This window comes from Taudactylus pleione, unplaced genomic scaffold (assembly GCF_031769625.1).
Source record: "Taudactylus pleione unplaced genomic scaffold, aTauple2 ptg001334l, whole genome shotgun sequence".
NCBI classification, from domain to species: domain Eukaryota; kingdom Metazoa; phylum Chordata; class Amphibia; order Anura; family Myobatrachidae; genus Taudactylus; species Taudactylus pleione.
This window is the reverse complement of record NW_028285734.1, coordinates 3254591-3386444: the sequence shown is the minus strand read 5'-3', so window position 1 is coordinate 3386444 and position 131854 is coordinate 3254591. Positions and strand designations below refer to the sequence as shown.

Genomic DNA, 131854 nt, shown 5'->3' with positions numbered 1-131854 from the left:
GGATGCTAAAGCGATCCCAGAAAGATTTCCTGTGGACCTTGTAATCAGGAATCCTCTTTTTTATTATTATTCTTTGTTTTTTATTTCTTCATTTTGAAGTATTTGTGGAAGGAGATAATATAATGAATGGTCTTTCTTCCCCGGAGCGTTACCGCCCATACACGGTGCAATAAATGACTTCAATTATTTTTCCACTTTATAAACAAAAACACATTTACATCGTCCTTCATCAGACAGAGGGCGGGATACATCAAGCAGCGCATTTTGCATTCGACGCATCTCGCCACTTGTAATAACGCCGATATGCATGAAGATTTGCTAGTAAAATCGCAAAGGACAGATCCCCAGATAAGAGCTGTCCTTTGAGACAGAGGGACTACTGAGAGGGATCTGATTGGATCCTCCCACTTCATGATGTGAAAAGCAACCCATAGGCTCCTATTGGGCATCACCATCTATAGATAACGTTGCCCATCGGCTCCAAGCTGCAGAGAGTTTTGCTTTCTAAAGCGCTAATTTGGCAAAGCATCAGTCTAACTGCCCGAATCATGGCCCTGCCCTCCGTTCTAGCCAGGGCCGGACTGGGGCTAAATATAGGCCCTGGCATTTACAGAACACACAGGCCCAGCTCTGCATCAGCACCTGGCCCCTGGCATAGACTCCTCCCCTTATTATTTCTGACTCCTCCTACTTAGTCTATGCTCTTACAGATATAATTAATATTAGAACAACATACAAGTGTGCATCACTCTCTGTATTACGCTCATCCTGTAGGGGATTCATACATGTGTCATAGTCAGACATTTGGTATTTGGTTGGTTTCTGTTCAACTGGGCGGGCACATGCAATTACCCGCCCAGTTGTGACATCAGTCAGGACACATGGGGCAGACGATTTGTAAGTGTGTATGCATTTACCAGTGGTCAGATACAGTGGCGTCACAAAGGTGCAGGATCCCCCTCAGTGACAGGAGCCGGGTGCTGCATTATAGCATTAAGTGCATCACTCGGCTCCTGTCAGTGAGGGAGCCGGCACTGCCCATGCCCGCACCTCCTGCACCCCCCGCCGGTACCACCCCATTGATACCTAATGTATCATAATTTTTGTTAACCACGGCCACGGGCCGGGTTCGTGCCGCGAGGCCACGCCCCTCCCGAAGGCCCGACATGCGAGGCCACGCCCCGACACCCTCCTCCTGAAGACCACGCCCCCATATCGGCAGGTGCCGCGCGCATGGCGTCCCTCCCCGCACCGGGTGTCACCGTGGGGAGGGACGCCACTGGTCAGACAGGACGGCGGATCAATGGGACGGCCGAGCCGTCGTCCTAGTGTGTACCCAGCTTATAAAGTAGTCTTAGAAAAAAACTCAGGGGCTTACCAAACTACAAAGGTGCTATTGTCTGTGCCTGTCTTGTCTGGCTCCCTTTTATTCTGTCTGCATATCTTGTGCCTACACCTTCACACATACCCCCATTATCTCTCCTCTATCTCACTTATGACTGCCCTTAGTAAATATAAAAAGTCACAGCAAAAGCCCCATAGCGCTACTGAAAAGAATAAACCATTTACAGTACCAAACATATTTTCTACTTCCATTAAATATGCAATTAACTACACTACAAATATCATATATGCTGACATACAGCTAATAGTGAAATGAAATGATCAATCAAACCAAAACAAATAAAGGATTGTTTGATTTGACCCTTTCAGTCCCAGAAGCTTTAAATTGTGATATCTTCAGTAAAATGTTACGAATTAGAAATAAACTGTCAAATAACCATATTATGGGGCATTAATTATCAAGTTTTGACCAGCTAATTATAATATATTATGGCCGCAATAAGAAATGACCATTGGGAGAGGGATCCTACAGATAACTATTGACAAATGTGATTTATATTCTACAATGTCTATCGCCATCTGGAGATGGTATTAGGTACTGCGGCCAAGCCTCGGGCTGTGAAGCGTACTGAGCTAGGTATGTTTATTGATTAAGAAGCCTCCTATAGAAACCACTTTGGTTTCTATGAAGATTGACGTGACCATCAATACCAGGCAGAATAATGAGAGGCGACCGCACACCATGATCTTTACAAAGCAGTCGGCCAAGTTCGATATCTGCTGTGGTACTCCCACAAACATCCGGGTGGTATATAATAAATTAAATACCCTGATGACGAAGCCTTTCCGGCTTTGAAACGTCGGCTGAAATAAAGATGCACTTACGTTGATTTACCAAGTCCGGTGGATTGCCGCCTGCTTCTTTCTGGGGAAGACAAGCTTGGTATATGTCTGTATAGGGAAGGCACCCTGGCAGTGTATACGTTACCTAGAGTGCCCTTCTACATGACTAAGGGGTCTATTTATCAAGCAGTGAAAAGCGCGGAGAAGTGGACCAGTGGAGTAGTTGCCCATACCAACCAATCAACTCCTACCTATTATTTTATAGACTGTACTTCTTAAATGCTACTTCAAAGCTGATTGGTTGCTATGGGCAACTTCTCCACTGGTCCACTTCTCCGCGCTTTTCACTGCTTGATAAATAGACCCCTAAGCATGCTCCTTACATGATCCACCTTCTCAGACTGAGGTCTTCTGTTTGCCTCTATTACCATCCTGATATCATGGCACTGCCATCACTTACACAGGCACGTGAGTAGGTAGATTGCTGACTCCAACAAGACCAGCTCACTCGTATGCTGAAATAATCTGTGATGCTGTGAATATTCCAGTGATCTGATTGGCTACACTTTGTTATATCACTGCCCACTTCAAAACTGATAATATCCCAATTGGCAGGAGATTAAAACAACAGGGTGTGTGGACTCCCATCATATGGATGTCATCACCTTTGTCTATAAATCAAATACAGGTTGAGTCTCCCATATCCAAAATGCTTGGGACCAAGGGTATTTTGGATATCGGAATATTCCGTATTTTGGAATAATTGCATATAATAATGAAATGTCTTGGAAATGGGACCCAGATATACACACAGAATGTATTTATGTGTTATATACACCTTATACACACAGCCTGCAGGTCATTTTAGACAATATTTTTTATAATTTTGTGCATCAAAAAAAGTTTGTGTACATACATGAAATTCATTTATGTTTCATATACACCTTATGCACACAGCCTGAAGGTTATTTTATACAATCTTTTTAATAATTTGTGCCTTAGACAAAGTTTATGTACATTAAACCATCAAAAATCAAAGGTTTCATTATCTCAGTCATGCTGAAAATATTCCGTATTTCGGAATATTCCGTATTTCGGAATATTTGGATATGGGAGACTCAACCTGTATATGAAGAAAAAAAACAGATGCTGAGTCTCGCTGCCATTCCACTATGTTCTCCAGGGTTCTACAGTAATTTCTCTATAAGCGTCCTTACAGCATAAAGTGCCTCAGTAGTATCTCCATTAGTGATGTATCTATAATGGGTTCAGGGTATGGGGTACACAGAAACCCCTGGGTCCCTTAGCAGACCACATTGTATGCTGCATAGCAGTTCCCCACTACGTAATCTGCCGGCATCGCACGTGATAGCAAATAGACGGCTACCGTCAGGGGCGTATCTATAATGGGTGCAGGGTGTGCGGGGAACACGGGCCCCTGGGTCCAGGGGGGCCCCGCACCGCACACCCTGCACCCATAATATTACTTACCTCTCCGGAGTCCCACGGCGGCCATTTTCCCATCGTTTGCACATGCGCAGTACAGGGAAAATGGCCGATTCGGCCATTTTCCCGGTGAGCTGTGCTTACACTATAGACTCTGGGCACACTCTAGTGCCCAGAGTCTATAACTCCGGCGATGGCCGCGCACAGCTCAGTGCACTGCCGGCCGCTGGGCGGAGAGGAGGGGGCCCGTGTCGGAGACTGCACACGGGCCTCCTCCTCACTAGAAACGCACCTGGCTACTGTCCCAGAAGCTTTTCTCTCCTTGCTGCATGCGCCATCCTCCCGATAGTATTGATGGAAAGATGGCGTCACAGGCAGAAGTGTGTGTGTGTAGGGGGGGCACTAAACATGGGGAAACCCAACAGAGAAACAGGACAGAAAACATGAAATCTTCAGTGAGAATTGAAAACAGAAGTAAAATGGGGACAAACTACAAACTGAGCGTCAATGTGTACGTATAGGGACTATGAGATTGCTAACGCTGGAGGCATAGAGAGAGGAAGGTAATTATGTGCCTAATAAAGAGGGGAGCGGCCGGGGCTGTACCCATGTCATGGTGACGGGATATTCTTATATAAATTAGACAACATACAATGGAAATTCTGCCTCACAGTGCGCAGTCCATGGACCCCAAGCACAGACCACATTTCCCCATGCTCAGCTTCCAACCAACTATACACCCAATGTAGAAACTCCCTGTATAACTATAAACCGGTAATAACATCAGAAGTCTTTGCTGCAGATATTTGCAGGTACCTGTGTGATCCTGTCATCACTTTCAAGGTGCTTCTGCTAATAGAATGCTCTTAATGCTAATTAATGAGAATACCAACATCAGGTTTCATATATGAATTTTCTATATTTAAAATGAGTGTACTCCAACCCTTCAGCATATAATGCATCACATGGGAGGTACTGTTATCCTATGGCAGGTAATGCATCTCACTGGAGATCCAGACACACTGGCACCTGGTGACTGGATAGGCTGCATTCTCAGTGATGTCACTTGTCACTAGTGAAGGGATTAGGCCGCATTCTCAGTGATGTCACTGGTTACTAGTGAGTGGATAGGCTGCATTCTCAGTGATGTCACTGGTTACTAGTGAAGGGATTAGGCTGCATTCTCAGTGATGTCACTGGTAACTAGTGTGTGGATAGGTTGCATTCTCAGTGATGTCACTGGTTACTAGTGAGTGGATAGGCTGCATTCTCAGTGATGTCACTGGTTACTAGTGAGTGGATAGGCTGCATTCTCAGTGATGTCACTGGTTACTAGTAAGTGGATAGGCTGCATCCTCAGTGATGTCACTGGCTCCTAGTGAGTGGATAGGCTGCATTCTCAGTGATGTCACTGGCTCCTAGTGAGTGGATAGGCTGCATTCTCAGTGATGTCACTGGCTCCTAGTGAGTGGATAGGCTGCATTGTTTCTTGGTTTAGCACACACAAAGGCTGCCTGTGCGTCATGGATCTGATAATTTGCCTATCACACTGAGCAAACGGATGTGTTGCTATGAAGCATGACTCATGTCCATGTGTTATAAGGTGGCAGAGTTTTGCATTGTATTATGTGAACTGGGGATGGCCATGCACCAGTGATAGTCATCAGCCATGTGAATAAGACAGAGGCCCTCATTCAGAGGCGCTCGCAAAATGCGAGCGCTCGTTCTGAATGTGGGCGGCCGCTTGTATTTTGTAGTGCGGCCTCCTGGTCGGTAGCTAAGCTGTGGGCTACCACCCACAGCTTTAGCGACCAACCAGGTTGATGGTCACGATGGGCAAGACCATCGCGACCATCGGGGCTTGCGACGAGACCCTAAGGTTGGGTCTCGGCAACCGCAAGCCGCAGGGAGCTTCCTGCTCTGATCGAGCAGAAAGCTCCCCACTGACATCACTGCTGATGTCAGTGCGGCCGCCCACAAAACGGCAGGCGTTCCGAAAGGAACGCCTCCGTTTGTCAAACCACCCCCCCGCCATGCCTACAAAACGGGTCAAGCTGTCGATCAACATCGACAGTCGCCCCTCTTGTAGTGAGCTCCAGAGCGAGAGAATTTCTCTCTCGCTCCGGGGCTTGTGCACGCAGGGCCTAAACATCGACCCGCTTGCGAGCGCTCAGCGCTTGCGAGCAGGTCTGAATGAGGTCCAATGTGTGTTGCAGTGATTGCCACAGGGTATTTCTATGGTAAGATTTAACACCAAACATTGTAAAATACAACAATAACATTTAGTAGTATCAGTAACTCAGATGTAAATATTTACCATTGAAACATTCCAAAGTCCATTACATTGCAGCAATACAGACCAGGTGGTGGAGATAGCAAGATGGCTGATATATGGGAAGTGAGATCATTCTCAGGATAATCTGTTCCTATGGGGCCTATTTATCTATTACTATTTGCGGGGTTTTTTCGGACGGTACCTGCAAATATTAAGTATCCCCTGTATATATCTATATGGGACTGCAGAAGGTATTGGAGATATCTGCTACTATATCCAATTTTCGATTCCGAAGCAGCCCCTATAGGTTTGTATGGGGCCTGCCTAATTGCAGGATTTACCAAGCTCCGTAATGCTTCGCCTGGCCCCAGTAGCTAACTCCATCTCGCATTGGTGTTAGCCATTGTTGTCTATGGGCTACAGATTGCAAAAAGAACCGTGAGAGGTCTGTAGCATCCCTCCTCGCTACTCTTCACAAGTCCCGGGCTCTGCGCTTGTCGCGCTTCGACATGGGAGTCTTTTTCTAAAGTGTTTTTTGCAAAAGATTCCCACGTTGAAATGCTTTAAGCGTCGTGGCCTGAGTATGGATTATTTTTCCTTTTCCATGGGCCTCACATCGGGCCTGATTCAGCAAACAACGCAAGTGAGAGAACGCCGCGGTGCGAGCCGATGTTTGCGATCTGCGCATGACGCTAGGTTGCTGAGCACGGTAAGGGCTCTCTCATAGGGGCCTATTCATTAAACGTAAAAATTCTCTGGAGATAATTAGGTTTAGGACTCTCATGGAGTTCTAGCTAATTATAGGTGGAATTCATCATTCCACCTCTCCATAAGTATCTATTCCGGTACCTGTCATTTTTGCGATGACAGCTTTTCGGGATATAGATACTTTTCCTGCCTACACTACCTTATCGTGTCTGGAAACAGTGCTGCGCATGCGCTGTTACATCTGTAAAACCAGCGCATGCGCAGCACTGCCTACAGATGCGTTAAGTTTCGTACCCCCCCCCGACCCCCTCCGCTCACCTTCCCCCCCCCCCGACTTACCTGTCCGCGCAGCAGCCTCCGGCTCCGTCCTGCTGGTCTGTCATGTGGTTTCCCAGCAGAGCACATGACAGATTAGAAAAAAATAATAATAATTTTTTCTTTTTCTAAACTTTCTTGTGCTCTGCTGGGAAACCACATGACAGACCAGCAGGACGGAGCCTGAGGACGGAGCAGAGCGCCGGAGGGACTCGTCAGGGGACCTGCACACGCGGATACAGGTAAGTGGATTCTGCTATTCGCCACCTCACAGTGGCGAATAGTAACTGCATCAAATTCCGAAAATTGATAATTTTCGGAATTTGATGAATACCATAATTTCCACATCCCCATACTAATGTACTAATGTACCCATACTAATGTACTAATGTATGGGGAGTGTGGAAATTAACGCAGGGGGACTTAGCAAGGAGATATCTGTGATATCTCCTGTGCTAAGTGGCTACATGAATACCAAAATAACGTTATTTAAGGAAAATGTCCTTAAAAACGTTATTTTAGTGTTGATGAATAGGCCCCATAGTATGTAGGGAGCCCGCAGAGACCTTTGATATTGATTGACAGGAAGTGACGTTTGTGAGTGGTGACAGTTGGGTGGTCAGCCAAACGCAGACGTGCCTGTGCGTTCGCAGGCTGTTAAAGGGGCGTTCATAAATGAATCTCAGCGGCGCCGCATGCAGCCAGGCGCCTGTCTGCGTGCAGGAATCTCTCAAGTCCTGCGGCAGAGTCAGGTCTACCCTTAGCTTACACGCAGCTTCGATGGCACTCGAAGTTCCCGATGTTTATGCTGTTAATCACGGTATAGGTGGGCGGCTGTATGTTTTGCTGGGTGTCTCTGTGCGTATGCACTGATTAGTATATTCTCACAGCGGCTGGGTGTGTGCGTCTGCTAGCGTGCGTTCCTTGCTGAATCAGGCCCTTTATCCAATAGATTAAAAACATAAAAAGCCCTTGCAAGAACAAGCATGACCACCAGAGGGCAGTGTACCCCCATAAAACGATATCTGTTGTGCAACATAGTTTGTAGGCTATACCAGAGCACAATTTATATACACTGTACCATATATGCTTCTTTTATATGTAGGTTATGCATACGTCAAAAGTGTTGTATCCTACAAAACAGTAAGGTAGAAGAACATTCACATGAATCCTGCATTTACCTTTGTGTTGTTCCTTTTCAATTATGTTATATCTGATAAAGGGCTTCTCAGTGCTACATGAATAGACCCCATAGTCTCCACTGGTGGTTGATGTTTTAAGCAGAGCGGAGACGTGGGCTAGTGGAGAATTTCCCCATTACCGCCAATCAGCTTCTACCTATCATTTTATAGAATGTACTTGATAAATGCTACCTTAAAGCTGATTGGTTGCTATGGGCAACTTCGCCACTCTTTCCTCTACATGATACATGAACCCCATTGTTGCTATAACAGCGAAACCTGAGATAATTGGTGCCCTGAACTGGACGTTTCTCCATTACACGTGTGTAGTGATTATAGGGGGTGAGAAGTGGGTAAAATCCCCAATTCTATAAAAATTCCAATTAAAGGGTCTTCTGAGGCTCCGTAATAAATGTTACAAACAGCAGCCCTGGGGCAGGGAGCTGACACGTATTGTCACATCCAGTAATGGAGCTAATTCTTGTCCTCTCACAGAGTGTTCCATTCTGTCACAATGTGTCCCCGGGAAGGGGGGGGTCCGGGAGGGGGGGGTCCAGCAGCGTCGTTCCTAAATCAGCACTAACAGGATTTTGATCCAGACAAAGTTCCTAATACGGTATCTGAATCATTCGCTGATCGCCCGCTGCCTCTTGTGAAATGTGATGCTGACGTGCGTAGACAGCTGGGCACAGACAGGCTATATTGTCCCACGTCTCTGATAACAGGGAGGCAGCTGTGAATGGGTTAATGGGCGTCATCCTGCTGTGTACACATAACAGACATTATTTCCCTCTTACTCGTGTGACCAGCCAGCCGTGTCCGAGGCCACATCGCTAAATCACAATAAAATGTCTCACTCATAATGCCCCAAACTCGCCACTTCCACCGGGAAATCTTCCGAAAAGCGGGATTGTGGCCAAGCGCACCCTGGAATATATTGTACTACGGCTATGACCTGTGTGACCCTTGTTCACACAACGAGGGATCATTCCTACTACACGATACTAAATAATGTTCATTCTGCTTAACACACATCATGGAGGATCAACTTAGAGAAGCTGGGGGCAACAGACGCCCTTACAATAAGTTCACAAATATGAGGGGGAGGTGATGAAAGAGACAGGAGCAGAATATGGAGGTCAACGGCCCGTAGTAGGGAGATAAGTTACCAATGTATCTTATAAAGAAAATATTATAACTTCTGGTTTTAAATTAGAGGTAATAGTTATGGTTTCTTTACAGGCCAATTACCTCCATTATCTGCTTTCTCTACATTACAGGAAACCCCCCAACATGGCCCCTCCCACCAGGTACACAATGCTCTACTCCTGGGCTTCCCACGTACACACCCTCCAACATGGCCCCTCCCTACAGGTACACAATGCTCTACTCCTGGGCTTCCCGAGTACACACCCTCCAACATGGCCCCTCCCACCAGGTACACAATGCTCTACTCCTGGGCTTCCCGCGTACACACCCTCCAACATGGCCCCTCCCACCAGGTACACAATGCTCTACTCCTGGGCTTCCCGCGTACACACCCTCCAACATGGCCCCTCCCACCAAGTACACAGTGCTCTACTCCTGGGCTTCCCGCGTACACACCCTCCAACATGGCCCCTCCCACCAGGTACACAATGCTCTACTCCTGGGCTTCCCGCGTACACACCCTCCAACATGGCCCCTCTCACCAAGTACACAGTGCTCTACTCCTGGGCTTCCCGCGTACACACCCTCCAACATGGCCCCTCCCTACAGGTACACAATGCTCTACTCCTGGGCTTCCTGAGTACACACCCTCCAACATGGCCCCTCCCACCAGGTACACAATGCTCTACTCCTGGGCTTCCCGCGTACACACCCTCCAACATGGCCCCTCCCACCAGGTACACAATGCTCTACTCCTGGGCTTCCCATGTACACACACCCCAACATGACCCCTCCCACCAGGTACACAATGCTCTACTCCTGGGCTTCCTACTTACACACCCTCCAACATGACCCCTCCCACCAGGTACACAATGCTCTACTCCTGGGCTTCCCGCGTACACACCCTCCAACATTGCCCCTCCCACCATGTACACAGTGCTCTACTCCTGGGCTTCCCGTGTTCACACCCTCCAACATGGCCCCTCCCTACAGGTACACAATGCTCTGCTCCTGGGCTACCGGCGTACACACCCTCCAACATGGCCCCTCCCTACAGGTACACAGTGCTCTGCTCCTGGGCTACCGGCGTACACACCCTCCAACATGGCCCCTCCCTACAGGTACACAGTGCTCTGCTCCTGTGCTTCCAACTTACAACCCCCCCCCAACATGACCCCTCCCACCGGGTACAGAATGCTCTACCCCTGGGCTTCCCGCGTACACACCCTCCAACATGGCCCGTCCCTACAGGTACAGAATGCTCTGCTCCTGGGCTTCCCGCATACACACCCTCCAACATGACCCCTCCCACCAGGTACACAATGCTCTACTCCTGGGCTTCCCGGGTGCACACCCTCCAACATGGCCCCTCCCACCAGGTACACAATGCTCTACTCCTGGGCTTCCCGGGTGCACACCCTCCAACATGGCCCCTTCCACCAGGTACACAATGTTCTGCTCCTGGGCTTCCCACTTACACCCCTCCAACATGGTCATTCCCACCATGTACACAGTGCTCTGCTCCTGTGCTTCCAATTTACACGCCCCCCCAACATGGCCCCTCCCACCAGGTACACCATGCTCTGCTCCTGGGCTTCCCACGTACACACCCTCCAACATGGCCCCTCCCACCATGTACATAATGCTCTGCTCCTGGGCTTCCCACGTACACACCCTTCAACATGACTCCTCCCACCAGGTACACAATGCTCTGCTCCTGGGCTTCCTACTTACACCCCCTCCAACATGGCCCCTCCCACCAGGTACATAATGCTCTGCTCCTGGGCTTCCCACGTACACACCCTTCAACATGACTCCTCCCAACAGGTACATAATGCTCTGCTCCTGGACTTCAAGCTTACACCCCCTCCAACATGGCCCCTCCCACCAGGTACATAATGCTCCGCTCCTGGACTTCCCACTAATAAACCCCCCCAGTTCGACCCTCTCCACTAGGTACTGTACCCTTAGACTTCCCCTTTCATGTATGATTGCAGTTACCTGCATTCGTTCAACTATATAAAGAGATATATATATATATATATATATATATATACACAGGGCTATTTTTCTGGGGTTCAGGAACTGTGGGTAGAGCTTCTGGGGGTTGGTTTATAGAAAAACAATTATATATATATATATTCTATATACATCTATATGGTATTTAGAAAAGAGGGCACTCAAAAGGGCCTGTAAACTAAAACTTATCTCATGGAAATAAACATTTTGGCCCAGGACGGTTATTGAGAGGTTCAGGAACTGAGGACCTTATTCAGATCCGCTCGCTAGGATGCGTTCGGACACAGCCAGCCGATTGTTTGCATTATGCCCATGCATCGCAATGCGCGTGCGCGAACCAGTGCGAGCGATCGGGAAGCTGAATGAGTGACAGATGATGCAATGAGCCATTTGTGGGTGGTGACAGGGGCTGGCCGATAGATACGGGGGAGTGGAGGTGCGAACGCAGGCGTGCCTGAGCGTCTTAATGCCGTTTCAGAGGCGTACACGTCACTTGGTAGCATTCACTCGCAGTGCTTGTGACACTCGATGTTACCGAAGGTTGCATACACTTCCTGAATATGACATGCGCAAGTGGGCGTCTTAAGACAGACTTGTGGGCGTCTGCATAGACAATGCGATTGCATGCTAAGACATAGTGTGCGTGCTTATGCCTTGCCGTGCGATCGCCTGCCTTGCAGAATTTGCATACGCATCTAGCGTGCGAACGCATCTAGCGAGCCAGTCTGAATCAGGTCCTGAGTTGCTTACAAATAGCCCTGTATTATAAAGGCACAGTCGTGTCCTTATATTAAGGCTGCATCTAAAAAAACAGATTTCTCCATAGAGAATTCCGGAGGGGGGGGGCATGGTGTTTAAGTGATTACACCTCAAAAGCTATAGAAGGTATCGGGCTCAAATTTGGCATGGGCGTGTAGAACTGTCGCTCGGTGCTGAATGCCAAATTTCAGGTCAAAAACATAAAAAATGAGGATTTGGGAGTAATCTAAACCTCCAGCTGTCACTTTTTTCTGACACTCTCAATTAGGATAACTTTTCTGCTGTTCTCTATGGGGGATTTTTGGGAAGGCATAACTCGGGGTAGGGGGGCAAATTTAGACTTGGGGTTTGTTTTATTAGGTAGTTATCGTGCCAGGGTACGTGCTTTTGGGGTTCAGGTAAATTAGAAATATATATATATATATATATATATATATATATATATATGAGATGTGTGGTTCGGTTTTGTTAAAAAACCGAACACACCTGAACTTTGGGGTTTTGAGTTGTATCGAGTCCCAGCTCGGATCACTTTAGGGGTTGTGACAGTAAAACCAATTCTCGGCTCTAGTCTGCTGTAAATTCAGATTTAATCCTGGGTTTTGGATTGCATGGAAACAGGTCCAAGTGCCATGAATTTATCTGTCTATATCAATTATGAAAGAAATCCAAAACCAAAACAGAAAATAAGCAAAAAATAAGTATGTGTGTGTGTGTGTATATATATATTATATATATATATTATACACACACAGTACACAAATAGATACACACACAATGTATTTCAATCTGTTGATGGTCTGGGCCCTGTTGCCATAGTAGTACGGTCTCTGGTCACTTTGTCTCTATACTGAAGGTGACATTGGTCATTCTTCAGGTTCTCATCTTTCAGCGCTGGGATTAGCAGCAGCCGCACTGTCGTCTGTTCATTGTCAGCGCTCTAAAAATAGTGATTTCCAGCGAAGGGGGAGATTACAAAATGACCCTTTCCCTGTAGGGCGCAGTGGTGCCACCGTCTGGCAGAGAAGAAAATGACGTCTGAATATTACTACTGCACTGGTAAATCTCCCCACAGCAATGATTGCCAACTGGTCCTGACTACTGGGAATTTAATGCTGACCTGTAACAACTATTTTGTGTGCTAAATGTAATTATAGGTGTAAGATATGACTGTGTGTACTGTATTACATTGTATTGATTGAGGGTAAATTGTATATTAGTTATTCCCAGTCATAATGGGGGTGTGATGTGCTGAATAGAGACCATACATAACATGGTATAAAGAAATATGGATTATAATAGTGGTAATCCCAAGATTGGAGTATGTGCTATAAAGTGTAAGCATGCGAGCAGGGCCCTCCAACCTTTGAGTCTTGTTTTATTACTGTATTATTCCCAATTGTAAAGCACAACAGAATATTCAGGCGCTATATAACTGTTAATAATAACTGTTTACAGAGGCCGCCAGCTGGGAACAGAGGGCCTGATTCAGAGCCGCTCGTAAGCGGCCGCTCGTTCACTCCGAGCGATGTTCGCACATCTGCGCATGCGTATGGGTTGTAATGCGCATGCGCCAACCAGTCAGTGCGGTCAGAAATCGTGTTCGCAAAATTGCGAGTGCCTGCTAATTTGAGTGACAGAATGAGGCGTTTGTGGGTGGTAACAGGGGAAGGTGCTTGAAAACGGGGAGTGGAGATCCGAATGCAGGCGTGCCAAACGGTCAAAACGGGCGTTTTAAGGGTGTGCATAATTAACAAAGCAGCGTCATCGACCACGTCACTTGGTTGTTTCTTAGCCTGAACTGTTCACATGATTGCGGTAGGAAAATCCAACCACAAGCACTGCGAGCAGTTCATACGCCTTTCGATGTACTCGATTAATCAAATAGCGGAGATGACGTATGATGCGAGCGGCCAGGGGGCGTCTTTACAAAATAGCGAGCGCATGTTTCGTTCACTCGCTCAGACATAGAGGCGTCAACAGACCGCAAAGAGCGAGCACTCAATTTAAATAGCCGGCCCCTTTTTCCGAACGAGCGAGCGCAAATAGCGTCCGGCTCTGAATCAGGCCCAGAATTCCTCTGGATGTTCTCCCTCTAATAGACGTCTTCTGTGCATAGGAAAAAAATCTCCCCCTTAAATATTATCAGTTCTGATAGTTTTATAAATGTTTATCTCTATATAATGTATACGACTGATATTTATAGAGACAATTATTTATTTTAGGTTAGCAGGACACTGTGGGGTCTACTTATCAAAGAATATTTGTGGAATATCCCCCGAAAACACCCGCAAATATGAAGGATCCCTGGAATTTATCTACGGGACACCGCGACAGATATTAGAGTTTTCTACTCTGATTCCCCATATTCAACAGTAAAAGCAGCTGACATAGGTTCCTATGAGGTCTGCCAATTGCATCATTTGTTATTTCACCTATAAGCAATAAGAAAATATAATTTTCAGGTCTAAAACCTGATAATATATGGGCCTTTAAATATCTGTCACTCCCTCTATGTGTGTGTGTGTTTAAATTGATCCTTAACAAATGTATTAACCAGAATCTCATCGCGGCACACGGCCGGACCCCTCTTTATCACACAGGGGCACCAACCTCCGTATATCCTGGGTGACCAGTTCTGTGCGTCCTGCAGGGAATAAGACTCAGACACTCAGTGAAGATACAAAGTATTTAAAATATAACAACAATGGAAAAATACAATCTATGTACAACAGAGAAGGAGACCGCGCAGGCTGTGACTTTACAGGGAACACATTCGCTTGTAGTGTATATACTGTATAGTGTATAGTACTCGTCCTTATTACACCTGACTCATCCAGGCACCCGATATAGTCACTCTTATTTACCCTCTTACAGCCGATGCATTCACATATGCAAACACATAATAATATATATATATATATATATATATACATATATATATTATATATATATTTTATTATCTACTTTATCACTTACTCAGGGGCTGATGCCAGTCAGGGTGAAATGGGCATAAATTACACCCGAACACAGGAAGGCATTGCAACGGCTACACTGGGAATGCGCTGGGGATGTGGCCATGTTTTCCACCTCTTCCTCACATGCAGGAAGCCAGTTTGAATCATTTAAACAGCTAAAATCCCACCTAATACAGCAGAAACAGCCGCCCATGCTGCATAGGCAAAAACAAAGCATAAAAGGTATAAACACGGTCGCAAAAGCAAATCCTGTGGCCGGGCAACGAAGGAAGCGGCAAATCGTTGTCACCTGATTGTCTACTTAGCAGCCAATCACAAACAGCTGGCTAGATACGGCGACCATCATCAGCTGGTACTTGCACGCACCTTTGACCGTATACGGCTTTTGCAGGCGTACTTCTGTCACGGTGTTGGCAAGAGCGTGAACACATCCTTACTGTACGTGGCCTCCATCAGACCACCCCCATCGCGCCTTTCCAGAGCAGCCACTAAAGGCAGGTGGGAATGGGGAGAAGTTAGACGTCTGTGTGGACGCATATGCGCAGAGCGGTCTTACTGGCGTGGGGCTCGCCCTGCATCAGCCCCTCCATATATGTTCACTTTGATCCACCCTCTTACACCGGATTCATTCCCACTCAGAAACACGCTTACGTAACGTTATCTGTGTATAAGGCGCTCGGTGGCGCCATGCAGATGTGACGCAGAATGACATAACAGGATTTATTGTTAGATCCTAGAAAAGGTTTTCTGGAATGTCCACAACAGAAAGTGTCCATGTGACGCACACACACACCAGCCATCGCTGCCGCACACACACACGCACACACAACACTCGTGTCCAGCTCACAGCTGTGCGGAAGGACTATGGATCACACCAGGGTCACCGCCGCGCCTGATGCGTCCATACTAATCGTGAATACAGGGTTTGGAAAAAAAACTGACAGAGTCTGGGGCACAACGCAGAGACTACGCGGCGGTGGCGGTGCGGTTCCGGCTCCTCCTGGCCGCTTCGCCACATCATCTATATTTTGATCTCAGTTCGGAAAGTCTGGTGGTCCGTGTGCTTGGCCGGGGTCCTCTCGGCCTTGACGGTCAGTATGCCGTCCTCCCCCAGGTCTGAAGTCACCGTGGTGGGGTCCACATCTTCGGGGAGCTGGCACTTGTGGGTGAAGGTGTTCATGATGGTCCCGTCTGCGGCCAGCTTAGGGGCAAGGGAGAAGAGGCAGAGTAGTTAAACATTGGCATAAAGAGTCACAAATGTCAGGGGGCTAGAGGGGTCTTCTCACCCTCCCGGGTCAAATTAAATTGCTAATAAGAGGAGAGATTATTACTGAGCTGCAAATTTGTAACGACAAAACAACAGCAACATTTCCATACACACACATATATCACACACACAGGGAGATTATCACATGTATCACACATATATATCACACACATGCAACAGCTACCAAATACATATCACACACACACAGGGAGATTATCACATGTATCACACATATATATCACACACATGCAACAGCTACCACATACATATCACACACACACAGGGAGATTATCACATGTATCACACACATGCAACAGCTACCACATACATATCACACACACAGGGAGATTATCACATGTATAACACATATATATCACACACAGGGAGATTATCGATGTATCACACATATACATCACACACATGCAGCAGCTATCACATATATATGACACACACAGGGAGATTATCACATGTATCACACATGCAGCAACTATCACATATATATCACACACATGCAGTAACTATCACACACAGGGAGATTATCACATGTATCACACACATATATCACACACATGCAGCAACTATCACATACATATCACACACATAGGGAGATTATCACATGCATCACACATACAGTCAGGTGCATAAATATTGGGACATTGACAGAATTTTCATAGTTTGGCCTCTAGTCACCACCACAATGGCTTTGAAATGAAACAAACAAGATGTGCTTTACCTGCAGACTTTCAGATTTAATTTGAGGGTAATTACATCATTTCAAAGCCATTGTGGTGGTGAATAGAGGCCAAAATATGAAAATTCTGTCAATGTCCCAATATTTATGCACCTGACTGTATATATCACACACATGCAGCAACTATCATAAACATATCACACACATAGGGAGATTATCACATGTATCACACATGCAGCAACTATCATATACATATCACACACACAGGGAGATTATTACATGCATCACACATATATATCACACACATGCAGCAACTATCACAAACATATCACACACATAGGGAGATTATCACATGTATCACACATGCAGCAACTATCATAAACATATCACACACATAGGGAGATTATCACATGTATCACACATGCAGCAACTATCATATATATATCACACACATGCAGCAACTATCATATACATATCACACACACAGGGAGATTATTACATGCATCACACATATATATCACACACATGCAGCAACTATCACAAACATATCACACACATAGGGAGATCACATGTATCACACATGCAGCAACTATCACATACATACCACACACAGGGAGATTATCAAATGCATCACACGTATATATCACACACATGCAGCAACTATCACAAACATATCACACACATAGGGAGATCACATGTATCACACATGCAGCAACTATTACATATATATCACAGACATGCAGCAACTATCACATACATACCACACACAGGGAGATTATCACATGCATCACACGTATATATCACACACATGCAGCAACTATCACAAACATATCACACACATAGGGTGATTATCACATGTATCACACATGCAGCAACTATTACACATATATATCACACACATGCAGCAACTATCACATACATATCACACACATAGGGAGATCACATGTATCACACATGCAGCAACTATCACATAAATATCACACACATGCAGTAACTATCACATACATATCACACACACAGGGAGATAATCACATGCACCACACATATATATCACACACATGCAGCAGCTATCACATACATATCACACACACACACAGGGAGATAATCACATGCACCACACATATATATCACACACATGCAGCAGCTATCACATCACATACATATCACACACAGGGAGATTATCACATGTATCACACATGCAGCAACTATCACATACATATCACACACATAGGGAGATTATCACATGTATCACACATGCAGCAACTACTACATATATATCACACACATGCAGCAGCTATCACATACATATCACACACATAGGGTGATTATTACATGTATCACACATGCAGCAACTATCACACATATATATCACACACATGCAGCAACTATCACATACATATCACACACACAGGGAGATTATCACATGTATCACACATGCAGCAACTATCACATATATATCACACACATGCAGCAGCTATCACATACATATCACACACACAGGGAGATTATCACATGTATCACACATATATATCACACACATGCAGCAGCTATCACATATATATGACACGCACAGAGAGATTATCACATGTATCACACATATATATCACACACATGCAGCAACTATCACATATATATCACACACAGGGAGATTATCACATGTATCACACATGCAGCAACTATCACATACATATCACACACAGGGAGATTATCACATGTATCACACACATATATCACACACATGCAGCAACTATCACACATATATCACACGCATGCAGCAACTATCACATACATATCACACACAGGGAGATTATCACATGTATCACACATGCAGCAACTATTACATATATATCACACACATGCAGCAACTATCACATACATATCACACACATAGGGAGATTATCACATGTATCACACATATATATCACACACATGCAGCAGCTATCACATATATATGACACGCACAGAGAGATTATCACATGTATCACACATATATATCACACACATGCAGCAACTATCACATATATATCACACACAGGGAGATTATCACATGTATCACACATGCAGCAACTATCACATATATATCACACACGGAGATTATCACATGTATCACACATGCAGCAACTATCACATACATATCACACACAGGGAGATTATCACATGTATCACACACATATATCACACACATGCAGCAACTATCACATATATATCACACACATGCAGCAACTATCACATACATATCACACACATAGGGAGATTATCACATGCATCACACATACAGTCAGGTGCATAAATATTGGGACATTGACAGAATTTTCATAGTTTGGCCTCTAGTTACCACCACAATGGCTTTGAAATGAAAGAAACAAGATGTGCTTTACCTGCAGACTTTCAGATTTAATTTGAGGGTAATTACATCATTTCAAAGCCATTGTGGTGGTAACTAGAGGCCAAACTATGAAAATTCTGTCAATGTCCCAATATTTATGCACCTGACTGTATATATCACACACATGCAGCAACTATCATAAACATATCACACACATAGGGAGATTATCACATGTATCACACATGCAGCAACTATCATAAACATATCACACACATAGGGAGATTATCACATGTATCACACATGCAGCAACTATCATATATATATCACACACATGCAGCAACTATCATATACATATCACACACACAGGGAGATTATTACATGCATCACACATATATATCACACACATGCAGCAACTATCACAAACATATCACACACATAGGGAGATTATCACATGTATCACACATGCAGCAACTATCACACATATATATCACACACATGCAGCAACTATCACATACATATCACACACACACAGGGAGATAATCACATGCACCACACATATATATCACACACATGCAGCAACTATCACAAACATATCACACACATAGGGAGATCACATGTATCACACATGCAGCAACTATCACATATATATCACACACATGCAGCAACTATCACATACATATCACACACATAGGGAGATTATCACATGTATCACACATGCAGCAACTATCACATATATATCACACACATGCAGCAGCTATCACATACATATCACACACATAGGGAGATTATCACATGTATCACACATGCAGCAGCTATCACATACATATCACACACACAGGGAGATAATCACATGCACCACACACACATATATCACACACATGTAGCAACTATCACATACATATCACACACACAGGGAGATTATCACATGTATCACACACATATATATCACACACATGCAGCAGCTATCACATACATATCACACACATAGGGAGATTATCACATGTATCACACATGCAGCAACTATCACATACATATCACACACATGCAGCAACTATCACATACATACCACACATACATACCACACTATCACATATACTTTATATCACACACACACACAGAGGGAGATTATCACATGTATCACACACACAGCAACTATCACATATATCACACACACACACTCACCAACACTCACACACACACAGCAACTATCACATATATCACACACACTCACCAACACTCACCAACACTCACACACACACAGCAACTATCACATATCACACACACACACACACACACACACACACACACACACACACACACACACACACACACCAACACTCACACACACAGCAACTAACACATATATCACACACACAGCAACTAACACAGACACCTGATTCGGACGCGCGGCAGATGTCGGGAGCAGTGGAGAGATTTGTGTTACTGCAAATGCGCTTAAGTTGCACCGTGTCCCGATTGTGTCTGCACAAAGTCACAATTGCAATGTCAGGCGCACGCAGTGAGAAGTGTACTGAAGATGAAGTGGGCGTTCCTGAGAGTGGGCGTCTCAGTCCTGGTGGTGTATAGGGACGGACCAGGCGGTATCTCGGCGTGTACGGATAATGAGAGTGGGCGTCTCAGTCCAGGTGGCGTATAAGGACGGACCAGGCGGTATCTCAGTGTATATGGATAATGAGAGTGGGCGTCTCAGTCCTGGCGGCGTATAGGGACGGACCAGGCGGTATCAGCGTATATGGATAATGAGAGTGGGCGTCTCAGTCCTGGCGGCGTATAGGGACGGACCAGGCGGTATCAGCGTATATGGATAATGAGAGTGGGCGTCTCAGTCCTGGCACACTCATACACCCGGATGTATACAATATAACTACATCTATCACACACAGGAATATAGGGAAATGATCACTCCTATAGATAACCTCATTAATGCCTCCATACATCACACATCAATATGGCCGCCTCACTCACCTTCTCAGCGTGGACTTCGATCTGGTTGTTGGATGTGGTGACGATAATGTCCTCTGGGGAGAAATCTCTGACATCTACAGCGAACTGATAGGTGTTCCCCAAAGTCTTCACATTCTGAGCCGCCCCGGAGCCGGCTGCTGGGAGAACAGGTCAGTCAGTCACCATTACAGCCTCAGCCATGTCACATATCCAATACATGATGTATTATACACTGTCTGCCTCACTGGGGCCGCTCTGTAATGTACTGCATAAGCATGGGTACCCCCACAATCAGAACTGGGGGTATAGGGGTCTACTTACTAAGCAGTGTTAGGAGACAGAGTGAAAAGTGATAAGAAAGTGATAAGGTGCCAGCCAATCAGCTCCCAACTGTCATTTTTCAAACACAGCCTGTGAGATGGCAGTTGGGAGCTGATTGGCTGACACCTTATCACTTTCTTATCACTTTTCACTCTGGGCCTGATTCAGACCCGCTCGCGAGCGCTGAGCGCTCGCAAGCAGGTCGATGTTGGCCCAGTGCGCATGACGGAGCCGGCTCCATCGTGCGCATGCGCGAGACCCAGATAGCGACGGGTAAGCCGTTGCTCCGGGTCTCGTACCAAAGGGGGCGTGCTGTCGATGGTGAGTGACAGCACTCCCCCTTTGGTGAGCGGGCCGGGGGCGTGGCTGCCCAGACAGAGGCGTTCCCATGGGAATGCCTACCGTCTGGGGCCGGCCCCACTGGCATCACAAGTGATGTCAGTGGGAGTGCTTTTGGCTCTGATAGAGCCAAAAGCACTTCTGGGCTTCCGGCAACGAGACCCTACCACAAGGGTCGCGTCGCAAGCCCGATGGTCGCTCGCTATAGCTGTAGGCCGTTCTGCAAAACCAGAGGGCCGGCCCTGATTCAGAGCGAGAGCTCTGTCAGAGCGTCCGGCTCTGAATCAGGCCCTCTATTCCTGCACATAGCATGCAGTGGACCTACCAATACTCTGTTCCTGCACATAGCGGGTAGTGGTGCTACTACACACTATTTCTGCACAGACCGTGTATCTGCACCAAGTAGGTAGTGAAAGTGCACAGCCTTTGTATTGTATATTGGTGCTGGCATGCCAGGAACTCATCATTTACATTGCCTGCTATGGGGTCTATATACTAAGCAGTGTTAGGAGACGCCTCTGTCTGGGCAGCCACGCCCCCGGCCCGCTCACCAAAGGGGGCGTACTGTCACTCACCATCGACAGCACGCCCCCTTTGGTACGAGACCCGGAGCAACGGCTTACCCGTCGCTATCCGGGTCTCGCGCATGCGCACGATGGAGCCGGCTCCGTCATGCGCACTGGGCCAACATCGACCTGCTTGCGAGCGCTCAGCGCTCTCGAGCGGGTCTGAATCAGGCCCAGAGTGAAAAGTGATAAGAAAGTGATAAGGTGCCAGCCAATCAGCTCCCAACTGTCATCTCACAGGCTGTGTTTGCAAAATGACAGTTAGGAGCTGATTGGCTGGTACCTTATCACTTTTCACTCTGTCTCCTAACACTGCTTAGTAAATAGACCCCTATGTGTTAGAAGGAGTGCGCGCCTGTGGTGCCTTCCCCCCAGCATCCTGTAGGTGGAGCTGAGCCGGCGGTCACTAGGACCCAGCGCAGCTAAGTCAGGACTCAGGAGGAGTCCGACCTCTGACAACAATAACTGCAAGTATCCTGTACCACCACCGATACACAGAGAGACATACAGGGGCTATCATCCACTGGTACATTCGCATTACCCTATATTCCACGCACATTGCCTACCACTGTTACACCTGTGAGATCCGCTTGTCCTGTGTAACTTGCTCTTCTGCCAGATTACAATAAATGTAAGAACTGGATGAGCATACCACGTGTGGCCTAAACGCCACCAGCACCTGAGTTACACAAAACTATACCATCAGCGTATTATCCAATACAAGTGTACCTGGATTTAACGCCATATCTGCACCAGGCACAATCTGTTTTGCATATGTGTGACAGTGCACTCTGCTATTACTATCTGCTGTCACCCTACACTCTGATAATACTACGGGCAGGAACTATTGTATAACGGTGTCTGTAGCCACACCCACTTCCCCATAGCCACACTCAGGGCCCCGTTCAGAGACATACGCAAATCCGACATTTAGCGCACATCTCCGACGTTTAGAGCACATCTACGTCTAGCGCACATCTCCAAAGCTTAGTGCACATCTCCGATGTTTAGCGCACATCTCTGACACTTAGCGCACATCTCCGACATCTAGCGCACATCTCCGACATCTAGCGCACATCTCCGACATCTAGCGCACATCTCCAAAGCTTAGTGCACATCTCCGATGTTTAGCGCACATCTCCGACGCTTAGCGGTCTGTGCAGACAGAACGGGTCCTACGATCTCGCTCACAGTCCCCGCTTAGCTGCAGCATGAATGTTGCAGCGTTTGGGGGGGCGTATTTGGCCACCGTTCCCGGAAATGGGGGGCGTAATTCCCGTTTCTGGGAGGGACGAGGCCAGGATCTGCGTCGGTGGATGCAGATTTCTTGGCCATGTTACTGGTGACACCACCCAGGACCTTCAGAATCAGGTCTCCAGGTGCCACATGAATAGGATTGTCCAGGCTGCCCTTTGACAAAGTTGTTTCTAGCCTATCTACTTGTGAGCTGGTCAGTATAAATGGGATATTCCAGCCATAAGGCAACACAGAAAAGTATGAAATAAATCATCTTGTCTCCAGCTGGGGAATATATAATAAGACAATGACCCCGGCTGCTTCACTGCCCTCTGTAGAAGTGGTGCAACAATAGGGGCAGCCTGGTGCGCCTTTCCTGCACATAACTCAGCACTGCCACTGCGTTCTCACCTGTTATACCTGCGCTTTGTACAGTGGTGACATACTGGTGACTTACCCAAGAAGCCCCCTCCGCTGGGACCACAGCACTGGGCATATGCACAGTGCAAAGCGATTACTCCCAGCACAGTTTGTACTCATTGCACTATATAATAAATAAATAAATATATATATATATATATATATATATAAAATAGATGGAGGAGATACATTGCTTTGTGGTGTCAGTATCAGATCTCAGCACTGTTGGCCCCCACTTGCCTGAGAATCCCAGGGGGTCTCCATGGGGTCTTCTGAATTTGCCGAAATCCTGGCTGAAGATGCCCAGAGTCTTGTCCATGAATGGCTCCCGGGGCTGCCCGCCGGAGGAGGAGGAGGAGGAGGAGGAGGAGGAGGACGTCTGCTTGTAGCTGTGAGCCGAGCGGAAGGCAGACGACGATTGCAGGTTCATGGAAACAGGCGCCGGGAGCGATGGGTGAGGCGAGGCCTGGCTGCTGCTGCCTGGGTCTGGCTGCTGCTGGCGATGCCTCCCTCATCCCGGGGCTTATATAGTGGCTCCCTCCCAGCAGCATCCCCGGCCCCGGCTATATTTAGCCGCCTGCAGCATCTCTCCGGCAGCTGTGGAAAGTTTCTGTGCTGAGAGGTGGCTCCGAGCCTCCCGTGTCCCTGTGACCTCATACCTCAGATAGGCCGTAATACTGCCCCATGCACCCCGGGGAGGGGGATTTCCAGCTCTCATACACCGAGGGCAGGACATGTCCAATACACTGACATCCTCTATTATTCCTGTATATCACCTGTCTCTGAGGCTCTCTATTACCCCCTCCTAGCTCTCTGCCAGTCTCTCTGTGTGACTGCACTCTCATTATCCTGTCTCTGAGACTCTCTATTACCCCCTCCTACAGTAGCTCTCTGCCCCTCTCTCTGTGTGACTCTCTATTATTTCCTCCTCTCTCTCCCCCTCTCTCTGTGTGACTGCACTCTCATTATCCTGTCTTTGAGACTCTCTATTACCCCCCCTCTCTCTCTGCCCCTCTCTCTGTTTGACTGCACTCTAATTATCCTGTCTCTGAGACTCTCTATTACCCCCTCCTCTCTGTCTGCCCCTCTCTGTGTGACTGCACTCTCATTATCCTGTCTCTGAGATTCTCTATTACCCCCTCTCTCTGCCCCCTCTCTGTGTGACTGTTCTCTCATCCTGTCTTTGAGACTCTCTATTACCCCCTCCTCTCTGTCTGCCCCTCTCTGTGTGACTGCACTCTCATTATCCTGTCTCTGAGATTATCTATTACCCCCTCTCTCTGCCCCCTCTCTGTGTGACTGCACTCTCATCCTGTCTTTGAGACTCTCTATTACCCACCTCTCTCTCTCTTCCCCTCTCTCTGTGTGACTGCACTCTCATAATAATTTTCCTGTCTCTGAGACTCTCTATTACCCCCCCTCTCTCTCTGCCCCTCTCTCTGTTTGACTGCACTCTCATTATCCTGTCTCTGAGACTCTCTATTACCCCCTCCTCTCTCTCTCTCTTCCCCTCTCTCTGTGTGACTGCACTCTCATAATCATTTTCCTGTCTCTGAGACTCTCTATTACCCCCCCTCTCTCTCTGCCCCTCTCTCTGTTTGACTGCACTCTCATTATCCTGTCTCTGAGACTCTCTATTACCCCCCTCCTCTCTGTCTGCCCCTCTCTGTGTGACTGCACTCTCATTATCCTGTCTCTGAGATTATCTATTACCCCCTCTCTCTGCCCCCTCTCTGTGTGACTGCACTCTCATCCTGTCTTTGAGACTCTCTATTACCCCCTCCTCTCTCTCTGCCCCTCTCTCTGTGTGACTGCACTTTCATTTTCCTGTCTTTGAGACTCTCTATTACCCCTCTCTCTCTGCCCCTCTCTCTGTGTGACTGCACTCTCATCCTGTCTCAGAGACTCTCTATTACCCCCCTCTCTCTCTGCCCCTCTCTCTGTGTGACTGCACTCTCATCCTGTCTCTGAGACTCTCTATTATCCCCCTCCTCTCTGTCTGCCCCTCTCTGTGTGACTGCACTCTCATTATCCTGTCTCTGAGATTATCTATTACCCCCTCTCTCTGCCCCCTCTCTGTGTGACTGCACTCTCATCCTGTCTTTGAGACTCTCTATTACCCACCTCTCTCTCTCTTCCCCTCTCTCTGTGTGACTGCACTCTCATAATAATTTTCCTGTCTCTGAGACTCTCTATTACCCCCCCTCTCTCTCTGCCCCTCTCTCTGTTTGACTGCACTCTCATTATCCTGTCTCTGAGACTCTCTATTACCCCCTCCTCTCTCTCTCTCTCTTCCCCTCTCTCTGTGTGACTGCACTCTCATAATCATTTTCCTGTCTCTGAGACTCTCTATTACCCCCCCTCTCTCTCTGCCCCTCTCTCTGTTTGACTGCACTCTCATTATCCTGTCTCTGAGACTCTCTATTACCCCCCTCCTCTCTGTCTGCCCCTCTCTGTGTGACTGCACTCTCATTATCCTGTCTCTGAGATTATCTATTACCCCCTCTCTCTGCCCCCTCTCTGTGTGACTGCACTCTCATCCTGTCTTTGAGACTCTCTATTACCCCCTCTTCTCTCTCTGCCCCTCTCTCTGTGTGACTGCACTTTCATTTTCCTGTCTTTGAGACTCTCTATTACCCCTCTCTCTCTCTGCCCCTCTCTCTGTGTGTGCATTCTCATCCTGTCTCTGAGACTCTCTATTACCCCCTCCTCTCTCTCAGCCCCTCTCTCTGTGTGACTGCACTCTCATTTTCCTGTCTCTGAGACTCTCTATTACCCCCTCCTCTCTCTCTGCCCCTCTCTCTGTGTGACTGCACACTCATTATCCTGTCTCTGAGACTCTCTATTACCCCCTCCTCTCTCTCTCTACCCCTCTCTGTGTGACTGCACACTCATTATCCTGTCTCTGAGACTCTCTATTACCATCTCCTCTCTCTCTCTGCCCCTCTCTGTGTGACTGCACTCTCATTATCCTGTCTCTGAGACTCTCTATTACCCCTCTCTCTCTGCCCCTCTCTCTGTGTGACTGCACTTTCATTTTCCTGTCTTTGAGACTCTCTATTACCCCTTCCTAGCTCTCTGCCCCTCTCTCTGTGTGACTGCACTCTCATTATTCTGTCTCTGAGACTCTCTATTACCCCCTCATAGCTCTCTTCCCCTCCCTCTGTGTGACTACACTTTCATTATCCTGTCTTTGAGACTCTCTATTACCCCCTCTCTCTCTCTGCCCCTCTCTCTGTGTGACTGCACTCTCATTATCCTGTCTCTGAGACTCTCTATTACCCCCTCCTCTCTGCCCCTCTCTCTGTGTGACTGCACTCTCATTATCCTGTCTCTGAGACTATTACCTCCTCCTCTCTCTCTGCCCCTCTCTCTGTGTGACTGCACTCTCATTATCCTGTCCCTGAGACTCTCTATTACCCCCTCCTCTCTCTCCTAGCAATAACAATTTGAGGAGATGGTACAAAACTTGGGTACACAGTAGACGATATGTCGTCCGATCCTGTGGATTGGAGCGACTATCAGGCACATTGTCTAGTGAGTACCCATGATATGCGCGCTCCCAGTGCCTGTTAGCGTCATACCCATTCGGCCCTACTGCAGGAGCCGACTGGGAATGTCGCTAACGATACCATGGCGCGTCCCTCCCCCTCTGTCAGACCCTGCATCGGCAAGTGTGTATGCACTTGCCGCATACTGGGTCCCGTCGCCGGCGATATCGGACTCTGGCCCTGATTCAGAGCCGGACGCTCTGACAGAGCGCTCGCTCTGAATCAGGGCCGTCCTTCTGAATTTTTAGAGCGGCCTCCTGGCCGCTCGTATAGCTGTGGGTGACCACCCACAGCTATAGCGAGCGGCCAGGAAGATGGTCGTGATGGTCAAGACCATTGCGACCATCGGGCTTGCGACGAGACCCTTGTGGTAGGGTCTCGTTGCCGCAAGCCCTGGAGTGCTTTTGGCTCTATCAGAGCCGAAAGCACTCCCACTGACATCACTTGTGATGTCAGTGGGGCCGGCCCCAGACGGTAGGTGTTCCCATGGGAACGCCTCCGTCTGGCCAGCCACGCCCCCGCCACACCCACCAAAGGGGGCGTGCTGTCACTCACCATCGACAGTACGCCCCCTTTGTAGCGAGACCCATAGCGACGGCTTGCCCGTCGCTATCCGGGTCTCGCGCATGCGCACGACGGAGTCGGGTCCGTCCTGCACATACGCACTGGGCCAACATCGACCAGCGCTCGCGAGCGGGTCTGAATTAGGCCCTCTGTACACATCGGCTAATGTGTACCCAGCTTTACACAGATCACTGACAGATGTTTGCCTGTAGGACTCAGACGGCCTCCCTATCTGTGCCTAATACCCCCCTGGACTCTGGAGGAGGCAGATCTTGGTGTTAGTGACATGCCCAAGGCTCTGGCCTCCATGAAGTAACTTTTTTGGCCCCTTTAGCACACGCTTCTATTTTGGATGTGGCGTGACAATAACAAACCCTCCACCTCTCACATGGAAACAGCCCTTGTGGCTCGTAATCCGGACCCCTCTTGTTTTTGGAAAATGCTGCTCTGTATAATCCTTTTGTACTCAGCTGTGCAATGTGCTGGCGCTTTATAAATAGACTGTTATATTATAATGGAAGATTACAATGCTATAAGGTCAAACAGTCTCCGTACACACTCACTGGATCTGCGGCAGAGCTGGTGGCAAACTGGGCTAAATTATTGTATAGTAGTAAGATTCAGCCAAAACGTACAATACTTCATACAGTATGCAGGGCCTACATTGCGAGATGCGTCAGCTTTGGCGCCAGATAAGCGAAAAGTCACGAACGTTCATTTACACCTGCCAGCCAGTTACCCACCAGTGTGTGTTTGGAGTGTGGGAGAAAATCGAAGGACTCGTAAAAAAACGCAAATAAACACGTTGACAACAGTCATATAATTCAGTCTGTATGAAATGACAATGGGCTGCTTGGCCAGCTACTAGCTACAACCCAATCCGATCTCGGGGCCTAATTCAGCAGTGGTCGTTGATGCATTGCTGAACGCAGATGCCTGACAATCTGCGCAGGCGCCATAACCGTTCTGATTGGATAAGACTGGATCTGATTGGACGAGACTGGATCTTATTATAGAAAAATGGATCTGCATGGATGAGACAGGACCTGATAGACTGGATCTGATTGGATGAGAATGAATCTGACTGGATGAGACTGTACCAGAATGGATGAGACTGCTTCTGATTTTATAAGAATAGATCTCATTGGATGAGACTGGACCTTATTGGTTCAGACTGGATCTGATTGGAAGATACTGGGCCTGATTGGATGAGACTGGATCTGATTGGAGACGACTGGACCTGATAGACTGGATCTGATTGGATAAGAATTAATCTGATTGGATAAGACTGGACCTGATAGACTGTATCTGATTGGATGAGCCTGGACCAGATTGGATGAGACTGGATCTGAATGATGTGTAAAAAGTAGATAAAATAATCCAACTAACACCACAAACTTGTGCACAATGCTTCACTCAACAGCAGTAGGGCAGTGATTCCCAGGCACAAAGGCAAATATACTGCCTTCTGTTACAGTTCAATATTTCATATTTTGACTCATCAGTCCAGAGCACCTGCTTGCAAGCTTGGGGCTGCATTTCAGCAAATGGAGTTGGGGATTTGGTCAGGATTAATGGTGTCCTCAATGCTGAGAAATACAGGCAGGTACTTATCCATCATGCAATACAATCAGGGAGGCGTCTGATTGGCTCCAGATTTATTCTGCAGCAGGACAACAACCCCAAACATACAGCCAATCATCAGCGTAAAGAAGAACAAGGGGTCCTGGAAGTGATGATGTGGCCCCCACAGAGCCCTGATCTCAACATCATCGAGTCTTCTGGGATTACATGAAGAGCCAGAAGGATTTGAGTAATCCTACATCCACAGAAGATCGGTGGTTAGTTCTCCAAGATGTTTGGAACAACATCCCCTGCCGAGTTTCTTCAAATACTGTGTGCAAGTGTACCTAGAGGAATTGATGCTGTTTTGAAGGCAAAGGGAGGTCACACCAAATATTGATTTAGATTTCTCGGTTAATTCACTTTGCATTTTGTTATTTGATAAAAAATAAACTATGAACACTTCTATTTTTGAATGTATTTTTCCACGCCTGCCTAAAACTTTTGCATAGTACTGTATATATATATATATACATACATATATATACGTCATTGATTAATAATGTATTGGCTGCTAGTGATATCACTAGGTTTGAGCGCACAATCGCCGGTACACACTGAGCAATGTAGGCGATATGTCGTCACAAAACGGCTTATTGGCCCGACAGCGCTCCAGTGTGTACCCGGCTTGAGAGCAAGTAACTGTGTCCTACTTGGTAATACCATGCTGCGCTGCAGGTGGGGCAGATGTGACATGTGCAGAGAGTTAGATTTGGGAGGGGTGTGTACAAACTGACATGTAAATTGCAGTGTAATAATAAAGCTGTCCAGCATTTGTGGGCTACATGCAAAAGCAGCCAGTATTTACCCCACATGCTAAATAATGTATTATATGCACCTCTTGCATTGTAACATGGTTTATCCAGGTGCAGTTACTTGCCCTATCTTACTCTGGGCCTGATTCAGAACCGGACGCTATTTGCGCTCGCTCGTTCAGAAAAAGGGGCCGGCTATTTAAATTGAGCGCTTGCTCTTTGCGGTCTGTTGACGCCTCTATGTCTGAGCGAGCGAACAAAACATGCGCTCGCTATTTTGTAAAGACGCCCCTTGCCCGCTCGCATCATACGTCATCTCCGCTATTTATTAGATTAATCGAGTACATCGAAAGGTGTCTGAACTGCTCGCTATTCTTGTGGTTGGATTTTCCTACCGCAATCATGCGAGCAGTTCAGGCTAAGAAACAACCAAGTGACGTGGTCGATGACGCTGCTTTGTTAATTATGCACACCCTTAAAACGCCCGTTTTGACCGTTTGGCACGCCTGCGTTCGGATCACCACTCCCCGTTTTCAAGCACCTTCCCCTGTTACCACCCACAAACGCCTCATCCTGTCACTCAAATTAGCAGGCACTCGCTGTTTTGCGAGCGCTCGATTTCCGACCGCAATGACTGGTTGGCGCATGCGCATTACGACCCATATGCATGCGCAGTTGTGCGAACATCGCTCGGAGCGAACGAGCGGCCGCTTACGAGCGGCTCTGAATCAGGCCCTCTATTCCCAAGTCTGACAATGAGGCTGATAGTGTGAGTCTGTGACATACTGTATAGGAAAGACGGTCACTAGTGATACAGCGCAGATCACACTGACAGTAACGGTAAACCCCCCGGCCCCTTACTGTGTACCAGAAACATTCCAGGAATGTGATTCACATTTACAGCATTTCCAATAGTAGATTTACTAGCGCAATTTATGGAATGTAGCATTGTATAAAATATGTTCATTATATTTATAATTATTCCTACTAAAGTGTAATCACTGCAGCCATTGGGGCTCATTCTGAGTCCACATAAAGTGGTCGAAATTGTGGGCTCTCCATGTGACTGGCAGCTAAGGGGTTATATTATGCAGTACAGTCATGGGACTGGCACCTAAGGGGTTATATTATGCAGTACAGTCATGGGACTGGCAGCTAAGGGGTTATATTATGGAGTACAGTCATGGGACTGGCACCTATGGTGTTATATTACGAAGTACGGTCATACGACTGGTAGCTTAGGGGTTATATTATGGGTTACTGTTATGTGACAGGCAGCTAAGGGGTTATATTATGGAGTAGGGTCATCTGGCAGCTTAGGGGTTATGATATGGAGCACGGTCATGTGACTGGCAGCTAAGGGATTATAATATGGAGTACGGTCATGCAACGGGCAGCTAAGGGGTTATATTATGCAGTACAGTCATGGGACTGGCAGCTAAGGGGTTATATTATGGAGTATGATCATGTAACTGGCAGCTAAGGGGTTATATTATGGAGTATGATCATTTGATTGTGAGCAACGGGGTTATATTATGAAGTATAGTCATGTGACTGGCAGCTAAGAGGTTATATTATGAAGTAAAGTCATGTGACTGGCAGCTAAGGGGTTATATTATGGAGTATAGTCATGTGATTGGGAGCTAAGGGGTTATATTATGGAGTATGATCATGTGATTGGGAGCGACTGGGTTATATTATGAAGTATAGTCATGTGACTGGCAGCTAAGAGGTTATATTATGAAGTATAGTCATGTGACTGGCAGCTAAGAGGTTATTTTATGAAGTATAGTCATGTGACTGGCAGCTAAGGGGTTATATTATGGAGTATAGTCATGTGACTGGCAGCTAAGAGGTTATATTATGAAGTATAGTCATGTGATTGGGAGCTAAGGGGTTATATAATGAAGTATAGTCATGTGACTGGCAGCTAAGAGGTTATTTTATGAAGTATAGTCATGTGACTGGCAGCTAAGGGGTTATATTATGGAGTATAGTCATGTGATTGGGAGCTAAGGGGTTATATTATGGAGTATGATCATGTGATTGCGAGCGACTGGGTTATTGTATGCAGTATAGTCATGTGATTGGGAGCTAAGGGGTTATATTATGGAATACTGCATGGCCGTTGAGGGGTTAAGAGACAGACAAAACAGGCTGTGGTATCTCTTGTCTGGTACACTCTACCCCCCACCCTCCAAGTTCTCTGTGTTACATTGTTGCCTATTAAGGAAACTGTTATGTGACTGTTCCCAGCTGTATTGTGGCCGGTCAGTGACCCTCTCAGAGGAGCGGGCAGCCAGTGTGGCAGGCCTGGGGTTGGGAGTACAATGGTGGTAGGGGAACCAGCTGCTGATGCAAATGAAGGGAGTCAGAGGCTGGAAAAGGCCCCTGACAGGGGCAGGAGGGACAATCACACATTATAGGGCAGGGAAGAGACCGTACAATGAGTAACATGGCAAAGGGCCGGGTGTATCATAATGTCGACATTTCCTTTAGGCTTAGCATTAGGGTTACGGTCTGAGCTAGGATGAGGGATATAGCATGACACTAGATATACAGTGCTGACTTTACATCAGTGTCAACATGCTGAATTATCAATGTTGATTCACCACCGTACGCAACTGCGATCACGAACGCAATTGGCCAGTGCGTTTGAACGCCGTTGCAGGGGGCGTGCATAAATTATCCACTGCGATGCGTTACGCAGCCTGAGGCCTCATAGCGTGCGCTGAAGTTATCAAGGCCATATGCAAGTGTGCGTGAGGCTGCGACGGGACTCAATTGTACCGATGGTTTTGCAGTCTTGCTAAACATTATGGATGTGTGGTAAGTAAAGTGGGCGTCCTTATGTAGTGCTGTGAAGGAATAGCGATCGCAATGAATTAGCATACTATCGCAGTGAGACTGCGTGCGTAATCGCTATTGCATACGGTAGTGAATCAGGCCCTATGAACGGCAACAATAGGACCATGTCGACATTCTCATATCAACCGAATGAATGTTGACATTGTGAATGGTGACAAAATATACCAACACCCTTATTATTGTCATGGCCCCACTGCGCATACATATCCTGGGGCGTGCGCAGAGCGGGTGCGGAAGGAGCTGGTGCTGGGAAGCGCTGTGGTATATTTCCCGGCTTTTCCCCAGTGCACATAGCGCCATCTTCAGGTGAGTCGGCTATTCCGCTCTGCACAATAACAGCAGCCAATACCACAGTCATATAGGGGTATTCAATATGGGAGCGATAACATCGTTTTTGCGTTAATATCGCACTTATGATGTAATTATCGCAGGTTTTAGTTTTACACCGTATTCAATATCAAAGACTTATCGCAGTTTTGAAAAGTCTTTGATAAAAAACGGTGATAACTTTTCACCATTGAATAGGTGTCGAAACAAAGTGCAGAATTGGGGTTTAGGGGTGCAGGCTTAAAAAAAATAGCCTGCACCCCTGGGAATGACATTTTAAAAAGAACTGTGTCAAAAAAAGTAAAAAAAAAAAAATAGGGACACCCCAAAAAATGTATTTAAAAATTGGGGTGCAAAAAAAAAAAAAGGGAAAAAAATGATTAACAATAGGGAAATAGGTTCAGGGCTATTCTGCATGTATGCGGCAGGTGTTTTCTAGAATAGGCTATTAGCGGCAGGTGTTTTCTAGAATAGAATTATAGCGGCAGGTGTTTTCTAGAATAGAATTATAGCGGCAGGTGCACAAATGCAGAATTTTAAAAAACTTACTTTAGGGACATCAAAATATGCTAGTACCTATTTTCATGTACCCCAAATTTGATGGGACCACTTAAAAAAACGAAAAAAAAAAACCTAAGTGCTCTTCTGCATCACTTCTTCAATGTTGGGAAAAAAGCACCGGCCGCAGCTGTTTAAATCCCCGACTTTCATTTGCAGACTACAACGGGGGTACCCATAGTGATCCCCCATGTTTTTACAACTTTAGGGGGGTCTTACAATTTTTTTAAGGAAAAATTCGTAACTTTACGCAAATCCAACTTCGGAGGCTCCCGTTTTCGTTAATTTTATATTGAATACGGGGATAAGCGGGCGCGCGCCCGATACTTTAACACAGGTAAAATCTCCGATATGAAACGTTAACTTCGAAAGTGAAGTTAACGTTTCATATTGAATACCCCTCATAGAGCGGTATACGGGAACGTCTGGCGTGCTGGCTTGTAAATCATTTCATTGTTTACTGTATAAACATCATCATAAGGAAATTCCAGCATACCGGAGAGACAGAGGCCAGTGGTATGATGGTCACACTCTGCAACGACTCTGTGACCCATTACCTATTGTAGTGGCTCTTATCATACTAGACTATAATGATCCTTTGCACACTTCACTAGATTATAATGGAATTTCCTTATAGAGTAACTGACCTCACCACAGCCCACTATAGTGTAACTGACCTCACCACAGCCCACTATAGTGTAACTGACCTCACCACAGCTCACTATAGTGTAACTGACCTCACCACAGCCCACTATAGTGTAACTTACCTCACCACAGCCCACTATAGTGTAACTGACCTCACCACAGCCCACTTAAGTGTAACTGACCTCACCACTGCCCACTATAGTGTAACTGACCTCACCACAGCTCACTAGAGTGTAACTTACCTCACCACAGCCCACTATAGTGTAACTGACCTCACCACAGCCCACTATAGTGTAACTGACCTCATCACAGCTCACTATAGTGTAACAGACCTCTCCACAGCCCACTATAGTGTAACTGACCTCACCACAGCCTACTATAGTGTAACTGACCTCACCACAGCCCACTACAATATAGTGTAACTGACCTCACCACAGCCCACTATAGTGTAACTGACCTCACCACAGCCGACTATAGTGTAACTGACCTCACCACAGCTCACTATAGTGTAACTGACCTCACCACAGCCCACTATAGTGTAACTTACCTCACCACAGCCCACTATAGTGTAACTGACCTCACCACAGCCCACTTAAGTGTAACTGACCTCATCACAGCTCACTATAGTGTAACTGACCTGACCACAGCTCACTATAGTGTAACTTACCTCACCACAGCCTACTATAGTGTAACTGACCTCACCACAGCCCACTACAATATAGTGTAACTGACCTCACCACAGCCCACTATAGTGTCACAGACCTCACCACAGCCCACTATAGTGTCACAGACCTCACCACAGCCCACTATAGTGTAACTGACCTCACCACAGCTCAATATAGTGTAACTGACCTCACCACAGCCCACTAAAGTGTCACAGACCTCACCACAGCCTACTATAGTATAACTGACCTCACCACAGCCAAATATAGTGTAATTGACCTCACCACAGGCCACTATCATGTAACAGAACTCACCACAGCCCAGTATAGTGTCACAGACCTCACCACAGCCCACTACAGTGTAACTGACCTCACCACAGCCCACTACAGTGTAACTGACCTCACCACAGCTCACTATAGTGTAACTGACCTCACCACAGCCCACTATAGTGTAACTGACCTCAACACAGCCCACTATAGTGTAACTGACCTCACCACAGCTCACTATAGTGTAACAGACCTCACCACAGCCCACTATAGTGTAACTGACCTCACCACAGCCTACTATAGTGTAACTGACCTCACCACAGCCCACTACTATTTAGTGTAACTGACCTCACCACAGACCACTATAGTGTCACAGACCTCACCACAGCCTACTATAGTATAACTGACCTCACCACAGCCAAATATAGTGTAATTGACCTCACCACAGGCCACTATCATGTAACAGAACTCACCACAGCCCAGTATAGTGTCACAGACCTCACCACAGCCCACTACAGTGTAACTGACCTCACCACAGCTCACTATAGTGTAACAGACCTCACCACAGCCCACTATAGTGTAACTGACCTCACCACAGCCCACTATAGTGTAACTGACCTCACTGCAGCCCACTATAGTGTAACTGACCTCACCACAGCTCACTATAGTGTAATTGACCTCACCACAGCCCACTATAGTGTAACTGACCTCACCACAGCCTACTATAGTGTAACTGACCTCACCACAGCCCACTACTATATAGTGTAACTGACCTCACCACAGCCCACTATAGTGTCACAGACCTCACCACAGCCTACTATAGTATAACTGACCTCACCACAGCCAAATATAGTGTAATTGACCTCACCACAGGCCACTGTCATGTAACAGAACTCACCACAGCCCACTATAGTGTAACTGACCTCTCCACAGCCCACTATAGTGCAAATGACCTCACCACAGCCCACTATAGTGTAACAGACCTCACCACAGCCCACTATAGTGTAAATGACCTCACCACAGCCCACTGTAGTGTAACTGACCTCATCACAGCCCACTGTAGTCTAACAGACCTCTCCACAGCCCACTATAGTGTAACTGACCTCACCACAGCCCAATATACTGTAACTGACCTCGCCACAGCCCACTATAGTGTACCCGACCTCACCGCAGCTTACTATAGTGTAACTGACCTCACCACAGCCCACTACTATATAGTGTAACTGACCTCACCACAGCCTACTATAGTGTAACAGACCTCACCACAGCCTACTATAGTTTCACAGACCTCACCACAGCCCACTATAGCGTCACTGACCTCACCACAGCCCACTATAGTATAACTGACCTCACCACAGCCCAATATAGTGTAACTGACCTCACCACAGCCCTCTACAGTGTAACTGACCTCTCCACAGCCCACTATAGTGTAACTGACCTCACCACAGCCCAATATAGTATAACTGACCTCACCACCGCCCACTATAGTGTAACTGACCTCACCACAGCCCACTATAGTGTCACAGACCTCTCCATAGCCCACTACAATGTAACTGACCTCACCACAGCCCACTATAGTGTAACTGACCTCACCACAGCCCACTATAGTGTAACTGACCTCACCACAGCCCACTATAGAGTCACAGACCTCACCACAGCCCACTATAGTGTCACTGACCTCACCACAGCCCACTATAGTGTCACTGACCTCACCACAGTCCAATATAGTGTAACGGACCTCACCACAGCCCACTATAGTGTCACAGACCTCACCACAGCCCACTATAGTGTCACTGACCTCACCACAGCCCACTATAATATAACTGACCTCACCACAGCCCACTATAGTGTAACGGACCTCACCACAGCCCACTATAGTGTCACTGACCTCACCACAGCCCACTATAGTGTAACTGACCTCACAGCAGCCCACTACTGTATAGTGTAACAGACCTCTCCATAGCCCACTATAGTGTCACTGACCTCACCACAGCCCTCTACAGTGTAACTGACCTCTCCACAGCCCACTATAGTGTAACTGACCTCTCAATATTAAGGGCAGTAGTCAATTAGTTTTGCACCCGCGATAAAGTTCTGCTTGCCGGACTTTTCGCCTACATCGGATCTTTTGGCCGCGGAAACTTATCGTGCGCGTCCCTGCTTTTTGCCTTATTCAATTACAAAAGATGTGAAAACTGTGACACGCGAAGTCAGAACAGGCGGAAAGTGGTGTCAGAATCGGGGAAATCAGACTGAACCCCCCCAAAAGATGCAGAAACATTGGGGATCAATGTAGTAGTGCCCGATTAGCACTAATAAAACTGTTAAGGGTACTGAAGTTGGTACAATTGACTCTAATTAACATCTTAGTTCAAGTGGTGAAGAATGACATAAAGCAGTATTTTTGGGAGAAAATAAGTAGCCCTGGCACATTTGGGGTACCTGATAATGGGTGCTAGTATCTTTTACTGTCTCTAAAGTGGAGATTTAATAAAAGTGAAATACCTCCGTCATAAAAGCACCTGCAATCCCAAAACACTTGGCTCCTTCTTAGAGCACCCCCAGATCCTTAGTTTGCTAGTTTTTGAAGTTGTCCCCACACTTTGGGCCTGATTCAGAGCCGCTCGTAAGCGGCCGTTCGTTCCCTCCGAGCGATGTTCGCACATCTGCGCATGCGTATGGGTCGTAATGCGCATGCGCCAGTCATTGCGGTCGAAAATCAAGCGCTCGCCAAATAGCGAGTGCTTGCTAATTTGAGTGACAGGATGAGGCGTTTGTGGGTGGTAACAGGGGAAGGTGCTTGAAAATAGGGTGTGGAGATCCGAATGCACGCGTGCCTAACGGTCAAAACGGGCGTTTTAAGGGTGTGCATAATTAACAAAGCAGCGTCATTGACCACGTCACTTGGTTGTTTCTTAGCTTGAAATGTTCGCATGATTGCGGTAGGAAAATCCTACCACAAGCACTGCGAGCAGTTCAGACGCCTTTCGATGTACTCGATTAATCAAAAAAATAGCGGAGATAACTTAGGATGCGAGCGGTCCGGGGGGCGTCTTTACAAAATAGCGAGCGCATGTTTCGTTCACTCGCTCAGACATAGAGGTGTCAACATACCGCAAAGAGCGAGTGTCAATTTAAATAGCCGGACCCTTTTTCTGAACGAGCGAGCGCAAATAGCGTCCGGCTCTGAATCAGGCCCTTTGTGCTTTTTCGCCCACAAATTCAAAGTACTTTTTTGGGGTGTTCTTAAATTTTTTTCTGAATTTTTTTACGCAGTTGTCCTTTGGGGGCTGTCCCAATGATTCTGAGTGGATTCCCCACCTTTGCAGCCCAAAATAAAGATTTTGCACTTATTTTCTCCTGCTATTCAGAGGCAAATTTTTTTCGCCTATTACATTGCATTGACTTTCCGCGTATGCAAAAAGCGGATGGAATTGAATACGGAGATAAGTTTCCGACAGGCGAAAAGACGCAATCGGTGATACTTTTTCGCGGATCTCGGCTTTTCGCGTCTAATTGAATACGGCCCTAAATGCCCTTACTGTGTGGCATAATTTGTTATAATAAGGGGCATTACTTAGTGTGTAAGGGGGATTACTGTGTCACGAAACCACACTCCCTTTTCAGGAGTGCGTGCGCCAAAGAACAGTTGTTCAGTTGTTTTTTAGGGAGGGAGAGGCCCCAAATTACTGATTTGCCCCAGGTGACAAATATCCTAGTTTCAGTCCAGTGTAGTTGGTTACCACCATGAAAGCAGCACTTAAGAGTACTTAAGCTGGTATGAGGACTCTGCCTGGACACACCATAGATGGATATGTTGGTATGGATGTGCTACTGTCAAGGAAACCGAACACTGAAGTTTAAACAACACTGGAATTATGGAGCATTGGGGTCTATTTATCAAGCAGTGAAAAGTGTGGATAAATGGAGCAGTGGAGAAGTTGCCCATAGCAACTAATCAGCTCCTACCTATTATTTTATAGACTATACTGGATAAATGCTACTTCAAAGCTGATTGGTTGCAATGGGCAACTTCTCAATTGCTTCACTCCTCCACACTTTTCACTGCTTGATAAATAGACCAAATAGTGTCCAGCACAGGGTTATATGTAAGTCAGCAGTAACTGTGTAATTATGGAGCATTGTGTCCAGCACAGGGTTATATGTAAGTCAGCAGTAACTGTGTAATTATGGAGCATTGTGTCCAGCACAGGGTTATATGGAGGTCAGCATAACCTGTGTAATTATGGAGCATTGTGTCCAGCACAGGTTTATATGGAAGTCAGCAGTAAATGTGTAATTATGGAGCATTGTGTCCAGCACAGGGTATATGGAAGTCAGCGTCTCCTGTGTAATTATGGAACATTGTGTCCAGCACAGGGTTATATGGAAGTCAGTGGCACCTGTGTGATTATGGAGCATTGTGTCCAGCACAGGGTTATATGGAAGTCAGCGGCACCTGTGTAATTATGGAGCATAGTGTCCAGCACAGGGTTATATGGAAGTCAATGTCACCTGTGTAAGAAGGAACATTGTGTCCAGCACAGGTTTATATAGAAGTGAGCAGTAACTGTCTAATTATGGACTCGGGGCCTGGTTCAGCAAGGATCACTATTCTGCTAGAACGCACGCACCGCAGTTGCTTATATTAGCGGTGAAATGCAAATGTTTGCAATCGCATTGCGATCACAGCTTACCATAGAGACGCCCACTTCCCCTTACTCACATCCGTATACTTGGGCAACATAGCGAAACAATCGGTAGCATCGAGTAACATCGGACCCATATGCACAGGTAAGGCAGGTCAGACCTCACTCAGGAATTGCTAACTTCAGGTCACGCTATGAGGCCTCAGGCTGCCTATGGTATTGCAGTGGATAATTTATGCACGCCCCTGCAACGACCATCCCAATGCACTGGCACGCCTGCGTTTGCCCGACCACACCCCCCGTCACCACCCACAGATGGCACTTCCTGTCAATCACTGTGCGCTGGGTTTGCGTAGCCTCTGCAAACGCATCGCAATTGCTAGTTCGCGCACGCGTACTGCGATGCATATGCAATGCGAATTAATGGACCGATCGCGTGCGTCTTTGCAACTGCGATCTTTGCTGAATTAGGCCCTCGGTCCTCAAGACACCCTGACATTCCAGATTTTTAGGATATCCATGTTTGACCACAGGTGCCTTAATTAGCACCTCGGTCAATCTGATTTAACCACCTGTGCTCAACCAGGGATAGCTATAAAACTTGACCTGTTGGGGAGCCCTGAGGACGGCGTTTGGGAACCTCTGCTCTATGGCCCTCATTCAGAGCCACTCGCAAACAGCAGTACGCTCGTTGCGTTCCGATGTTGAATAACCGCGCATGCGTCGGTGTAACAGTGCGCATGTGCATACGGCAGATTGCAAGTTTTTTTGGTCTCGTTCGTCAAATAGCGTACAGGAAGTGACATGTCAAATGTGATTGACAGAACAGGGTGTTTTTGGGTGTTGACGGGGGTGGAGATGGAAAAACGCAGGCGTGGCGAGGCGTTTTTGGGGCGTACATACATTAGCAAATGCGAGCGTAAAATGTGTTCGGACGGACTCATACGTCACTGGATGATCCTCTTTCCCTTCAAAATGCTTGCACAGCTTAGGGTCTGGATTACTCGACCACATTGGCGATGGCCTTCTCCTCCGTCCCGGGACTCCACGATGTTGTTGCGATTAATCGCGGGAGGGCTGAAAAGCAATTAGTGTTGGATTGAAAACCGGCTTGGTATGTGTTTTGAAATCAGTTTTTTGGGATAGCACAAAACCGTATGCAGGTGGAAATCAGAGCTGCTAATGTCAGGATGACACAATCAATTTGCGTACATTTGTGGGGGTTTATTTTGCCCTCAATTTGGTGGTTAGGGCCTATTGTAACAATAATGTTATCATGTTTTAATTTTCGCACCATTTTATTTTGGCCTCTTGAATTTGCCTCATTATATGATTTTTTAAACGTTCCTTAAAGAGCCCATTTTTTTTTTTTTTTCCCCAGTTTTTGCCTTTTGGTCCAGGATTAAATGTAACCCATTTGTACAATAATTTCACAATCCAATGTCAGATTTTTTGTTTCAATTTATTGCTCAAACAAAAAAAAAATAAAAAAAAAATTTGGGAACATCTTTTTTTGCCAAAGATATGTCCCAAAATCAAACAAATTGGCCCAACATAACTGTTGACATAAACATACAAAAAAAATGTAAAAACATTTCACAAGAAAGGAGAGGGAAGTTTTGACCAGAAAGGAATATGAGCCAAGCACAGAAGGATTGTGGGAAAAGTCACCATTGCTGTCACCGTTTTTTCACCCGTTTGGATGGGGGAGGGAGGGCGCCAGACCGGGTCCGGGATGTCATCAGGCTGACCTGTCCAGAGGCAGATGTTGTGGCCTCTGGACTAGGCACAGGGCTAGGCACATTTGGAGGATTGGCTGATGTTGTGCCAGAGGTGGAGGATCCTGATGTTCCGGCAGGAAAGGAGGTCGGCTCCACCATGTGCTGGCGAACAAGCTGCTCCAGGGCATTGGCGATGCGGATGTTGGCCCTGGTATTTTCCGCCAGGGCCTGACCAATGGTCACGTTGGCCGCAGCATTTTGCTCCAGGGCCTCAGCCACCCGTAGCAGACTGGCGTCCATCCTCTGCAGAATCTCCGTATGGAAATCCGATTTGAAATTGAGTTCTGTGAGGAGGGACACTGCCTGCGAGGGGGATTGCCCTGGACTGGCTTCTGCAGGGTCCTCAGCCGGATGTACTGGTTCCTCCCCTGCCGAGCCAGCAGAAATTCGGCGGCCAAGGCTCCCCTCTGGAGCAGACTCATCCGCCTGTGTCTCTGTTAGGAAAAAAGAGAAAAGCCTCACATTAGAATCTACATATTGGCACAATAACATTTCAGAGTTGATGACATCCAAAGATTTACCTGGGACAACATGAGGAGCCGCAAAGTCTGGCATGTCCGTATCCATGTTGGACACGCCAAACACCTCCACAGGCTGCACACACCCCTGTGCCAGCTCTTCTAAATCGGTCAACTCCAATGACACAGGGGTGGGACCCCCACCTGTCCCCCTTGCATGCCTAGCCCTGTCCGCGAGTTTTTGCTTTAGGCAATATTTGAAGTCGCCCCATCTGTGGGAAAAAATGGAAGCCATTATCCTTTTGTTTAAAATGGTGTTTGTTTTTAGGGGGGGCAAGTGTTTACTTACCGCCGTTTGACATCCCGGGCTAGACGGACATAATCACCCACCCTATTGACAGCAACAGCTACCTCTTCCCACATTCTCCCCTTCTGGCTTAGACTCATATTCCTGTCTGCCTGTGGCAGGATGTCCACACACTTCTGGATCAAAACCTCCATCTCCTTTCTTGTGAAATGTGGCTGCCTTTTTTTTTGGCAGCTTTGGCCGGAATACTGGGCCCAGCAGCCTCTTCCATGTCATCCTCCTCACCTATTTGTGTAAATATTCAGATTTCACAAAATCACAACTTGCCCAATCTTATGTTTCAAATTAATCATTGATACAAAATGCATGAAAGACTTACCGCCTGACTCTTGGGCATTGTTTCCCTGGTCTGTCACCATGTCTGAGGTCCAAACAAGAAATACACCAGAATTTTAATGTGTTTTCGTGACGTATTTATACATGCGTCCTTATTTTGCGGCCGCATCATTGATTGTGCGTTCCTATGATCCCTCCTTAATTTGTGCGGGAAACGAAACACTATTTATGGCTTGGTGTGTCTCGAGTCGAGGTGGCGTTTTTGGATTGTTGGAGGTTACCTTGGCTGGAGTTTATTGTTTGCGTATAAAGGAGTTGGCGGTTGGAGATTATTTTGTTTGGTAGATTTGCGTTTTTATTTTCCGTTCTCTCTTTTGTTTTTTGTTTTTTTTACCTTGTTTCTTGATTTGGTAAGTTTTGTGAAGTCTAACTTTTGATCAATTGTTGTTTCATTGTGTTTCTTCATTTTTGTAAATTTTGGTTCCATAATTTCATATATTTTAGCTTTTGATTAATTTCGGACCCAAAGACCTTTTGATTTGGACTCTTATATATTTGCTCTTGGTAAGTCCATTTTTTATCTTGTATTTGTGAACTAATTAGCGCATTTTTCACAGTTTGTATAGTGACTTGTATTTGCGAACTAATTAGCGCATTTTTACTACTTACTATTGTGACTTGTATTTGCGAACTAATTAGCGCATTTTTACTACTTACTATTGTGACTTGTATTTGCGAACTAATTAGCGCATTTTTACTACTTACTATTGTGACTTGTATTTGCGAACTAATTAGCGCATTTTTACTACTTACTATTGGGACTTGTATTTGCGAACTAATTAGCGCATTTTTACTACTTACTATTGGGACTTGTATTTGCGAACTAATTAGCGCATTTTTAAATGCTTATTAATCATTTTAATTTTTTTGAGGTTGCCCTTTCGCTTTTTGGGCAAACATTTCAACCCATTTTGATGTACTGTGTGCAATGTCGTTTTGCTCTTTTGCCAAATGTGTGTTTCGCATATTTTAAGTTTGGTCTAGCACAAAATTTAGAAACAAAAATGCACAGAGTGAAATTTTTCAAATAATTTTTGTGATTAATTTCAGTTTGGACGTATCATGACAATACCCCGGCATGTAAGCAGCAATGGATGGTATCATCAAGCTAAGTTGTTTTGAATTTTCTTTTGGGGTGGGTCCAAAGCCTTACATTACAATCTTGCCATTTCAGGTTGATCTAGGGCGGATTGTTCTGGCCATGCTCCCGGAAGCCGACCAACCTCAATCTCGTCCCAGGCATAGGCATCGTAGGCGTGCAAGGCCCCAGATATTTCGAACACGTGTCACCCTTTTTGGAATGCCCGATGATGAGGTTTTAAGACGCTACCGTCTTCCTCCCAAAATCATCATAGACACTCTCTCATTAATAGAGAGTGATCTTGAGCGGCAAATTGACAGTCCTACAGCAATACCACCACTTACGCAATTTATGGTGGTGTTACATTTCTGTGCCTCAGGATCGTTTCAAACAACGGTGGGAATAGTGGCAGGCATCTCACAATCCTCCTTTTCCCGGATCCTGAGGGCAGTGATGGAGGCACTTTTCAAGCACCTCCATCATTTTATTCAAATGCCTTTGGATATGGGTGCCCTTAGTGTGGCCAAGGCCAATTTTTACCAAATAGCTGGCTTCCCACACATCATAGGGGTTGTGGATGGTACTCACATACCACTTCAGCCTCCAGCACGGCTGGAGGCCATATTTCGAAACAGGAAACACTATCACTCCCTGAATGTAATGGTGGTATGTGATGCCTCCCTCCAGATCCTGTCCCTGAATGCAAAATTACCAGGAAGTGCACATGACTCATTCGTCATCCGGCAATCAGGGATGTGGCACAAATTAAACAACCTACAAGCTGGTGATGCGTGGCTTCTGGGTAAGTGTAGACCTTTAGTACATAACAATGTTAAGCTTGATACACAGTGATCCTGATGTTGTCTATTCTTTTTCACAGGAGACAGTGGATACCCTTGCATGCCCTGGCTGCTCACTCCTTACTTGGCTCCCACACCAGGTCCACAAAGTGAGTTTAATACCGCACTTACAGCCACCAGGCAAGTGGTGGAGCGCTGTATCGGCCTTTTAAAAGGCCAATTCAGATGCCTCCACCGCTCTGGTGGCGAGCTCATGTATTTGCCGGATATGGTTTCGAAAATTGTGGTCCTGTGTGGGATCTTTCACAACATTGCCATAAGGAGTGGTGTTACAATGCAGCCAGAGGATGCCTTACCTGAGGATGGCCCCCCCGAGGTTGGTCGGAGGTCAGTATGTGGGGGGGCCATACGCGATGATATGGTGGCCCGATATTTTAGGTAATTATTGATCAAACAACAGTGTATACCCAATGTGTTACGGTTTTTCAACGTTCATCTTTTTTTATATTAATTCTTGCACCATCTTCTGTTTGTTTGCATAATCTTTGGCACTCCCACGATGACTACTTCCTGCTACCCTTCAAAAACCTTTCTGTGGAAACTTCGGGAATATATTCTGACACCAATATTGCAACGCCATATTTGTGAAATCATGTGGGCATGGACCTTCGTCAACCAGTTCTTGATTTGTTGTGTGTTTGTTTCCTGTTTTTGGTATGTGGTGTATTTCTGATTATCACTGTGTGTTTTGTTTGTGAGTGACCACTTTGTATTTTGATTTCTGTTGTGAATAAATATTTGGAGAGTGTAATTTGTTTCCTTTTTGGGCACGTTAGAAGCAAGTGTAAACAAAATCCCAAACGTTAATTTTACCTAAGGGGTAACCCAGTAATGAAGCAAGTGGAGCTAAAATGTAATATGTTTTCGGGGTACTAACCAACACAACAAGGAATCGTGTACAATCAGTTGCCTTCGTAAGATTGTCCTAAGCAGTTTGGCCACCAAATAGGAACCTGAAAAATGGTGTAAACTATCATGTTGACCACCACAAAAAAGGAAAATGACATTGGTACTGGGAGGTGTTTCTTGTGCCTGTTTGCATTAAAAATACAACACCCAATCTGTAGTGAGATTCTGGGGCAAACCTTGCTTGAAGAGTCTACTTATGTCAGTGTAAAGAATCTTGGATTTACTCCAAACGCATGAGACAGAGCTTGATTTTAAACAGATTTATTAAGAAACAATTTGTAAAAGAAAAAAAAACAAAAACTAATTCCTAAGGAGGACCAACAGATGGTCAAGGCCCTGCATTAGCCCGGTGACCTGCTCCCGCATACGGCCCACACAATTCACAATCTGTTCCCGACGCCTCTGTTCCTCTGTGGGTGACAAAAGTTTGGGGATTAATAAATCGATAATGAAGCAACATTGTAAAAAAACAAAAAACAAGCAAACACAAACTTACAAGCTTGTGGGCCAAAAATAAATTACACGGATAAAACCCAGAACCCCAAAATGTCGTATGCCAAAAATACAAGGGCCCTAAAAAAAGGCACACAGGTGTGATATGTGTATGGTGACATCAGCAGGAACAGGTAAAGACAACCCCCAAAAATACCCTAAGGCGAAAAAAAGACAAAAAAAATGGGGACGACACATGATTACATACAAACAGTTTGTGGTGTCCAAAATAAACTTTAAAAACATACCGTTCTCCAAAACGAGAGAGCCAGAAGCCACTCCCTGCACCACCCCGGTGGTGGCTACATTCCCCAACCCGAGGGGCAAGGTGTTTTCGCGATCCTGGGAGGGGGTATTTGGAGGAGGGACGGATGGAGGAGAGGGGGAATTGGGCTGGAGGGGAAGTAGGCCAGAAATTTCGGCCACAGGGTCTGGGGAGGAGGGGGGAATAGAGGAATTGGGGGTTGGAGAGAGGGGCCGGGACCGGCGTCTTGTGTGGCGATGCCGCCGTAGTGTTTGCTGTGCCCCTAAAAAATGACCAAAAAATTGTTGTTAGTTTCAACAGGAAACAAACAAAAAAATATATATATACACAATAGGACAGACTTGAAAACATGCACATGCAGATATGACTACAATGACTCAATAGGACAGACATGAAAACATGCACATGCAGATATGACTACAATGACTCAATAGGACAGACATGAAAACATGCACACGCAGTTAGGGCCCACAAGATAAACTTGAAAACCACAGTCCAGAACACTTACTTTCCGCAATCTGCATGCGAAAGCATGCCAGCAAGCGGGGCGTCCGCCGGTGCAGGTCCGACCACCTGCGCTCCAGCTGGCCAATATGTCGGCGTGAGCCGAAGGAGCGCAGGCGTCGACGTACCTCCGCATATGCGGAACGCTTGCGCCTATTGGAGATGGGTGGAGGCTGACTGGTGATCCGCCTGTCCATCACCTCCGTCAGCACCAGCAGTTCGCGCCTGGTGAATGCGGCGGATCTCATGATGGCAATGGTGTTTTTTTGACAAAATATTTTTAATAAAGCACCACAAAAAAATTTGATTGGCTAATGTATTTGGAAAATTAACAGGACAAATTCTATTGGTTAGTGTATGAGTCATGTGTTCGACAGGGCCACAAATCTCTTGAGAGTTATGATAGGCTTGATGCAGTGACATGCGTAAGCAAATTTAAATAAAGAAATGAACCACAGAAAAATTGTGGGGAGACAAACAAATAGAACAATTGTTTAATTGTGGCTAACATGTCTTTGGAACAATAAAAGCGAAGGTTTTAGCCGTACGTATTCTGCGAGCAAATACAAACACGGACAAGATTAAAGTTTATTGCATTGTGTTGAAAAAAAAAACCAATTAAGCTAATTGATACATTGATTGGCATGATACGATTGAGGGAGGTAGGCAGACAAAACGAGCAGGTCATCGGAATCTGACAGTCCCACTTCCTGTTTGTACTTGTGCGTGCGTTCCCTTCAAGCCATTTCGGGGATGTACGCTCGCTATTTGGCACGCTCGTTAGTCAGAGGAGGGGTCGCCTGAGTTTGGGGCGGATTTTTAGCTGCGTAGGAAAAAACGAGCGAGTGCTTGAATTTAAATATTTTTTTACGTACGGCGAACGTGCGTACGCCCACTTGCGAGTGGGTCTGAATGAGGGCCTATGTCATTCTTGTTCAGTGTATTAGATGTAATTACTATTGTCTATTGATAGTATCTGGGCTCCATGAGTTACCACTTATCAATATATCGTATAATGCAAACTAGGGGTGAGCGGGTTCGGATTTCTGAAATCCGAGCCCCCCCGAGCCCCCCCGATCAGAGTCCGATCCGAGTCAGGCTCGACTTTTCCCGCCTGACTCGGATCTGAAATCGAGGCAAAACGTCATCATCCCGCCTTCCGAGTCTCGCGGGTTTTGGATCCTATATAAGGTACCCGCGTCGGCGCCATTTTCTCACTCGGCTGTGGACAGTGAAGAGGGAGGGTGGGAGTTAGGGCTGTGTAGTGTAGTGTAGTGTAGTGCTGCTGTTGTCCACTACTTCAAAGTCCATAGGGGCTGGCTGTGTTGTGCTGTGCTGCTGTTGTTAATAGGGGCTGTGTCCACTACTTCAAAGTCCATAGGGGCTGGCTGGACTGTGTTGTGCAGTCAGTTCTCCATAGGGGCTGTGTCCACTCCAAAGTCCTGTGCAGTGTCCCAGTACTAAAGGGGTGCTGTAGTGTTGTCCAGGGGGTGCTCTGTCCATCAGGGGTGCTCCCCCCAAGTGCTAAAAAAATTATATTTTTTCTGTGTTTGTGAATTGTGTGCGCAGTAGCCGCACGTGCATCAACAAAGTAGTGCCAAGCGTGCGCCTGTGTCATAAGTAAAGGGCCGGCTGGCTTGACCGTTAAAGGGTGCTGTAACCCCCAAAGTACACTCCAGTCCAAACCAAATAACAAAATATTTTTTCTGTGTTTGTGAATTGTGTGCGCAGTAGCCGCACGTGCATCAACAAAGTAGTGCCAAGCGTGCGCCTGTGTCATGAGTAAAGGGCCGGCTGGCTTGACCGTTAAAGGGTGCTGTAACCCCCAAAGTACACTCCAGTCCAAACCAAAAAAAAAATATTTTCTGTGTTTGTGAATTGTGTGCGCAGTAGCCGCACGTGCATCAACAAAGTAGTGCCAAGCGTGCGCCTGTGTCATAAGTAAAGGGCTGGCTGGCTTGACCATCAAAGGGTGCTGTAACCCCCAAAGTACACTCCAGTCCAAACCATAAAAATATATATTTTCTGTGTTTGTGAATTGTGTGCGCAGTAGCCGCACGTGCATCAACAAAGTAGTGCCAAGCGTGCGCCTGTGTCATAAGTAAAGGGCCGGCTGGCTTGACCGTTAAAGGGTGCTGTAACCCCCAAAGTACACTCCAAACCAAATAACAAAATATTTTTTCTGTGTTTGTGAATTGTGTGCGCAGTAGCCGCACGTGCATCAACAAAGTAGTGCCAAGCGTGCGCCTGTGTCATAAGTAAAGGGCCGGCTGGCTTGACCGTTAAAGGGTGCTGTAATCCCCAAAGTACACTCCAGTCCAAACCAAAAAAAATAATATTTTCTGTGTTTGTGAATTGTGTGCGCAGTAGCCGCACGTGCATCAACAAAGTAGTGCCAAGCGTGCGCCTGTGTCATAAGTAAAGGGCCGGCTGGCTTGACCATTAAAGGGTGCTGTAACCCCCAAAGTACACTCCAGTCCAAACCAAAAAAAAAAATATTTTCTGTGTTTGTGAATTGTGTGCGCAGTAGCCGCACGTGCATCAACAAAGTAGTGCCAAGCGTGCGCCTGTGTCATAAGTAAAGGGCCGGCTGGCTTGACCGTTAAAGGGTGCTGTAACCCCCAAAGTACACTCCAGTCCAAACCAAAAAAATATATATTTTCTGTGTTTGTGAATTGTGTGCGCAGTAGCCGCACGTGCATCAACAAAGTAGTGCCAAGCGTGCGCCTGTGTCATAAGTAAAGGGCCGGCTGGCTTGACCATTAAAGGGTGCTGTAACCCCCAAAGTACACTCCAAACCAAATAACAAAATATTTTTTCTGTGTTTGTGAATTGTGTGCGCAGTAGCCGCACGTGCATTAACAAAGTAGTGCCAAGCGTGCGCCTGTGTCATAAGTAAAGGGCCGGCTGGCTTGACCGTTAAAGGGTGCTGTAACCCCCAAAGTACACTCCAGTCCAAACCAAAAAAAATATATTTTCTGTGTTTGTGAATTGTGTGCGCAGTAGCCGCACGTGCATCAACAAAGGAGCAGCGCCAAGCGCGCGCCTGTGTCCCATAAGTAAAGAGCCGGCTGGCTCATTTCTTAAAGGGTGGTGTAACCCACAAAGTGCACTACTCTCCAGCAAAAATAAAAAAATATTTTCTGTGTTTAGCCGCACGTATATATCAAATCGATATAACATATATGGAGGACCAAACTTTCTCCGATAAAAATAAAATAGAGAAAGATCAAGAACCACTTCCTCCTAGTGCTGAAGCTGCTGCCACTAGTCATGACATAGACGATAACATGCCATCAACGTCGTCTGCCAAGGCCGATGCCCAATGTCATAGTAGAGGGCACATACAATCCCAAATGACAAAGTTCAGGAAAATGACTTTGAAAAAAACATTTAAATCAGCTGAAGAGAAACGTAAACTTGCCAATATGCCATTTACGACACGGAGTGGCAAGGAACGGCTAAGGTCGATCCCTAGTATGTTCATGACTAGTGGTTCAGCTTCACATGACGATGGAAGCCCTCCTCCCACTAAAAAAATCAAAAGAGTTAAGCTGGCAAAAGCACAGCGAAGAACTGTGCTTTCTAAGAAGATATCACAAATCCCCAAGGAGAGTCCAAGTGTGGTGGTGGTTGCGATGCCTGACCTTCCCAGCACTGGACGGGAAGAGGTGGCTCTTTCCACCATTTGCACGCCCCCTGCAAGTGCTGAAAGGAGCACCCACAGTCCACTTGCTGATATGCAAATTGAAGATGTCACTGTTGAAGTACAACAGGATGAGGATACTGGTGTAGCTGGCGCTGAGGAGGAAGTTGGCGAGGAGGATTCTGATGGTGATGTGGTTTGTTTAAATCAGGCTCCGGGGGAGACAGTTGTTGTCCGTGGGATGAAAAAGCCCATCACGGTCATGCCTGGGCAGAAGACCAAACATTCCACCTCTTTGGTCTGGCAATATTTCTATCCAAATCCGGACAACAACTGTCTTGCCATATGTACCATATGTAAAGGTGAAATAAGTAGGGGTAGGGACGTCAACCACCTAGGAACATCCTCCCTTATACGGCACCTGCAGCGCGTTCATAAAAAGTTACTGTCAAGTTCAGAAACTTTGGCTAAGACCGTAAGCAGTCCAGGGACACCTAAATCCCGTTGTCCTGTTGTATCCAAGCGCCTGCAAACCACACCGTCAACTCCCTCCTCGTCAATTTCCTCCTTAGTCAGGATCGGAAGTAGTCCTGCAGGCCATGTCACTGGCATGACTGACTCTCCTATCCGGGATTCCTCCGGAGGATCCTGCATTGCTACGCCTACTGCTGCCGCTGCTGCTGTTGCTGCTGCTGGGAGTCGTTCATCATCCCAGAGAGGAAGTAGGAACACCACTACTTTTACTAAACAATTGACCCTCCAACAGTCCTTAGCGAGGAGGATGAAGTACGACAGCAGTCATCCTGAAGCAAAACGTATAACTGAGGCCTTGACTGCTATGTTTGTTTTAGATGTGCGTCCGGTATCCGCCATTAGTGCAGTGGGATTTAGACAATTGATGGAGGTAGTGTGTCCCCGGTTCCAAATCCCGTCTAGATTCCACTTCACTAGGCAGGCGATACCGAGACTGTACAGAAACGTCAGAAAAAGTGTCCTCAGTGTCCTGAAAAATGCCGTTGTACCCAATGTCCACTTAACCACGGACATGTGGACAAGTGGAACAGGGCAGACTAAGGACTATATGACTGTGACAGCCCACTGGGTAGATGTATCACCTTACGCAGCAACAGCAGCAGCGTCACCAATCACCGGTTTCAGTAAGAGGCACACCGCCGACAACCTCTTAGAGAAACTGAGGGAAATCATCGCCCAGTGGCTTACCCCACTTAGACTCTCCTGGGGATTTGTGATATCTGACAACGCCATCCATATTGTGCGGGCATTACATCTGGGAAAATTCCAGCACGTCCCATGTTTTGCTCACACAATAAACTTGGTGGTGCAGAATTTTCTGAAAAGCGACAGGGGCGTGCAGGAGACGCTTTGGGTGGCCCGAAAAATTTCTGGCCACTTTCGCCATTCAGCGACTGCGTGCCGAAGACTGGAGCGCCAGCAAACACTCTTGAACCTGCCCCGCCATCACCTGAAGCAAGAGGTTGTGATGCGGTGGAACTCAACCCTCTATATGCTTCAGAGGATGGAGGAGCAGCAAAAGGCCATACAAGTCTATACATCCACCTATGACATAGGCAAAGGAGGGGGTATGCACCTGACTCAAGCGCAGTGGAGAATGATTTCCGTGTTGTGCAAGGTTCTCCAGCCCTTCGAACTTGCCACACGTGAAGTCAGTTCAGACACTGCCAGCTTGAGTCAGGTCATTCCCCTCATCAGGCTTTTGCAGAAGCAGCTGGAGAAAGTGAAGGAGGAGCTAAGACGGAGCGATTCCGCTCGGCATGTGGGACTTGTGGATGAAGCCCTTCATTCGCTTTGCTAGGATTCCAGGGTGGTCAATCTGTTGAAATCAGACCACTACATTTTGGCCACCGTGCTCGATCCTAGGTTTAAAGCCTATGTGGTGTCTCTCTTCCAGCCGACACAAGCCTGCAGAGGTGCAAAGACCTGCTGGTGAACACACTGTCAGCTGAAGCGGAATGTGACACGTCAACAGCTCTTTCATTTTCTCCCGCAACTGGGGCTGCCAGGGAAAAACTTAGCTATCCTAAGCAACCCGCTGGCGGTGATGCAGGGCAGGCAGGACCAAGTTTGGACATCTGGTCCGGACTGAAGGACCTGGCAACAATTTCTGACATGTCAACTGTCACTGCATATGATACTGTCACCATTGACAGAATGGTGGAGGATTACATCGGTGAAAGCATCCAAGTAGGCATGTCAGACAGTCCATACCTGTACTGGCAGGAAAAAGAGGCAATTTGGAGGCCCCTGTACAAACTGGCTCTATTTTACCTGAGTTGCCCCCCCTCCAGTGTGTACTCCGAAAGAGTGTTTAGTGCAGCCGGGAACCTTGTCAGCGAAAGGCGTAGGAGGTTGCTTCCACAGAATGTGGAGAAGATGATGTTCATCAAAATGAATTATCAGCTCTTCCAGGGAGACCAGCCTCCAGAACGTACAGAGGGACCTGTGGTGGTGGATTCCAGTGGGGACGAGTTAATACGCTGTGAGGATGAGGATGTACACACTGAAGAGGGTGAGGAATCGGTGGATGAGGAGGATGAGGATGACATCTTGCCTCCGTAGAGCCAGTTTGTGCAGGGACAGATTAATTGCCAGCTTGTTTTGTGGGGGCCCAAATGAACCAATCATTTCAGCCACAGTTGTGTGGCAGACCCTGGCGCTGAAATGATTGGTTTGTTAAAGTGTTATACAACATAAGGACAATTCCATCTTGCACCTCTATTTTTCTTTGCATTATGTACAGTTTGGGGCCTAGTTTTTCAAACTGCCATCCTGTCTGCCACTGCAGTATCACGCCTAGATGGGTCACGTGTTTGTGCCGCCCACTCGTGTCGCTTAGCATAGTCATCCAGCTACCTCGGTGCAACCTTTTGGACATAAAAACACTATTGTGAGGTGTGAGGTGTTCAGAATAGACTGGAAATGAGTGGAAATTAAGGTTATTGAGGTTAATAATAGCATAGGAGCAGAAAAACCTACAAATTCTGTGATTTTAGCTGTTTTTATGCTTTTTTTCAAAAAAATACAGATCCAAAACACAAAACCCAGAACCCAAAACACGGAAGGTTGGTTTTGGCAAAACCAATCCAGATCCAAAACACGAAGAAAGATCCAGATCCAAAACCAAAACACAAAACACGAAAAGTGGCCGGTGCACACCCCTAATGCAAACAGGTATGTTATATCCGGCAAACCTTGCATGCGGGGGTTTGTAGTGCTGTAAGGTCCTCGGAGAGACACAGTGACCACGGTTGTACTGAGGATTTATTCCCAAGTGATTAACAGACAGAGGCCGTATGGTGGGAGGTAACAGGGAGTGTCAGCAAAATGCGGGGGGCGTGTCATGACTGCATCTGTCTACATCTGTGGGTGTGGTATAAGCGATAGACAGTAATTAGTTAGAGAATGTCTATAGATAGACACCAGATGTTAGACAGGGAAAAAAGTTAGACACATTAAAGTTAGACATTTAAAAAGTTCGACAGGTACAAAAGGGTCCAAAGTTCTACATGAAAATGGTCGACACAAAAATGGTTGATTATTATTATTTTTTTAGCCCTAACCTTCACCCAAACCCTAAACCTAACCCTCCCCTTGGTGCCTAACCCTAAATGTCTGGGTAAGTGCCTAACCCTAACCGTGGGGGTAAGTGCCTAACCCTAACCCTGGGGGTAAGTGCCTAACCCTAACCCTCCAGTAAGTGCCTAATCTTAACCCTCCAGTAAGTGCCTAACCCTAAAACCTAACCCTAATCCTAAAAAACAACAAATAAAGTGTCGACCATTTCTGTGTCGATCTTTTTAATGTCGAACTTTTGACCCTGTCGATCTTTTGCATCTGTCGAACTTTTTACATGTCTAACTTTAGTGTGTCTGACTTTTGTCTGTTGTCAAACTTTTATCCTTGTCTAACTATTAACTGTCTAACATCTGGTGTCTATCTAGACATTGTCTAACTAATTACTGTCTGTCTATAGTCCGGAACCCACATCTGTGACCCCGTGCGCAGAGAATATGGCGCCAGTGTCTCAGTTCTCGCGTCCATTCTGCGTGACTATAGGATTACAGAGATGGCTGATTGTCCAGGGATCTGCGTCAGCAGCTGCGTGCTTGTACTCATTTGTTTGTAGCAGAGAAGCCGCCTGTGAGCGTCTCAATTCATTTCCAGGCGGCTGCGTGCATTAGCATATTTTCACACGGCAGCTGCATACGGGATGGCGGCTGCGATTTCATTGGCGCACGTATCTGAATCCGGCCCTTATTCCATAAAGTTGCCGCTCTGTCCCAGGGAGCCGGCTCAGCAGTAAGTTCTGAGATTTGCAGGTAATTAATGAGCAGACCTGTGACACAGACAGACATGTGTCCTGTATCGTGGACATAAATGGCTGTGTCTGGTCTGCAGAAATAGAGTGGATTATCCTCAGCGCTTAGTAATGCTGGGCACAGGCTGAGTCACTGCTGGTACTATAACGTGTGACATCAGTCACCGTGTGCTGGGCACGAGCCGTCCTCGGCCCACCACCTCCCCCACCCTCAGAGGTCAGGATCATATTTATCTAAGCAATAGTTACAGTGGTAGGAGCTGAACACACACACACAGCCCCCTCCCCAGCTCCGAGCAGGCCGGTACTATACCCCCATCTGCTACTGTTACACTACTCCCCAGAGATTGCACCCCACCCAATCTGCAGGGGATCCTGGGGGAACAGATGCCGGCTATAGGATGGTTCCTGGATGCTGGAACGTAAAATAACTGAAAATGGCTTCTGCAGCCAAACATTGTGGAGCTCATTTACACAACACAAATCGTCAGATAATAATCAGCACAAATTCAGTTTCGGTCTGCAATGCGATATATTTACTGATGCACGTGGGTGAGAATAAAGGCGACATTCGCACAACACTTTATCCTAGTTAGTTTATCGACCGAGTGGGCGCTCTTCAGGTCTCTTCCTATACTTTCAATCAGTTAGGTTTTGCGCCCCTATGTTGCACTTTAGTGGTAAAGCAAATTTCCAGGTGCACTCTGAGCAGGGGCCGGCTGGCGACCTATAGTCTGGGGCATACTTGCCCACTCTCCCTGATTGACTGAGAGACTCCCTGAAATAGTAGCAATCTCCCTGTCTCCCTGAAGAGTCCAGCAATCTCTCTGATTGCATCTTACCCCCATTAAGAAGCTGTTATATTAAAAAACAGAGATATATACATTCAAATGGGATCATTAGTAGAAATTCCCTGCATTGGCTATAAGCACAATGAACCGGTGTAATGGTCAGCATTACTGCCTCACAGCACTGAGGGCGTGGGTTCGATACCCACTACCGCCCTAACTGTGTGAAGTTTGTATATTCTCCCTGTTCTTGCGTGGGTTTCCTCTGGGTACTCTGGTTTTCTCCCACACTCCAAAATTATACTGGTAGGTTAATTGGCTCCCAACAAAAATTAACCCTAGTGGGTATGTGTGTGTGAGCATGTGATAGGGAATATAGATCGTAAGCTCCACTGGGGCAGGGACTGATGTAATACTGGTAGTAATAATAATGATCCCTATGGTACATGCATTTTCTGAAACATATTAGTGTGTTTTCATCAAGTAGTAGATCTTACTGACTGCTTTGGGGCTCAATTACATGGATGTAAGTCAGTGTTATGACACGCCTCTCAGATGTAGCAGTACACGCCCTTCAGATGTATGACACGCCTCTCAGATGTAGCAGTACACGCCCTTCAGATGTATGGCACGCCTCTCAGATGTAGCAGTACACGCCCTTAAGATGTATGGCACGCCTCTCAGATGTAGCAGTACACGCCTCTCAGATGTAGCAGTACACGCCCTTCAGATGTAGCAGTACACGCCCTTCAGATGTATGACATGCCTCTCAGATGTAGCAGTACACGCCTCTCAGATGTATGACACGCCTCTCAGATGTATGACACGCCTCTCAGATGTATGACACGCCTCTCAGATGTAGCAGTACACGCCTCTCAGATGTAGCAGTACATGCCCTTCAGATGTAGCAGTACACGCCCTTCAGATGTATGACACGCCTCTCAGATGTAGCAGTACACGCCCCTCAGATGTATGACACGCCTCTCAGATGTAGCAGTACACGCCCCTCAGATGTATGACACGCCTCTCAGATGTAGCAGTACACACCCCTCAGATGTATGACACGCCTCTCAGATGTAGCAGTACACGCCCTTCAGATGTATGACACGCCTCTCAGATGTAGCAGTACACGCCCTTCAGATGTATGACACGCCTCTCAGATGTAGCAGTACACGCCCCTCAGATGTATGACACGCCTCTCAGATGTAGCAGTACACACCCCTCAGATGTATGACACGCCTCTCAGATGTAGCAGTACACGCCCTTCAGATGTATGACACACCTCTCAGATGTAGCAGTACACGCCCTTCAGATGTATGACACGCCTCTCAGATGTAGCAGTACACGCCCCTCAGATGTATGACACGCCTCTCAGATGTAGCAGTACACACCCCTCAGATGTATGACACGCCTCTCAGATGTAGCAGTACACGCCCTTCAGATGTATGACACACCTCTCAGATGTAGCAGTACACGCCCACTTTACCGCCGCGCTCATAGGTGATGCTTTCACAATCTCCCTGAAATGCTTTTTCAAAAGTAGGCAAATATGGTCTGGTGGTAAATACAATCAAAAGACCTCAGCTTCTCTACCAGCACACGGCAATGGCAAAATGGATGTGGGGATATGGTTTAAATGTGTAATGAAATAAAATATATATATATCTGTCACGGCGGCACTCAGGTGAAAAAATTTCAGCATATACTATATATTCGGACTTCCAGCAGGCAGTCCTTACGGAGGACAACGAGTAACGTTACATGTGTTGTAATTGGAGTGCTACTTGACGGGGATAGTATATATAATATATATATATATATATATATATATATATATATATACTGTATATATTAGGGGTGTGCACCGGCCACTTTTCGTGTTTTGTGTTTTGGTTTTGGATGTGGATCTTTCTTCGTGTTTTGGATCTGGATTGGTTTTGCCAAAACCACCCTTCCGTGTTTTGGGTTCTGGGTTTTGTGTTTTGGATCTGTATTTTTTTTTAAAAAAAGCATAAAAACAGCTAAAATCACAGAATTTGTAGGTTTTTCTGCTCCTATGCTATTATTAACCTCAATAACCTTAATTTCCACTCATTTCCAGTCTATTCTGAACACCTCACACCTCACAATAGTGTTTTTATGTCCAAAAGGTTGCACAGAGGTAGCTGGATGACTATGCTAAGCGACACGAGTGGGCGGTACAAACACGTGACCCATCTAGGAGTGACACTGCAGTGGCAGACAGGATGGCAGTTAGAAAAACTAGGCCCCAAACTGTACATAATGCAAAGAAAAAAAAGAGGTGCAAGATGGAATTGTCCTTGGGCCCTCCCACCCACCCTTATGTTGTATAAACAGGACATGCACACTTTAACAAATCAATCATTTCAGCGCCAGGGTCTGCCACACAACTGTGGCTGAAATGATTGGTTCATTTGGGCCCCCACAAAACAAGCTGGCAATTAATCTGTCCCTGCACAAACTGGCTCTACGGAGGCAAGATGTCATCCTCATCCTCCTCATCCACCGATTCCTCACCCTCTTCAGTGTGTACATCCTCATCCTCACAAAGTATTAACTCGTCCCCACTGAATCCACCACCACAGGTCCCTCTGTACCTTCTGGAGGCTGGTCTCCCTGGAAGAGCTGATAATTCATTTTGATGAACATCATCTTCTCCACATTCTGTGGAAGCAACCTCCTACGCCTTTCGCTGACAAGGTTCCCGGCTGCACTAAACACTCTTTCGGAGTACACACTGGAGGGGGGGCAACTCAGGTAAAATAGAGCCAGTTTGTACAGGGGCCTCCAAATTGCCTCTTTTTCCTGCCAGTACAGGTATGGACTGTCTGACATGCCTACTTGGATGCTGTCACCGATGTAATCCTCCACCATTCTGTCAATGGTGACAGTATCATATGCAGTAACAGTAGACATGTCAGAAATTGTTGCCAGGTCCTTCAGTCCGGACCAGATATCCAAACTTGGTCCTGCCTGCCCTGCATCACCGCCAGCGGGTTGCTTAGGATACCTAAGGCTTTAAACCTAGGATCGAGCACGGTGGCCAAAATGTAGTGGTCTGATTTCAACAGATTGACCACCCTGGAATCCTGGCAAAGCGAATGAAGGGCTTCATCCACAAGTCCCACATGCCGAGCGGAATCGCTCCATCTTAGCTCCTCCTTCACTTTCTCCAGCTGCTTCTGCAAAAGCCTGATGAGGGGAATGACCTGACTCAAGCTGGCAGTGTCTGAACTGACTTCACGTGTGGCAAGTTCGAAGGGCTGGAGAACCTTGCACAATACGGAAATCATTCTCCACTGCGCTTGAGTCAGGTGCATACCCCCTCCTTTGCCTATGTCATAGGTGGATGTATAGGCTTGTATGGCCTTTTGCTGCTCCTCCATCCTCTGAAGCATATAGAGGGTTGAGTTCCACCGCGTCACAACCTCTTGCTTCAGGTGATGGCGGGGCAGGTTCAAGAGTGTTTGCTGGCGCTCCAGTCTTCGGCACGCAGTCGCTGAATGGCGAAAGTGGCCAGAAATTTTTCGGGCCACCCAAAGCGTCTCCTGCACGCCCCTGTCGCTTTTCAGAAAATTCTGCACCACCAAGTTTATTGTGTGAGCAAAACATGGGACGTGCTGGAATTTTCCCAGATGTAATGCCCGCACAATATTGGTGGCGTTGTCAGATATCACAAATCCCCAGGAGAGTCTAAGTGGGGTAAGCCACTGGTCGATGATTTCCCTCAGTTTCTCTAAGAGGTTGTCGGCGGTGTGCCTCTTACTGAAACCGGTGATACACAGCGTAGCCTGCCTTGTAACGAGCTGGCGTTTCTGAGATGCTGCTACTGGTGACGCTGCTGCTGTTGCTGCGTAAGGTGATACATCTACCCAGTGGGCTGTCACAGTCATATAGTCCTTAGTCTGCCCTGTTCCACTTGTCCACATGTCCGTGGTTAAGTGGACATTGGGTACAACGGCATTTTTCAGGACACTGAGGACACTTTTTCTGACGTTTCTGTACAGTCTCGGTATCGCCTGCCTAGTGAAGTGGAATCTAGACGGGATTTGGAACCGGGGACACACTACCTCCATCAATTGTCTAAATCCCACTGCACTAATGGCGGATACCGGACGCACGTCTAACACCAACATAGCAGTCAAGGCCTCAGTTATACGTTTTGCTTCAGGATGACTGCTGTCGTACTTCATCCTCCTCGCTAAGGACTGTTGGAGGGTCAATTGTTTAGTAAAAGTAGTGGTGTTCCTACTTCCTCTCTGGGATGATGAACGACTCCCAGCAGCAGCAACAGCAGCAGCGGCAGCAGTAGGCGTAGCAATGCAGGATCCTCCGGAGGAATCCCGGATAGGAGAGTCAGTCATGCCAGTGACATGGCCTGCAGGACTACTTCCGATCCTGACTAAGGAGGAAATTGACGAGGAGGGAGTTGACGGTGTGGTTTGCAGGCGCTTGGATACAACAGGACAACGGGATTTAGGTGTCCCTGGACTGCTTACGGTCTTAGCCAAAGTTTCTGAACTTGACAGTAACTTTTTATGAACGCGCTGCAGGTGCCGTATAAGGGAGGATGTTCCTAGGTGGTTGACGTCCCTACCCCTACTTATTTCACCTTTACATATGGTACATATGGCAAGACAGTTGTTGTCCGGATTTGGATAGAAATATTGCCAGACCAAAGAGGTGGAATGTTTGATCTTCTGCCCAGGCATGACCGTGATGGGCTTTTTCATCCCACGGACAACAACTGTCTCCCCCGGAGCCTGATTTAAACAAACCACATCACCATCAGAATCCTCCTCGCCAACTTCCTCCTCAGCGCCAGCTACACCAGTATCCTCATCCTGTTGTACTTCAACAGTGACATCTTCAATTTGCATATCAGCAAGTGGACTGTGGGTGCTCCTTTCAGCACTTGCAGGGGGCGTGCAAATGGTGGAAAGAGCCACCTCTTCCCGTCCAGTGCTGGGAAGGTCAGGCATCGCAACCACCACCACACTTGGACTCTCCTTGGGGATTTGTGATATCTTCTTAGAAAGCACAGTTCTTCGCTGTGCTTTTGCCAGCTTAACTCTTTTGATTTTTTTAGTGGGAGGAGGGCTTCCATCGTCATGTGAAGCTGAACCACTAGTCATGAACATACTAGGGATCGACCTTAGCCGTTCCTTGCCACTCCGTGTCGTAAATGGCATATTGGCAAGTTTACGTTTCTCTTCAGCTGATTTAAATGTTTTTTTCAAGGTCATTTTCCTGAACTTTGTCATTTGGGATTGTATGTGCCCTCTACTATGACATTGGGCATCGGCCTTGGCAGACGACGTTGATGGCATGTTATCGTCTATGTCATGACTAGTGGCAGCAGCTTCAGCACTAGGAGGAAGTGGTTCTTGATCTTTCTCTATTTTATTTTTATCGGAGAAAGTTTGGTCCTCCATATATGTTATATCGATTTGATATATACGTGCGGCTAAACACAGAAAATATTTTTTTATTTTTGCTGGAGAGTAGTGCACTTTGTGGGTTACACCACCCTTTAAGAAATGAGCCAGCCGGCTCTTTACTTATGGGACACAGGCGCACGCTTGGCGCTGCTCCTTTGTTGATGCACGTGCGGCTACTGCGCACACAATTCACAAACACAGAAAATATATTTTTTTTGGTTTGGACTGGAGTGTACTTTGGGGGTTACAGCACCCTTTAACGGTCAAGCCAGCCGGCCCTTTACTTATGACACAGGCGCACGCTTGGCACTAATTTGTTGATGCACGTGCGGCTACTGCGCACACAATTCACAAACACAGAAAATAATTTTTTTTTTGGTTTGGACTGGAGTGTACTTTCGGGGGTTACAGCACCCTTAACGGTCAAGCCAGCCGGCCCTTTACTTATGACACAGGCGCACGCTTGGCACTACTTTGTTGATGCACGTGCGGCTACTGCGCACACAATTCAAAAACACAGAAAATAATTTTTTTTTTGGTTTGGACTGGAGTGTACTTTCGGGGGTTACAGCACCCTTAACGGTCAAGCCAGCCGGCCCTTTACTTATGACACAGGCGCACGCTTGGCACTACTTTGTTGATGCACGTGCGGCTACTGCGCACACAATTCACAAACACAGAAAATAATTTTTTTTTTGGTTTGGACTGGAGTGTACTTTGGGGGTTACAGCACCCTTTAATGGTCAAGCCAGCTGGCCCTTTACTTATGACACAGGCGCACGCTTGGCACTACTTTGTTGATGCACGTGCGGCTACTGCGCACACAATTCAAAAACACAGAAAATAATTTTTTTTTTGGTTTGGACTGGAGTGTACTTTCGGGGGTTACAGCACCCTTAACTGTCAAGCCAGCCGGCCCTTTACTTATGACACAGGCGCACGCTTGGCACTACTTTGTTGATGCACGTGCGGCTACTGCGCACACAATTCACAAACACAGAAAATAATTTTTTTTTTGGTTTGGACTGGAGTGTACTTTAGGGGTTACAGCACCCTTTAACGGTCAAGCCAGCCGGCCCTTTACTTATGACACAGGCGCACGCTTGGCACTACTTTGTTGATGCACGTGCGGCTACTGCGCACACAATTCAAAAACACAGAAAATAATTTTTTTTTTGGTTTGGACTGGAGTGTACTTTCGGGGGTTACAGCACCCTTAACGGTCAAGCCAGCCGGCCCTTTACTTATGACACAGGCGCACGCTTGGCACTACTTTGTTGATGCACGTGCGGCTACTGCGCACACAATTCACAAACACAGAAAATAATTTTTTTTTTGGTTTGGACTGAAGTGTACTTTGGGGGTTACAGCACCCTTTAACGGTCAAGCCAGCCGGCCCTTTACTTATGACACAGGCGCACGCTTGGCACTACTTTGTTGATGCACGTGCGGCTACTGCGCACACAATTCAAAAACACAGAAAATAATTTTTTTTTTGGTTTGGACTGGAGTGTACTTTCGGGGGTTACAGCACCCTTAACGGTCAAACCAGCCGGCCCTTTACTTATGACACAGGCGCACGCTTGGCACTACTTTGTTGATGCACGTGCGGCTACTGCGCACACAATTCACAAACACAGAAAATAATTTTTTTTTGGTTTGGACTGGAGTGTACTTTGGGGGTTACAGCACCCTTTAACGGTCAAGCCAGCCGGCCCTTTACTTATGACACAGGCGCACGCTTGGCACTACTTTGTTGATGCACGTGCGGCTACTGCGCACACAATTCACAAACACAGAAAATAATTTTTTTTTTGGTTTGGACTGGAGTGTACTTTGGGGGTTACAGCACCCTTTAACGGTCAAGCCAGCCGGCCCTTTACTTATGACACAGGCGCACGCTTGGCACTACTTTGTTGATGCACGTGCGGCTACTGCGCACACAATTCAAACACAGAAAATAATTTTTTTTTTGGTTTGGACTGGAGTGTACTTTCGGGGGTTACAGCACCCTTAACGGTCAAGCCAGCCGGCCCTTTACTTATGACACAGGCGCACGCTTGGCACTACTTTGTTGAAGCACGTGCGGCTACTGCGCACACAATTCACAAACACAGAAAATAATTTTTTTTTTGGTTTGGACTGGAGTGTACTTTGGGGGTTACAGCACCCTTTAACGGTCAAGCCAGCCGGCCCTTTACTTATGACACAGGCGCACGCTTGGCACTACTTTGTTGATGCACGTGCGGCTACTGCGCACACAATTCAAAAACACAGAAAATAATTTTTTTTTTGGTTTGGACTGGAGTGTACTTTGGGGGTTACAGCACCCTTTAACGGTCAAGCCAGCCAGCCCTTTACTTATGACACAGGCGCACGCTTGGCACTACTTTGTTGATGCACGTGCGGCTACTGCGCACACAATTCACAAACACAGAAAATAATTTTTTTTTTGGTTTGGACTGGAGTGTACTTTCGGGGGTTACAGCACCCTTAACGGTCAAGCCAGCCGGCCCTTTACTTATGACACAGGCGCACGCTTGGCACTACTTTGTTGATGCACGTGCGGCTACTGCGCACACAATTCAAAAACACAGAAAATAATTTTTTTTTGGGTTTGGACTGGAGTGTACTTTGGGGGTTACAGCACCCTTTAACGGTCAAGCCAGCCGGCCCTTTACTTATGACACAGGCGCACGCTTGGCACTACTTTGTTGATGCACGTGCGGCTACTGCGCACACAATTCAAAAACACAGAAAATAATTTTTTTTTTGGTTTGGACTGGAGTGTACTTTAGGGGTTACAGCACCCTTTAACAGTCAAGCCAGCCGGCCCTTTACTTATGACACAGGCGCACGCTTGGCACTACTTTGTTGATGCACGTGCGGCTACTGCGCACACAATTCACAAACAGAGAAAATAATTTTTTGGGGGGTTTGGACTGGAGTGTACTTTCGGGGGTTACAGCACCCTTAACGGTCAAGCCAGCCGGCCCTTTATTTATGACACAGGCGCACGCTTGGCACTACTTTGTTGATGCACGTGCGGCTACTGCGCACACAATTCACAAACACAGAAAATAATTTTTTTTTTGGTTTGGACTGGAGTGTACTTTGGGGGTTACAGCACCCTTTAACGGTCAAGCCAGCCGGCCCTTTACTTATGACACAGGCGCACGCTTGGCACTACTTTGTTGATGCACGTGCGGCTGCTGCGCACACAATTCACAAACACAGAAAATAATTTTTTTTTTGGTTTGGACTGGAGTGTACTTTGGGGGTTACAGCACCCTTTAACGGTCAAGCCAGCCGGCCCTTTACTTATGACACAGGCGCACGCTTGGAACTACTTTGTTGATGCACGTGCGGCTACTGCGCACACAATTCGCAAACACAGAAAATAATTTTTTTTTTGGTTTGAACTGGAGTGTACTTTCGGGGGTTACAGCACCCTTAACGGTCAAGCTAGCCGGCCCTTTACTTATGACACAGGCGCACGCTTGGCACTACTTTGTTGATGCACGTGCGGCTACTGCGCACACAATTCACAAACACAGAAAATTATTTTTTTTTGGTTTGAACTGGAGTGTACTTTCGGGGGTTACAGCACCCTTTAACGGTCAAGCCAGCCGGCCCTTTACTTATGACACAGGCGCACGCTTGGCACTACTTTGTTGATGCACGTGCGGCTACTGCGCACACAATTCACAAACACAGAAAATATATTATTTTTTTAGCACTTGGGGGGAGCACCCCTGATGGACAGAGCACCCCCTGGACAACACTACAGCACCCCTTTAGGACTGGGACACTGCACAGGACTTTGGAGTGGACACAGCCCCTATGGAGAACTGACTGCACAACACAGTCCAGCCAGCCCCTATGGACTTTGAAGTAGTGGACAACAGCAGCACTACACTACACTACACTACACAGCCCTAACTCCCACCCTCCCTCTTCACTGTCCACAGCCGAGTGAGAAAATGGCGCCGACGCGGGTACCTTATATAGGATCCAAAACCCGCGAGACTCGGAAGGCGGGATGATGACGTTTTGCCTCGATTTCAGATCCGAGTCAGGCAGGAAAAGTCGAGCCTGACTCGGATCGGACTCGGATCGGGGGGGCTCGGGGGGGTTCGGATTTCAGAAATCCGAACCCGCTCACCCCTAGTATATATATATAGTAATGTGCAAAAGTTTTAGGCAGGTGTGGAAAAAATGCTGGAAAGTAAGAATGCTTTCAAAAATAGAAGTGTTAATAGTTTTGTTTTATCAATTAAAATGCAAAGTGAATGAACAGGAGCGAAATCTAAATCATATAAATATCTGGTGTGACCACCCTTTGCCTTCACAGCAGCATTAATTCCTTTTGGTACACTTGCACACAGTCTTTGAAGGGACTCGGCAGGGAGGTTGTTCCAAACATCTTGGAGAACTAACCACAGATCTTCTGTGGATGTAGGCTTGCTCATATCCTTCTGTCTCTTCATGTAATCCCAGACAGACTCAATGATGATGAGATCAGGGCTCTGTGGGGGCCATATCATCACTTCCAAGACCCCTTGTTCTTCTTCACGCTGATGATTGGCTGTATGTTTGGGGTCATTGTCCTGCTGCAGAATAAATTTGGAGCCAATCAGACGCCTCCCTGATGGTATTACATGATGGATAAGTACCTGCCAGTATTTCTCAGCATTGAGGACACCATTAATCCTGACCCCAACTCCATTTGCTGAAATGCAGCCCCAAGCTTGCAAGGAACCTCCACCATGTGTCACTGCCTGCAGACACTCATTATTGTACCGCTGTCCAGCCCCTCCCTGCAATGTGCCGGGAGTACTGCCGGGGCTACTGAGCATGCACATACGTGGCCGCCATTCAGATGGCGGTAGCTGTGGGGACCAGTCTCTGGAACGCTTTGCATTGCAGAAGTTGGTGAGTTTGTCAGCATCGCATCCCCTATAGAAACCTATGGGAGATGCGGCTGTCAGCGGGAATGGAGAGATCCCAGGTGTCGGAGATATCTGCTGCGGGTTCTCTGTGATAATTCTGGGGGAAACTTAGTATTTGCGGTTAATCCCCGAAAACGGGTGTTTTCGGGGAATAGGCTACAAATATACAATGATAAATGGGCCCATAGGGAGGACCTCCGCCTCCCTTATAAACTGTTTGCAATCAACTCACAAATGTTAGCGCTGGTATTGGTCACAGACGCTGGTCTTGGACCAAATCATAAACCGCATGATTAATAAATGTAGTTAAAAAAAAAGTCGAACGCTAAATGTAAACAAATATATATAATTATATATATAGCAATATACTCCCTGTGATGACAGTACTTGCCCGGGTGCCCGAGTATACAGTTCATGTAGTCTTCCAAAATCAAACGGCGTATGTAGTCAACGTTGCAAAGCCTTTATTATGGCTTTTTCATCAGGTCTAATGTTACAATCATGTTTAATTTTGGAAGACTAATTATATATATATATATTAGGGTATGATGAAACACAGACGTCTACAGTGACCCTGATCTGTCTGCGTCACTCAGCGCACCCGTCACTGTCTGCGTCACTCAGCACACCCGTCACTGTCTGCGTCACTCAGCGCACCCGTCACTGTCTGCGTCACTCAGCGCACCCGTCACTGTCTGCGTCACTCAGCGCACCCGTCACTGTCTGCGTCACTCAGCGCACCCGTCACTGTCTGCGTCACTCAACGCACCCGTCACTGTCTGCGTCACTCAGCGCACCCGTCACTGTCTGCGTCACTCAGCGCACCCGTCACTGTCTGCGTCACTCAGCGCACCCGTCACTGTCTGCATCACTCAGCGCACCCGTCACTGTCTGTGTCACTCAGCGCACCCGTCACTGTCTGCGTCACTCAGCGCACCCGTCACTGTCTGCGTCACTCAGCGCACCCGTCACTGTCTGCGTTACTCAGCGCACCCGTCACTGTCTGCGTAACTCAGCGCACCCGTCACTGTCTGCGTAACTCAGCGCACCCGTCACTGTCTGTTTAACTCAGGGCACCCTTCACTGTCTGTATAACTCAGGGCACCTTTCACTGTCTGAATAACTCAGGGCACCCGTCACTGTCTGCGTAACTCAATGCACCCGTCACTGTCTGCGTAACTCAGTGCACCCGTCACTGTCTGCGTAACTCAGTGCACCCGTCACTGTCTGTGTAACTCATTGCACCCATCACTGTCTGCGTAACTCAGTGCACCCATCACTGTCTATAACGGCACTGCCTGGCCACACACTGCAAACATGGACGTGGCTGGCAGCTAGGAGGAAGGCAGAGAATGCTACCAGGCTGAGCGATGTAATAATCAAAACAACACATGTAATACAGACAGTCCAGGTGTCCTCTAACTCTCAGGACACATGTAATACAGACAGTCCCGGTGTTCCCTCACTCTCAGGATACATGTAATACAGACAGTCCAGGTGTCCTCTCACTCTCAGGACACATGTAATACAGACAGTCCAGGTGTCCTCTCACTCTCAGGACACATGTAATACAGACAGTCCAGGTGTCCTCTCACTCTCAGGACACATGTAATACAGACATTCCCGGTGTTCCCTCACTCTCAGGACACATGTAATACAGACAGTCCAGGTGTCCTCTCACTCTCAGGACACGTGTAATACAGACAGTCCAGGTGTCCTCTCACTCTCAGGACACATGTAATACACACAGTCCCGGTGTTCCCTCACTCTCAGGACATGTAATACAGACAGTACCGGTGTCCTCTCACTCTCAGGACACGTACTACAAACAGTTCCTGTGTCCACTCACTCTCAGGACACATGTAATACAGACAGTCCCGGTGTAACCTCACTCTCAGGACACATGTAATACAGACAGTCCCGGTGTTCCCTCACTCTCAGGACACATGTAATACAGACAATCCGGTGTTCTCTCACTCTCAGGACACATGTAATACAGACAGTCCCGGTGTAACCTCACTCTCAGGACACATGTAATACAGACAGTCCCGGTGTTCCCTCACTCTCAGGACACATGTAATACAGACATTCCCGGTGTCCTCTCACTCTCATTACACATATAATACAGACAGTCCTGGTGTTCCCTCACTCTCAGGACACATGTAATACAGACAGTCGATGTGTCCCCTCACTCTCAGGATACATACTACAGACAGTTCCTGTGTCCTCTAACTCTCAGGACATGTAATACAGACAGTTCCTGTGTCCCCTCACTCTCAGGACACATGTAATACAGACAGTCCCTGTATCCACTCACTCTCAGGACACATGTAATACAGACAGTTCCTGTGTCCCCTCACTCTCAGGACACATGTAATACAGACAGTCCCTGTATCCACTCACTCTCAGGACACATGTAATACAGACAGTCCCTGTGTCCCCTCACTTTCATAATTAATTTAAGGAAACCCTGAGCATTATTTTATGTAAAATAAGACAGGTTTCTTTAATAACTTCGGTTGTACTGGACTGGTCGGAGGTGGGACTGTTACAGAGATCGGTGATTTCCTTCGTTTCTAGTGTTAAGAATAAATAAATAAAACTTTATAACCAGGTGGATGCAGGACGCAGGATGAATGTGTTAAATTAGTTCCTTCAGTTTAGTAATTTTAACCCCAATTCTGCCTCCTGTTTAACCCTTTCCTATTACTACACCGCAGTAATCACACCCATCATGAGGCAATGAATGTAGATTGGTGGGTGTAACGCCAGAAATTCTCTCCTGTTGTACAATCACTTTTATTAAATGTTGTCACAACAGTGAGGCGTATTGTCACAACACCTGGAGGAGGCTCAGCAATCACTGAGCACGGTGTGACTGTCTTTATATAGAGTATATAATATGTGAGCTACCGCCAGTGACATGGTCACGTTGTATATACTGAGACGCATGTTTATAGTAGATCATACCATTTATAGAACATTAGACCAAGCTGGAACAACAAGTCTCTGCATGCCCTGTCACCGAAACTATAACCATTTGTAGTTTGTAGTTACAAATAGCCATGGTTTGTTCTGTTGATAGAGAAAACTAATGAGGGGGTCACTGCATGCAGGGACAGAGTTTGCGATAAAGCTCTGTCCCTGTGAATCCACTTCACATAGTTTTCACAATATTTTCCGCAAAACATACAGTATGTGTCCGCGCATACGTGGCCGGCTGCCGCTACCCCCGCAACCGCAACCCCCATGATCGCCCCCCCCCGTGACCACCCCCCTTAGCATACACTTACCTGCCTGGTGATCGACGCTTGGGTGAGGTCCTCTCTCCGGGGCTCCAGTCAGCTGGTCTATGCAGCAGATGACCGGGGTCACACTGCAACTCGGAGACCGGCTTACCGGAGCCCCAGAGGACATCACCGAAACACTGATCACCAGCCCCTGGAATCAGATGTTTTTTTTAAACAATTTTTTTTTTTTTTGCAGTGATCAGCATGTGATCTATTTAGACCACACAGCTGATCACAGGGGCTGGCTCCCGGATCTGCTCTGCCCATCAGAGCAGAGCAGGAGTCGGGAGACCGGGGGCAAAGCCATGGTAACGATGGCGTTATTATCAACGATGGCTTTCCCACTTATTTTTTTACAATTTATTATTTTTAGTAAATCTCAGGCAGATCACATTTCCCATTACAAGTATGGGAAATGCGATCTGCATACTAAAATATATGCAAATTAAAGGGCATAGAGTAGTTTTTAATGAAAACTACTCTAATTGCCCTTACTTAAATTTATGTGATACTAAAATAATGTGAAATGCGTGTGAAAACACACTTCTTCACATTTTGTTAGTATATTGATAAATAGATAGACCCCATAGAGAGAGAAAGTGGATGTTGATAAAGTACCAACCAATCAGCTCCTAACTGTCACTTTACAGGCTGTGGGGTTTATGTACTAAGCCTTGGAGAGAGATAGTGGATGTAGATAAAGTACCAACCAATCACCTCCTTCTAAGGGCTCATATACACTAGACAATGTGTGTATGAGCCATTATCGGCAGCGGCGGGCACGCCGATGCCGGCAACGACGAATGGCAGCGGGGGAGCCATGCTGCATTCGGGAGCATGGCATTGTTGATGATATCCCCAGAAGATTTGGCTGCATGTACAGTCGACTGGGGATATCGTGAACGAGCCTCCGGAAAGATCATCGTTCGTCGGTGAAGCCATATACACTGGACGATATGAGCGATATATCGTTGAACGATATCGTTAACGTTCATGTCGTTCATAAATATCGTCCAGTGTGTACGCACCTTAACTGTCAGTTTACAGATTAGTTTGAAAAATGACAGTTAGGAGCTGATTGGATGGTACTTATAATAACTAGGCTTACCATAATATCCCTTTAAACTGATGAGTTACACATGTTCTCTCCTAATGTATTCATCACCATCCTGGGTAATGAATAAACACAGGAGAAAAGTTACCTACCAGCGTCTCGCCCATCTGTACCTCACTGGGAGAGCTTTGGCACAGGATCCACATTTAGCTGTCAGAGATCTGCAGATAGCACAATGATGGGAGTACAGAGGAGGATTGTGCTGCCATGAAGGTGACTGGCCTGGAATTCACCATCACCTGCTGTTCATTTTTATTCTAAACACAGGAAGCCCGAGGGCCGGTTCTGCCTGACTTCTCAAGGACATTTTCATAGCACCTATAAAACTGTGTATGTGTGTTTGTGTGTGTGGGAGAATGTTTGGGGAAGAGGGAGGACATTGGGGGAGGAGGAGATATTTGGAGGTATTGCCACTCATAGAAGGAGGAGAAAGATTGTGGATCAGGTGCGATAGTCTGCCAGGGATAACACCTGAGGGGGCAGCAACTTTCATCCAAGAGTGCGGAGTCTTCACCTGCGCACCAGGTACGTCCCAAACTTTCATCACCAACTGGAACCTGTGTAATCTGGAGCTCGGAGGTGATTGGGGCGGACACAGAGTGCTGACATTAGGAGATAATTAGATGTAGGGACATCAGGAAGCCAACGGTCGAAATGCCGACCACCGGCTTCCCGACTGTCAAATCCCGGCAAGGTACTAATGACAGGCGTCGAAATCCCGACGCCTGTCATTAGACCTAGGCCGGGAGCCCGACGCCCGCCATACCGGACGAAGGTAAGCCAGGCACCGGGCGTGGACAGCCGAAGGAGGCACATGAAGAATAGACAGAGGTGTGCAGAACACCTGATCATACCCCAGGAGCAGGCAGAGGTTCCCTCTCTCACAGGCTAATGCAGGCGATGCACAGTCTTGCAGAGCGTATAATACATGTTTTGCTCTGGAACTAAGCATACGCAACCACAGAGATGGACATTTGCAACTCATCCAAATTTTCTCTTACCGGGTGGTAAGGAGGCGTTCACACATAGGCAAAGTTTAGCGAGGGCGCGTCGACGGTATTGCGGGCTCTGTGGGATGTATGTACGCGGAGATATGCATGTTTTCAGGCTGACGTCTTGCAGCGAGTAATGCGGAGAACTCTGCATATATCCTCTATATGCGCAATCCGGGTGTAATTACGGGAAACTTGTGTTCAACTCTGCATTGGCCCCAATGAGGGCGAGATCTGTGGTGGGATATTCCAGGAATACTATCTGGTATATAAGTTGTTATATGATGCAACAGATTGTCACTGGCTAATAACCTGTGTACATGAGTGTGCCTGTAACTGGCTCATAATGACATAGACTAACAACCTGTGTGTGTCACTGGCTAATGATGACATAGACTAATAACCTGTGTACATGAGTGTGCCTGTAACTGGCTCATAATGACATAGACTAATAACCTGTGTGTGTCACTGGCTAATGATGACAGACTAATAACCTGTGTACATGAGTGTGAAGGTTACTGGCTCATAATGACATAGACTAATAACGTATGTGTGTCACTGGCTAATGATGACATAGACTAATAACCTGTGTACATGAGTGTGAAGGTTACTGGCTCATAATGACAGACTAATAACGTGTGAGTGTCACTGGCTAATGATGACATAGACTAATAACCTGTGTGTGTCACTGGCTAATGATGACATAGAATAACCTGTGAATATGAGTGTGCCTGTAACTGGCTCATAATGACATAGACTAATAACGTGTGAGTGTCACTGGCTATTGATGACATAGAATAACCTGTGAATATGAGTGTGTGTGTCATTGGCTAATGATGACATAACCTATTAGTATGAGTGTGCCTGTAACTGGCTCATAATGACATAGATTAATAATGCGTGTGTGTCACTGACTATTGATGACATAGAGTAATAGCCTGAATGTTACTGGCTAATGATGACATAGACAAATAACATATGTGTGAGTGTCACTGGCTAATGATGACATAGACTAATACCATGTGTGTGAGTGACACTAGCTAATGATGACATAGACTAATAACCTGTGTATATGAGTGTGTTACTGGCTAATAATGACAGACTAATAACCTATGTATATGTGTGTCACTGGATAATGAAGACATAGACTAATAATCTGTGTACATGAGTGTGTCACTGGCTAATGATGACATAGACTAATAACATGTGTGAGTGTCACTGGCTAATTATGACATAGACTAATAACGTGTGTGAGTGTCACTGGCTAATGATGACAGACTAATAACCTGTGTATAGGAGTATGTCACTGAGTAATGATGACATAGACTAATACCCTATGTACATGAGCATTACTGTCACTGGCTAATGATGACATAGACTAATAATGTGTATATGAGTGTGCTACTGGCTAATGATGAAATAGACTAATAACGTGTGTGAATGTCACTGGCTAATGATAACATAGACTAATACCCTGTGTACATGAGCATTACTGTCACTGGCTAATGAGAGGAGCCTGTACATATGATGAGTAGGAGTAAAGTAATCACTAATACGATCACTGTACTTGCTGGTTCGGGGGCGGGATGCTCGTCTCTATTGCGCTTGCATCGTCATCATCAGACCGCGCATGTACCGGCAGCCATTGCTGGGAAGGGATCTTACGGATTCCTCTCCCAGTAAATGTTGCGGTGTGTAGCCTATAGGTTACCTGAGGCGAGCTCCAGACTGCCTAAATCTCATAATGTGGTCACACTCTAGCAGCCCCTCTGAGGGGCCGTACCTCCCTAACAAAATAACAATAAAAGGTACCTCCTACATACATTCTGGGGATGCTTAAATTTCCCCCGAATATACACACACACCATAATGCTGACATATTTTGTAGACAACCACAATATTAAATTGCAGAATTGCGCATGCGCACTGGAGCAACATCGACCCGGTTGTGAGCTCTTAGAGCTAACAACTGGGTCTGAATAAGCTCCTCTGTCTTTTGCTGGAAGGATGTTGTTTGGTCCAGAATTGCATAACATAGTGGCTATCTTGGCAGCAGCAAAATCTGCCGGATTGCCATCTGCGACTACCTCTAAATATAGGCAGTCTTCGTTTCGGACCTTTTGCCCGCAAGGAAGAGCAAAGGGACAGGTTTTATTTCTAGACAAGATAATTCCCGCAGGATGGCCAGACTGCAGACCAAGAAATCATGGTTGGCCAGACGTCCAGTTTTCCTATGCCTGGCATCAGACAACAGATGCTTGGGTTCGAGAAGTGGTCTCTCAAGGATATGCCTTCACGTTTCAGAGGCCTGCTGGTTTCAGGGGTAATAGTCCCCGTTCCTCTGGCCCAACAGGGAAGGAGTTATTATTCACATGTATTTTTGATTCAGGAGAAAAATGGGTCTCATCGCCCTATTCTGAATCTGAAATCTCTCAACAGGTTTATCCATGTGCCCAAGTTCTGTATGGAAACCCTACGGTCAATTATGCTGGCAATGGAGCCTGGGGATTTCATGGTTTCCCTGGGCATACACGATGCATATCTGCATCTCACCAAAGGTTTCTGAGGTTTGCTCTTCATCAGCAACATTACCAGTTTCAGGCTCTGCCTTTTGGTCTGTCCACAGCCCCTTGGGTGTTTACCAAGATAATGGCAGTCATGATGACTCATCTCAGACGACAAGGAGTCAGGATACTGCCATAATTGGATGACCTCTTGATATTGGCGCAGTCTCCGGAGATGTTACAAAGTCATCTCCAGCTGACCATTGCCTGCCTACAGGACCATGGCTGAATAGTCAATTGGAAAAAGTCTTCTCTTTCTCCAACTCAACAGATGGTACATCTAGGGGCGCTACTGGATTCTCTGGCACAAAGGGTCTTTCTACCAGGAGCATATGGGAAAGATTTCTGGGCTGCACAACCTGACTCTATATATTAAGGGAGGTGCTACCTGATGAGACTAATTGCAGACACAGAAACAGACAAATCTCAGGTGCACAACTCCAGATTATTAATGATATATATATATATAAATGCAATAAAATTTTACAATCAATAGAGGTTTTTAGCATATTCATGGCCAAGCTTATGGGCCTACCCACCAATATCCAGGTAACCTCTTTCGGGTAGGTCCCTAACATACCAAGGTTCAAATCCAGAGCGCAGGACCCCCCAAAAAATGCCCCAGCCAAGCTGCCCCAGGGCACCAGCATAGTAAGAAAAGTGCTCTTAACTATCTCTTTACACTGCACTTTTCTTACTATGCTGGTGCCCTGGGGCAGCTTGGCTGGGGCATTTTTTGGGGGGTCCTGCGCTCTGGATTTGAACACTGTGACAGCACATTCGACTCGGTCTGTGGGACCATCGTGGGCGTTTAGACATGGCGCCTCTGTGGAACAGTTGTGCAAGGCGGCCACGTGGTCTTCTGTCCACACTTTCATCAAATTTATGCATTTGATACTTTTGCCTCCCAGGTTGCTTCCTTTGGGCAGTGGATTCTCCTGTCTGCTCAGGAGTGTCCCCACCCTTAAGGGAACTGCTTTAGAACACCCCCAAGAAAGCTCCTTTGGACTTTATGGAATCTGAAGAAGAAAATAAGAGTTATGGTAGACTTACCTTTTGTTAACTCTTTTACTTCGAGGTCCATAGGGTCCACAGGGCGCCCGCCCTGATGCACTTGGCCTCAGTTGGGATCTGTTCCTTCTGGTCACTGATTCCCTCCTCTTTGTGAGAGTGTTTCTAGTGTAATTTGTACTTCCTTCTCCACTTTCCTCCTCCCCTCATTTAGGCTTGTTTACAAACTGAATGCCTGTGGCTGGGGGCGGAGTATATATGGAGGAGGACCAGTGCATTCTGGGAGCTAAAGCTTTGACTGTTTGGTGCCTGGACCTCTCCAACCACATACCCCGAGGTAGTTCCTGTGGACCCTATGGACCTCGAAGAAAAAGAGTTAACAAAGCTAAGTCTACCATAACTCTTATTTTCAAAGGTAGGCAAGTATGCCCCAGCTTCCCCCGGACAGTGGGAGACGCACACACATCATCCAATAACACTGCAGCCCTGAGCCCTGATGTGGGCACCATTCCTGAGCATTGGAGCAAGTCCGGGAGTCTGAGGGAGAAGCAGAAGAACTTAGTACTGGCCTGGACATATATGTACATATCGGTCTCCTTATGTACTGAATAGTGTATTATTATACAGTATTAATTATTAACCCTATTGATGGTCTATAGCAGTGCACCCCTAACAGTGCATGGTTTCCACATGTCCTAGTTGGTGCACAGGTGTATAATCCACAGTTAGTACTAATCATTTCATTTGTGATACTGAGAAGAACGTGCAGCGCTAGTAACATTCTATCATATTACTAATTCTATTGAGGTCATGGTGTGTGCTGGGTAGGGGGGTTTCCAGGCAGACGGAAACCCCCCTGCGTTTGCCTATGCTGGCAGTACAGTATGCAGTTATTACTCCCTGGCAGTACAGAATACAGATATTACCCCCTGGCAGAGCCGTAGCAAGACTTTTTGGTGCCCTGTGCCAGAAAGAGTATTGGCGCCCCCCTCATTTTTCAAAGGGACATAATGCACCCAAACAAGGGGAATGGTTTCATGGGGAAGGGCCAGGGACGAGATAGGGGAGGCCAGGAGATGCTGGGGATGAAATAAGAGGAAGTTATAAGTGAGAATGATAATAAACAGGAATTTGACAGGCCCAAACAGCACCCCCTGCTCTGTGGTGCCCTAATCGATGGCACCGGCCGCACTACCCTAGCTACGACCCTGCCCCCTGGCAGTACAGTATACAGGTATTACTCCCTGGCAGTACAGTATACAGATATTACCCCCTGGCAGTACAGTATACAGATATTACCCCCTGGCAGTACAGTATAGAGGGCTGGCACCTTCTGTCAGTTAGTGGGCAGAGCCAATTGTTTGAGTGTATATAGACCAATAAAATGGGCTCAGTGGGAATTTGAAAATGCTGCATTTGGCATAGTGGTAATATCACTAGCAGTGAAGTTTCCCCATAGACCTGCGCTGTGCGTCATCCCAGCTAATGCACCTTCAGTAATGTAATATTCTATAACATGGCTCCTGAATCCGCACTAGGCCTGTTGTGGCTGATGGCATTATAGATACAAGGATGTATGGATTTACCAGGAATAAATCTGACTTATAATAACCATGAGAAATCCCAACACTTTCTGGAAAAACTCCCCATTGTACTGGAGTAAATGCAGGTTTTCCATGGCAGTGTTCCATGCCCTGAGCTATCAGTGAGTATTAATAGCGCAGTGCTGTAGCCGGGCGTGTGGAATGTGTTTGTGAGATTAATTGTAGAGCTGTGATAAAACTGGACGCAGATTCTAGATAGACAGTGACACAGAGTCTGATGCAAGGACCGGACTGTTCCTCTGACCTTGGTGAAGGTCACTGTACCCTCCAGTGCCCCCTCATCCTACCGCACCTCAACAACGCCCCCACATATCACCACTTATGTACAATCACTGCTATAGGAGCCAACTTCATAAAATTACTGGGGGGGCTCATGTTACCCCTCCCCCCTGCTGAATAATGAGACATGGGTAGTGGCTGCAGCAGCACAAATATTCTGTTTAACAGCAATTATATTCATTATTACACATGTTCATTATTGCCCACTCACAGGAGTATGGCATAGCACCCAGCAGCTGGGACTAAAGTCCTGTATTAGGGTGGCAGGACAGTCCCATAATAGCTGCATTTTTAGCGGGATGTATTTAGATGCTACAATGCAAATGAAAGTGCTACAACTTTATCCTGTACATCTCTCATGTACATAACACATCAACATAATCTATTTTCTGTCATAGAGATAGATGAATGAAGGACTTAACTTTGACATTACACCAGGTCATCTTATAACACACACATTCCGCTGCTTGTATCCTAACCCCCTGCTCCATGCTCCTTCCTCACTATCTACCCCATCTGTGTCGCCCCTGTCTGTCTGCCCCTCCCCTTTAGAATGTAACTCTCACGAGCAGGGCCCTCATCCCTCACGTGCTTCTCCTCCCCCTACTTATAGTATAATTTACTCCTAACTCCCCAATGGGCACCTAACACTTGGTTGCTGAGGCCCTGCTGCTTGTGTTATGCAGCTCTGTGTATAAACCATGTCCTTGTCCTGCATGGTTTTGTATTACTATTAACTGTTTCTCTTGTGTGCTCATTTATGTACTGTGTAAGGCGCTGCGGAACCTTTGTGGCACCATATAAATAAAGGATAATAATAATAATAATAATGTATTGTTTTTATATACAGTATATAGTGGCGTATAAACATATTACAGTATCTAACAGCAATTATATTCATTACACATGTATTTATAATTATACAGTATATAGCGGCGTATAAACATTCTACAGTATCTAACAGCAATTACATTCATTATTACACATGTATTGTATTTATATACAGTATATAGCAGCGCATAAACATTCTACAGTATCTAACAGCAATTACATTCATTATTACACATGTATTGTATTTATATATACAGTATATAGCGGCGTATAAACTTTCTACAGAATCTAACAGCAATTACATTCATTATTAGACATGTATTGTATTTATATACAGTATATAGCAGCGCATAAACATTCTACAGAATCTAACAGCAATTATATTCATTATGTGATAGGATCACTGGTAAAGTGGTCTGTGGCAGGTACATTTGTCCCAGATTCCTGTCTTATGTGTTTTAAACCCCCAGGAGAAAGTCTGCAGTGTAGCAGGCTTGAGTCTCGGCTTTTTGAAAAGCCGGTTTGGGACCTGGGGGTTGTGGGTGAGAGGAGAGGGAGGGCTCCACCCGCGGCCACTCCAGGTTTTGGGCCTTGCAGCCTGGTAACAATATAAGCCTAGTTTGTTTAGGGCTGAGTGTCTCACCTGGGAGAGCAGGCAGGGAGTTTGCTCAGAGACACTTGAAATACCTATCTGTGAGTATTGTGCTGTGCCTTTGTTGCTGGTGAGGGCATTAGGCCCTGCCAGGTTCTGGTAGTGAGGGAACCACCTGTAAAGTTAGAGCCCAGCCAGGGCTAGGATTTATGTTTATGGTTTCTTTTTGTTGTTTCTGTTTTGCACAATAAAGACTGTCGCCGACCAGCTTGTACTCGAATCCAGACTGGCGTACTGTTTCCCAGCTGCTGTGTGTGTAAGGGAGGAGACCTCTACCCAGGAGAGGGACCCCTAATCTGACTGTGTCACAATAATTACACATGTATTGTATTTATATACAGTATATAGAGGCGCATAAACTTTCTACAGAATCTAACAGCAATTATATTCATTATTACACATGTATTGTATTTATATACAGTATATAGTGGCATATAAACATTCTACAGTATCTAACAGTAATTATATTCATTATTACACATGTATTGCTTCTGGGATGCTGGCACTCAGAATCTCGGTGCCAGAATGCCAACGCCAGTCAGATTCCCGGCGCCAACATCTCGACCGCTGGGATCCCAACGGTAAGTATTGGGTTAAGGGGGAGGATTAGGCTTTGGGGTTAGACACTGGAAGGGAGGGTTAGGTTCAGGCTGCGGGGAGGGAGTTAAGTTTAGGCTGCGGGGAGGGAGGGTTAGGTTTGGGCTGGGGGGGAGTGTTTGGTTTAGGCTGCGGGGAGGGAGGGTTAGGTTTGGGCTGGGGAGGGTTAGGTTTGGGTTGGGGGGGAGTGTTAGGTTTGGGCTGGGGAGGGAGTGTTAGGTTTAGGCTGCGGGGAGGGAGGGTTAGGTTTGGGCTGGGGAGGGAGTGTTAGGTTTGGGCTGGGGAGGGAGTGTTAGGTTTGGGCTGGGGGGGAGTGTTAGGTTTGGGCTGGGGGAGGGAGGGTTAGGTTTGGGCTGGGGGGGGAGTGTTAGGTTTAGGCTGCGGGGAGGGAGTTAGGTTTAGGCTGTGGGGAGGGAGGGTTAGGTTTGGGCTGGGGAGGGAGTGTCAGGTTTGGGCTGGGGAGGGAGTGTTAGGTTTAGGCTGCGGGGAGGGAGTGTTAGGTTTAGGCTGCGGGGAGGGAGTGTTAGGTTTAGGCTGCAGGGAGGGAGTTAGGTTTAGGCTGCGGGGAGGGAGTGTTAGGTTTGGGCTGGGGAGGGAGTTAGGTTTAGGCTGCGGGGAGGGAGTGTTAGGTTTGGGCTGGGGAGGGAGTTAGGTTTAGGCTGCGGGGAGGGAGTGTTAGGTTTGGGCTGCGGGGAGGGAGTTAGGTTTAGGCTGCGGGGATGGAGTGTTAGGTTTAGGCTGCGGGGAGGGAGGGTTAGGTTTGGGCTGGGGAGGGAGTGTTAGGTTTAGGCTGCGGGGAGGGAGTGTTAGGTTTAGGCTGTGGGGAGGGAGGGTTAGGTTTGGGCTGGGGGGGGTTAGGTTTGGGCTGGGGAGGGAGTGCTAGGTTTAGGCTGCAGGGAGGGAGTTAGGTTTAGGCTGCGGGGAGGGAGTGTTAGGTTTGGGCTGGGGAGGGAGTTAGGTTTAGGCTGCGGGGAGGGAGTGTTAGGTTTAGGCTGCGGGGAGGGAGGGTTAGGTTTGGGCTGGGGAGGGAGTGTTAGGTTTAGGCTGCGGGGAGGGAGTGTTAGGTTTAGGCTGTGGGGAGGGAGGGTTAGGTTTGGGCTGGGGGGGTTTAGGTTTGGGCTGGGGGGGAGTGTTAGGTTTAGGCTGCGGGGAGGGAGGGTTAGGATACTTACCGACAAGTGTCTGTATCCCAATCCTTTTGGGTATATATATAATATACCATAGTGACCCGCAGGGCACATGTGTCACTTAAGGCTCATGTGCAGTGACAGTTCCAGGAGAGAACCTGGCACCACATTGGCAGCTTTATGGTAAAGGGAACAACATATTTTGATCACCACTTTGGATGGAGCAACAATTAGGGGCCCATTTATAAAAGTGTATTTGAGGTAAAATCCCCCAAAACGGTTTACCTCAAATACTAAGTATCCCCCGGATGTATGAAGGAGGGATCACAGCTGGTATCTCCTATACCTGCTGCGATTCCTCCATTACTGCTGGCAGTCGCCTCCCCCATAGGTTTCCATGAGGGATGCGATGCTGCTAAATTTACCAATATCCGGAATATGAAGCTTTCCCAATATTGCCCCCTGCAGCTAATGCCATCTGAAGTTTGTTAGCCACTGTAGCCTATGGGCTACACCGGGCACTATAAGCCAGTGGACGGATCTGCCGGAACCCTCCCCGGCTATGGTGGATGTGCAGTCCGCGGGAATGCGCATGGGCAGCACCCCCTTCACTGGCCGGCAGCTCTCTGGAGACATCGCAGGGATGGGTTCCTTTCGGAGCTTGTGTCCCTGCATGTCCTGGATGATACATCCGGCCGATAGGACAGGCTTGCCTACCCTCCTGATTTGGCCGGGAGCCTCCCGATTTTCGGGTGCCGCTCCTGGTCCCCAGGAAAGGCAGGCAAGCCTCCCAGAAGCTTGCATCTCTCCCAACTTCCCCCAAGAAAAAACGAAAAAAAACCACAGCGGGGGGGGGGCGATGACGCGATTTGCGCTGAATCGCGTCATCGTGGCCTAGCCCCCTGCTTCACAATGCTGAAAATAACGGCATTGTGAAGAGGGGGCGAAGCCACGATGACGCGATCGCGCAGCTCCGCCCACAATGTGCAGTCAATGGCCGGCTCCGCCCCCAATGTGTCATCAATGGCCGACCCTGCCCCCCGCTGTTAGCCGACATTCAGCTCCCTCCCGGAAGGCTGGCGCATTGACGGCAAGTATGCGATAGGATCGCATTTTGCAATGTGATCGTAGGCGTTACTGGCATGCCCTGATCGCATTGCAATAGCGATCATTGATAAATAGGCGCCTAGATCTATATCCCCATTTGGCTATAATCTTCCTGCCCCACAGATTGAAGCCGGGACATTACAGACAATTGACAACAGCAGCACTTGTGCTAGTCAGAGACCACGGCGAGATCAGGAGGAACATTCCACGCTGAGCAACCGGAAACCCTGCACATGAATCAAAGCCAGGACCACTGAATAGCCAGACGGAGGTGCACAGAGCTAGGGACCGGACGCCTTACTTATTGGGGAGTCACGTACTTTGAATTTTTTTTGAGTACTGGCCCCCGGTGGGACTGTGGGGAGGCAATCGGCTTGGCGGTGAACCTGCTGCGAATTTCGGCAAGTTGCTGGTCACCTGCACATTTGGGCATTGAGATTTGATAACTATCAGCTGGACGCGGCTTCCAGGCACTATCTAAACAGATATCATTATAATAGAAATAAGAAATTGATTGAGAACTTTCTCTCTTTTTCCTGCCTACCTGTGGATTTTTTATCTGTGGAACGGACTCTGGGCTCGATTCAGACCCGGACGCTAAGCTGCGATCTCTCGCAGCCAAAAGGGGCCGGGTATGCAAATGCTGTCTGGTGTAAGGACGCCCTCTATGTCTTAGAGAGCGATGGCAGAGTGAGCGCACGCCAGTATAAATACGCCCACTTTTCTTTCTTAACACACGTCATCTCCAGGAAGTTTATGATTAATCAGAACCATCGAGAGCCATCGGAGCTGCAGGCAGCGCTTGAGGTAGACCCTACCCCACCGCAAGCACTGCGATCACTACAGGCTGAAATACAACCAAGTGACGTGTATGACGCTGCCATGCAAATTATGCACACCCGTAAAACGCAGGTTTGACGCCCAGACACGCCTGCGTTCACGGCATCACTCCCCCGTTCACAAGCACCTTCCTTTGTTTGGAAGCTATTCTGAAACAGTATCATTGTGCTACAGGCTAGCTTAATCCATATAATTGTGGTGATTCAAGACTACACAGAAAGTGTTTCAACATGATTTATTGCAACAATTGAAAACACAGAGTTGCCATCTGCTATAATGTCTGATAATACAGTATGCTGAGATACACAAATCAGATACCAGACAGACACCTGTCCATTCATTGTTTATATTATTATTTATTTTTTAATGCTTATATTTCTTTTGTATTTACACACGTGATATTTTAACTACTGATGTCCTATATATTTATGGGCTCTGATTGTTTTATTATTTAAATAAATGTAAACATTTTTTATTTGAATTTTCATCTTTCCGTATACATTTTTATTGGAAATTAGGTTATTGTGCACTGTGTGTCGCAGCGCTGTTACATTTTCTTTTTATGCTAATGATACCTTATATCAGGGATGGTCAGACTTTCGACTTGGTGATCTACTCTAAATGACAAAAAATATTTTGTGATCTACCATAGTACAGAATCATCATAATACAATACTTTTTAGGAGGCATTGATGCGTTTTGTAGATAGCACGACAACAACCTCAAGGCAAATAATTAAGTGCTGCTTTATAAAATATGACACTGGCGTTTGATAAAATATGACACACTCGTGTTTAATAAAATGATACACTATTGTTTGATAAATATGACACTGGCGTTTGATAAATATGACACACTGGTGTTTGATAAAATATGACACACTAGTGTTTGATAAAATATGACACACTGGAGTTTGATAAAATATGTAACTGGCATTTGATAAAATATGACACACTGGTGTTTAATCAAATATTACACTGGTGTTTGTTAAAATATGTAACTGGAGTTTGATAAAATATGACTCTGGTGTTTGATAAAATATGACACTGGTGTTTGATAAAATATGACACACTGGCATTTGATAAATATCACACATTGGTGTTTGATAAAGTATGACACTGGTGTTTGATAAAATATGACACTGGCATTTGATAAAATATGACACACTGGCATTTGATAAAATATGAAACACTGGCATTTGATAAAATATGTAACTGGAGTTTGATAAAATATGACACACTGGAGTTTGATAAAATATGACACACTGGCGTTTGATAAAATATGAAATACTGGCATTTGATAAAATATGACACACTGGTGTTTGATAAAATATGAAACACTGGCATTTGATAAAATATGTAACTGGAGTTTGATAAAATATGACACACTGGAGTTTGATAAAATATGACACACTGGCGTTTGATAAAATATGAAACACTGGCATTTGATAAAATATGACACACTGGTGTTTGATAAAATATGACACACTGGTGTTTGATCAAATATGACACTGGCATTTGATCAAATATGACACTGGCGTTTGATAAAATATGTAACTGGAGTTTGATAAAATATGACACTGGTGTTTGATAAAATATGACACACTGGCGTTTGATAAATATCACACATTGGTGTTTGATAAAGTATGACACTGGTGTTTGATAAAATATGACACTGGCATTTGATAAAATATGACACACTGGCATTTGATAAAATATGAAACACTGGCATTTGATAAAATATGTAACTGGAGTTTGATAAAATAGGACACACTGGTGTTTGATAAAATATGACACACTGGCGTTTGATAAAATATGAAACACTGGCATTTGATAAAATATGTAACTGGAGTTTGATAAAATATGGCACACTGGCATTTGACAAATATCACACATTGGTGTTTGATAAAGTATGACACTGGTGTTTGATAAAATATGACACTGGCATTTGATAAAATATGAAACACTGGCATTTGATAAAATATGACACACTGGCATTTGATAAAATATGACACACTGGTGTTTGATAAAATATGACACTGGCATTTGATCAAATATGACACTGGCGTTTGATGAAATATGTAACTGGAGTTTGATAAAATATGACACTGGTGTTTGATAAAATATGACACACTGGCGTTTGATAAATATCACACATTGGCATTTGATAAAGTATGACACTGGTGTTTGATAAAATATGACACTGGCGTTTGATAAAATATGACACACTGGCATTTGATAAATATCACACATTGGCGTTTGATAAAGTATGACACTGGTGTTTGATAAAATATGACACTGGCGTTTGATAAAATATGACACACTGGCGTTTGATAAATATCACACATTGGCATTTGATAAAGTATGACACTGGTGTTTGATAAAATATGACACTGGCGTTTGATAAAATATGACACACTGGCATTTGATAAAATATGAAACACTGGTGTTTGATAAAATATGACACTGGTGTTTGATATAATATGACACACTGGCATTTGATAAATATCATACATTGGCATTTGATAAAGTATGACACTGGTGTTTGATAAAATATGACACACTGGCATTTGATAAAATATGACACACTGGTGTTTGATAAAATATGTAAGTGGCATTTGATAAAATATGACACACTGGCATTTGATCAAATATGACACCGGTGTTTGATAAAATATGTAACTGGAGTTTGATAAAATATGACACTGATGTTTGATAAAATATGACACTGGTGTTTGATAAAATATGACACTGGTGTTTGATATAATATGACACACTGGCATTTGATAAATATCATACATTGGCATTTGATAAAGTATGACACTGGTGTTTGATAAAATATGACACACTGGCATTTGATAAAATATGACACACTGGTGTTTGATAAAATATGTAAGTGGCATTTGATAAAATATGACACACTGGCATTTGATCAAATATGACACTGGTGTTTCATAAAATATGTAACTGGAGTTTGATAAAACATGACACTGGTGTTTGATAAAATATGACACTGGTGTTTGATAAAATATGACACACTGGCATTTGATAAATATCACACATTGGCATTTGATAAAGTATGACACTGGTGTTTGATAAAATATGACACTGGCATTTGATAAAATATGACACACTGGCATTTGATAAAATATGACACTGGCATTTGATAAAATATGACACACTGGCATTTGATAAAATATTACACACTGGTGTTTGATAAAATATGTAACTGGCATTTGATAAAATATGACACACTGGCGTTTGATCAAATATGACACTGGCATTTGATAAAATATGTAACTGGAGTTTGATAAAAGATGACACTGGTGTTTCATAAAATATTACACTGGTGTTTGGTAAAATATGACACACTGGCATTTGATAAATATCACACATTGGCATTTGATAAAGTATGACTCTGGTGTTTGATAAAATATGACACACTGGCGTTTGATAAAATATGACACTGGCATTTGATAAAATATGAAACACTGGCATTTGATAAAATATGTAACTGGTATTTGATAAAATATGACACACTGGTGTTTGATCAAATATGACACACTGGCATTTGATAAAATATGACACACTGGCATTTGATAAAATGACACACTGGAGTTTGATAAAATGACACACTGGTGTTTGATCAAATATGACACACTGGTGTTTGATCAAATATGACACACTGGTGTTTGATCAAATATGACACACTGGTGTTTGATCAAATATGACACACTGGTGTTTGATCAAATATGACACACTGGTGTTTGATCAAATATGACACACTGGTGTTTGATCAAATATGACACACTGGTGTTTGATAAAATGACACACTGGTGTTTGATAACATATGACTCACTGGTGTTTGATAAAATATGACACACTGGTGTTTGATAAAATATGACACACTGGTGTTTGATCAAATATGACACACTGGCATTTGATAAAATATTACACACTGGTGTTTGATAAAATATGTAACTGGCATTTGATAAAATATGACACACTGGCATTTGATAAATATCACACATTGGTGTTTGATAAAGTATGACACTGGTGTTTGATAAAATATGACACACTGGCATTTGATAAAATATGAAACACTGGCATTTGATAAAATATGTAACTGGAGTTTGATAAAATATGACACACTGGAGTTTGATAAAATATGACACACTGGCGTTTGATAAAATATGAAACACTGGCATTTGATAAAATATGACACACTGGTGTTTGATAAAATATGACACACTGGTGTTTGATCAAATATGACACTGGCATTTGATCAAATATAACACTGGCATTTGATAAAATATGTAACTGGAGTTTGATAAAATATGACACTGGTGTTTGATAAAATATGACACACTGGCGTTTGATAAATATCACACATTGGTGTTTGATAAAGTATGACACTGGTGTTTGATAAAATATGACACTGGCATTTGATAAAATATGACACACTGGCATTTGATAAAATATGAAACACTGGCATTTGATAAAATATGTAACTGGAGTTTGATAAAATAGGACACACTGGTGTTTGATAAAATATGACACACTGGCGTTTGATAAAATATGAAACACTGGCATTTGATAAAATATGTAACTGGAGTTTGATAAAATATGGCACACTGGCATTTGACAAATATCACACATTGGTGTTTGATAAAGTATGACACTGGTGTTTGATAAAATATGACACTGGCATTTGATAAAATATGAAACACTGGCATTTGATAAAATATGACACACTGGCATTTGATAAAATATGACACACTGGTGTTTGATAAAATATGACACTGGCATTTGATCAAATATGACACTGGCGTTTGATGAAATATGTAACTGGAGTTTGATAAAATATGACACTGGTGTTTGATAAAATATGACACACTGGCGTTTGATAAATATCACACATTGGCATTTGATAAAGTATGACACTGGTGTTTGATAAAATATGACACTGGCGTTTGATAAAATATGACACACTGGCGTTTGATAAATATCACACATTGGCGTTTGATAAAGTATGACACTGGTGTTTGATAAAATATGACACTGGCGTTTGATAAAATATGACACACTGGCGTTTGATAAATATCACACATTGGCATTTGATAAAGTATGACACTGGTGTTTGATAAAATATGACACTGGCGTTTGATAAAATATGACACACTGGCATTTGATAAAATATGAAACACTGGTGTTTGATAAAATATGACACTGGTGTTTGATATAATATGACACACTGGCATTTGATAAATATCATACATTGGCATTTGATAAAGTATGACACTGGTGTTTGATAAAATATGACACACTGGCATTTGATAAAATATGACACACTGGTGTTTGATAAAATATGTAAGTGGCATTTGATAAAATATGACACACTGGCATTTGATCAAATATGACACCGGTGTTTGATAAAATATGTAACTGGAGTTTGATAAAATATGACACTGATGTTTGATAAAATATGACACTGGTGTTTGATAAAATATGACACTGGTGTTTGATATAATATGACACACTGGCATTTGATAAATATCATACATTGGCATTTGATAAAGTATGACACACTGGTGTTTGATAAAATATGTAAGTGGCATTTGATAAAATATGACACATTGGCATTTGATCAAATATGACACTGGTGTTTCATAAAATATGTAACTGGAGTTTGATAAAACATGACACTGGTGTTTGATAAAATATGACACTGGTGTTTGATAAAATATGACACACTGGCATTTGATAAATATCACACATTGGCATTTGATAAAGTATGACACTGGTGTTTGATAAAATATGACACTGGCATTTGATAAAATATGACACACTGGCATTTGATAAAATATGACACTGGCATTTGATAAAATATGACACACTGGCATTTGATAAAATATTACACACTGGTGTTTGATAAAATATGTAACTGGCATTTGATAAAATATGACACACTGGCGTTTGATCAAATATGACACTGGCATTTGATAAAATATGTAACTGGAGTTTGATTAAAGATGACACTGGTGTTTCATAAAATATTACACTGGTGTTTGGTAAAATATGACACACTGGCATTTGATAAATATCACACATTGGCATTTGATAAAGTATGACTCTGGTGTTTGATAAAATATGACACACTGGCGTTTGATAAAATATGACACTGGCATTTGATAAAATATGAAACACTGGCATTTGATAAAATATGTAACTGGTATTTGATAAAATATGACACACTGGTGTTTGATCAAATATGACACACTGGCATTTGATAAAATATGACACACTGGCATTTGATAAAATGACACACTGGAGTTTGATAAAATGACACACTGGTGTTTGATAAAATATGACACACTGGTGTTTGATCAAATATGACACACTGGTGTTTGATCAAATATGACACACTGGTGTTTGATCAAATATGACACACTGGTGTTTGATCAAATATGACACACTGGTGTTTGATCAAATATGACACACTGGTGTTTGATCAAATATGACACACTGGTGTTTGATAAAATGACACACTGGTGTTTGATAACATATGACTCACTGGTGTTTGATAAAATATGACACACTGGTGTTTGATAAAATATGACACACTGGTGTTTGATCAAATATGACACACTGGCATTTGATAAAATATTACACACTGGTGTTTGATAAAATATGTAACTGGCATTTGATAAAATATGACACACTGGCGTTTGATCAAATATGACACTGGCATTTGATAAAATATGTAACTGGAGTTTGATAAAAGATGACACTGGTGTTTGATAAAATATTACACTGGTGTTTGGTAAAATACGACACACTGGCATTTGATAAATATCACACATTGGTGTTTGATAAAGTATGACACTGGTGTTTGATAAAATATGAAACACGGGCATTTGATAAAATATGTAACTGGTATTTGATAAAATATGACACACTGGTGTTTGGTAAAATATGACACACTGGCATTTGATAAATATCACACATTGGCATTTGATAAAGTATGACTCTGGTGTTTGATAAAATATGACACACTGGCGTTTGATAAAATATGACACACTGGCATTTGATAAAATATGAAACACTGGCATTTGATAAAATATGTAACTGGTATTTGATAAAATATGACACACTGGTGTTTGATCAAATATGACACACTGGCATTTGATAAAATATGACACACTGGCATTTGATAAAATGACACACTGGAGTTTGATAAAATGACACACTGGTGTTTGATAAAATATGACACACTGGTGTTTGATAAAATATGACACACTGGTGTTTGATCAAATATGACACACTGGTGTTTGATCAAATATGACACACTGGTGTTTGATAAAATGACTCACTGGTGTTTGATAACATATGACTCACTGGTGTTTGATAAAATATGACACACTGGTGTTTGATAAAATATGACACACTGGTGTTTGATCAAATATGACACACTGGCATTTGATAAAATATTACACACTGGTGTTTGATAAAATATGTAACTGGCATTTGATAAAATATGACACACTGGCGTTTGATCAAATATGACACTGGCATTTGATAAAATATGTAACTGGTGTTTGATAAAATATTACACTGGTGTTTGGTAAAATACGACACACTGGCGTTTGATAAATATCACACATTGGCATTTGATAAAGTATGACTCTGGTGTTTGATAAAATATGACACACTGGCGTTTGATAAAATATGACACACTGGCATTTGATAAAATATGAAACACTGGCATTTGATAAAATATGTAACTGGTATTTGATAAAATATGACACACTGGCGTTTGATAAAATATGACACACTGGCATTTGATAAAATGACACACTGGAGTTTGATAAAATGACACACTGGTGTTTGATAAAATATGACACACTGGTGTTTGATAAAATATGACACACTGGTGTTTGATAAAATATGACACACTGGTGTTTGATAAAATATTAATTTGTGAGCTTCAACTCCTGTAGCTCATCAGTCTGTCTCTGATTGGGCACTGACTGTACCAGTCACAAGTGCTTTAACTGTACCAGTCACTTATACCAATCACCTGTACTTCACCTGTACCTACCACTTGTACTTCACCTGTACCAGTCACCTGAACTTTACCTGTACCAGTCACCTGTACTAGTCCCGTAGTTTACCTGTACCAATCACCTGTACTCCACCTGTACCAATCACCTGTACATTAACTGTACCAGTCACCGGGGAGGGCACAAACCTCTGCGCACAATTCTGTGTTTAGGCATATACAGTATATGTATGTAGTTATGTACACACCGGGCAAAGCAGCAATTTTCTGGACAGTATCCATTTACTATACTGAGTGTACGGTTTTGTCTCTGCTTGTCAGGTCCAAGTACTGTCCATCTTATATACTGTGGCCCTTGGGATATTCCTCACTGGAGCCAGCGCTATGGATGCACCTGGGATTGAACATGGAGAAGAAGAGGAGAGAACACTGGTGCGGAAAGATGTTTTTAGACCATGGCCCAAAACGCGTCGGGCGGTGAAAGGTGAGAATGGGTCTGATGGGCACAAGGGATCAGGGATATTTGTCAGTTAAAAAAAAAGTAAATTGTAATGTGGATTATTAAATGATTTAAGGGAAAACCTGGAGTGGAGGAAGTTGTTACTGGGCTCACGCTCCCTAGCAGTCCTCAGTCATACCATAACATCTTACCTCTGTATACTGTTATTAATCATAAGCTAGCTTGTGCCATATACTGACTTGTGATGTATTGTTACACTCTATACTGACCTATGATGCCATATACTGACTTGTGATGTATTGTTACACTCTATACTGACCTATGATGCCATATACTGACTTGTGATGTATTGTTACACTCTATACTGATCTATGATGCCATATACTGTTTTCTGATGTATTGTTACACTCTATACTGCTCTATGATGCCATATACTGACTTGTGATGTATTGTTACACTCTATACTGACCTATGATGCCATATACTGACTTGTGATGTATTTTTACACTCTATACTGACCTATGATGCCATATACTGACTTGTGATGTATTGTTACACTCTATACTGACCTATGATGCCATATACTGACTTGTGATGTATTTTTACACTCTATACTGACCTATGATGCCATATACTGACTTGTGATGTATTGTTACACTCTATACTGACCTATGATGCCATATACTGACTTGTGATGTATTGTTACACTCTATTCTGCTCTATGATGCCATATACTGACTTGTGATGTATTGTTACACTCTATACTGCTCTATGATGCCATATACTGACTTGTGATGTATTGTTATACTCTATACTGCTCTATGATGCCATATACTGACTTGTGATGTGTTGTTACACTCTACACTGCTCTATGATACCATATACTGACTTGTGATGTATTGTTACACTCTATACTGACCTATGAGGCCATATACTGTCTTCTGATGTATTGTTACACTCTATACTGATCTATGATGCCATATACTGTCTTCTGATGTATTGTTACACTCTATACTGACCTATGATGCCATATACTGTCTTGTGATGTATTGTTACACTCTATACTGATCTATGATGCCATATACTGTCTTCTGATGTATTGTTACACTCTATACTGACCTATGATGCCATATACTGTCTTGTGATGTATTGTTACACTCTATACTGATCTATGATGCCATATACTGTCTTCTGATGTATTGTTACACTCTATACTGACCTATGATGCCATATACTGACTAGTGATGACCTGTTACACTCTATACTGCTCTATGATGCCATATACTGACTTGTGATGTATTGTTACACTCTATACTGCTCTATGATGCCATATACTGTCTTGTGATGTATTGTTACACTCTATACTGATCTATGACGCTATATACTGACTTGTGATTTATTGTTACCCTCTATACTGACCTATGATGCCATATACTGACTTGTGATGTATTGTTACACTCAATACTGATCCATGATGCCATATACTGACTTGTGATGACCTGTTACACTCTATACTGATCTATAATGCCATATACTAACTTGTGATGATCTGTTACACTCTATACTGATCTATGATGCCATATACTGACTTGTGATGACCTGTTACACTCTATACTGATCTATGATGCCATATACTGTCTTGTGATGTATTGTTACACTGTATACTGATCTATGATGCCATATACTGACTTGTGATGACCTGTTACACTCTATACTGATCTATGTTGCCATATACTGACTTGTGACGTATTGTTACACTCTATACTGACCTATGATGCCATATACTGACTTGTGATGTATTGTTACACTCTATACTGACCTATGATGCCATATACTGACTTGTGATGTATTGTTACACTCTATACTGACCTATGATGCCATATATTGACTTGTGATGTATCGTTACACTCTATGCTGATCTATTATGCCATATACTGACTTGTGATGTATTGTCCACTGTACTACTCTGTGAAGCCTTATACTGTCTTGTCGTGATCTGATGCCCTCTGTACTTTTATACAATGCCATATTCATGGGATGTAGTTATGTTGCGGCCGACGGTCTCAATACCGACATCCAAATCCCGACAAGGGATTTAACATAGGCGTCAAAATACCGACACCTATCTTAATCCCGACGCCGGAATCCCAAAGGACGCCACCCCGAACAAGGTAAGTCCGGGGCACCCTTAGCGTTACCCGCCAGGGGGGGAAGTGTTAGGTTTAGGGATCGTAGCAGGGTTAGGGTTAGGTTTTGGGGGGGGAGGTTAGGCTTAGGCACCCTCGTGGGAGAGGTTAAGGTTATGCACCCCCTGGGAGGGTTAGGTTTAGGGTGCGGTAAGGGGAAGTTAGGGTTAGGTATCCCCGGGGGGAGGTTAGGGTTAGGCACTAGGGGGGAGGTTAGGTTTAGGCACTAGGGGGGAGGTTAGGGTTAGGCACCACTAAGGAAGTTAGGGGGGGGAGAGGGGTAGGGATAGGGTACTTACCTGTCCTGTCGGGATCTTCTTCCTTCAGGCTGCCGGCGACATCATACCCATTCCCATATTCGTGTAATGACCTAGTGCCCTGTGTACTTCTCTGTGATGGCATATTCTTACTTGTGATGACCTGGTGCCCTCTGTACTTCTCTGTGATGCCATATTCTTACTTGTGATGAGCTGGTGCCCTGTGTACTTCTCTGTGATGCCATATTCTTACTTGTGATGACCTGGTGCCCTGTGTACTTCTCTGTGATGCCATATTCTTACTTGTGATGACCTGGTGCCCTGTGTACTTCTCTGTGATGCCATATTCTTACTTGTGATGACCTGGTGCCCTGTGTACTTCTCTGTGATGCCATATTCTTACTTGTGATGACCTGGTGCCCTGTGTACTTCCCTGTGATGCCATATTCTTACTTGTGATGACCTGGTGCCCTCTGTACTTCTCTGTGATGCCATATTCTTACTTGTGATGACCTGGTGCCCTGTGTACTTCTCTGTGATGCCATATTCTTACTTGTGATGACCTGGTGCCCTGTGTACTTCTCTGTGATGCCATATTCTTACTTGTGATGACCTGGTGCCCTCTGTACTTCTCTGTGATGCCATCTTCTTACTTGTGATGACCTGGTGCCCTCTGTACTTCTCTGTGATGCCATCTTCTTACTTGTGATTACCTGGTGCCCTATGTACTTCTCTGTGATGCCATCTTCTTACTTGTGATGACCTGGTGCCCTGTGTACTTCTCTGTGATGCCATATCCTTACTTGTGATGACCTGGTGCCCTGTATACTTCTCTGTGATGCCATATCCTTACTTGTGATGACCTGGTGCCCTGTGTACTTCTCTGTAATGCCATATTCTTACTTGTGATGACCTGGTGCCCTGTGTACTTCTCTGTGATGCCATATACTTACTTGTGATGACCTTGTGCCCTATGTTTGTCTCGTTAATGCCATATTCTTACTTGTGATCACCTGGTGCCCTATGTTTTTCTTGTTGATGGCATATTCTTACTTGTGATGACCTGGTGCCCTGTGTACTTCTCTGTGATGCCATATTCTTACTTGTGATGACCTGGTGCCCTGTATACTTCTCTGTGATGCCATATTCTTACTTGTGATGACCTGGTGCCCTGTGTACTTCTCTGTAATGCCATATTCTTACTTGTGATGACCTGGTGCCCTGTGTACTTCTCTGTGATGCCATATTCTTACTTGTGTTGACCTGGTGCCCTCTGTACTCATCTGTGATGCCATATTCTTACTTGTGATGAGCTGGTGCCCTGTATACTTATCTGTGATGCCATATTCTTACTTGTGATCACCTGGTGCCATGTGTACTTCTCTGTGATGCCATATTCTTACTTGTGATGACCTGATGCCATGTGTACTTCTCTGTGATGCCATATCCTTACTTGTGATGATGTGTCTCAGCTCACATGTAGCATCATCATTTGCTTTGGGCTGTAAATTGTCTGGTGAGTAAAGTTTTGGTACAGAAGGATGATTGTGGGATGTGTTAGTAATATTGGGTGTGGGGGGTGGTAAGAGTAAGACAGACAGACACTGACCGGTTCCCCTCTTTGCCTCCACAGTTTGCCTACAAAGAGTGAAAGAGATCCTTTTCCGTGTTGGTGAAGACTGGTATTTTCTGTTTGCACTGGGAGTCATCATGGCCCTGATTAGCTTCACAATGGACTTCACTGTATCCAAAATGCTGAATGGTAGAAGATTTTCTCCTTTCTCTCAGGGGAGCATTGGAAGGGGAATGGGAGGGCAAATGTCCCTGTTTTCGTGCACTACGGATCAGGGTCACCACTTGGAGAGGGACGGTGTTTCCTTCCATGCCACAAAAAATGATCTCAGCAGTACAGGTCACAGTGTGTAGCCTCTAGGTGGCTTGTGTACCTGGTGCCACTGGCCCATAGGAACAGTCACTACATTACATTAACCACGGCCATCATGCAGGAGCGGAACTGCCATGGCGGCCACCTCAGGGGCCCACAGTGTGTATAAATACTATAAAAATATAAGAAGGACCCTCATATCACCCAACATTGCTGACAAAATTGGCCATACTCCCAACCCACATGAACCGCTCCCCAAGCTTGTACACCACAAATGTTTTGACCCATTTGACATTACTGTGGGTGCTCCAGTGATCTTGTACTATGGGCCATTTAATTGAACTTGCCTCCCAGGTCAAAATTTGCCAACTCTACCCTCTGTTTTGTATCAATAGTTTCCATGCTGCTGGGAAAAGCAATAGTCAACGACGATGGACATTACCCATCCTCACCGACTGCTTGGCTGTCAGCATTGCCCAATATTTATGTAACATGTTACCATTCATGTGGGCACATGGGGGTACCCACAATGAATGAGGGGATATAGAGGCTTTGCGCCATCCTCAGAGCTTCCTCTAAGAGGAAACATGGAATAATATATTGCTGCAAACACTCTCCATGTTCTCAGTGTTACCAGCCTAGGCCGTGCGACCACATGATGTCCTTACTAGGGGGCTGCACAATGATGTTCTTGGCTGTTATTAGTTTGAGTTGGATGAGCCCCCAATACAGATATTTCCCCTTGTTAGTATGTATGTAACTGGTTTCATTAATCTGAATTCTCTCTCCCAGCTCACCGGTGGCTACAGCAGGAGCTTGGGGAAAACATTCTGCTTCAGTACCTCTCCTGGATCGTGTACCCCATTGCCCTGGTCGCATTCTCCACTGGCTTCGCCCAGAGCATCACTCCTCACTCGGGGGGTAAGATGGACATATTAGATGCTTCAGAAGCAGGGGGTTGGTGTGGGGGTAATCTTTCCAGACCAGAGGCAACTAGAGACATGGCCCATCCAGCAGGAGACAAGGGCCCTCATTCAGAGGCGGTCGGAGGATGCAAGCGGTCGCTCAGAAACTGGGCGGCCGCTTGCATCCTGACCGGCCGCCTCTGTTTCGATCGTTAGGCTGTGGGTTTACACCCACAGCTCTAACAACCGCTAGGGTGATGGTCGCGATGGTCATAGACCATCGCGACCATCGGGGTTTACGACGAGACCCTAGGGTAGGGTCTCACTTGTCGTAAGCCTCCCATGGGAACGCCTCCGTTTGGGCTGCCACCCCCCTGGCCCGCCTTCCAAATGGGGCGAGCTGTCAATCAACATCGACAGCTCACCCCCTATGGAAAGAGACCCGCTACGACCGGCGCTGTCGGTCATAGCGGGTCTCACGCATGCGCACAAAGGAGCCGGCTCCCTCATGCGCATGCGCACTGGACAAACATCGAGGCGGCCGTGCGGTCGTAGACCGTACGGCCGCCTCTGAATGAAGCCCAAGGAGTGGGCAGATTGAGTTCTCTGTGCTGCCGTCAGAACAGATATATGATTCCGGCTTCAGGCACTGGTGAGAGTCCCAGGGGAGTAGAGCCTGTCCTTGGAACAGGCGATATAGGCGACACTGACAGCCTAGGTATCATTGCTCCGAGGGGGAGGGGGTTGTTGGACGGCACCCTGACATTTGAATATGATGTTTGGTGCGGAATAGGCTGCAATTTAAGAGGCAGCAGATGAAAAGTTGTCTAGGGCACCAAATTGGTCAGAGTCTGCTCTGCAGTGGAAGAATTCTGCTATATGCCACACGAGGCGGACAGCACAGTGGACAAATGCTCTATGAGAACCATAACCATGCTTACCCTTTCACAGCAGTCCAGCGCTGCCCCCTATGTTAACAAAGTATAAAAGATCAAAACTATACTCTTTTTACACTGACCTTCTTCTTGGTCATGGGGCACCTTTATCACCATTGGCGTGTCCCCTGCACTAATAAGGAGAGACTGGCACAGCGACTGGCACCACTGTAACTGATGTAGGGAGAGATGAAGTGTAATAGTAGAATGATACCAGACACACCGTATGTTTTGTATAACTGTAGCGGAAGGCTTGCAATCCATATATAGCCTGTATAAAGTCCTGTATAATAATAATAATAATAATAATAATAATAATAATAATAATAATAATAATATAACACAAATAAACAGGAAAATAGAAGTATGTCATCCACACTAATGAGGCACACCCCAACACATAGAGACCTCCTGCCATTCAGGGATCTGGATTATAGGAATCCCAGTTGGCAGCTTGGCCAGTCCTGGTTCCTATGTTATGTCTGTATGAGCCTACCTACAGGAGGAATAATCAGTCAGGAGCATGGTACATACGTTTGTGGGAGACACCATTTCATATTGGACAGCGCCCAGCACCTGAGACCTTAATGTGGCATTGAATGGAATTATTCAGAATTGAAATCTCCTTATAATAATAAACTAGGATTTTTGTCACCCGGGGCGCCCCCCCAAAATAATACAACATAGAAGACGAAAAGGGTGTGTGGTTTTATGACACCGTAATGCCCCTTATAATACATTATGCCACAGTAATGCCCCTTACAAAACAGTAATGCCCCTTACAACACATTATGCCACAGTAATGTTCCTTATACATTAAGCCACAGTAATGCCTCTTGTTCATTCAGCCACAGTAATGCCCCATATACATTATGCCACAGTAATGCCCCTTACAACACATTATGCAACACAGTAATGCCCCTTAAAACACATTCTGCCACAGTAATGCTTCTTATACATTAAGCCACAGTAATGCCTCTTATTCATTAAGCCACAGTAATGCCCCATACATTTATGCCACAGTAAGGCCCCCTTTACATTATACCACAGTAAAGCCCCTTACACATTATGCCACAGTAAGGCCCCTTATACATTTATGCCACAGTAATGCCCCTTACACATTATGCCACAGTAATTCCCCTTACACATTATGTCACAGTAATGCCCAATATACATTATGCAACAGTAATGCCCCTTACACATTATGCCACAGTATTGCTCCTTACTCATTATGCCACAGTAAGGCCCCTTACACATTATGCCATAGTAATGCCCCATATACATTATGCCACAGTAATGCCCCTTACACATTATGCCACAGTAAGGCCCCTTACACATTATGCCACAGTAAGGCCCCTTACACATTATGCCACAGTAAGGCCCCTTACACATTATGTCGCAGTAATGCTCCTTACACATTATACCACAGTAAGGCTCCTTACACATTATGCCACAGTAAGGCCCTTACACATTATGTCACAGTAATGCCCTTACACATTATACCACAGTAATGCCCCTTACACATTATGTCACAGTAAGGCCCCTTACACATTATGCCACAGTAATTCCCCTTACACATTATGCCACAGTAATTCCCCTTACACTATATACCACAGTGAGGCCCCTTACACATTATGCCACAGTAATGCTCCATATACATTATGCCACAGTAATTCCCCTTCTACATTATACCACAGTAAGGCCTCTTACACATTATGTCACAGTAAGACCCCTTACATATTATGCCACAGTAATGCCCCATATACATTATGCCATAGTAAGGCCCATTACACATTATGCCACAGTAGTGCCCCTTACATATTATGCCACAGTAATGCTCCTTATACATTATGTCACAGTAATGCCTCTTATTCATTCAGCCACAGTAATGCCCCATATACATTATGCCACAGTAATGCCCCTTACAACACATTATGCAACACAGTAATGCCCCTTAAAACACATTCTGCCACAGTAATGCTTCTTATACATTAAGCCACAGTAATGCCTCTTATTCATTAAGCCACAGTAATGCCCCATACATTTATGCCACAGTAAGGCCCCCTTTACATTATACCACAGTAAAGCCCCTTACACATTATGCCACAGTAAGGCCCCTTATACATTTATGCCACAGTAATGCCCCTTACACATTATGCCACAGTAATTCCCCTTACACATTATGTCACAGTAATGCCCAATATACATTATGCAACAGTAATGCCCCTTACACATTATGCCACAGTATTGCTCCTTACTCATTATGCCACAGTAAGGCCCCTTACACATTATGCCATAGTAATGCCCCATATACATTATGCCACAGTAATGCCCCTTACACATTATGCCACAGTAAGGCCCCTTACACATTATGCCACAGTAAGGCCCCTTACACATTATGCCACAGTAAGGCCCCTTACATATTATGTCGCAGTAATGCTCCTTACACATTATACCACAGTAAGGCTCCTTACACATTATGCCACAGTAAGGCCCTTACACATTATGTCACAGTAATGCCCTTACACATTATACCACAGTAATGCCCCTTACACATTATGTCACAGTAAGGCCCCTTACACATTATGCCACAGTAATTCCCCTTACACATTATGCCACAGTAATTCCCCTTACACTATATACCACAGTGAGGCCCCTTACACATTATGCCACAGTAATGCTCCATATACATTATGCCACAGTAATTCCCCTTCTACATTATACCACAGTAAGGCCTCTTACACATTATGTCACAGTAAGACCCCTTACATATTATGCCACAGTAATGCCCCATATACATTATGCCACAGTAATGCCCCTTACACATTATGTCACAGTAATGCCCCTTACACATTATGTCACAGTAAGGACTCTTTTACATTAAGCCACAGTAAGGCCCCATCTCCCTTCTCTTAAATGCCCCCCCCTAGTTGCAGTCCTTATAATATGCCCTGTCTCAGCACGTCTGGTTCCTCTACAACATGGGAGTGCTCCTGTTTCCTCCTCAGAATATGTTGCTCTATCTGCAGGGTCTGGCATTCCGGAACTGAAGACTATCCTCAGCGGGGTCATTCTTGAGGAATATTTAACTATCAAGAACTTTGGGGCTAAGGTGGTGGGACTGACCTGCACCCTGTCTGCGGGCAGTGCCATGTTCCTGGGTAAAGTGGTGAGTGCTGCATTCAATGTGAAGGAATTATGTGGTGACTGTGACTCCAGGGTATACTGGCTCCAGTAACTTATGTGGGGTATGTTGTGGATGCACATCTATATCCTGTAAAAATCCTGTCCTGCACTGAGGGATCCTAATAAGGCTAAAGCAGTCTGTCTGCAGATGGATATTGCAGCGACTGATGGCATCACCATATAGACTAATTACTTTCCCAGTGTCTGTGCTGCTTGGCACTGCAATGTCTGTAAGGCCCTAGGTCACTATAATTATCTTCAATTGCCCCTAATATCTGCATTGCCATGTCACTATATTAATCACTAATTGCCCCTAATGTTTGTACTGCCCTATGTCACTATAATAATTGCCAATTTCCCTTAATGTCTATACTACCCTATGTCACTATAATTATCTCCAATTGCCCCTAATGTCTTCATTGCCTTAAATCAATATAATTATCACCAATTGCCCTTAATGTCTTTACTGTTCTATGTTACTATAAAAATTGACAATTGCCCCTAATGTCTGTCCCGACTTACAGTATATCACTGTAGTAATTGCCAATTGTCCCTAATTTTGCTATTAAGCCTCCTGGTTTAGATCAGGTGTAATACTCCTCTCGGTGTGAGACCCTTTCGATAACAGTCATTACTATGTACCCCCGGATTGCTAACCTGGGGTTGGCTTATCGATCTCTAAGTATAACACTCTCTTCTGGCTTGTCCTTTGGTCTGAATGGATAGGGTGCAATGAATCTGTAGGTGCCCTGTCTGCAATGTGTGAGGGCAGGGGAGAGAGAGTGGTAGAGGTAGGGAGGGAGGGAGGGATAGAGAGAATGAGAGGTAGGGAGGGAGAGAGTTAGTGGCAGCAATAGGGAGAGAGAGAGACACAAAGATATAACGAGGAGAGAGAGATTTGGTAGAGGTAGGTGGGGAGAGTGAGAATGGTAGAGGTAGGGAGAGAGAGAGTGGTAGAGGTAGGTAGGGAGAGAGATTGGTAGAGGTAGGTAGGTATGGAGAGAGAGTGGAAGATGTAGGTAGGGAGAGAGAGAGTGGTGGAGGTAGGTAGGGAGAGAGTGGTAGAGGTAGGTAGAGAAAGAGAGTGGTAGAGGTAGGGAGAGAGAGTGGTAGAGGTAGGTTGGGGGAGAGAGAGTGGTAGAGGTAGGGGGAGAGACAGTGGTAGAGGTAAGTAGGGAGAGAGAGTGGTAGAGGTAGGTAGGGAGAGAGAGAGTGGTAGACTTAGGGAGAGAGAGAGTGTGGTAGAAGTAGGTAGGGAGAGAGAGAATGGTAGAGGTAGGTAGGGAGAGAGAGAGTGGTAGAAGTAGGTAGGGAGAGAGAGAATGGTAGAGGTAGGGAGAGAGAGAGTGGTAGAGGTAGGTAGGGAGAGAGAGTGGTAGAGGTAGGTAGGGAGAGAGAGTGGTAGAGGTAGGTTGGGGGAGAGAGAGTGGTAGAGGTAGGGAGAGAGACAGTGGTAGAGGTAGGGAGAGAGAGAGTGGTAGAGGTAAGTAGGGAGAGAGAGTGGTAGAGGTAAGTAGGGAGAGAGAGTGGTAGAGGTAGGTAGGGAGAGAGAGAGTGGTAGACGTAGGGAGAGAGAGAGTGTGGTAGAGGGAGGTAGGGAGAGAGAGAATGGTAGAGGTAGGTAGGGAGAGAGAGAGTGGTAGAAGTAGGTAGGGAGAGAGAGAGTGGTAGAGGTAGGTAAGGAGAGAGAGTGGTAGAGGTAGGTAGGGAGAGAGAGAGTGGTAGAGGTAGGTAGGTAGGGAGAGAGAGAATGGTAGAGGTAGGGAGAGAGAGAGAGAGTGGTAGAAGTAGGTAGGGAGAGAGAGAGTGGTAGAGGTAGGTAAGGAGAGAGAGTGGTAGAGGTAGGTAAGGAGAGAGAGTGTGGTAGAGGGAGGTAGGGAGAGAGAGAATGGTAGAGGTAGGTAGGGAGAGAGAGAGTGGTAGAAGTAGGTAGGGAGAGAGAGAGTGGTAGAGGTAGGTAAGGAGAGAGAGTGGTAGAGGTAGGTAAGGAGAGAGAGAGTTGTAGAGGTAGGTAGGGAGAGAGAGTGGTAGAGGTAGGTAGGGAGAGAGAGTGTGGTAGAGGTAGGTAGGGAGAGAGAGAGTGGTAGAGGTAGGTAGGGAGAGAGAGAGTGGTAGAGGTAGGGAGAGAGACAGTGGTAGAGGTAGGTAGGGAGAGAGAGAGAGTGGTAGAGGTAGGTAGGGAGAGAGTGGTAGAGGTAAGTAGGGAGAGAGAGTGGTAGAGGTAGGTAGGGAGAGAGAGAGTGGTAAACGTAGGTAGGCAGAGAGAGAGTGGTAGACGTAGGTAGGCAGAGAGAGAGTTGTAGAGGTAGGTAGGGAGAGAGAGAGTGGTAGACGTAGGTAGGCAGAGAGAGTGGTAGACGTAGGTAGGGAGAGAGAGAGTGGTAGACGTAGGTAGGCAGAGAGAGAGTGGTAGAGGTAGGTAGGGAGAGAGAGAATGGTAGAGGTAGGAAGAGAGAGAGTGGTAGAGGTAGGTAGGTAGGTAGGGAGAGAGAGAATGGTAGAGGTAGGGAGAGAGAGTGGTAGAGGTAGGTAGGGAGAGGGAGTGGTAGAGGTAGGTAGGTAAGGAGAGAGAGAGTTGTAGAGGTAGGTAGGGAGAGAGAGAGTGGTAGAAGTAGGTAGGGAGAGAGAGAGTGGTAGAGGTAGGTAGGGAGAGAGACAGTGGTAGAGGTAGGTAGGGAGAGAGAGAGAGAGTGGTAGAGGTAGGTAGGTAGGGAGAGAGTGGTAGAGGTAAGTAGGGAGAGAGAGAGTGGTAGACGTAGGTAGGCAGAGAGCGAGTGGTAGAGGTAGGTAGGGAGAGAGAGTGGTACAGGTAGGGAGAGAGAATGGTAGAGGTAGGTAGGGAGAGAGAGAGTGGTAGAGGTAGGTAGAGAGAGAAAGAATGGTAGAGGTAGGTAGGGAGAGAGAGAGTGGTAGAGGTAGGTAGGGAGAGAGAAAGTGGTAGAGGTAGGTAGGTAGGTAAAGAGAAAGAGAGTTGTAGAGGTAGGTAGGGAGAGAGAAAGTGGTAGAGGTAGGTAGGGAGAGAGAGTGGTAGAGGTAGGTAGGTAAAGAGAGAGAGTTGTAGAGGTAGGTAGGGAGAGAGAGAGTGGTAGAGGTAGGGAGTAGAGAGAGTGGTAGAGGTAGGTAGGGAGAGAGAGAGTGGTAGAGGTAGGTAGGGAGAGAGAGTGGTAGAGGTAGGTAGGTAAAGATAAAGAGAGTTGTAGAGGTAGATAGGGAGAGTGTGGTAGAGGTAGGTAGGGAGAGAGAGAGTGGTAGAGGTAGGTAGGGAGAGAGTGAGTGGTAGAGGTAGGTAGGTAAGGAGAGAGAGAGTGGTAGAGGTAGGGAGAGAGAGAGTGGTAGAGGTAGGGAGAGAGAGAGTGGTAGAGGTAGGTAGGTAAGGAGAGAGAGAGTGGTAGAGGTAGGTAGGTAAGGAGAGAGAGAGTGGTAGAGGTAGGTAGGGAGAGAGAGTGGTAGAGGTAGGTAGGTAAGGAGAGAGAGAGTGGTAGAGGTAGGTAGGGAGAGAGAGAGAGAGTGGTAGAGGTAGGTAGGTAAGGAGAGAGAGAGTGGTAGAGGTAGGTAGAGAGAGAGAGGTAGGTAGGGAGAGAGTGAGTGGTAGAGGTAGGTAGGGAGAGAGAGAGAGTGGTAGAGGTAGGTAGGGAGAGAGAGTGGTACAGGTAGGGAGAGAGAATGGTAGAGGTAGGTAGGGAGAGAGAGAGTGGTAGAGGTAGGTAGAGAGAGAAAGAATGGTAGAGGTAGGTAGGGAGAGAGAGAGTGGTAGAGGTAGGTAGGGAGAGAGAAAGTGGTAGAGGTAGGTAGGTAGGTAAAGAGAAAGAGAGTTGTAGAGGTAGGTAGGGAGAGAGAAAGTGGTAGAGGTAGGTAGGGAGAGAGAGTGGTAGAGGTAGATAGGTAAAGAGAGAGAGTTGTAGAGGTAGGTAGGGAGAGAGAGAGTGGTAGAGGTAGGGAGTAGAGAGAGTGGTAGAGGTAGGTAGGGAGAGAGAGAGTGGTAGAGGTAGGTAGGGAGAGAGAGTGGTAGAGGTAGGTAGGTAAAGATAAAGAGAGTTGTAGAGGTAGGTAGGGAGAGTGTGGTAGAGGTAGGTAGGGAGAGAGAGAGTGGTAGAGGTAGGTAGGGAGAGAGTGAGTGGTAGAGGTAGGTAGGTAAGGAGAGAGAGAGTGGTAGAGGTAGGGAGAGAGAGAGTGGTAGAGGTAGGGAGAGAGAGAGTGGTAGAGGTAGGTAGGTAAGGAGAGAGAGAGTGGTAGAGGTAGGTAGGGAGAGAGAGTGGTAGAGGTAGGTAGGGAGAGAGAGAGAGTGGTAGAGGTAGGTAGGTAAGGAGAGAGAGAGTGGTAGAGGTAGGTAGAGAGAGAGAGGTAGGTAGGGAGAGAGTGAGTGGTAGAGGTAGGTAGGGAGAGAGAGAGAGTGGTAGAGGTAGGTAGGGAGAGAGAGTGGTACAGGTAGGGAGAGAGAATGGTAGAGGTAGGTAGGGAGAGAGAGAGTGGTAGAGGTAGGTAGAGAGAGAAAGAATGGTAGAGGTAGGTAGGGAGAGAGAGAGTGGTAGAGGTAGGTAGGGAGAGAGAAAGTGGTAGAGGTAGGTAGGTAAAGAGAAAGAGAGTTGTAGAGGTAGGTAGGGAGAGAGAAAGTGGTAGAGGTAGGTAGGGAGAGAGAGTGGTAGAGGTAGGTAGGTAAAGAGAGAGAGTTGTAGAGGTAGGTAGGGAGAGAGAGAGGTAGAGGTAGGGAGTAGAGAGAGTGGTAGAGGTAGGTAGGGAGAGAGAGAGTGGTAGAGGTAGGTAGGGAGAGATAGTGGTAGAGGTAGGTAGGTAAAGATAAAGAGAGTTGTAGAGGTAGGTAGGGAGAGTGTGGTAGAGGTAGGTAGGGAGAGAGAGAGTGGTAGAGGTAGGTAGGGAGAGAGTGAGTGGTAGAGGTAGGTAGGTAAGGAGAGAGAGAGTGGTAGAGGTAGGGAGAGAGAGAGTGGTAGAGGTAGGGAGAGAGAGAGTGGTAGAGGTAGGTAGGTAAGGAGAGAGAGAGTGGTAGAGGTAGGTAGGTAAGGAGAGAGAGAGTGGTAGAGGTAGGTAGGGAGAGAGAGTGGTAGAGGTAGGTAGGTAAGGAGAGAGAGAGTGGTAGAGGTAGGTAGGGAGAGAGAGAGAGTGGTAGAGGTAGGTAGGTAAGGAGAGAGAGAGTGGTAGAGGTAGGTAGAGAGAGAGAGGTAGGTAGGGAGAGAGTGAGTGGTAGAGGTAGGTAGGGAGAGAGAGAGAGTGGTAGAGGTAGGTAGGTGAGAGAGAGTGGTAGAGGTAGGTAGAGAGAGAGAGAAGTAGGTAGGGAGAGAGTGAGTGGTAGAGGTAGGTAGGGAGAGAGAGAGTGGTAGAGGTAGGTAGGGAGAGAGAGTGGTAGAGGTAGGTAGGTAAAGATAAAGAGAGTTGTAGAGGTAGGTAGGGAGAGTGTGGTAGAGGTAGGTAGGGAGAGAGAGAGTGGTAGAGGTAGGTAGGGAGAGAGTGAGTGGTAGAGGTAGGTAGGTAAGGCGAGAGAGAGTGGTAGAGGTAGGGAGAGAGAGAGTGGTAGAGGTAGGGAGAGAGAGAGTGGTAGAGGTAGGTAGGTAAGGAGAGAGAGAGTGGTAGAGGTAGGTAGGTAAGGAGAGAGAGAGTGGTAGAGGTAGGTAGGGAGAGAGAGTGGTAGAGGTAGGTAGGTAAGGAGAGAGAGAGTGGTAGAGGTAGGTAGGGAGAGAGAGAGAGTGGTAGAGGTAGGTAGGTAAGGAGAGAGAGAGAGTGGTAGAGGTAGGTAGAGAGAGAGAGGTAGGTAGGGAGAGAGTGAGTGGTAGAGGTAGGTAGGGAGAGAGAGAGAGTGGTAGAGGTAGGTAGGTGAGAGAGAGTGGTAGAGGTAGGTAGAGAGAGAGAGAAGTAGGTAGGGAGAGAGTGAGTGGTAGAGGTAGGTAGGTAGGGAGAGAGAGTGGTAGAGGTAGGTAGGTAGGGAGAGAGAGAGAGTGGTAGAGGTAGGTAGGTAGGGAGAGAGTGAGTGGTAGAGGTAGGTAGAGAGAGAGAGGTAGGTAGGGAGAGAGTGAGTGGTAGAGGTAGGTAGAGAGAGAGAGGTAGGTAGGGAGAGAGTGAGTGGTAGAGGTAGGTAGAGAGAGAGGTAGGTAGGGAGAGAGGGGGTGTTTATGCCAATGGCATCTGGAGAAAGGTGATTTTATCACATGCAGAGTTATGATTGGTCGCAGTGACCTAAGAATCTTTTTGTTTGTGGAACTACAAGTCCAAGCAGACTGCTGAATAGAAGGAGTGTGGATAAAAGTGAAGCTGTGAGCAGGGCAGGTTATAAACAGATGTGATCCGTAACAGGTCCCCGTTTCCTCTCCTGCAGGGCCCCTTTGTGCACCTGTCCAGCATGATCGCAGCCTACCTGGGCCGGATGAGGTCTTCGGTCATCGGAGACTACGAGGTCTGATCCCAGCTTCCACAGTGTCAGATCATGTTACAGTCTGCTAGAGATGCAATAACACTACAAGGAATAACTACATGCAAAACGTTACACTGAGGAGCTGTTACATGTTACAGCCCTGCCAGACGATCACTGAAATTACCAACATTACATCTTTATTTATAATTATTATTATATGTCACAGTTTGTAGTTTTAGAAAACAGATTTTTGACTCCATCTTAGCACAGTTTCTCCTTTGGGCAATGGGGTAAAAGTGGGGGGATGACTATTGGTCTTTGATGGATTCTGCACCATGTTCTGTTTCTAAGAGGTTAATTTACTAAGATTCGAGTTTGGTCTAGATGATAATTTCGGGTGAGTTTAGGCATTTTTTTCATCTCACAAATTTCCCAAAGACAAAATCTGGTGAGTTTGGGAGAGAGTTCTCTCTTCTCACTCGTAAAACTCGGGTGAGATCGCAAACTCGAAACAACTCACCATCGGGCAAACTTGGAAGTACTTTTCATGAAGAAGATGCAACTTGGGAATTTACAAGGAATCAAGATTACAATCACGGGTGAGATTGTAGAAAACTCACAGAGAAATTGAAGTTTCAAACACTCCACCTCCTGAGCTGCGAGTTTTGCAGAAACATACATACAGTCAGGTGCATAAATATTGGGACATTGACAGAATTTTCATATTTTGGCCTCTATTCACCACCACAATGGCTTTGAAATGAAACAAACAAGATGTGCTTTAACTGCAGACTTTCAGATTTAATTTGAGGGTAATTACATCCAAATCAGGTGAACGGTGTAGGAATTACAACGGTTTCTATATGTGCCTCCCACTTTTTAAGGGGACAAAAGTAATGGGACTATCAACTCAAAAGCTATTTCATGGACAGGTGTGGGCTATTCCCTCGTTATTTCATTATCAATTAAGCAGGTAAAAGGTCTGGAGTTGATTCTAGGTGTGACATTTGCATTTGGAATCAGTTGCTGTCGACTCTAAATTGGGACATTGACAGAATTTTTATATTTTGGCCTCTATTCACCACCACAATGGCTTTGAAATGATCAGTGTGATTTGTGTATGTTTCTGCATGTGTACCTAATTTAAAGTGATTTTATAAAAACAAAAATACGTAGGGTCCCCCCCCAAAAAAAACAAGCATAACCAGCCCCGGACTGCTCAGCCAGTCCTGGTTCCTAAAATTAAATGGAAAATAATGTGTAAGGTTCCCCCATAATTTATGAACCAGCACCTGGCTGCAAGGCCAGTCCTGGTTTTAAATATAGGGGAAAAAAATGCATAGGGGTCCCCCTATATTTAAAACCAGCACCGGACCCAAACCGACCGAGGTGTAATGCCACAGCCAGGAGACTCTATCACCGGGTCTCCAGGGCCAAAAGCATTAACACCCCAAGCCGGTCAGCCAATCTGGGAATCTCAGGGGAGGTGTGGACCCCCCCAAGAAGGTGTACCCCCTCTCCCGAAACTCCAGGCTTAGGCTGAAGCCCGGGGCTCTTCCCTGCACCCCTGGAGAGGTGGGTACAGGAGGTAATAATGGGGGAAATAAGTTAAAAACTATTGTATTTTACAGTGGAACTACAGGTGCCAGCATGCCTGCCCTTTGGCACTTGTGGAACTACAAGTGCCAGCAGGCGGCCGACACCCATACTCCCACTATAAAATAAATGATTAAAAAAACACAGTACACACACCGTCTAAAGTACAACTTTATTACATTCACCTACCTCACTCACACATACTTACCTGCTGCCAGGTGTTGGTTCCTAAATTACGGGGGAACTCTACATGTTTTGTTCCCCGTAATTTTAGGAATCAGGACTTGATGAGCAGTCCAGAGCCGATGTCTTTGGGGGGGGGGGGGGGGGACCCTTATGTCATTTTTAAAAAACATTTAACCCATTTTTTACAGGTACAACACACAAGCAGCCTTTACATATCTCACTGATACGTGCAGGCTGCTTGCTCTGGACAGTTTTGCAGAGAGAAGACAATGCAATCTCAGGTGAGTAATCTCATCTAAACTTGCTACTCGGTGGAGAAATATCGATCTACTTCACCATCAGCCAACTCACTTTCAGCTAAACTCACTTCTTAGTAAATTTGAGAATTTAATAATCGTGAAAATCACCCGAGTTTCTGCGGTGCAAATTGAGTTTAAAAAGAAACAGATTCGAATCTTAGTAAATTTACCCCTAAGAATTTATTGAATATATAAAATACTTTTTTGTCCTTTTTATTCCTTAAAAACTTTTTTTTTTGTTCTGTCTTAAGAAAATAGATGTTTTATAGTTCACTTCAGACAGAACTCTTCCTACAGGTGTATTGCGTCAATTCAGCAGAAAAACATAAGGAAAATGTTGCAGGATTTTTTTACTATAACCTCGAAGGCTAGCATCAGCAAATGTAGATGTAAAGGAAATCATGGCCTAATCGTAGAGAATATCCCTGTTACAGCCAGCAGGTGGCAGTGTGGCACTGACAATTAATTCCCCTATAGCAGTGTTTCCCAACCTCGGTCCTCAAGGCACACTAACAGTCCAGGTTTTAGTTATATCCATGCTTGAGCACAGGTGGTTAAATCAAAATAACTGCAGAACTAATTAACACACTTGTGCTCAAGTATGGCTATCCTTAAAACCTGGACTGTTAGTGTGCCTTGAGGAATGTGGTTGGGAACCCCTGCCCTATAGGGTAGAGCAGTGGTTCTCAAACTCGGTCTTCAGGACCCCACACAGTTCATGTTTGCAGGTCACCCAGCAGGTGCACAGGTGTATTCATTACTCACTGACACATTTTAAAAGATCCACAGGTGGAGCTAATTATTTAACTTGTGATTCTGTGAGACCTGGAAAACATGCCCTGTTTGGTGTCCTGAGGACTGAGTCTGAGAACCTGTGGGGTAGTGGATACCTAAAAAGAAGCAAAAACAAAAAGGCAAAACAAATCTGTATTAAAATAAAAATACAATAAAAACTATTTGAAGAATAAAAAAATTGCATGATATTGCCAAAATTTCCCTTGTTTTCTGCAGAAGATTCTGCAGTTTCTACGAGTTATGTGTGAGCGCAGCGCCTTAGCGTTGGATAATCCCGTGTGTGTAATTTGGGGCTGGACCTGAAACCGTAGGATGTTATCGCACCATTATATCAGCTGATGAGGTTAACTGTTTATATGCCATGCACGTCTTGCTGCTATCTTGATGCATTTATACTATGTGACCTGTGCGTGCGATATTTTACCGTATTACGTTATATTACGACCAATTCTCTCCACAGAACAAGAGTAAGGAGCACGAGATGCTGGTGGCGGCAGCTGCAGTCGGGGTCTCTACTGTCTTTGGAGCTCCGATCAGCGGTAGGAAAGGGTCTCATTATTAGACAGTCAGAAAATAAGTTCTCTTATTTATTTGTAATTGTTCCGCTATTATCTAACCTAATGGTGCATACACACGGTCAGATTTTTCTTCAGATTTAAACGATAACGATTTCAAAAATCGTTCAATCGTTCATATCTGAAGGAAAATCTGACATGTCTGAACGATGAACGATGCGCGTTCCCGATGGTCAGATAATGATATCTGACATCTGATGTGTTTGCAGTCAGATTTGGACGATTTCAGTCATTTTAATGCAGTCAAAAATCGTTCATAGTTCAAATCGTTCAGATCGTTCAAGTCGTTCAATCGTTCATCTGACAAATCTGACCGTGTGCACCTTAGCAATGTACAAACATCCTGGGCTTGATAGTTACTTTGTTCTAACATTCTGCCTTTTATACATTTATATGTTGTGGTCACTGGAAATGCGAGGAGGGGGAGTGCCTGCACAGGGGAATTACCATCTGTAATACCAGTCCCCACCTGTGTCTCCTTGTAGGCGTATTGTTCAGTGTAGAAGTGATGTCATCGCATTTCGCTGTAAGGAACTACTGGCGCGGATTCTTCGCCGCCACCTGCGGAGCCTTCATGTTTCGTCTTTTAGCAGTCTTCAACAGTGAACAGGGTAATACGGCTGTACGGAGGCCACCTCAGCCTCTCTTCTCCTCCACGTTATTTGCAGAATTCATTTCATCCTTCTGAATTCTGCTTCCCAGCACAAGATCCTGATTCATAGATAAAGCTGGTCAATACTGTTAGTTTTTCACACCTGTTGCACTGTAATCCTGATGCGTGTGCACATGACAGAGGTTTTATCAGTGGACAGACCATACATACGGGGCCAGGAGATAGCATAGCTCATATACCTTTCACAGAAATGTAGCTAGAATCCAGAGGACAGGAGCAGAGTGCAGTGGTTAGAAGGCAGAGGCTAGGATTAGAGTGTTGTAGTTAGAATGCAGAGGGCCAGAGCAATGTGCAGTGGTTAGCATGCATAGGCAAAGATTAGAGTGTGGTAGTTACAATGAAGAGGGACAGATCAGATTGTAGTGGTTAGAATGCAGAGGGTCAGGATTAGAGTGTAATGGTTAGAAAGTGGAGGCCAGGTTTAGAATGTTGTAGTTAGAATGTAGAGGACAGGAGAAAATTGTAGTGGTTAGCATGCAGAGGTCAGGATTACAGTGTAATTAGAATGTAGAGGGCAGGAGCAGATTGTAGTGGTTAGAATGCAGAGGACAGGAGCAGAGTGTAGTGGTTAGAATGCAGAGGTCAGTATTAGAGTGTTGTTAGAATGTACAGGGCACTAGCAGATTGTAGTGGTTAGAATGCAGAGGGCAGGAGCAGAGTGTAGTGGTTATAATGTAGAGGGCAGGATTAGAGTGTTGTTAGAATGTAGAGGGCAGGAGCAGAGTGTAGTGGTTAAAATGCAGAGGGCAGGAGCAGAGTGTAGTGTTTAGAATGCAGAGGGAAGGAGCAGAGTGTTGTTAGAATGTAGAGGGCAGGAACAGATTGTAGTGGTTAGAATGCAGAGGGCAGGATTAGAGTATTTTTAGAATGTAGAGGGCAGGAGCAGAGTGTAGTGGTTAGAATGCAGAGGGCAGGAGCAGAGTGTAGTGGTCAGAATTAGAGTGTTAGAATGCAGAGGGCAGGAGTAGAGTGTAGTGGTTAGAATGCAGAGGTCAGGATTAGAGTGTTGTTAGAATGCAGAGGGCAGGAGCAGAGTATAGTGGTTAAAATGCAGAGGTCAGGATTAGAGTGTTGTTAGAATGCAGAGGGCAGGAGTAGAGTGTAGTGGTTAGAATGCAGAGGTCAGGATTAGAGTGTTGTTAGAATGCAGAGGGCAGGAGCAGAGTATAGTGGTTAAAATGCAGAGGTCAGGATTAGAGTGTTGTTAGAATGTAGAGGGCAGGAGCAGAGTGTAGTGGTTAAAATGCAGAGGGCAGGAGCAGAGTGTAGTGTTTAGAATGCAGAGGGAAGGAGCAGAGTGTTGTTAGAATGTAGAGGACAGGAACAGATTGTAGTGGTTAGAATGCAGAGGGCAGGATTAGAGTATTTTTAGAATGTAGAGGGCAGGAGCAGAGTGTAGTGGTTAGAATGCAGAGGGCAGGAGCAGAGTGTAGTGGTCAGAATTAGAGTGTTGTTAGAATGCAGAGGGCAGGAGTAGAGTGTAGTGGTTAGAATGCAGAGGTCAGGATTAGAGTGTTGTTAGAATGCAGAGGGCAGGAGTAGAGTGTAGTGGTTAGAATGCAGAGGTCAGGATTAGAGTGTTGTTAGAATGCAGAGGGCAGGAGCAGAGTATAGTGGTTAAAATGCAGAGGTCAGGATTAGAGTGTTGTTAGAATGCAGAGGGCAGGAGCAGAGTGTAGTGGTTAAAATGCAGAGGGCAGGAGCAGAGTGTAGTGTTTAGAATGCAGAGGGCAGGAGCAGAGTGTTGTTAGAATGTAGAGGGCAGGAACAGATTGTAGTGGTTAGAATGCAGAGGGCAGTATTAGAGTATTTTTAGAATGTAGAGGGCAGGAGCAGAGTGTAGTGGTTAGAATGCAGAGGGCAGGAGCAGAGTGTAGTGGTCAGAATTAGAGTGTTGTTAGAATGCAGAGGGCAGGAGTAGAGTGTAGTGGTTAGAATGCAGAGGTCAGGATTAGAGTGTTGTTAGAATGCAGAGGGCAGGAGCAGAGTATAGTGGTTAGAATGCAGAGGTCAGGATTAGAGTGTTGTTAGAATGCAGAGGGCAGGAGTAGAGTGTAGTGGTTAGAATGCAGAGGCCAGTATTAGAGTGTTGTTAGAATGCAGTGGGCTGAAGCAGAGTGTAGTGGTTAGAATGCACTTTGACTATGCCTAAAATTGGATTGAAATAATTATGTATTATTCATTCCCATCTGTGTCTGTCCTCCGCAGAGACAATCTCAGCTGTGTTCAAGACCAACTTTAAGATCTCCTTTCCCTTCGATCTCCCTGAGACTTTCTTCTTCATGATATTGGGGTGAGAATGAATTTTATCTTTGTGTGTGTGTATGTGTGTGTTTGTGTGTGTGTGTGTGTTGTGTTTTGTGTGTGTGTATATCTACATATGTATTTAGCAAAACATAAGAACTTGTGCAACATAAACCATGTAATAAAGGCCACGATGACGCGATTGAGCGCGAATCACGTCACTGGGAAGTGGGTGGCACCAGGCGGCCGCTGGGTATCTGGGGATGATTCTGTACAGGATTGGCTGGCAGCTTCCAGACACATCTGTATGGAGGAGCTGAGGAACCAGGCGTTACTGAGAACACTTTGGCAGACATGTCAGCAGGATCTGCTATTCCAGACCTCAGAATATAAATTGCGTTTCCTGTGACAGACGTTGTTAGTTTTGTATTAGATCACAGGAGTCGCGGTGCGCTGAGAGGGGATCGGATATTTCCTATGACAGCATCACAGCGGGGGGATAAATCCTTCCAGACATGGGAAATTGGATATTTGGACGCCTGGTGATGAGAGGGAAAGGGGTCATCCCAGATTTCTTTGTATTAAACAGTCATTTATAGAAGGGTAGTGGCAGCAACTTAGCTATGTTACTGCGTATTACAGCACTTCCCAGCTTTGTCCATTACTTCCAGGATAAGCCAAGGAAAAATCTTATGACAATGCCTCGTAAATGATGTGAGAGCCAGCGGGGTAAGAGAGCTGGAGCATGAATCAGCAGCACAGTTACAAAGCATACTGTACATGGAACCACTATTGTAGACTCAGTTTAAGATCAGACTTGTATATTGTGCGCATTTGTTTGCTGTTATAGTAATGGGATGCAGTCAGGAAGCCGACGGATGAAATGCCGACTGCCGGATTCCCGACTGTGCAATCCCGACAGGGGACTTACTGATAGGCGTCGAAATCCAGACGCCTATCATCCCTACGCCGGGAGCCCGACGCCCGGTATACGAAGATAAGTGGGGGGGTTAGGTTAGGGGATCCCGGGGGAACTTGGGGTAAGGCACCCCGCCCCCGGGAGGGTTAGGGTTAGGCTAGGGGGAGGGGGGTTAGGGTTAGGCACCCCCGGGGGGAGGTTAGGGTTAGGCACTCCCCCGGGGGACTTAGGTTTAGGCGGCGGGGAAGGGGGGGTTAGGTTTAGGCACTTAGAGGGGGGATTAGGGGTAGGGACTGGGGGGGAGGTTATTAGGCACCCCTAAAGGTGGGTTAGGGTTAGGGGGGGAAAGGTTAGGGATAGTTACTTACCTTGTCGGGATCTTCACTAATGACGGTCTTCCGGTGTCGGGATTTGAACTGCCGGACATAGGTCCAGCGGTTATTCATACCGACCCTCAGAGCATTGTCCCTGTTTTTGGGGCATGCTTATCAGAATCCGCATTTTTAATGGGGACTTGATAAAAGTTTTTTTTGCATAAATGAACAAAATGAAGATGAAAATCTTCAACAAATGTCCTAAAATCCTCTTACCAGGAGACGGGCTCCAATAAGGGAAGAGCTGGAAGCCGTGTGATGGCGTAACGCTATTGCACTGCTTCCTGGTATGGGTCACCGGCGCACACTGCGCAGGTGCGCTTCCCTGGGGTGCGACAGAGAAGGATCTGGAGACTCCCTCTCCGAAAATCTGTGCCATTTAGTACCCTATGGGCTGCTTTAGGACAACGCCCTCTGGAGATGACATTATCCTATCGGGGCCATTGAGGTTGGAAGTGGAGGGGATATGTTCTGCGCTCCCTTCCTCATACATTTGGGGCATCCTTAATATTTGCGTGTATCCCCTGAAAATGGGTGTTTACGGGGAATATCCTACAAATATTATGTGAGAAATGGGTCCCTATGTGCTTTTTTAGGACCTAATTCTGATTTGGACGCTGCATTGTTCGTGTCTGCAATTTTTGCCGGTCGTACATCTGTGACTTCATGCAAATAACGCTACAAGCTCTTCCTCTGTGTACATCCGCGCGTCCTAATGTGCAGCGACCGAGACGCCCACTGTCAGCATCGTTACACGCTGTAACCAGAACAAACGCTGACCTGCTTCCGACATTGGCATTGCATCTAAGGCAGCATCTAGGTGCCCTTTCCGCCCTCACTCCTCATCACATCCAGGTCCTTAGCATGAAGGGGAAATATAACCTACCTTGCATCTAACTCAGAATCACCGCCCTAGTACGCAATTATATGCACCATGCAAAGCGCAATCTCTGCCTGTTTACCACTTACGCTAACGCCCCTCTGTCACCGTTGCAGCCTCTTTGCTCTGTGGCTTCTATCACGTAAAGCTAAATGTTTTCACACCTTACGTAATTCCATCCGAACCGATTAGCCTCCTAGTTGGGCGAGTGTTAACTGCTGCGGTTTTGTCCACAGGGTGATATGCGGGGTCATATGCTGCGCCTATCTCTTCTGCCAGCGCTGGTTCCTGGGATACGTCCGGAGAAACCCTTTCACCGCTAAGCTGTTGGCGTCTGAGTAAGTTACCAACGTGCCGGGAAAAAGTAACCCACCCGCCCATGGACATGACCGATATTCTCCAGCGTTCCAGATATATCAGTAGAGACGCAAACTTTGGATCTGCTCCCTCCTAGTGATATTTGACGCACAGTGTTTTGACAATCGAACCTTCCCAAACGCTTCTAATCATCCACCATTTTCTCAGGCTCTTGGTATATTGCACCCAATAAAATCTCCCATCCTATTGACGAAAGTTTAGTGTACATAGGGTCTGATTCAGTAAGGATCGTTATTGCGATCGCAATAGCAATTACGCACGCAGTCTCACAGCGCAGCTATGCTAATGATCGCAATGCCATATGCAGCCTAACATAAGGACGACCACCTTACCTTACACACATCCATAATGCTTAGCAAGGCTGCGAAACCATCGGTAACATAGAGTACCATCGCAGCCTCACGCACACAAGGTCTGACCTTACTCAGGAATTGCTAACTTCATCGCACACAGTGAAAACCCAAGCTGCGTATGGCATGCAGTGGCTAATTTATGCACGCCCCTGTAATGGTGTTCAAACATCAAACGCAATAATCGTCCGATTGCGTGCGTAATCGCAGTTGCGATCCGTAGTGAGTCAGGCCCATAGTCTTGCGGTACGTAAATACGCAAGTTCACACATTCTCCAATGTCCCTCAGTTCTCTCCAGGAGTTAGTGTTGTGTCTTCTGTACTGTAATCGTCAAGCCAAGCTCCTTATTACTCCATAATATAGGGACACATTTATACCATAGTTAAGAACCTTACAGGTATAACCCGAGAGATGGAGCTGAGCTTCCCAAATATTCATGCTCCATCCTGTCCATCCAGATTGTACACTAAGGCCCTCATTCAGAGCCGGACGCTCTGAGCAGAGCGCTCGCTCTGAATGAGGGCCGTCCTCCATAAAAATGGAGCGTCCTCCTGGACGCTCGTATAGCTGTGGGTCACCACCCACAGCTCATACGAGCGTGCAGGATGATGGTCGCGATGGTCTTGACCATCGCGACCATTGCCAGTGCGACCAGAAGCCTGTGGTCGGGTTTTTCGACCACAAGCCCTGGAGTGATTTTGGCTCTATCAGAGCCAAAATCACTCCCACTGACATCACTAGTGATGTCCATCACTAGTGATGTCAGTGGGCCGGCTTCTGACGGTAGGCGTTCCCTTGGGAACGCCCCCGTCTGGGAGGCACGCCCCCGGCACGCCCACCAAAGGGAGCGTGCTGTCAATCAACATCGACAGCACGCCCCCTTTGATCAGACACAATGAGCGAAGGAAAGTCCTTCGCTCGTCGCGTCTCGCGCATGCGCACGACGGAGCTCGCTCCGTCGTGCGCATGCTCAGTGCACACCATCGACCCACTTGCGAGCGGACAGCCGCTCGCGAGTGGGTCTGAATCAGGCCCTAAATCCTCACCTTAGACACAGTCCCCTCAGTCTATACATAGCTGTATATTGTATTTATTATGTGTAAAATGCTCCAGATTTGAAAATAAGACGTAAAATGAATCTTGCTTAAAGCTAAACACCTTGTTTGTGTATTTCTGTCTAGTAAACCGATGTACTCTGCCTTGGTGGCCCTTCTGCTGGGGTCGATAACATTTCCTAATTTCCTCGGAAACTTCCTGGCGTCACGGGTACGTATTTGCCGTTGTCCTCTCTATCTACTACTGGTGATGTAAAATTGAGGCATTATGGATCCGTCAACTGCAGTACTGGTTACTAGCCAAGTATAGCATTGCAAAGATAATAGACATGGGATTCCAAGCATTGAAATCTTGCTTTTGAAGTGATAACCATTACATAGAGTCATTGTGATGACCATTGTGTAGAGTCGGTGTGATGACCATTGTGTAGAGTCGGTGTGATGACCATTGTGTAGAATCAATGTGATGACCATTGCGTACAGTCGGTGTGATGACCATTGCATACAGTCGGTGTGATGACCATTGTGTAGAGTTAGTGTTATGACCATTATGTAGAGTCGGTGTGATGACCATTGTGTAGAGTCGGTGTGATGACCATTGCGTACAGTCGGTATGATGACCATTGTGTAGAGTTAGTGTTATGACCATTATGTAGAGTCGGTGTGATGACCATTGCGTAGAGTTAGTGTAATGACCATTATGTAGAGTCGGTGTGATGATTATTGTGTAGCGTCGGTGTGGTGACCATTGCGTACAGTCAGTGTGATGACCATTGCGTACAGTCGGTGTGATGACCATTGCATACAGTCGGTGTGATGACCATTGTGTAGAGTTAGTGTGATGACCATTATGTAGAGTCGGTGTGATGACCATTGTGTAGAGTTAGTGTGATGACCATTGCGTAGTCGGTGTGATGACCATTGTGTAGAGTCAGTGTGATGACCATTGTGTAGAGTCAATGTGATGATCATTGCGTACAGTCGGTGTGATGACCATTGCGTACAGTCTGTGTGATGACCATTGCATAGAGTCAGTGTGAAGACCATTACGTAGAGTCAGTGTGAAGACCATTACATAGAGTGTTACTAGGCCACCCCAGTATTCGATGAGGTAGGATAGCAAATAAAATCTATCTGACCGAGTGCTTGAGTATTCCTTTTCCTCCAATACAATGACTGCATGTTCCTTCTTAATTATCTCATCATTGCTTCACAGATCCTTTCACTGCCATTACTTATTGCTGGGATCGTCTATGCACCCCAAATTAATTGTAAACAAACACGGTGGTCATATACATGCCATGCCATTAGAGAGTCACACAAATATACTTCATTTTAGGAGCTTTTCCACCATTGAAGTTCATGTCCTCTCTTTCTTTTGTTTGTCTCCATCCATGTCGTCATGTCCAGCTCACAATGAAGGAACTCCTTGTCTCGCTCTTTGACAATCGAACCTGGTGGACACTGTCCCAGAATGCCTCAGTTCCCAGGCCGCTAGGAGTGGACCCCAATAATTTGTGGCTGGAATGGTCGAACCCCCAAATCACTATCTTTGGCACTCTGGCGTTTTTCATTGTCATGAAGGTAAATTGCTGATCTGATCTATTAATAAATTAATGTTCTCTCTCTCTGCAGCTCGGATTACCTTGGCCCAATACGTAATGTCCTCCAGTGACATATTTCATCCTCAGAAATATGTTCTTTTTCTCAGAATGAATCTTGCTCCAGGGTTCGGTTTCTCATTAAGACATGTATGGGTGTCAGGACTTGCATATATATATGAGGTTCCCTGGAATGACATCTGCTTTGGTTCAGTTATAATTTAGCAGGCAGCAATTGTCTTCCAAGACCTTGGTCTTGTATTGATCTGGAGCAGTAAATTGTGACATTTTGTGTCAACACATTCAAGGTGACAATTCGATTGTCAGTACTGGACCTCGTGGATCCAGAACTGTGCTCTCTTCAGTACATTTCTCCAAGAAGTTATCGTGAGACCTAGAGGCAATATTTAGGGGAATGAGGCCTATAAACTCAGTAAGAGCTAGGGACATCAACGAGGCGAGATTACACAAGTCTACACTGTACATAAAGCGTAGATCCATCCATTGATGTAGCAATGGGATGTCTGAGTGACTCATGCCTCGGTGATATCACTAGCCAATTAAAAGTCTGTAAACTTCTGTCTCATGCAGATTGGTCCAGTCCACAAAATGTCAGCATCCAGCATGTACGGCATATAGAGGCAGTAGTGTGGTTGAGGCTGTCACAGCTTCCGGCGTCCGCTATTGGTTTCATAATGGGTCCTGATGTTATTCTTGTGTACAGGATTGGTAGAATGTCTCTTCATGATTTTAATTCTTATTTTCTAGTTCTGGATGTTTATTTTGGCCACCACGCTGCCCTTGCCTGCCGGGTACTTCATGCCGGTATTTATATTTGGTGAGTCTTTGAGTGTCTCCAAGGGACACTAAGATTTAAGGGAAATGCACAATATAAATGCATACAGTGCATTAGTGTGTTTATATATAGTCAGGATCACCATCATTTGCTTTATTATCATACATGTTACATTATGCTGCATTCCAAGAATTATGGTATATTCACTACAGTGCACAATCTGTTAAATAATATAGCATGAACTATCAGTATTTACTATATATATATATATATATATATATATATATATATATATATATATATAATATATTTATAAAGGGGCCCCATGCACTGTAATATCCATGTTCTCTGCAGGCAATGTCCTCTGTAACGGTTGGCCAAGCCTCTGTGGTGGCTGGCCACACCCCTTAAGCATGGGCCCCTACCACTGCCTACCCCATGGGCTTTACATGCCCCAGTCCTACACTGTGTATGTATGTATGTATGTCTGTATGTACATTATTATCATTTGTACTTACTGGTGACCTCACCGCGCTGCTATGATTGGCAGGAGCTGCCATTGGACGTTTGGTGGGGGAGACCATTGCCTATATCTTCCCAGAAGGCATCACCACAGATGGTGTTATTAACCCCATCATCCCCGGAGGCTACGCACTGGCAGGTGAGAATGAACCCGGTAACCTCGGCTTTGGGAATCAGGCACAGAGTGGCCTCACAGAGATATCGGTACATAAACCTACTGGGCAGTGCTGAGTAGAACGTGTGTCCAGTCCTTATGCTACAGTTTACTATGGGAGTATTGCAAACGTAAAGACCACACGGCCTTTCTGTATCCGTTATATTGCTACTAAACATGCCTGTGAAATCAACCTCAACAGAACATCTCTACGGTGTCCTTCTAAATGTTGATGCCTCTCTTGCCGCCATGTCTGTGTTGTTCAGGAGCCGCAGCCTATTCCGGCGCAGTGACGCACACCCTCTCCACGGCATTGCTTGCCTTTGAAGCCACTGGTCAGATAGCGCACATACTCCCGGTCATCCTGTCTGTGCTCATCGCCAATGCCATCTCCCAGAAGTTCCAGCCGTCTTTCTACGATGGCACTATCATTGTGAAGAAGCTTCCGTTCCTGCCTCGTATTCGTAGCCGGCAGATAAAGTGAGGAGACTTTGTTTACTTGGTGACAATTTGCTCCCACAGTGGAGACTTTCACCACCGTACCATGTAGTACGAGATCCCACCTCTAAAGATAGTGAACTCCCTTGTTTCTTGGTAGCTGTACCTGTCTTCTACTCTAATCTACCTCTTCTGTATAACATTATCTATCTTTCTGTAGGTGTAGATTATCATGTGTGAATGTTCTGCCTCCATAGCTCATACAAAGTGAACACCAAGGAGTTTATGAATGTGGACATCGAGGTCCTCTCCAAGGAGGCCAGTTTTGAAGATGTTCTGCAGGTCATTACAGCTTCTGATCACTCTGAGTACCCTGTGGTGGACAACACAGGTATGTTGGCATTACACAGATGAGGATGTTCTTTAAAGTTGAATGACAGATGTAATTTGAGGACTTTGGATCTCAGTGGACAGTGGTCAACTTCCAAGACACTATATAGGCTGTAGACCTTTAATGGCGTATCTGAGAAGAACCTTAAACCAAATTACAGCAAATGTCTAGTGTCATGTTATTCTGAAGGCTCGTGAATTTGTAGAGCTGAGGGCTCAATCTTTGATTACATTGACAAATTCTGTTTAACAGAGCTGACGCGTTCCGCATCTGTGACATTTCAATGCTGTTACACCATGAAGCCTGTGTTGTCAATGGAATAAGATAGCTGTGTTATGCACATCAACGTGTTAAATGTCCCATAACATGTGATTATATGCCTGATGGGTAAATTGATTCTGTGTGCTTTCTGCAGAGTCTCGTGTTTTGGTGGGTACAGTGAAGAGATCTCAGTTGGTCCGCTTTCTGGAGACCCATGACACCAGTCAGGAACCAAGGAGCATGGAACATAAGGTGAGAGAATAATCCAGACAGTCTCCATCACTTTGCGCAGGTGTGAGCCGGCGTGCTGGCACAAGTCTGCGCAATAGAATTGGAAGCCCAGAGAGATCTGTAATGTCCACTATTATAAGCAAAAAAAAAATCTATAACATCCGTGCAAAAAAAGAAAGAAAGAAAAACTGTTATACATAACATAAAATATAGGTAGCTATAATATTTAAGTTATGGTATATCTACCACCCCTGGAGATAACAATTTTCTGGGAGGCTGGGAAATTGCCTTATTCAATTTACAAGTGCGCTCCTCAAAAACAACTCGCCACGGTGAAAAAAAAAAAATTAATTGCTGATAAAGGTAAAACCTTTGGTGTAAAATGCTTTTTACTGTATTATAAGCTCTGTGACTTAGGGGTCTATTTACTAAAGCTGCGTACACACTCCAAGATATTTTGCACAATTTGCCCAATTTCGACGTATCGGAACAACAAATCCTGTAAAATATGACCAAATCGTGACTGTCCACTCACGATGCTGATGCGCATCCCCACGGGTCGTACATCGCAACTTCAGATCTTGTCTACAGCAGGCAAGATCTGACAACCTCGTACACGAGGCACTGGTAATCGCTAAGGACGCACGATAGATCCTTGGTCAGATTGGACACTTTTTAGCACCATATCGTGTCCTGGAGTGCCGGGGAGAGTTCAAGGGAGATCGCTCACGATATCGCATCCTGAGCACATCGTCTAATACAGAGGTTCTCAAACTCTGCCCTCAGGACCCCACACAGGTCACATTTTGCAGGTCACCCAGCAGGAGCACAGGTGTACTCATTACTCACTGACACATTTTAAGACATCCACAGGTGGAGCTAATTATTTCACTTGTGATTCTGTGAGGACACCTGCAAAACATGCACTGTTTGGGGTCCTGAGGACCGAGTTTGAGAACCTGTGGTCTAATGTGTATGCACCATAAGCCTTGGACAGAGATAAAGTACCATCTAACCAGCTCCTAACTGTCATTTTTCAAACACAGCCTGTAACATGGCAGTTAGGAGCTGATTGGCTGGTACTTTATCTCTGTTCACTGTATCTCCGTCCAAGGCTTAGTAAATAGACCCCAATGTATCATCCACTGCTCTCCTTAAAATTCCATTGGATGCATTATTGAAGTATTACGCGATGTAGCCAGAAGTGCATAGGGAGATAGGATCCATTCATGTGCTGTAGCCGTGTCTCATACGTGTCTCATACGTGTCTCTGCTTTACCAGCAAACCCTGTGTGACGGGAATCTGAGTGACGCATGCACGATTGAGCCAATCACTTTCCAGCTGTCCTCAGGGACATCCCTACATGAGGTAAGTGCTCCTGAGTGCTGAGCCGGTGGGCGTGGCACTCGGCAAGTGACCCCTGACCTCTCTGCCCTCTTTGTCACAGGCTCATCACCTCTTTGAGTTGCTGAATCTCCAGCATTCATTTGTCACTGAGTTCGGAAAGCTCGTCGGCCAGGTCACTAGGAAAGAGGTAGAGTGCCCCAATGTCACACACATCTGGCTCTTTGTACATGGGGGGGGGTAGGGGGCTGGATTCTATGGGGTCTATGTACTAAGCCTCGGAGAGAGATAAGGTGGACGGAGATAAAGTACAAACCATTCAGCTCCTAACTGTCATTTTTCAAACACAGCCTGTAAAGTGACAGTTAGTAGCTGATCGGTTGGTACTTTATCTCGCTCCAAGGCTTAGTACATACACCCTTATGTGTTATATGTACATACGATGGATGATTGTTGTAATGAAGCTGCTAGGTCTATATGCTATAGACATATGATTACCGCTCCCAGTGCAGACCAATGATGACTCTCGCACCCCCAGTAACATCATGAGTTCTGCCTTATATTGGGCCCTCTCCTACATTATAGTAGACTGTTCTCTGACCCCTGTAGACATGATCTGGACTCAGTAATTTTTGGGGTGTAAATACATTGATGGAGGTATAGATAATAGACTGTGGCACTTCTGGGAGATGTACTGCAGCCGGAGATGGTTCCTGAAGCCGTTGCAGATATTATCAGGCACCTAATTACTGTTCCCCATGCATAGGGCCATATTCAATTAGGCTGCGAAAACCCGTAATTTTCACCATTTTCACTTTTCCCCGTATTCAATTTCAAAGACTTTTCGCAGGTGCGAGAAGTCTTTGCCAAAATCCAGGGATAAGTTTTCACCATAGAATAGGTGGTGAAAAAAAGTGCAGAATTGGGGCTTTGGGGTACAAACTAAGAAAAAGTACCCTGCACCCCTTGGATTGTCCCCCAAAGTTATTCTGAGTAAACAAAAAATAAAAAAAGTTGAACAGGACACCCCAAAAAATATACATTCGTTTTGCGTCCGAAAAAAAAAATTGGGGGGGCGGGTTAAACTTCTAAACTAGTGAATTAGACTCCAGGGGGGGGGGTTCCCAAGTATGCAGCAGATGTTTTTTGGATTGCAGGTGGTCGCGGCAGGTGGATTTTTCATGATTTTTAAAACTTCACATTAGCCACTTTAAAATATGTTAGTGCCCATTTTCATGTACCCCAAATTTGATGGGGCACCTTATTTTCCCCCCCCAAAAAAATAGCTAAATGCTATTTTTCACCACATTCCCAAAAACGCTATGCAGCACCTATTGAGACCGTTTACAGACCCCACATACCTTTAGCAGGGCTATTCGGGGGTGGTACCCATAGTGATCCCCGATATCAGAGCATCTTTGGGGGTGTCAGGCTGATTTTCCCAAAAATGACAGGACTTTTCGCCGATTTCCTTTTCGCATGGTCCTGTTTTCGCTGAAATTAAATTGAATACGGGGAATAGCGGGGACGAGCGCGATACTTTATCGCTGGCAAAACCTTCGATGAATATGGCCCTTAGACTGAGAATTACGCAGCTCCGGGGAATTTACTACTTGTATGTACAGTATGTGACACATGAGATATTATTAAGGAGACCTGTGTTCTTTCAGATGAGAGAAGCCATCGAGAACCTGGCGAACCCCAAATAAAGCAGCTGCTCCCTAGAAGACCTTGTATAAGATCTGGAGAGGAAAGGTCACCCCATTGCAGGACAGAGTCACAGACCCCTCTGCGGTGTTCCCGGAGACTCCCTCGTGCACCGCACATACCGGGGGCTACATACCGTAATATCACCGGCACCAGGAATTCTGTCCTCTGTATATACAGATATCCGCATCTCACCATGTCTGTCTGTCTGTCCTTACACTGCGCACTTATATTGTCACATCACTTCTTATTATAATATGTTCATTGATATTAATAATTACATTGAGTCACGGGCAGAAAATCACAGGATTTGGGTCCCATACGTCTGTACGTAGCCGATCTCTGTATGTCACACAGAGAAATGACGCTCAGATCACCCTATGGAATACGCCTCTTTGTACGGTCCATCAGGCCGGACGGCCCCCACAGATTCTGTGGCCCCAAACGCCCGGGAACCAGCAATGATTGTACTGGGAGAATGGATCATTCCCTGGATAATTATCTATAGAGGCCTCAGCTATCTCATGTACAGGTATTGTCTGATGAATGTTGGAAAATTAAACCTTTTATACTATTTAATGACCAAATATATTCTGTGTCTGCCTTTATTCTCCACTTTGTAACAAATGCTGGTTCTGAGTCGTAGGTAGCTGCCTCCATATCTGTGTCCTTACCGGTCACACGTCTGCGACTTTATGCAGATACCCCTAGAAATCCCCTCCATGGTGTACATCCGCGTGTGTGAGTGTGCAAGGACTGAGGCGCGAGTCTCCTGATGGTGCAGCTCCCTTACACGGTGTAATACCGATTGGCGAGTCTCCTGATGGTGCAGCGCCCTTACACGGTGTAATACCAATTGGCGAGTCTCCTGATGGTGCAGCGCGCTTACATGGTGTAATACCAATTGGCGAGTCTCCTGATGGTACAGCGCGCTTACATGGTGTAATACCGATTGGCGAGTCTCCTGATGGTGCAGCGCGCTTACATGGCGTAATACTGCTAGAAAACTCCTCCCTGGTGTACATCCGTGAGTGTGCAAGGACTGAGGCGCCCACGTGCAGTGCCCTTACACGATGTAATACCGATTGGCGAGTCTCCTGAGGGTGCAGCGCCCTTACACGGTGTAATACCGATTGGCGAGTTTCCTAATGGTGCAGCGCGCTTACATGGCGTAATACCGATTGGCGAGTCTCCTGATGGTGCAGCGCCCTTACACGGTGTAATACCGAATGGCGAGTCTCCTGAGGGTGCAGCTCCCTTACACGGTGTAATACCAATTGGCGAGTCTCCTGATGGTGCAGCGCGCTTACATGGCGTAATACCGATTGGCGAGTCTCCTGATGGTGCAGCTCCCTTACACGGTGTAATACCGATTGGCGAGTCTCCTGAGGGTGCAGCGCCCTTACACGGTGTAATACCGATTGGCGAGTTTCCTGATGGTGCAGCGCCCTTACACGGTGTAATACCGATTGGCGAGTCTCCTGATGGTGCAGCGCGCTTACATGGCGTAATACTAATTGGCGAGTCTCCTGATGGTGCAGCGCGCTTACATGGCGTAATACTGCTAGAAAACTCCTCCCTGGTGTACATCCGTGTGTGTGAGTGTGCAAGGACTGAAGCGCCCACGTGCAGCGCCCTTACACGGTGTAATACAATTGGCGAGTCTCCTGATGGTGTAACATCAATACTTGCACTAGCCGTATGGCAGGATCTGTTTCTCTGTCTGAGCATGGCCTCCGATGTGAGCGGATGTGTACGCACTCACTATCAGGGACACGCCCACAATGCTAGCATAACACGCCCCCATAAGGCGGACCATATCCGAGACCTCCCAGTCACCGTCCAGGAACGCCCATTATGGGCCTGATTCATCATGGATTGCGATTGTAACCGCGTACGCAGATCGGTCGATGGTGCATACAGCGCGTGTGCGAGTTAGCATAGCGATCGCACTGCGATCACTCACGCAGATACAAAGCCATTGTAGATGGAGGGACGGGATGGCAGCGTTTGGGGGTGGTGACGGGGGACTGGTCGGAGAAACGCAGGCGTGCCTGTCCATTTCAACGCAGTTACATGGGCGTGCATAAATTAGCCACTGCGACGGCATACGCAGCTTGTGTACTCACTGTGTGCAACGAGGTGAGTAAGGTCTGACCTCCTGTAATTGAGGCGCCGATGTTACTCGATGTTCCCGATTGCGCAGGACTGCGAGGTATTACAGATGTGTGAAAACGGTAGTGGTTGTCTCTATGCTGCGTTTAGGCGTTTCTGTACTGGTTACTGGCATCTCTGTACTGGCTACGGGTATCTCTATGCTGCCTTTGGGCATCTCTGTACTGGCTACGGGCGTCTCTATGCTGCCTTTGGGCGTCTCTGTACTGGTTACAGGCGTCTCTATGCTTCCTTTGGGCACCTCTGTACTGGCTACAGGCGTCTCTATGCTGCCTTTGGGCGTCTCTGTACTGGCTACAGGCGTCTCTATGCTTCCTTTGGGCACCTCTGTACTGGCTACAGGCGTCTCTATGCTGCCTTTGGGCGTCTCTGTACTGGCTACAGGCGTCTCTATGCTTCCTTTGGGCACCTCTGTACTGGCTACAGGAGTCTCTATGCTTCCTTTGGGCACCTCTGTACTGGCTACGGGCGTCTCTATGCTGCCTTTGGGCGTCTCTGTACTGGCTACGGGCGTCTCTATGCTGCCTTTGGGCATCTCTGTACTGGCTACAGGAGTCTCTATGCTTCCTTTGGGCACCTCTGTACTGGCTACAGGAGTCTCTATGCTTCCTTTGGGCACCTCTGTACTGGCTACGGGCGTCTCTATGCTGCCTTTGGGCGTCTCTGTACTGGCTACGGGCGTCTCTATGCTGCCTTTGGGCATCTCTGTACTGGCTACGGGCGTCTCTATGCTTCCTTTGGGCATCTCTGTACTGGCTACAGGCGTCTCTATGCTTCCTTTGGGCATCTCTGTACTGGCTACGGGCGTCTCTATGCTGCCTTTGGGCATCTCTGTACTGGCTACGGGCGTCTCTATGCTGCCTTTGGGCGTCTCTGTACTGGCTACGGGCGTCTCTATGCTGCCTTTGGGCGTCTCTGTACTGGCTACGGGCGTCTCTATGCTGCCTTTGGGCATCTCTGTACTGGCTACGGGCGTCTCTATGCTGCCTTTGGGCATCTCTGTACTGGCTACGGGCGTCTCTATGCTTCCTTTGGGCATCTCTGTACTGGCTACGGGCGTCTCTATGCTTCCTTTGGGCATCTCTGTACTGGCTACGGGCGTCTCTATGCTGCCTTTGGGCATCTCTGTACTGGCTACAGGAGTCTCTATGCTTCCTTTGGGCACCTCTGTACTGGCTACGGGCGTCTCTATGCTGCCTTTGGGCGTCTCTGTACTGGCTACGGGCGTCTCTATGCTGCCTTTGGGCATCTCTGTACTGGCTACGGGCGTCTCTATGCTTCCTTTGGGCATCTCTGTACTGGCTACAGGCGTCTCTATGCTTCCTTTGGGCACCTCTGTACTGGCTACAGGCGTCTCTATGCTGCCTTTGGGCGTCTCTGTACTGGCTACAGGCGTCTCTATGCTTCCTTTGGGCACCTCTGTACTGGCTACAGGAGTCTCTATGCTTCCTTTGGGCACCTCTGTACTGGCTACGGGCGTCTCTATGCTGCCTTTGGGCGTCTCTGTACTGGCTACGGGCGTCTCTATGCTGCCTTTGGGCATCTCTGTACTGGCTACAGGAGTCTCTATGCTTCCTTTGGGCACCTCTGTACTGGCTACAGGAGTCTCTATGCTTCCTTTGGGCACCTCTGTACTGGCTACGGGCGTCTCTATGCTGCCTTTGGGCGTCTCTGTACTGGCTACGGGCGTCTCTATGCTGCCTTTGGGCATCTCTGTACTGGCTACGGGCGTCTCTATGCTTCCTTTGGGCATCTCTGTACTGGCTACAGGCGTCTCTATGCTTCCTTTGGGCATCTCTGTACTGGCTACAGGCGTCTCTATGCTGCCTTTGGGCATCTCTGTACTGGCTACGGGCGTCTCTATGCTGCCTTTGGGCGTCTCTGTACTGGTTACAGGCGTCTCTATGCTTCCTTTGGGCACCTCTGTACTGGCTACAGGCGTCTCTATGCTGCCTTTGGGCGTCTCTGTACTGGCTACAGGCGTCTCTATGCTTCCTTTGGGCACCTCTGTACTGGCTACAGGCGTCTCTATGCTGCCTTTGGGCGTCTCTGTACTGGCTACAGGCGTCTCTATGCTTCCTTTGGGCACCTCTGTACTGGCTACAGGAGTCTCTATGCTTCCTTTGGGCACCTCTGTACTGGCTACGGGCGTCTCTATGCTGCCTTTGGGCGTCTCTGTACTGGCTACGGGCGTCTCTATGCTGCCTTTGGGCATCTCTGTACTGGCTACAGGAGTCTCTATGCTTCCTTTGGGCACCTCTGTACTGGCTACAGGAGTCTCTATGCTTCCTTTGGGCACCTCTGTACTGGCTACGGGCGTCTCTATGCTGCCTTTGGGCGTCTCTGTACTGGCTACGGGCGTCTCTATGCTGCCTTTGGGCATCTCTGTACTGGCTACGGGCGTCTCTATGCTTCCTTTGGGCATCTCTGTACTGGCTACAGGCGTCTCTATGCTTCCTTTGGGCATCTCTGTACTGGCTACGGGCGTCTCTATGCTGCCTTTGGGCGTCTCTATGCTTCCTTTGGGCATCTTTGTACTGGCTACAGGAGTCTCTATGCTTCCTTTGGGCATCTCTGTACTGGCTACGGGCGTCTCTATGCTGACTTTGGGCGTCTCTGTGCTTCCTTTGGGCATCTCTGTACTGGCTACAGGAGTCTCTATGCTTCCTTTGGGCATCTCCCCCGGCACATCTGGCAGGCACGCCCCCGGCTCCCTCCGTCGTGCGCATGCGCAGTGGGGACCATCGACCCACTTGCGAGCGGACAGCCGCTCGCGAGTGGGTCTGAATGAGGGCCATAGATTGTAAGCTCCACTGGGGCAGAGACTGATGTGAATGGACAAATACTCTCTATAAAGCGCTGCGGAATATGGGCCTGATATATGGGCCACTCGCTCTGAATCAGGGCAGGGATTTTTTATTTTTTTTTACCAGCCCGCTCGCTAAGCTGTGGGTGACCACCCACAGCATTTGCGAGCGCCCTGGAGCCCGACGCGATTATCGCGACCATCGGGTTTGCGAGGATGTCAGTAGGGCTGTCACTAGTGATGTCAGTAGGGCTGCCCACAAACGGCAGGCGTTCCTAAGGGAACGCCTGCGTTTGTGCAGCCACCCCCCCTCCCCGCCTACAAAACGGGGCGAGCTGTCAATCAACATGAACAGCCGCCCCGTCTTGTAGCGAGACCCGTAGCGCCGGAGCTGCCGTCTCTGGACGGGTCTCGCGCATGCGCACACCGGAGGTGGCACATGCCAGAGGGGGACCACCGACCCGCTTGCGAGCGCTGTGTGCTTGCGAGTGGGTCTGTATCAGCCCCTATGTGTGCGCTATATATATAACTGATAATGATAATAGCCTTATTGTAACGCGACCCACCAGTCAGTATTACAGACCTATGTTAGCAGGTGACGGGACGCAATCTGACTGGAAACTGTTTACAGTCAGTGGGGTAATTGCGCAATTCAGGGCGAGTGAAAGACGGGTCCAATTTCTGGGAGGGTAGGCAAGTATGCCTAAGACGTCACGTCGCCACGTTGCTAACTTAAAGGTTATGCCCGGCCCAGGCCGCAGCTGAGCCACCTGTAAGAGCCCAGTGCTGCACGGACCAGGCTACAAGGGAACTGGGCTGTGGCTATGGGTACCATCAGCCGCGGCTAAAACAGTGAGTCCGCCGTTCGCAGCCCCGTTTTGTGTCCGTCTGGACATCGGGGCCTTAGTCCCCCCCTGTCGCCGTGCCTGATTCTCAGTGATGTCACTGGCTCCTAGTGATTGGATAGGCTGCATTCTCATTAATGTCACTGATTCCTAGTGATTGGATTTGTATTCTCAGTGATGTCACTGATTCCTAGTGATTGGATAGGCTGTATTCTCAGTGATGTCACTGGCTCCTAGTGATTGGATAGGCTGCATTCTCATTGATATCACTGGCACCAGGGTTGTCGAGACGTGGGGGGGGGCGCGGGTACAAATTACCCGGGCCCGGGCTTGCTGGAGAGGCCCTGCAGGGGCCCGGGTGTGGCACCGCTCCCCCCCTCTTACTTCACACAGCAGCCCAGAACACGCTGCTGTGTGCTGGGCTGCCCTGGAGACTGATCACGGCTGCTATGAAACAGCCACAGCAGTCCCCTACATATACCAGGTGTTTACGCCCCGGGCTGAGGGGGCTCACTGCCCCCCCCATCCCCTCGTCAGCGCGCGGCAATTTTTTTTTTATTACCTACAGGGCGTGACCACGCCTCCCACGATTAGGCCACGCCCCCTTTTTAACCGGGGCCCGGAGCGGCTCTTGACGGGCCTGCTGGCACCTAGTGATTGGATAGGCTGTAGTCTCAGTGATGTCACTGATTCCTAGTGATTGGATAGTCTGCATTCTCAGTGACAGGGCTGTTAACAGAGCCCTGTTTTGGTCCTGCCCCCTTTGTGCATAAGGGGCGGGACCTCCAGCACCTAGAAGTGCAGCAGTGCCCAGGAGCGCTGGCCAGTTACTGCGGGCTTCAACGAAGGAGAAGGTGGCCTAGGCGGATGAGAGGAGGTGGTCTGGCCAGAGAAGAGGGGGTGGTCTGGCTGGAGGGGAGAGGAGGTGGTCTGGCCAGAGGGGAGAGGAGGTGGTCTGGCCGGATGGGAGAGGAGGTGATCTGGCCAGAGGAGGTGGTCTGGCCAGAGGGGAGAGGAGGTGGTCTGGCCAGAGGGGAGAGGAGGTGGTCTGGCCGGAGGGGAGAGGTGGACTGGCCGGAGGGGTGAGGAGGTGGTCTGGCCGGAGGGGAGAGGAGGTGGTCTGGCCGGAGGGGAGAGGAGG

General features: G+C 46.1%; 2 protein-coding genes and 1 long non-coding RNA gene across 3 annotated transcripts; 1 reads left to right on the top strand and 2 right to left on the bottom strand.

Moving 5' to 3' along the window:
• Positions 1-14714: 14714 nt before the first annotated feature.
• On the bottom strand, positions 14715-24814 carry HSPB7 (heat shock protein family B (small) member 7). Its single transcript, XM_088463225.1, has 3 exons — positions 24389-24814; positions 21288-21421; positions 14715-16218 (listed from the first exon to the last, which is right to left on the bottom strand). Exons 1-3 carry the CDS (start codon positions 24576-24578, stop codon positions 16039-16041), a joined length of 504 nt encoding a protein of 167 aa, XP_088319351.1. The 5' UTR covers positions 24579-24814; the 3' UTR covers positions 14715-16038.
• Positions 24815-46744: 21930 nt separating this feature from the next.
• Positions 46745-75989, bottom strand: LOC148443106 (uncharacterized). Its single transcript, XR_015875749.1, has 3 exons — positions 75889-75989; positions 47150-47428; positions 46745-46819 (listed from the first exon to the last, which is right to left on the bottom strand). It is a non-coding gene; the product is annotated as an uncharacterized LOC148443106 (long non-coding RNA).
• LOC148443105 (chloride channel protein ClC-Kb-like) lies at positions 71714-125466 on the top strand. The gene is made up of 20 exons (XM_088463258.1): positions 71714-71804; positions 91266-91428; positions 95481-95609; positions 96525-96653; positions 100602-100741; positions 107081-107158; positions 110453-110531; positions 111053-111178; positions 113449-113533; positions 115894-115995; positions 117568-117652; positions 118852-119025; positions 119811-119880; positions 120389-120499; positions 120781-120994; positions 121210-121343; positions 121759-121856; positions 123118-123204; positions 123284-123370; positions 124851-125466. The coding sequence occupies exons 2-20, from the start codon at positions 91329-91331 to the stop codon at positions 124887-124889; spliced, it is 2067 nt and encodes a 688-aa protein (XP_088319384.1). The 5' UTR covers positions 71714-71804; positions 91266-91328; the 3' UTR covers positions 124890-125466.
• Positions 125467-131854: the final 6388 nt, after the last annotated feature.

What these genes read in the sequence shown, in the direction of transcription:
- LOC148443105 (XM_088463258.1), top strand. Translation starts at nt 91,329, where the DNA reads ATGGATGCACCTGGGATTGAACATGGAGAAGAAGAGGAGAGAACACTG. An exon ending in GAAACTTCCTGGCGTCACGG is followed by an intron (nt 117,653 to 118,851) that starts GTACGTATTTGC and finishes CGTCATGTCCAG; the next exon opens with CTCACAATGAAGGAACTCCT. An exon ending in CGGAGGCTACGCACTGGCAG is followed by an intron (nt 120,500 to 120,780) that starts GTGAGAATGAAC and finishes TGTGTTGTTCAG; the next exon opens with GAGCCGCAGCCTATTCCGGC.
- HSPB7 (XM_088463225.1), bottom strand. Translation starts at nt 24,578, where the DNA reads ATGAACCTGCAATCGTCGTCTGCCTTCCGCTCGGCTCACAGCTACAAG. An exon ending in AGACCCCCTGGGATTCTCAG is followed by an intron (nt 21,422 to 24,388) that starts GCAAGTGGGGGC and finishes TTCTCCCAGCAG; the next exon opens with CCGGCTCCGGGGCGGCTCAG. An exon ending in TCGAAGTCCACGCTGAGAAG is followed by an intron (nt 16,219 to 21,287) that starts GTGAGTGAGGCG and finishes CTTGCCCCTAAG; the next exon opens with CTGGCCGCAGACGGGACCAT.